Source organism: Pseudophryne corroboree, chromosome 10 (assembly GCF_028390025.1).
Source record: "Pseudophryne corroboree isolate aPseCor3 chromosome 10, aPseCor3.hap2, whole genome shotgun sequence".
NCBI lineage: Eukaryota > Metazoa > Chordata > Amphibia > Anura > Myobatrachidae > Pseudophryne > Pseudophryne corroboree.
Genome location: NC_086453.1, coordinates 103,880,564 through 104,002,459, shown reverse-complemented (window position 1 = coordinate 104,002,459; position 121,896 = coordinate 103,880,564). Strand labels below are relative to the sequence as shown.

Sequence of the window (121,896 nt, the reverse complement as noted above, 5' to 3'; positions counted from 1 at the left end):
AGATGTACGCTAATGCAATTACAGCTGCAAATATGTACCCAGCTAATGCATGAAAATATGCAAATGTTGCAGCTGCTGGGCGTTGTATTGGCACTGGCAGCGTTTAGATCCACCGCTTGCATACAAAGACAAAGCCATCGGTCGCAGGTCTAGTGACCATCGAGCTTCTGATCTATATCTACAAAGAATGGGCGTCGTAACTGAGATGCCAGGACCATATTGTCTGCAAACCGGATCACAATTGTAATCTACAACATGCCCCAAAAACAGTTGCAACACTCCTGCATTTTAGCCAACACATCCTGTTACCTCCCACAATGGTCCCTAACTGTCGATCACGTTGCGGGTAAATCCTCACTGCGAATGCCATCATGGCACATGTGTAGTGTGACTTAGACACTGACAATCGCTCAGCTTTGTAAACATTGACATTGTGTCCATCTGCACATCTGCTAATGTTTACCTATAATTCGCTCCGTTCAGTTTGCCCCTATATAGATTAGATTCCTGTCCATGAAACACAGTAACATCCATACTTGCCTACTCTCCCGAATCTCTGGTGGCTCTCCCGGACATCTGGAAGAGCTGACAAGTCTCCAGGAGACACCACCTACTTCCCGAGTGACGTGGTTGGGTGGCTTGATATGCAATTCACTCTGAATTGTGTCATTGTGGCCCACCCTCGCTTCACAGTGATGGTAATGATTGTGTAGCGAGGCAGGACCATGATGACATGTACACAGCGTCATGGCAGGCACGTAGGATAACATCTCCATAGCATTACGCTGGTGCCACCATACTTCTCTACCAGTATAGTGTACTTATGATGGATCTGGGATTCAGGGTCGACACCAATTGGTCGACACACCTTAGGTCGACCTGGACAAAAGGTCGACATAAACAGGGTCGACGTGGAAAAAGGTCGACATGGGTTTTTTATGGGGGTTTTTGTGTTGTTTTCTCCGTAATGTGATGGGGAACCCCAATTAGTGCACCGTGTCCCCTCACATGGCTCGCCATGCTTCGGGCACGGAGCCTCACTCCACTGTTACCTTTCCCAATTGTAGTCCACGTGGATCGTAAAGTATGAAAAAACCTGAAAAACTCATATCGACCTTGTTCATGTCGACCTTTTATCCATGTCGAGCTATTGCAGGCGTCGACCTAAGGTGTGTTGACCAATTGGTGTCGACCTGGAGTCCGGTTACCCTTGTGATGAAGTGCCCTGTTAGAGGTAAACCAAACATAAGACCTAGGCACTTAATCTTTACATAGACCAGTGGTTCTCAATCTCAACCGTCAAGTATCCACATCAGAACATGTTTTGAGAATTTCTGTCTGTGGTAGCTGGTGGGATATCGCTCACCTTGCAATATAGATTAAGTCACTTGTGCATGATTACAGAAATCTAGAAAACATGACCTGTTGGTGGTACTATTTTAATTAAAATTAAAAAGTTTCTTATTGGACCAAGAGGACTTACTTTGAATGTCTGCAGTGTGCCAATTTGTTTGACTAATCCAAATGCATTCCCACTTGCAGGTGGTGTGGGCCCGGTGGGGTAGTGAGAAGGGGATTGCACAGAAGGTGAGGAGGTCAGTTTCGTAGTGTAAGCACTGTTGTCACTCAAGGATGCTGGGTTTTGTTGTTTTCCCTCCTCACATATCCTCCTAGTAACTTAGAGATGCTGCGGTTACTTCTCCATGTGGTCCTCAAGTGTGTTCTCTGGCATAATCAGCTTGGCAGATGTTATCTGTGTAGTGCCAGAACCCACTTAGAGTTTGTGTCTGAAAGACGAGGTGTTCAGACCTCCTTGGGAACTGAAGCTAAATTACTTGTACCAGTGGTCACATCGGTTAAGCAGAATGAGCCACACAAGTGATGTTACAAGTACTAACTAGATAATCCTCTATAAGTAACTCAGAATGCCCCAGCTAGATATGGAATTTTAGCTTTCCTTCCTTAAACTGGGTATACACATTACTGCGACCCAGCGAGGCAACAATACACTGCACCACCATGTAACTACACGCATTGACAATGGAATCGTCCCATTAGATGTGCAGCACATCAAATGGGACAATTCAATGAACGATGGTTGGGAATAATGGATCAGGGGTGCGCCCTGTGTACGATATATCGCTCTGATCCATGTCAGAGAAATATATTGTACGTTTCGTCACATACAGATGTGTGCAATTACATCTAGCCTTCTGGTATGTTAAACAGCCCTTTTAGTCACGCCATGCCATGCCGTAACTTGGTAGCGTCAAGCGTCTTTTGTGCAAAGTTTTCCAGTAAAATGCATCTTTTTTGCATTGCTATGCGAATAAGACACACAAACAGCTCATGCTAAATAAAATTATGTCCGTCATGCCTATATTCTGTGTGCGGCCGCGGTTGTATCTGCATACGAAATGGTAAGCTACAGAGTTTTCCTAGTAAACAATGAGTTGCATGGGACCTGTCAGCTCATTCACACCAGGCATCTCCAGCTGTGTGGCGTATTGAGTCAAGATGTGTAAAGACACATCTGTCTGTGTGCTGTTTAAGTGACATGTAACCAAGCAATCTTGTAATTTGCAAACTATTTTTTTATTTGCACGATAACTACAAAAAAAAAAAAAAAAAAGGCCTTTCACTATGAAAGATTAATGAAATGGGAAGATGGTACCTCTCATGCTCCTTATAGATTTCATTTTTGTCCTGACCACATATTGTTACATTATCATCACAATAAATACATGTACTTTATGTAATCAAATAAACAAAACAAGGATCATTTAACTAAGCTTTTATTTTGATATACATTGGTGACTTGATGTAGTGTGTCTGTGTTAACACTGTTCTCCATCGTCCTCTACTTCTACACTTCTTTCCTCCTCCTTCCCCGCACCCTGCAGATCGGTAATGCTGTCGATATCCAATAAAATGGGGTTTCCAAATCCCTTGTGCCAGTTCAATGGGTCTTCAAGGGTACCACTGACAGAGAAGATGTACTTCTCCCAGAGGAAACGCACCATCTCAGAGTCCAGGAAAGGATTGCATTCTCGTACATTTTTTTCAAAGATCCTTCGACGGTACTTGAACTCCAGGATGGTCTTGGTGTAAGTGTTGAGGGTGAGGACAGAAGCAGACATGCACAAGGTGAAGGACAGCCAGGCCAGACTGTTGGGGATAAGAAACAAATAACATTATCTACAGTAGTACTTCCTCTTACGCAGTTTTTGTGAGGAAATCATATAGAGTGATGGATCTAAAGGAAAATGTTTTAGACCTATATTCATAATTTTGGCAGAATCTTTCAAAACACAAGACTCACACTATTTGTTTTTGAATGTTTTTATATATGCAGCAGGATGTAATGGAGTCCGAGATCACTGAATGTGCGGGATGCTGGCCGACTTTTTGCTCTTTCCTGCTCCTACTACATCTTCCTTCCAACACACTTCCCTAATTAGTTCCTCATAGGGTTGCCAATATCGGGATCGGCATGATTCCAGGATTTCGGCCCAAAAACGTCCGGGATTCAATCCCGGAATTGGAAGCTCCAATGCCCGGAATAGAGGGATCAGGCACATTTTGTTTTTTTTAAGCCGGGCAGCGTTGGCGTCCACAGGATGCTCAAATGCTGCCTGGCTCCCTCCTCCCAGCTCCCCCGCACGTCACGCTGCACCGATCACCGTCATCTGCTGAGACAGACGGATGTTTCCCACCCGCCCTCCCCCATCGTATGGTGAGTTATGTGGGCGGGGTGAGGGGGCGGACACATAGGGAAAAGGGAATCCCGGGATTGACCAATTTTCAATCCTGATACCTGGGATTGAAAAAATGGCCCGGTATTGGCCTCCCTAGTCCCTCATCCATCTCAGCATCCCCTAGTACTCTCCAAATACCCACCACTCAGGAACCCCATATCTTATTTCTGTTGGCTACGGTAGCCCATTTTCTATAATACTTTCTTCCTCCATAAATCTGCATCCCACTTCATCATCCTCACCTTGCTCATTTTTCTAGCCAGAAATAGAAGTTTTTGGAACCACATGAACATGTGACCCAATATACAGTCTATTAGCAGGTGAACATTTGCGTGGCGAGAGGCCTATCAGATATTTGTAAATGTGTGTAACAGACTCCTCCATTTTACGTACGAATAGAATAGCAGGTTTTTTACTGGTTCACATTGGTGCACTTCCAGAACAGTGCACCAGTGTGCACCAGTGTCTGGCTCATTAACTTGGGTGTGGATCATAGGGTCGACAGTGACTAGTTCGACACCTGAAATAGGTCGACACGGTCATTAGGTCGACATAGAAAAAGGTCGACATTACTTTTTACATTTGTTTGGTGTCATTTTCTTTGTAAAGAGACCGGGAACCCTAATTAGTGCACTGTATCCCCTAGCATGGCTCGCGAGCTTCTGGCAAGTGGTCTCGCTGCTCGGCACAGGTTACTATTCCCAATCGTAGTCCACATGGATCGTAAAGTATGAAAAAGTTGAAAAAAAAAATGTGAATAACTCATGTAGACCTTTTTCCATGTCAACTTTGTCCACGTTGACCTAAAGACCATTTCGACCTAATGCATGTCGACCTAATGACCGGATACCCATTAACTTCATTTTACAGTATGATTTACCCTTCTTTATCATAACTCCATATTACGACTGATAAAGCCACTGACAGCAAACATATATTCTCGTCCTCTTTTCTTCTCACCCACTGTAACTGACCCTTCTTTTATCCCATCTTCCCCCTTCCCACTCACTGACTTAATCTTTTTTACCAGTGCCGTAACAGGGCTGATGGGTGCCCTGTGCAGGCCATGCCCCTGACCAAAAGCGGCACAAAGGAGGCATGGTTGCCGGTGTGATGATGTCATAAATGGGTATGGCCACCAGTGGAGCCTAATGAAGCACTGCTTGGAGAGTCCTCAGAATGCTCGGGGGGGGTTGCAGAGACTGCAGGTTGCCTGCCCAGAGCATCTGAAAGACGCTCCAGATTGGCGCTGCAGCACAGATCCTGGCTGCAGAGTGCTGTTCTAGGCATCCTGGTAGCCAAATGCAGGGACCATGGGGCAACCCACAGAGCCCTGCAGCACCTCTTGCACACCCTTAGTTACAATTCTGTTTTTTACTTCAGTTTTTCTCCACCTCTTCCATCACCAAACATCCTGTATTATTCCCTCCTAACCTAGCCGTTTCTGCATTTTTACCTTAGCCCTAGACATGTCTGCTTCTGCCAACACTCACAGCCTCTGGAATGCTAAACCCCAACTGGGGCACTCCAAAAGATCTATTACTTAAAGATGTGCCCCATACCACTATCATCCAACAGCCATCACTTCTCTGCCATCTTCAATTCCTTCTTCTGACCAACTTCTCTTTTAAAATCCTATCTTATGGCTTTTGACTTTCCCACCCCCCCCCCAAAAAAATTGACACAATCCTGTCAAAAAATATTCCTTCTACAGGTCCCACTTGCAGGTCCTCCCAGTAAACCTTAACTCCATCTGTCCCCTCCTAAGTCTATAGATGAGCTCAGCGATCTTCTGTCATCTCTTCCCCCTCTACCTACTACTCCATTGACTGTGTCAGTCCCTCACCTTCTCTGCTCTTCATCCAGTTTAACATGTTGCTCATCCCCTGGAATATTCTAATCATTTTATAAAACACCATGGGCAGTATGTACTAAGCCATGAAGCGAGATAAAGTGGAGAAGTTGCCCAGTGCAGTCAAGCAGCTCCTAAGTGTCATTTCAATGACTGTGCTAGATAAATGACAGAAGCTGATTGGTTGGTTGCTTTGGCAGCTTGTCATCATTATCCTATGGGCCCATTTATCATTATTTGCGGCATATCCCCAAAAAAACCCTGCGGCTGAACAGTAATACATTAAGTCGCTATAAATGCACACTGAAATGAGATTTGAGTGCTAATATCAGGCCCGGATTGCAATGCAAATGCGATTATTAATAAATGGGCAATCAAGGCTTGCTACTTCTCCCCTACTCACTGCCACTTATTCTCAAAATTCTACCTTGACCCAACTGCTTTCTGCAACTACAGACCAATTTCTCTCTTCATATTCATCCCCAAACTAATCAAGCAGCTTGTATATAGCTGTCTCACAAGCCTTCTCTCCTTTCACTCCCTCCTGGACTCTCTCCGATCTGTTTCTATCACTTGCACTCCACCAAAACCTCCCTCACTAAAATCACCAACGATCTCTCTGCTAAGTCTAAAGGTCACTCGCTCAATGCTCATCCTTCTGATCTCCATGCCACCTTCTACAGTTACACACTGACCACTCTCTCCTACACACTCATCACTCCTTGGCCTTTGTAGCACAGTTCTCTGCGGCTTCTCTTCCTACCTCCCCAACTGCTCCTTTTCTGTTTCTTGTTCCAGCTTCTCCTTTCTGTCCATCCATTGGATTTCCATGGTTCTGTGTCTGATCATATGTAGTTTTTATATGTTTTATGTCTCCACCCTAGGGGAACTAATCATCTAATCTATTCTTAAGCACCACTTTGGTGATGGCACCCAAATCTATCTCTTCTTCCCTGACCTGTTCCCATAATTCTGTTATGTGGCAGCAGTGATTTTGATCAAGATAACACAAGTAGTATGTACACTAGCCCTCCAACTTCAAATGAAACACACTGAAGACTCAAATAGGTACTGTCTTAGAAGAACAATGCATTTTGCTTTTAAAAACCACTATCTTAACTCCTGGTGGCAACTTACCCAAAAGACCAGCCATAATACCAAGTCTGTGGTCTCCAGTCCTTGGGTCCTAGGTTTACAGTCACCTGGAAAACGGTCATGTACATCATATGGGCTACCATGCCAAGGAGACCTAGTGAATACAGAATGTATTCTGTTATCTTCAATATATATATACAAATATATACAATTTGTACTTTAGTTTTTCCTGGGTTTTTTTTTATTCACGCAAATTTTATTAAGCAGTACACAACACACAGAGCATCCCATATGCTTTAATGTACAATGAATAATATGTTTAAAGCAAATTAAAAAAATTGGCAGTGTAACACAGGTCTTTTGCGTTCTTGTGGCTCGGCATGTTCGGCAAATCATGTGAGCAATAGGCAACAGTTGGTGACATGTATTATAAATGGTGCCTATCTGCGCAAGTACAGTAAAGATAGGGGAGGGGGGAAATCGGTATGGAGTCTTAGGATATGCGAGATAGAGACATATGTATCAAAGCTTGGAGAGAGATAGTATCAATCAATAAGATACTAAGAGGGAGATGTACTAAGCAGTGATAAAAGTGGAGCAGTAAGCCAGTGGAGAAGTTACCCATGGCAACCAATCAGCATTGACATATTATTTGGTTGTCATGGGCAACGTCTCCACTTTTATCACTGCTTAGTACATCTCCCAATTACTGTCATGTTACAGGCTGTGTTTGAACAATGACAGGAACTGATTGGTTGGAAGATTATCTCTCTCAAAGCTTTGCTAAATCTCCCCCTTAATGTACTGATTTTGGCAACCCCTACTTTTCTTTATGAATTTATCAAATTTATACACTGAGCAGATGTATTTCAATGGATGCACCCATTCTCTATGATCACAATGTATTATTTTATTATTGGTATAAGTATAAACACTCATGCTTTATTGACAGTTATACATACATATCAATTGTTCTATAATTTAGATGATATTTCTCCTTTGAATGATAACATTATTATTATTATTATTATTATTCCCATTTCAATTATTGCCCAGTGTTTTTTTTTTAATACAGCATTTGATGATTGTATAATATTTTCTGGATAGCATGATATTACATTGTCAAAACGAAGCCTTAAAACAACTTTACAATGTACTATGGGGGTCATTCCGACCCGTTCGCATGCAGCAGTTTATCGCTGCGGTGCAAATGGGTGCAGAATGCGCATGCACGTGGCCGCAGTGCGCATCTTAGCCCAGCGACGTTACGTCGCGTCTAAAGAAGGAAGCGGCCACAGAGCGGACCTCACAGAAGATTAACAGGAAGAAGGCGTACCTGGGCGGATCCGGAGCGTTGGAGGCGTGTCCAGCAGAACGGAGGGCTGATGTCTGACGTCAAAGCCGGCTCCAGCATCGCAGGGATCGTCGCACAGGGTAAGTATGTCCAGGGCTGGTCTACATCTGCTTGAATTTTTTTTTAGCTTAGCAGGGCTGCACAAGCGATCGCAGCCCTGCTAAGCTAAAATACACTCCCCCATAGGCGTGGACTAGTTGATCGCAGCAGCAGCAAAAAGTTGCTGGCTGCGATCAACTCGGAATGACCACCTATATTCCATGTATTGGAAAATGCGGTAGCTGCTGTGTTTCAGTACCCACAAATGAAATGTTAAATAGAAAGTGATTACCTGTCATACAACAAACACATGAACGTCTTACCTGAGAGCACTGTTATAATAGCAGCAAACGCATTGATTTTCAGGCCATCGATGAAGTTACTAGAGGTGAAGAGCTCTAAGCACATAAGCAGAAAGCCAAGGCTTAGCAGGATGATGTACAGAAACTCGGAGATCACTGACAGCCAGAGTACACCTGGAACACACAGAAAGCAGGGACTCCATTGCTTTGAGGTAAATCTCTCTCACTCATCTCCAATATTATTACTTATTATACATACGGAGAGTATTAGCAGCAAACCTTCTAATTTTACCATGACTGACTTTAATAAACAAACTAAGCTGATACACTGTGATATTAATCATTATGTAATTATGGCGGCAGGTCAGACTACACCAGAGGAGGTGAGGATTACGGTGACAGCTGCAACATTTATGATGCTCACTCCCAACAAGGTTCATTTCAGTTAAATCCCTTCATGTTAGAGATGACCAGTTCTAGGCATGTGCAATCTAGGACAGATGCCAATGTGCATCTGGTCTCCCCAAAAAGGGACCATCTGTTACTCCGATTTCCCAATGTATAACTTGCAAACTATGGTCATCATAAATGCTTTATTTAACTCTACTTTCACTGACATTTTTTGGAGAATTCAACTACCCGTGGTAAATTAGGGTGGTAGCATCAGGCTTTAATGCCCAGGGCAATTCAATTCCAGCCCCTTTTTCACCCGAGCCCCTTGTTAATGCACATTAACTTGATGTGTTAATGGGCGTTAACACAAAGAATCCGTGAAAGTGTTATGCACACCAGTGCCAGCAGGAATGTACTGGTGTCTGAACGGAGAGGGATGCAAAACAAATGAACTCACAGACAGACTGGGGAATATGACATTACATACACAGAAGGTGATAGAGTAACAAAATAAACACAAAGTGAACAGAGAAGCCCAAAGGCTAAGAAACTGGGTGTCTCCCTAGTATTAGGAATGCTCAGATGGAAAGAAGCGAGATGTTGTGATTTAATATGTAGAGAACCCGAAATGCTGTTGCTAAGGGCAACAGCAAAACCCTAAAGGGTTACCAACGGGTGTGGCAGTAAACTCCTTGGTCGGAGATGGAATAATAGACACAAGGAGAGTCTCCACAATCCTAGTCCTCACTTGCAGTGCACCGGTTCAGCTTACTGCCACTAAACTGACACCTGGACACCTTGCACAGTGAGAAAGGATTTTGGCAGGCAAGTCTGAGAATACAGCCGCAAACTTGCTAGGTTCACAGAGTAGCAAACGAACCCCAGCAGGTTAAACGACTGACTCCAGTCTTACTGCTAGGTCTGGATTGGCAGAGTGTAGTACCAAATCCCAAGGCCTATTTGCAGTAAGCCACAAGCAAATACAAAGTTACACAGTGCTAGCTAACTTTCAGGAACTAACTAACCAACAAAGATTCAGCAGCATCTGCCTAACCTGAGAAGAGGGTTTATATAGCAGGTGCTGTCCACGCCCCACTCAGACCTCACAGACTGTGAGCACAAAAACCAGCACCGGATCCCCTGCCGTGCACAGAGCCTGTAACCACTGCACAGCAAAAGACCCGAACCGGAGTATCAGCTGCGCTCAGGTTACTCCGCTAGCACTTGCCTCCCGGTTGCCATGACGACGTCGCAGCACAGGGCAGGAGACCCTAACAGTACCCCCCCTCTGACGATGGGTCAAAGAACCCCTACCACCGGGTTTATCGGGGAACTGCAAGAAGAAAGAGCGTATCAGTCTGGGGGCATGAAGATCACAACTGCGCACCCACGACCGCTCCTCCGGGCCATACCCCTTCCAGTGCACCAAAAATGACAGCCGACCCCGAACCATCTTGGAGTCAAGAATCCTTTCAACAACAAACTCCCTCTGGCCACGTATCAGAAGAGGGGAAGGTCTTCCACTGGAAGAAGGATTACTAATCGCCCGTTTTAAAAGGGAACAATGAAATGTTTTATTGATACCTAATGAACGGGGCAGATCTAACTGAAATGCAACCGGATTGATAACCTTGGTGATCTTATAAGGGCCGATGAACCGGGGGCCTAACTTATGAGATGGCTGTCTCAACTTCAAATTCTTGGTGGACAACCAGACGAAGTCTCCTAATTTGAAGCTGCAGGGTCTTTTCCGCTTATCAAAAACCCTTTTGGTCACTAATGACACAGACACAAGGGCTTTCTTCACTTTCCTCCAAATACCCCTAAGGACCGAAACCACAGAGAAACCACCAGGTGTGGAGTCCAGAGGGTCAAAAGAATTGGCCTTAGGATGATACCCATACACACAAAGGAAGGGAGAGATCCCTGTAGCAGAGTGAGCCGCGTTGTTATAGGCAAACTCCGCCATCGACAGATGAGCAACCCAGTCAGTCTGACACTTGGAGACATAACACCTGAGGAACTGCTCCAAGGACTGGTTCACCCTTTCAGTCTGCCCATTAGACTGCGGATGGTAGCCTGACGACAAGCTGACAGAAATCTGGAGATCGGCACAAAATGCCCTCCAGAATTTGGCCACAAACTGGGATCCGCGGTCAGAGACCACATCAAGTGGCAACCCGTGGAGGCGCACAACATGCAGCATAATAATTCAGACAGGCGTCTGGCCGATGGCAGCCCAACCAGTGGAACGAAGTGCGCCATCTTCTAAAACCTGTCAACGACAACCCAGATGGCTGTCATCCCCGAGGATTTGGGCAAGTCCACCACAAAATCCATTGAAATGTGGGTCCATGGCTTAGATGGAATAGAGAGTGGATGTAATGGGCCAACAGGAACCCCTCTAGGAGTTTTATTTCGGGCACAGATGTCACATGCCCGAACCCACTGATCCACATCCCTAGCCACCGAGGGCCACCACACCGCCCTAGACAGCAACTCCCGAGTTCTGGCAATACCCGGGTGACCTGCCGACTTCTTGGCATGGAATTCCAGGAACACTCGCTGTCTTAACCTAGGAGGCACAAACAAGAGACTTACCGGAAGGTCTGGAGGAGCCTGCTCCTGTGCTCTAAGGATTAATGACAAGAGGTCCTGGGTAATGCCCACTTTAATACATGATGGGGACACAATGGGCAATAGCTCCTCGGTGGTCTCCTGGATTGGAGCAAAACTCTGCGAGAGCGCATCAGCCTTGATGTTTTTTGACCCAGGGCGATGTTATCAAAAAATTAAAGCAAGCAAAAAACAAAGCCCATCATGCCTGCCTGGCATTGAGGTGCTTCGCTGACTCTAAATATGACAAATTCTTATGGTCGGTGAGAATTGAGACCACAAACTTAGCCCCCTCAAGCCAGTGTCTCCACTCCTCGAGTGCATCCTTAATAGCCAACAATTCCTGGTTACCCACGTCATAATTCATCTCGGCAGGCGAAAATTTATGGGAAAAGTGAGCACAGGGATGAAGGCGATTATCAGACACCCCCATCTGAGAGAGCACTGCCCCAATACCCATCTCAGAGGCATCCACCTCCACCACAAAAGGACGCTCTGGATCTGGGTGTCGCAGCACCTTGGCCGAGACAAATGCCCTTTTGAGACGGGCAAAAGCCGCTTTGGCCTCACAAGACCAGTGAGCAACATCCGCCCCTTTCTTAGTGAGTGCCACCAAGGGCGCCACTATAGACGAAAATCCAGCGATAAATCGTCTATAAAAATTCGCAAAGCCCAGAAAACGCTGAAGCGCCTTCAAACTAGTGGGCTGCACCCAATCCAGGACTGCCTGTACCTTGGAACCCTCCATTTGGAAACCTTCTGGGGAGATAATATATCCTAGAAATGCGATTTGCTGAACTTCAAATTCGCACTTCTCCAGCTTCGCCCCAAGCCGGTGGTCTCTGAGTTTCTGGAGGACTAAGTGTACATGCTTCCGATGTTCCTCCAGGGAATGGGAGAAGATTAGGATGTCATCTAAGTATACAACTAAGAATCTATCCAAATATTCCCTGAGCACATCGTTCATGAAGTCCTGGAAGACTGCCGGGGCATTACAGAGCCCAAAAGGCATCACCAAATATTCATAATGCCCTGAGTGGGTATTAAAGGCAGTCTTCCATTCATCCCCCTCTATTATTTGGATTAGATTGTACGCACCGCGTAGGTCAATCTCAGAAAAAATGGTGGCAGTACGAAGCTGGTCAAACAAGACCGAAATGAGAGGCAGTGGGTATGAGTTTTTAATCGTGATACGGTTCAATTCCCTGAAGTCGATGCAGGGTCGCAACGAACCGTCCTTTTTACCCACGAAGAAGACCCCCGACCCAACTGGGGACTGTGAAGGTCTGATAAATCCCTTAGCCAAGTTCTCCTGAATGTACTCTGCCATAGCCTGAGTCTCAGGACGTGACAGGGAGTACAACCTGCTCTTGGGAAGCTTAGCATTCGGCAACAAATCAATGGCACAGTCATAGGGGCGATGGGGAGGTAGTACCTCTGCAACTGTTTTGGAGAACACATCCGCAAAATCTGCATAACATCCTGGCAATCCTGGCAAACTTAGCTGCGAAAGCCTGACTGGAAGGCTCAAGCAACTCCTGAAACAATCAGTACCCCAACTAAGAATCTCCCCAGAGACCCAGTCAAATTGAGGATTGTGGGCTCTTAACCAGGGTAACCCCAACACCAATGGGGCAAAAGTACAGACAGTCACATAAAAGGACAATTTTTCAGAGTGTGTGGCGCCAATAAACAAAGAAATCTGACTAGTGCAAGAGGTAATTTTACCCTGGGATAATGGTTCCCCGTTTAACCCACAGATCTCAATTTCTGATGCCAAGGGTACTAAGGGAACAGAGTGTTCCAGGGCGAATTGGCGGTCCATAAAAACCCCGTCGGCCCCACTGTCCACAAAGGCCTCAGTCTTGACAGTTTGACCGAGGATCTTCAAGGTCACCGGAATGATAAAAGTCTTCTTGGGAAATTCTGACTTCTGGCCTGACAGGATTTTTCCCATCACCCTCAGGCCCTAAAGTTTTCCGGCTTTTCTGGGCATGATACTACCACATGACCTTTATTCCCACAGTACAAACACAAACCCTGCTGTCTCCTCCGCATCTTCTCACGCGAGGAGAGGCGGGTAGCCCCAATCTGCATAAGCTCCTCGGAAAATTCCTCAGAGTCTGAGGTTCCCTTGGGAAAGAAGGAAACCTCGGTCTCCCTTTCAAGCCTACGCTCTCTCAGCCGTCTATCCACCCTGATGGATAACTGCATGAGCTGATCCAAGCTATCAGGCAAGGGATATTGTACCAGTTGGTCTTTTATCTGGTTAGAAAGACCTCTTCGGTACTGGTGTCTCAGGGCTGGGTCATTCCACTGGGTATCATGGGCCAACCTCCGAAACTCCGTACAATAAACCTCAACTGGCCATTGCCCTTGCTTAAGGATCGAAATCTGAGCCTCGGCTGAGGCCGTCTTGTCAGGGTCATCATACAACATGCCCAGTGCCGTAAAAAAAAATCAACACTTTTAAGCGACGGACAGTCAGGCTGCAACCCATATGCCCAGACCTGTGGGTCTCCTTGTAGCAAGGAAATCACTATGCCCACCCGCTGAATCTCCGACCCAGAAGACTGAGGCCTAAGCCGGAAATATAGCTTGCAGCTCTCCTTGAAACAAAAGAACTGCGAGCGATCTCCAGAAAAACGATCCGGGAGATTCACTTTCGGCTCCTTAATCCCTGAAGTTGCTGCTGCTGCTGCTGCTGCTGCTGCGGGAGCTCCGCCAGCGGCCTGCAAGGTGTGCATTTTAATGGACAAATCATTAAATTGTCGAGTCAGGACCTGCACCTGATCGACCACCTGTTGCAAAGTATTTTGAGGGGTATGCTCCATATTCCCACAAAATTTCAACAGGAGTATTTGGCTGCTGAATATGTTATGCACACCAGTGCCAGCAGGAATGTACTGGTGTCTGAACGGAGAGGGATGCAAAACAAATGAACTCACAGACAGACTGGGGAATATGACATTACATACACAGAAGGTGATAGAGTAACAAAATAAACACAAAGTGAACAGAGAAGCCCAAAGGCTAAGAAACTGGGTGTCTCCCTAGTATTAGGAATGCTCAGATGCAAAGAAGCGAGATGTTGTGATTTAATACGTAGAGAACCCGAAATGCTGTTGCTAAGGGCAATAGCAAAACCCTAAAGGGTTACCAACAGGTGTGGCAGTAAACTCCTTGGTCAGAGATGGAATAATAGACACAAGGAGAGTCTCCACAATCCTAGTCCTCACTTGCAGTGCACCGGTTCAGCTTACTGCCACTAAACTGACACCTGGACACCTTGCACAGTGAGAAAGGATTTTGGCAGGCAAGTCTGAGAATACAGCCGCAAACTTGCTAGGTTCACAGAGTAGCAAAAGAACCCCAGCAGGTTAAACGACTGACTCCAGTCTTACTGCTAGGTCTGGATTGGCAGAGTGTAGTACCAAATCCCAAGGCCTATTTGCAGTAAGCCACAAGCAAATACAAAGTTACACAGTGCTAGCTAACTTTCAGGAACTGACTAACCAACAAAGATTCAGCAGCATCTGCCTAACCTGAGAAGAGGGTTTATATAGCAGGTGCTGTCCACGCCCCACTCAGACCTCACAGACTGTGAGCACAAAAACCAGCACCGGATCCCCTGCCGTGCACAGAGTCTGTTACACTGCACAGCAAAAGACCCGAACCGGAGTATCAGCTGCGCTCAGGTTACTCCGCTAGCACTTGCCTCCCGGTTGCCATGACGACGTGGCAGCACAGGGCAGGAGACCTTAACAGAAAGTACACATATTTGTCTTAGGATCACGGAACCTGTTAACCGTCTAGTTATCAGGGATTTTCTTTTGCGTCTGGTGCATAAAAAAATCCATGATACCTGCTGCCGGGGGCTAGTTGAATAGACCCGGGGGACCAATTAACTTGCGGTAAATTACCATGGCTAACTGAATTCCACCCTTAGAGTGATTTAGAGATAGAAGGGCTTGTGTGAAATACCTTTTCAATTCACAATACCAATTAATTAAAGCCGGATACACACTGGGCGATAAAAGGAATGCCGGTGATGAATGATACAGCGTTCAATGGTACATCGTTTAACGATATAGTACTACACACTGAACATTATCGTTCAAGGAAAACGATCAGTGACGTCACCGAAGGCATTCCTGGAAATGCAGCTCAGCCCGACATTGACGGGTTAAGCTGCATTTCAGCTCAATATTGGTGATCGCTGAAAGACGTGCGGGAGCGCGCATCGGTCACCAATATTACCCCATACACCATAGATGATATAAGCCTAAAAAATAAACGATAATGGCATTTATGTCTTTTTTTTTTTTTTTTAGGCTGAAATCGCCCAGTGTGTACCCAGCTTAAGGTTTTAGACCTAACAATTATAATTTCTTACCGTTGCTTATTGTGGCAATAAGAAATGATGCTCTGCCGGGATGTAAGAAAATACACCTTCAGGGACAGGGGCTCTGAGAGGAGACCATTGTTGCGACATGTAATAGTACTAATTGCTACTGCGATCACTGTACTTTTAGTTTCAGTGGCCGACTGCACCAGTGCAGATGCACAGTCTGATGACAGCCCATATGCCACCAGAAAGTGTCCGGGAGGGATGCTGGTATTTTCTTCAATCTATAGCCCAGTGCCTCTCAAACTTGGTCCTTAGGACCCCAAACAGTTCACATTTTCCAGGTCATCCAACAAGTACACAGGTGTGTTGCCAACTGTCACATTTTAAAGATCCACAGGTGACCTGGAGAACATGAACTGTTTTGGGTCTTGAGGACTGAGTTTGAGAACCACTGCCTTAGGCCATAGGCTACAATGCCTAACCCATTCTGTAATTACCTGGACCAAACCATTCTGGAGTTTGGTAAATTCGGCATTTAAGCAGCCCCCCACAGAAACCCTTTGTGATTGAAAATAGGAGATCGCAGTGGATATCTGCTGCAGGCCTCTATACATACAGTACATTCGAGTATTTTTGAGGAATATCCTGCTAACGTTATTTAATAAATATTCCTCTATGTGACATGTTTTCTATTTTTGGTTATACATAATGGATTTATGGCCATAAGTTGACAAATGTGTTGATTTCTATGTTATGATAATGTTTTTAGATTGCTACTGGGGGCTTTCTATGTTATGATAATGTTATTAGATTGCTACTGGGGGCTTTCTATGTTAAAGCAGCTCAGCATTAGTTTGCCAGTTGCCATGTTCTAGCTGCAGGTCGCCACCATCACTCTTTACAGCATTCGGCACACACTTCACGCCTCTCCAGTTCCCAGGGTTATGATGGCTGTGCCCTCTTCATTATGTCGCACTTCTAGTCCCACTGGTCTCTTTTCTGTCTTCCTAAGTTCCCCTTGCAGCATGAATGATGATTAATGTGGAAATACAATGTTTCACTATTGTAAGGAATGAGTAAAACACTTACTGCACAAGGGGAGCAGAGTAAGCCAGCAGAAAGTGCTTGGCGAGGCTCCACAATGGACAGTATTATTTAAGCTCCATGGGATCATCACACTACCGGCATTGGACCTGAGTTTTTATGAGTCTGTGCACTTTCCGGGATCTATGCCTGCCTTCCAGGGTAACAGGAAGTCTCCTACTATTCCAGGAGTCTCCCATGAAAGTAGGCAAGTATGGGCATACCCCTTTGTAATTTGGGAATTGAAGTCATTCATCCCGTTGTTGGCATTGACTCTGCCACTAGAATGTACTATCCCGCTAGACTAAAAATTTCCACTCAGTTCCTTGTACCAGTAAACATGCCATGACTACATAGTGTTACATTATAGAAGCTCATATGGGTACCTTTTTCCGATTCCGGGGATAATTCAATAAAGCTGCGACATGCCTCTTCTAAAACAAAAGACATAAAATATTAAATACAGAACATACAAGTTACTGTAGTTAACTTGGGTCTGGGGCTCAGGGTCGACAACAAAAAGGTTGACACACCTTAGGTCGACGCCAATTGGTCAACACACCTTAGGTCGACATGGACAAAAGGTCGACATGGAAAAAGGTCGACATGAGTTTTTTTTTTTTTTTGTGTCGTTTTCTTCGTAGAGTGACCGGGAACCCCAATTAGTGCACCGCGTCCCCTCGCATGGCTCGCCATGCTTCGGACATGGTGCCTTCGCTTCGCTCGGCACAGATTACCGTTCCAATCGTAGTCCACGTGGATCGTTAAGTATGAAAAGGTTCCAAAAAAGAAAAAAATCGTGAAAAACTCATGTCGACCTTTTCCATGTCGACCTTTTGTCCACGCCGACCTAAGGTGTGTCGACCAATTGGCGCCGACCGAAGGTGTGTCGACCTTTTTGCTGTCGACCTGGAGTCCGGATACCAGTTAACTTCTGTTATACTAGTAGTATGGCTGCCTCAGAGCACTGGGGTCATGGGTTCTGTGGACGCTAGTGTGCGTCTAGTGGGGGATTTACACAGTAAGTTCCCATAGGGCAGTGACTGATTACAGAAAACAGTTGCTGAGCGTGCCCTCACCCTGGGCAATAATGTAAAGTGCTTTGAGTCTTATTGGGTAAAAGGAGATATATAAAGTATTATTATTATTATTAAACCCTTGCAGAGTGCAGTTGCCTATGGGCCTAATTCTGAGTTCATTGCAGCAGCAATTTTGCTAGCAATTGGGCAAAACCATGGGGGTAATTCCAAGTTGATCGCAGCAGGAAATTTTTTAGCAGTTGGGCAGAACCACGTGTACTGCGGGGGGGGGGGGGGGGGGGGGGGGGCAGATATAACATTTGCAGAGAGAGTTAGATTTGGGTGGGTTATTTTGTTTCTGTGCAGGGTAAATACTGGCTGCTTTATCTTTACACTGCAATTTAGATTGCAGATTGAACTCACCACACCCAAATCTAACTCTCTCTGCAGATGTTATATCTGCCTCCCCTGCAGTGCACATGGTTTTGCCCAACTGCTAACAAAGTTCCTACTGCGATCAACTCAGAATTACTTCCCATGTGCACTGCAGGATTATATTATAGTATGCAAATTATAAATGTTACATCAATGCTGATTGGTCGCCATGGGCAACTTCTCCACCGGCTCACTTTTACACACTTTTCACTGCTTCATGAATAGACCCCTTGGTCATTCAGAGGAAAATTCTCATTATATTCATTATAGGGAGCAGGAAATGTAGGGTTGTCAGTTTGAAATTCTCATATTGTCACAAGGCATACCGAAAATGCCACGTGACAACAACACAAGTCATAGCTACCTTCCTATTCAGCCACAAGCTAGTAGAATATTGTTGGCATTGAGTGAATATACATGGCACAGCTCTACCAGAAAGCTAAAAATACCCCCCCCCCCCCCCCTTCCCCACCAGAAAATATAATTTAGCCCACTCCATTACTTACCCCCTTGGTGTTTTTCACAGGAGAGCCAGAAGCCAGTGTGAAAGTACTTGAAGGCATACTTGTCATCTCCGGTCTCCCAGTTATAGTGAACAACATTCTGGTCCAGTGTTCCATTGATGTCAGTTGGGTCGCTGTTTGTGGTGGTGCTGTTTAGTGATAACACCTGACAGTTCTTGCTTTTCACGGCTGATAGACACGGTGGCTTCACCACTTTGTGTGTCCCCTCACACCAGTAGCTGGTAAAAAAGGCTGCCACTGAGAAACTGAGAGCCAGTAGATTCAGTACCACGGACAGCAGCGACCGGCTCCTCCTGCTTATTTTCATAGTGAAGGCAGTACTTCAGGATGTACTGTATATCCAGAATATTTCAGAATTGATGTGCCATAGGTGGCTCCTTTATGTGTTCCATCTGATTCAGCATAGTTGCTCACAGTTCTGGATTTCTATTGTCACTGTTTAACATTCTTAATTTTGCTTATTAACGGTCTACTTGTATTATTGCGTTCATGTATTTTTCCCAGAATTATGCATTTTAAGTTGGTTGAAAATTGTTTACATAGAGTATGTTACTGATTGTTTTATCTCAAGCAAAAAAACACACCTGCAACGCTGGAGAAATATGAAGAACATAAGAATTGTAGAATATTAACTTGATATTAAATGCACATCCTAGCCCAAACACAGTCCAGCATTCCCATAGACATTCCGGAGAAGATTACTAATAGATATCTGTGTTCCGTATGATCGTCCTCAGTTAGGTTATAGGTTTCCTGAAACAGAAACACATATGATACATCATTGTGAGTATTAAAGGAAAGACCCACCCTATATATGGTCACAGTTCATATATTACCTTTACTAGTTTATTATTGTCTAATAAAACATAGATTGATAGAAACTTTATTATATTATGCATTGAAAGTGTATTAAAGGATAACCTTCATTTATAATATATAATGACTCTTTGAGGAAGCACCCAGCTGCGAAACTAGTTACAGGAAAAATTTGCTGATCATTCTACAAATTCCTACAACTGATGGTGATCTTGTCCATAAGCTGGGAACCAAGGACGGCCAAACGTGACTCCTTAAATCAGAAACCGCCGGCTGGGTCTTCTGCAACGAGGACGCGGCCAACCAGCTGACGGGGAGAGTCAGATCTGCACAGCCGTCCGTATACAAGCGGCTCCAGCGTCCTGTGCTCTGTTGAGCGGAAATAGACGGATGAGAGACAGCACCACACACCGCTGAGTGCAGCACAAGATCCCGCAAAACAGCCAGTTGAGCTGCAGTGGTAAGCTGCCATACACGTCACATAAGCAGCAATCACATTACGGGACAAGTGTTCTCAGGATCGTTTGCACATAACGTGGGACACCATACATAGTGCCACTGCTTGTATATACAAGAGACTACACCTTAAAACTGAAAAGCATACGAGTGTGCAAAAGTTTTCATACCATTTTAAGAAACATATATATTATGGAACAATAAGCTGTGTGCATACAGCATATGAGTGGTAACCACAATTTGGGAGAGCATCTTTAAACACAGTTGTTTCTACAATATCTATATGGATAACATTTTAAAGTTAAATTGCACTTTCTTTTATGAAAGATGTATACTTAAGATTGGATACTATCTAGAGTGTTCATAAGTCTTCATACTACATGTGGTAATATATATCAGGTGTTTTCCATTGTTATAGCAATTAGGAAAAGTATTTGATGACTTGTACACAGGCACCATTCAGTATTTTAGCGCAAAACAGTCATTTTTTGGTTGTTTGGTTTGCTTTAATTTCTGAGGTGGAGATCTGTGGCTCTTCATCATCACTAATTAAAATAGCTGTGTGCACACTGACACAGCTGGACTGTTTTTTTGCAGCTCATAGTTTTAAAATGAATTCAATTGATACAATTTAAAAACATACAGCGACTGAATTGTGATTTTTGGAGTTCTGTTCATTTATAATGTGCCAACATTTTACACAGCACTTTACACTGAGTGGATCATCATACAAATGCAATTACGACCCTACCGTACCCTAACAATCTAGAAGGTGTGGGGTAAGGTGATAAGGAAGCTGAGGAAATTTTGGGGCTGCTTGTGGTGAGATGGTGTGAGGTTACTGCAAGGTGATATCAGCTACCAATATTAAAGCCTCCGTTGGTGATTGATTGACCATTTTGTGCTGCAACAGGTGGCGTGGTACAGGTAGAATGAGGATAGACAGTGTAAAATGTAGACCTGTAAGATTAATTAACTATTGTGCAGTCAGGTTGAGCCTATTTCCCCTTCGCCGTAAGGACCTGGACGTGACATCTAGTTAGGGGGCGGAAGTGTGGTTATGCCCTTAGAGGGCTATTATTTTGTCCCAAATCTAGTTTTTTTCCTGTTATTCAGCCTACAACAGTGCAATCTTGTACCTCGCTTAGCTCGCCTTGCTTCGGACATGGAGGCTCACTTTGCTCGCTGCAGGTTCCTATTCTAAATAGAAGATGACCTTGCACAGCGCCTAATGTGTGACAAGGTCCTTCTGGCGAGGGGGATCTAGTCGTTTTCATGACCTGGTCCTGACAACCATGACTGCCTCTTACCATTTATATTAACCAAATGCCCTTCCTAATCTGGGTCTGGGTAAATTTCATGGAGAACACTCGTTATGAATATCATTCCCCCTCTGTAATTACTGAAGCGGGTAACCTCACCATCTCTGAATCATAGAGATGCCCCAAGACTCGTTAGTAACATCATGCCCCCTCTGTAGTTACTGAAGCGGGTAACCTCACCATCTCTGAATCATAGAGATGCCTCAAGACTCGTTATGAACATCATGCCCCCTCTGTAGTTACTGAAGGGGGTAACCTCACCATCTCTGAGGCATAGAGATGCCTCAAGACTCGTTATGAACGTCATGCCCCCTCTGTAGTTACTGAAGGGGGTAATCTCACCATCTCTGAGGCATAGAGATGCCCCAAGACTCGTTATGAACATCATGCCCCCTCTGTAGTTACTGAAGGGGGTAACCTCACCACTTTGGCAGGCCGTGCCCCCAGACACACAACAGCCCCATCACTTTGGACCATCCCTGCCCCCCCCACCCCCCTTCCCCTTTCTTCCTGTGCCACTGCTGCATGGAGCCTTCTGGTTTTCTGATGGCTCAAAGTAGCTGTGTTTCCAGGACATAAACCCAGGACACTGGTCCCCAATGCAATACCTTCTCTGTGTATTTGTATTTAATAACAGTGACAGCTGCTAAACTGCTTTATTGGATAAAGTAACATATTTTGAAAGGTGTTTAATATACAATGATATAGACAAAATCTCACTGCTGTACTGTAGATAGCTTTGCTCTGTCTTGTTATTGCAAACTGCAGTCACACTCCGAACACAAGTGCATCACAGCAGATTTATTAAGCATTAATATTTCAGCCATGTGATAATCAATGACACATTTATTTGTTGGCCATGAATAATAACTGCAATGAAAGCTTTACTCCAGCCCTGGGTTTACTCCCACAGACAAACTTGGGTACAGGAAGAATTTGTACAACAAAACTTTTAGAACCTGCTTGGCCTTCAGAATAACGACAAATCTGCCGAGCTGGGGTAATGCTGGGAACACCCCTATACAATCATCAGCCTGAATACCCGATACTGGATCAGCCCGATGAGTGTATAGGTGTGCATGCAGAAACGTTAGCTTATAAACGTCTTCAAACGCTCCAGCAAATGTCGGATGCCGACCTCCTATGGAAGCCCATACTATCATACACACTGAGCTATTTCTAGCACAGTATGTACAGATTCGCTGGGGGTTCACAGGGGGTCAAGCTGGGCACATACTTCTTGGCTGATTGGGAGCGTTTACTCGATTAGGCGAGTGATCGGGAAGGTGTCTACCCAGCTTATGAAAACCACCTCCCTGATTCTTCCACTGAACTGAAGTTACACATTTTCAATAAATAAATTAGAAATATTGATCAGGATTCAACTGTATAATAAATAGAGATGTGCACTTGAAATTTTTCGGGTTTTGTGTTTTGGTTTTGGGTTCGGTTCCGTGGCCGTGTTTTGGGTTCGACCGCGTTTTGGCAAAACCTCACCGAATTTTTTTTGTCGGATTCGGGTGTGTTTTGGATTCGGGTGTTTTTTTCAAAAAACACTAAAAAACAGCTTAAATTATAGAATTTGGGGGTCATTTTGATCCCAAAGTATTATTAACCTCAAAAACCATAATTTCCACTCATTTTCAGTCTATTCTGAACACCTCACAATATTATTTTTAGTCCTAAAATTTGCACCGAGGTCCCTGGATGACTAAGCTAAGCGACTCTAGTGGCCGACACAAACACCTGGCCCATCTAGGAGTGGGAAAAAACTAACAGAAATAGTTCCGCAACAGGTTATTGATACAGACAATAACCAAAATAGGTTCTTGGTCTGTGACCGACTTTAAACAAATAATGTACACTAAGTGTATTAATTACCAGTCGGTGGTGCTCCCAGAGTCAGTGAATTTCAAGCAAAAGAACGGAGAGGAGAAAGACTCTTTGTTGGGGCACTCTTTGTCAAATATTAGACATTTAAAACATAACTTTTAATAATTATATTAAAAATAAAGTGACACAATTATTAAAGATATGTTTGCAAATAGTGATACATATCAATTATGCTTATCTTAAAAAATTATTAATTAACAAATGTAAAGATAGTGAGCGCCTTGGTGAAAATTATTAGTAATCAATAAATAATTAATTTGAACTGGGAAAAGGTCTGTCTATAATATATGACAGATTATTTTTCTGATCCCAGAAAGAAAAGGATACCTTGGTTTAGTTACCTCCGTGTTTGTGAATGCTTACCATGAAAAGGAGAGTATGTGTGATATGGCAGATTTGAATGTTGCCTATGTGGGTTCTTGAACACCTTCTGCTCTATGTTTAGGCAGACGTGTACCCGGGAAGGCTTTTGCTTAATAAGTATAGTGTCATTCGGCTTTCTACTATGAATAGAAGTCTGAAAGTCCGAATAGTTACTGATTTGGTATGAAATTATACTGATCACACAAATCGTATAATAAGGTAAACAAAGAAGAAATTAATTGGGTATATGATATATGTGATTGTCACTACTGAATTTTTAAGATACAGAAAAGACAGAGTGAAGAAAAAGGTGGAATAATTTAAGGGGGTGTCTTACTTCTGCTGTTCAGCTGGGTTGTTTACTGCACCTGGTGTTCACTGCTGGTCCCCCACACAGTTACTGACCAGGCCTGCCACAGATTTGCTTCCAAGATCGACCGGGATCAGGCGTATCCTGTGGAGTATGGCCGTAATCTGCTGAATGAGAGAGTATGACTACCAAAGTGCTTCTGCTGTCCAGTTTAGTGGATGAGAGAGCATGAAATTTAAAGGCTGTGTATCAGAAGGAGCACATTGGCTGTATAACAGAAAGAACATATATCAGAAAGAGCATAGGACAATCTTCAATAATATTAGCCTATACAGGTTTGATACCAAAAAAAGGAGAAATCCTTGCTCCACCTTGTAAATAAGATTTTTTACTTTTTACTGAAAAAAGAGTTTTTTTCTCGTCCCTAGTGCAGAGCAACCTTCTGTGCACTGTTGTAACCAAATTTAAATATCAAATTAAATTGTAAAAAAAGTAACAGGAAATCAACAAAACAAACACACACTGATTTTCTATTTAAAAGAAACAGGATAAAGTATTATGTAAATTGCTGCTTTGAGAATAAAGACTGGTGATATGTTTAGATTGCATAGATATAACCATCACAGTTTTGCTCCTCTAACAAATTAAAGCACATGAACAAAAGGAGGTCCCTAGATAGAAAAAAAAAAAAAAAAAAAAAAAAAGGAAAATGGAATGATAATAAAAAAGATATGGTATATCTTGTTGCCCTAAATGGGCTCTTACTAAACCGTAGTATTCCTTCTCTGGGAGTGGGCTGCGCAGTCCCACTAGATCCCACTGAACCAAACGGACCGTTTCACCATAGAATAGGCTTGTTCACTGGTGATTAGCGTGGCTCATAATAAGGGCATATATAAGGTAAAACAAATTACCTAAGTGGCTGCCGGTGATTAGAGGGAACGCGCCGTGTGTAGCCGGCGGTTCCGGAAATGACGTTGAGGCTAGGACTGGAGTCATGGGAACGCAATGCGTTCCAGGGACGCTATGCAGGCCTGGTCAGTAACTGTGTGGGGGACCAGCAGTGAACACCAGGTGCAGTAAACAACCCAGCTGAACAGCAGAAGTAAGACACCCCCTTAAATTATTCCACCTTTTTCTTCACTCTGTCTTTTCTGTATCTTAAAAATTCAGTAGTGACAATCACATATATCATATACCCAATTAATTTCTTCTTTGTTTACCTTATTATACGATTTGTGTGATCAGTATAATTTCATACCAAATCAGTAACTATTCGGACTTTCAGACTTCTATTCATAGTAGAAAGCCGAATGACACTATACTTATTAAGCAAAAGCCTTCCCGGGTACACGTCTGCCTAAACATAGAGCAGAAGGTGTTCAAGAACCCACATAGGCAACATTCAAATCTGCCATATCACACATACTCTCCTTTTCATGGTAAGCATTCACAAACACGGAGGTAACTAAACCAAGGTATCCTTTTCTTTCTGGGATCAGAAAAATAATCTGTCATATATTATAGACAGACCTTTTCCCAGTTCAAATTAATTATTTATTGATTACTAATAATTTTCACCAAGGCGCTCACTATCTTTACATTTGTTAATTAATAATTTTTTAAGATAAGCATAATTGATATGTATCACTATTTGCAACCATCTAGGAGTGGCACTGCAGTGTCACGCAGGATGGCCCTTCCAAAAAACACTCCCCAAACAGCACATGACGCAAAGAAGAAAAAAAGAGGCGCAATGAGGTAGCTGTGTGAGTAAGATAAGCGACCCTAGTGGCCGACACAAACACCTGGCCCATCTAGGAGTGGCACTGCAGTGTCACGCAGGATGGCCCTTCCAAAAAACACTCCCCACACAGCACATGACGCAAAGAAAAATGAAAGAAAAAAGAGGTGCAAGATGGAATTGTCCTTGGGCCCTCCCACCCACCCTTATGTTGTATAAACAGGACATGCACACTTTAACCAACCCATCATTTCAGTGACAGGGTCTGCCACACGACTGTGACTGAAATGACGGGTTGGTTTGGACCCCCACCGAAAAAGAAGCAATTAATCTCTCCTTGCACAAACTGGCTCTACAGAGGCAAGATGTCCACCTCATCATCATCCTCCGATATATCACCGTGTACATCCCGCTCCTCACAGATTATCAATTCGTCCCCACTGGAATCCACCATCTCAGCTCCCTGTGTACTTTGTGGAGGCAATTGCTGCTGGTCAATGTCTCCACGGAGGAATTGATTATAATTCATTTTAATGAACATCATCTTCTCCACATTTTCTGGAAGTAACCTCGTACGCCGATTGCTGACAAGGTGAGCGGCGGCACTAAACACTCTTTCGGAGTACACACTTGTGGGAGGGCAACTTAGGTAGAATAAAGCCAGTTTGTGCAAGGGCCTCCAAATTGCCTCTTTTTCCTGCCAGTATAAGTACGGACTGTCTGACGTGCCTACTTGGATGCGGTCACTCATATAATCCTCCACCATTCTTTCAATGGGGAGAGAATCATATGCAGTGACAGTAGACGACATGTCCGTAATCGTTGTCAGGTCCTTCAGTCCGGACCAGATGTCAGCATCAGCAGTCGCTCCAGACTGCCCTGCATCACCGCCAGCGGGTGGGCTCAGAATTCTGAGCCTTTTCCTCGCACCCCCAGTTGCGGGAGAATGTGAAGGAGGAGATGTTGACAGGTCGCGTTCCGCTTGACTTGACAATTTTGTCACCAGCAGGTCTTTGAACCCCAGCAGACTTGTGTCTGCCGGAAAGAGAGATCCAAGGTAGGTTTTAAATCTAGGATCGAGCACGGTGGCCAAAATGTAGTGCTCTGATTTCAACAGATTGACCACCCGTGAATCCTTGTTAAGCGAATTAAGGGCTCCATCCACAAGTCCCACATGCCTAGCGGAATCGCTCCCTTTTAGCTCCTCCTTCAATGCCTCCAGCTTCTTCTGCAAAAGCCTGATGAGGGGAATGACCTGACTCAGGCTGGCAGTGTCTGAACTGACTTCACGTGTGGCAAGTTCAAAAGGTTGCAGAACCTTGCACAACGTTGAAATCATTCTCCACTGCGCTTGAGACAGGTACATTCCACCTCCTATATCGTGCTCAATTGTATAGGCTTGAATGGCCTTTTGCTGCTCCTCCAACCTCTGAAGCATATATAGGGTTGAATTCCACCTCGTTACCACTTCTTGCTTCAGATGATGGCAGGGCAGGTTCAGGCGTTTTTGGTGGTGCTCCAGTCTTCTGTACGTGGTGCCTGTACGCCGAAAGTGTCCCGCAATTCTTCTGGCCACCGACAGCATCTCTTGCACGCCCCTGTCGTTTTTTAAAAAATTCTGCACCACCAAATTCAAGGTATGTGCAAAACATGGGACGTGCTGGAATTTGCCCATATTTAATGCACACACAATATTGCTGGCGTTGTCCGATGCCACAAATCCACAGGAGAGTCCAATTGGGGTAAGCCATTCCGCGATGATCTTCCTCAGTTGCCGTAAGAGGTTTTCAGCTGTGTGCGTATTCTGGAAACCGGTGATACAAAGCGTAGCCTGCCTAGGAAAGAGTTGGCGTTTGCGAGATGCTGCTACTGGTGCCGCCGCTGCTGTTCTTGCGGCGGGAGTCCATACATCTACCCAGTGGGCTGTCACAGTCATATAGTCCTGACCCTGCCCTGCTCCACTTGTCCACATGTCCGTGGTTAAGTGGACATTGGGTACAATTGCATTTTTTAGGACACTGGTGAGTCTTTTTCTGACGTCCGTGTACATTCTCGGTATCGCCTGCCTAGAGAAGTGGAACCTAGATGGTATTTGGTAACGGGGGCACACTACCTCAAGAAATTGTCTAGTTCCCTGTGAACTAACGGCGGATACCGGACGCACGTCTAACACCAACATAGTTGTCAAGGCCTCAGTTATCCGCTTTGCAACAGGATGACTGCTGTGATATTTCATCTTCCTCGCAAAGGACTGTTGGACAGTCAATTGCTTGGTGGAAGTAGTAAAAGTGGGCTTACGACTTCCCCTCTGGGATGACCATCGACTCCCAGCAGCAACAACAGCAGCGCCAGCAGCAGTAGGCGTTACACGCAAGGATGCATCGGAGGAATCCCAGGCAGGAGAGGACTCGTCAGAATTGCCAGTGACATGGCCCACAGGACTATTGGCATTCCTGGGGAAGGAGGAAATTGACACTGAGGGAGTTGGTGGGGTGGTTTGCGTGAGCTTGGTTACAAGAGGAAGGGATTTACTGGTCAGTGGACTGCTTCCGCTGTCGCCCAAAGTTTTTGAACTTGTCACTGACTTATTATGAATGCGCTGCAGGTGACGTATAAGGGAGGATGTTCCGAGGTGGTTAACGTCCTTACCCCTACTTATTACAGCTTGACAAAGGCAACACACGGCTTGACAAATGTTGTCCGCATTTCTGGTGAAATACTTCCACACCGAAGAGCTGATTTTTTTGGTATTTTCACCAGGCATGTCAACGGCCCTATTCCTCCCACGGACAACAGGTGTCTCCCCGGGTGCCTGACTTAAACAAACCACCTCACCATCAGAATCCTCCTTGTCAATTTCCTCCCCAGCGCCAGCAACACCCATATCCTCCTCATCCTGGTGTACTTCAACACTGACATCTTCAATCTGACTATCAGGAACTGGACTGCGGGTGCTCCTTCCAGCACTTGCAGGGGGCGTGCAAATGGTGGAAGGCGCATGCTCTTCACGTCCAGTGTTGGGAAGGTCAGGCATCGCAACCGACACAATTGGACTCTCCTTGTGGATTTGGGATTTGGAAGAACGCACAGTTCTTTGCGGTGCTTTTGCCAGCTTGAGTCTTTTAATTTTTCAAGCGAGAGGCTGAGTGCTTCCATCCTCATGTGAAGCTGAACCACTAGCCATGAACATAGGCCAGGGCCTCAGCCATTCCTTGCCACTCCGTGTGGTAAATGGCATATTGGCAAGTTTACGCTTCTCCTCCGACAATTTTATTTTAGATTTTGGAGTCCTTTTTTTACTGATATTTGGTGTTTTGGATTTTACATGCTCTGTACTATGACATTGGGCATCGGCCTTTGCAGACGACGTTGCTGGCATTTCATCGTCTCGGCCATGACTAGTGGCAGCAGTTTCAGCACGAGGTGGAAGTGGATCTTGATCTTTCCCTAATTTTGGAACCTCAACATTTTTGTTCTCCATATTTTAATATGCACAACTAAAAGGCACCTCAGGTAAACAATGGAGATGGATGGATACTAGTATACTTATGGATGGACCAGCGACTGCCGACACAGAGGTAGCTACAGCCGTGGACTACCGTACTGTGTCTGCTGCTAATATAGACTGGATGATAATGAGATGAAATTAATATATATATATATATATAATATCACTAGTACTGCAGCCGGACAGGTATATATATTTATTATGTAATGACTGATGACGGACCTGCTGGACACTGTCAGCTCAGCAGCACCGCAGACTGCTACAGTAAGCTACTATAGTAGTATGTATCAAGAAGAAAGAGAAAAAAAAAACCACGGGTAGGTGGTATACAATTATGGATGGACCAGCGACTGCCGACACAGAGGTAGCTACAGCCGTGGACTACCGTACTGTGTCTGCTGCTAATATAGACTGGATGATAATGAGATGAAATTAATATATATATATATATATATATATATATATATATAATATCACTAGTACTGCAGCCGGACAGGTATATATATTTATTATGTAATGACTGATGACGGACCTGCTGGACACTGTCAGCTCAGCAGCACCGCAGACTGCTACAGTAAGCTACCATAGTAGTATGTATCAAGAAGAAAGAGGAAAAAAAAAACCACGGGTAGGTGGTATACAATTATGGATGGACCAGCGACTGCCAACACAGAGGTAGCTACAGCCGTGGACTACCGTACTGTGTCTGCTGCTAATATAGACTGGATGATAATGAGATGAAATTAATATATATATATATATAATATCACTAGTACTGCAGCCGGACAGGTATATATATTTATTATGTAATGACTGATGACGGACCTGCTGGACACTGTCAGCTCAGCAGCACCGCAGACTGCTACAGTAAGCTACTATAGTAGTATGTATCAAGAAGAAAGAGAAAAAAAAAACCACGGGTAGGTGGTATACAATTATGGATGGACCAGCGACTGCCGACACAGAGGTAGCTACAGCCGTGGACTACCGTACTGTGTCTGCTGCTAATATAGACTGGATGATAATGAGATGAAATTAATATATAGATATATATATAATATCACTAGTACTGCAGCCGGACAGGTATATATATTTATTATGTAATGACTGATGACGGACCTGCTGGACACTGTCAGCTCAGCAGCACCGCAGACTGCTACAGTAAGCTACTATAGTAGTATGTATCAAGAAGAAAGAGAAAAAAAAAACCACGGGTAGGTGGTATACAATTATGGATGGACCAGCGACTGCCGACACAGAGGTAGCTACAGCCGTGGACTACCGTACTGTGTCTGCTGCTAATATAGACTGGATGATAATGAGATGAAATTAATATATAAATATATATATATAATATCACTAGTACTGCAGCCGGACAGGTATATATATTTATTATGTAATGACTGATGACGGACCTGCTGGACACTGTCAGCTCAGCAGCACCGCAGACTGCTACAGTAAGCTACTATAGTAGTATGTATCAAGAAGAAAGAAAAAAAAAACACGGGTAGGTGCGGTATACATATACAATTATATATATATTATATACAATTATATATATATATATATATATATTAAACTGGTGGTGATTAATTAAACTGGTGGTCAGGTCACTGGTCACACTATCTGCAACTTGCAAGTAGTACTCCTAAGCAGACAATCACAATATATACTGGTGGTCAGTGTGGTCACAATGGCAGTGTGGCACTCTGGCAGCAGAGTGCCAGCAAAAGTGTGCACTGTACGTTAAAATATGTACTCCTGCTCTCAGACTCTAACTGCTCCCCACTGTCTCCCCCACAAGTCAGATATACAGTCACACTATCACTTCAGCAAGTAGTAGTACTCCTCCTAATGCTCCCCAAAATTACTAAAGTAAAATAATACTGTGTCTCTCTCTACTCTAGTCTCACTCTCTATAAACGGAGAGGACGCCAGCCACGTCCTCTCCCTATCAATCTCAATGCACGTGTGAAAATGGCGGCGACGCGCGGCTCCTTATATAGAATCCGAGTCTCGCGATAGAATCCGAGCCTCGCGAGAATCCGACAGCGGGATGATGACGTTCGGGCGCGCTCGGGTTAACCGAGCAAGGCGGGAAGATCCGAGTCGCTCGGACCCGTGTAAAAAAACCTGAAGTTCGGGCGGGTTCGGTTTCCGAGGAACCGAACCCGCTCATCTCTAATAATAAACAGCTGACAGTGTTCAATTACTGAACTTACCTACCTGCTGGATTCCAGTTTGATTCTAGGAATGTCACCACTGAATGTAAATATGACAGAGCTCTTGTCATGCAAATGTAGAGAATCAAAGGATGTGCACAATAAATATACAATGTAAGGCTTTTTACAGTAAATCCAGGACCCCCTAGGCTGTGCTCGCTTTGGCAAAGCTGATAGGAAGCTGCTGGTCCACACAGTCACTTTATCCTTTCCAAAATCCAGTTGAGATGTAGCCATAGAAGGATCTTGTACCTGCCCCACTCTCTCGCCTCAGCTCAGATAAACATATCGCCCTGCTAAATAAATACAATTCTACATGCAAATAATGAATATGTGTATTCAAGGCAGGATGTATCCCAACTGGTCATGTATGGAGATTTCTGTCTGTGGAAGTAGGTGGGGTATGTACTGACCCAGCAAAACAGACTAGCTCACCTGTACATGCCCATGGTTAAAGAAATCCACAAAACATGACCTGTTCATGGTGCTTGAGGACTGGAGTTGAGATCCCCTTTTCTAATGGTTCATGACAATAACAACTGTTTTTGATCTACTGTCTGAAAAAAAACACAACCCCCTGTCCAACGGAACTGTATTTGTATCCCTGATTTGTCCTGCTGTATCCCGATCATAAGTTATATAACAAAATACTCTACATAACATAGGGTATCATGTCATATTTTCATCCTTACTATTTATAGGACTAAGGGGGACATCTACTAAGCAGTGATAAGAGCGGAGAAGTGAGCCAGTGGAAAAGTTGCCCCATCAAACAATCAGCAGCTCTGTATAATTTTATAGTATGCAAATTATAGATGTTACTTCAGTGTTGATTGGTTGCCATGGGCACTTCTCCACTGGCTCACTTCTCCACTCTTATCACTGCTTAGTAAATGTCCCCCTTAGGGGGTAATGCAGACCTGATTGTAGCAGCAAATTTGTTAGCAGTTGTGCAAAACCATGTGCACTGCAGGGGGGGCAGATATAACATGTGCAAGAGAGTTATATTTGGGTCGGGTGTGTTCAAACTGAAATCTAAATTGCAGTGTAAAAATAAAGCAGCCAGTATTTACCCTGCACAGAAACAATATAACCCACCGAAATCTAACTCTCTCTGCACATGTTACATCTGCCCCCCTGCAGTGCACAACTGCTAACAAAGTTGCTGCTACGATCAGGTCTGAATTACCCCCTAAACCCTCAAGACTGATTGGTATCGGGACACATTTTGTCACTCAAAAAAAAAGAATGCAAATTATATATATTTACAAATGTGGTTTGAGATGTGACAAAATATGATCCAGTGCATCAAAATGCTGATTAAATGCACAAATGTACTGTCAATAGGATCCAAAATGAAACAAAATGCGATTTAAATATAACTATGATAAAACGTGGTTATAGACTTGTTTGTACCATTTATGCAAAATGAGGACAAGCGAATGTTAGAATGTTTGGTCGATAGAAGTAATTGACAGATTTGCAGCCTTCTGTATTCCACATGGATGTTTTCTGTCACCTTTGGCCAGAAAATAACCGAAACTTTATTGTATAGATCCGTATCCCAGCAAATATCAGCATATCAAATTGGCTATTTATACTAATGGTAACGACTGTAATTATTACAAAAGTCAGTAGAACAAAGCACAAAACTGAATCATAATATACACAATATTCTGTTTTAGGGTCATTATGCTGTGCTAATAAAACCAAATAAACTAATATTGAATAGAAAGAGGAAATTATCTCATTCTGATTAAAGGCTAATTCGGCCACTGAAAAATATTCTACCATAAATTCACTATTGACTGGAAAATCCCAAATTTTACCCTAACCCAAAAGTTTATTTAAATGTGCCCCCTTACAGGAACTTATTCTTTTAACATTTTCTGTTCTGTGTAAAAATATTATCTAACATCATTCTAAAGGTACTTACATGTTAACGACTTACTGAGAATATACCCAGCAAAATCCATATATTCAGAAATGTCGCAGTTTGTGCTTCATGAAAGTAAGAGATACGGTAAGAGTCAAAAATCATATACTGTACGTAGCGGTGATCAGTGAGGGTGATACCTGATCTACAACACCAGCCAGGCTTTATATTATGATGGGAGAAGGGGTAAAAGCTGATTAAAAAGCCTTAATTATCTGCTTGGATTACCAATCATCAATTTCACAAGAGATTAACAGGATTTGACAAATATTAGCAGCCTATCTGACTATGGACGGTCTTAAACCAGCAGAATTCATTACAGACATAGTAAATGCAACCTCCTTGTCGTCTGTAAAGAAGTAAGAGGGATCTTAGGGATCCATTCATGTAGCAATTAAAAGCCCTTTATCAGTGGTAACAGGGCTTTTTACTGCTTCCTCCAATTCAGATTTCTCCAGCAGTGCCCCTGATTAGTACAGATATCGCTTCCCCATACAGTAGTATGAGGGGGTTGGTTACGGGATATCGGTAGTGAGGATGCCGCAGTCAGAATACTGACACCAGCATCCTTACTGCCAACATCCCAACATGTGCGAGAAAATTCATTAACCCTACCCCTAACCCTCCCACAACATAACTCTAACTCTCCCCCTGCAGAGTAACCCTAACCCTTCCCCCACCACAGCCTAACCCTTACCTTCCCCCTGCAGCCTAACCCTAACCCTCCCACAGACTAACTCTAACTGTCCCCCTGCTGAGTAACCTTAACCCTTCCCGAACCACAGCCTAACCCTTACATTCCCCACACAGCCTAACCCTCCCACAGCCTAACTCTAACTCTCCCCCTGCAGAGTTACCCTAACCCTTCCCCCACCACAGCCTAACCCTTACTTTCCCCTCGCAGCCTACCCCTAACCCTCCCACAGACTAACTCTAACTGTCCCCCTGCTGAGTAACCCTAACCCTTCCCGAACCACAGCCTAACCCTTACATTCCCCCCACAGCCTAACCCTCCCACAGCTTAACTCTAACTCACCCCCTGCAGAGTAACCCTAACCCTTCCCCCACCACAGCCTAACCCTTACCTTCCCCCTGCAACCTAACCCTAACCCTCTGTGGCCGGAGAGACCCCCAGCCCACGTGGACAATGGCCGCTGCAGCACTGAAGGGGTTAACACCTAGTGCCCGGCGCCATGTTGCGGACAATAGGCGCTTGGCGTCACTGTTAAATGTACTTACGGCGCTGGGCGCAGACTGTTTAAAAATATGTTTAATGATGTGTCTTAACATGTCATATGTAGTGCTCTGTGCACAATTGCAGGAATGCATGTTTAAATGTATTTATATTTAAGATGTGGTCACACATTTTAAAGGAATAAGCATCTCTCATCCTCTGGAAATAGGAAGTGGCATGCTAATGGCCCTGTCCTAGCAGAGAGGTGTATGACAATACCTTTTGATGTGTAAGTTCCTTAGAGAAATATGCTAATCACGGGGGATCTCCTTATCCCATAGATAAAGTCTATGGGCTTGGAACCTGTTTGTTTCATGTAGCTGATTTAATTGATATACGAACCCTGAATGGCAGATGCAGGAAGGAAGACTGTTTGTTGTGTTTCCTGTTGTAATCCCAAACACTGGGATTGCCTGGAGATGTGACTGAGACAGAAACATTTGTATTTTGAAGCTATGTGATAAACTTATCAATAGTGAATGTTAATCTGATACCAAACGTTGTCTGTGTCACAGGAAGGAGGATATTGTTTTATTGCACTTATCTCCTTTTGTAATGTAATTTATTTACTTGTATTTTCTAGGTTATCCTGATTGGATAGAAAGGGCTCAGGGAGGACATGACCCCCTGTTGTACTGTGTGGAAATTTGACATAAAAAGGAGGCCTGCGTGCCTCCAGTGTATTGTATTGTACCATCTTTATTCTGCTGGAACATCTTGCTATATGCTGTTGCCCCTAGCAATAGGGAAGATTCTTTTTTAAGGCTATTATTGAGCAAATAAACATCTTATCTGCCTCAAGAAGATTGCTTATTCTTGTGACCTACAGGGTTATGCCAAACATAGCCCCGTCCTCCGGCTGTCCAGAGAAGCACCTAACGTCTCCAAGTTCCGCCTTCCGCCAGCTACCGGTAGAGGCCTAGCAAGTGGCTAGTGGGGATTCGTCAACACCACACAGGTGTGGTAAGGCAGTGCATCAGCACATACAGAGCAGAACCGTGGTTCCAAACGCCACGGCAGGTTAGGAGTTTGGTGGTGGCAGCATAAACCCGCCCACAGCGCAGTGGATGGAGTCAGTAACAGGCGGTTACTGACGGTAAGCGGGAATCCCCCTATGTGGCCAGGTCCCGTGTGACCTGACCTTCCATTCTGTGCACAGGAGACGGGACACGAAAGCGGTGAGTGCTTTCGTACGGAACCGTCCTGTCACAGAAAGTGGTGGCATAGCGGTGGGATAATCCCAGGCGGCTTTTCGGTCACCCGATTGGAGAAGCCGAGTTACTCAGGAGAGGAGTAACTGCAGCGCAGGAGAACGCACAAGATGACGGACTTCAGCGGAACGTCTAAGGGCGATATGGAGATCGTGTGCCAGGAGAAGGGTGTGGATATCCCTTTCAATGCGTCCAGAAGCGTCATGAAGGCGGCGCTCATGAGCTTCGTACGGAACCGTCCTGTCACACCCTCCCACAGACTATCTCTAACTCTCCCCCTGCTGAGTAACCTTAACCTTTCCCCCACCACATCCTAACCCTTACCTTCCCCCACCACAGCCTAACACTAACCCTCCCACAGACTAACTCTAACTCTCCCCCTGCTGAATAACCCTAACCCTCCCCGAACCACAGCCTAACCCTTACCTTCCCCCCGCAACCTAACCCTAACCCTCCCACAGACTAACTCTAACTCTTCCCCTGCTGAGTAACCCTAACCCTTCCCCCACCACAGCCTAACCCTTACCTTCCCCCCACAGCCTAACCCTAACTCTCCCACAGACTAACTCTAACTCTCCCCCTGCTGAGTAACCCTAACCCTCCCCGAACCACAGCCTAACCCTTACCTTCCCCGCGCAGCCTAACCCTAACTCTCCCCCCACATCCTAACCGTACCCGTAACCCTCCCTTCCCGCAGCCTAAACCTAACCCTGCAGTCTAACCCTCCCTTCCCACAGCCTAACCCTCACCTCGCAGGCTAACCCTAACCCTCCCCCTGCAGTCTAACCCTCACTCTCCCTGGCATACCTGCGTTAGGGATTCCGGCTGTTGGGATTCTGGCGTTGGCATTCTGACAAGTGTCGGGATTCCAGTGCTGATCTCCTGACCGCGGCGATCCCGACAGAAGGAATGACCAATACATCCCATATGGGGAGAACGATTCATAGAAGCACGGAAAGCTCTGCTTTCTCTTTCGAATTTCTAAAAGCATTCTCCTTCTCAGGATGGCATAAGGAGGCTGCTTAGGGGAGAAGAGCAGTCTGCTGTTTCCCCACCTCCTGCCTGTATTCTCCACCTTCTTAACTGAGGGGCAGATTTATTAAGCCTGGTGAAGTGATAAAGCGGAAGGAGATAAAGTATCAGCCAATCAGCTCCTAAGTTCCATGTTACAGGCTGGGTTTGAAAAATGACAGTTAGGAGCTGACTGGCTGGTGCTTTATCACCTTCCACTTTATTACTTCACCAGGCTTAATAAATCTGCCCCTAAGTCCAGACAATCAGCAGGGCCCCAGGAAGTGACTGATGTTAAATCATGCTGGGTCATGCAGTTACCCCACCTGTTGCCTGGTGTTAGTGGTTACAGTAGATAGAATAGGGGGAGGAGGGGGGCAGAGCCCACAGTACAGCATGCACTCACCTCCAGGGCTGGGCTCAACCTCCTGCCATAGGTGATCGGTCTAAGTGTTTCACTGTAGTACATGAGGTTGTGAGTTCAAGCCCCCTGCATGTCATACTGGGCATTTTGTGTTTTAAATACAGGGGGATTTGAATAAAAGTTATGTGAACATACATTATACCAGTACTCACAAGGTAAGTGTCTGGATAGGGAATAGGAGGTTTGATGTTCGATACTAATAAGCAGCATAAAGTAAGCAAAGATGATCATTTCCATAGTACAAACATGTACTACATAATTGCTGATAGCTCTCCAGCTAAATGTCTATGAGATATGTGTTTTGGAGTTTAAATCCCCTACAGGATGAGCTGTGATGTGTATATTTTAATTCAGAGAATGATGTACACTTGTATGTTGTTTTAATTATAATTGTATTGTAAGAGCATAGACTAGGAAGTATGAGGAGCAGTAATAGAAAGGGGAGGAGTCTATAGTAATTGTAAACAAACCCCTTTAAAAGAAAAGTCTAGATCTGCCGTGGGTCAGCAGAAAGAGTCTGAGCTGCTTAGATGCTTGGCAGTTCTGCTCCCCTGTGCGCTGCTCGACGGGATGGATGTAAGTCACGTTATGAAGTCACATCACACATAGGGGCCGATTTGTATCAATTATTGCACGCAGGGACAGAGCTTGCGAGAAAACCCCGTCCCTTCAATGCTACTCCGCCATCGGCATCGCCACATCACTGTCCCCCCCGTCGTGACTATGTCGCCCCCCCCCCCCCCTCCCGCTACTCCTCATCCTGCTGTAAATTCCGGTGCTGTAAAGTGAGATGCTGTGAGATCACTTTACTGTACCGAGGGTAATAGCGGCAGCAGGAGGATCTGATGACCGGCAGACCTTGGTGTAGGTATGATTATTTGTTTTTTACTTTTTTTTTTTAACACTGTTCCATAGGACACACAGGCTGATCACACTGGCCGGGTCCCTGCACAGCTTTCTCTGCCTGCGGTACACGATTCGTAGTGAGCCCTGTAGGAGCGCTATCTGAAGCATAATTATCACAGGGCTCACTGCGGTATTTGTTTACTTTTTTTTTTTGTTATCAGCTATCAACTTCCAGCTATCTCATGCCTTCACTGTTCCATGCCCACTATATACATCCTGTGCCCACTACCAGGGCTGTCAACAGGGGGTATAGCAGTAAGGTGCCTGGACAAGCTGGAGGTCTCACTGACCCCAGCATCAAGGGGAGAGGGGGATAACAAGATGCCCATCCCGATAAGCAAGATCTTCAAGGGGCTGGCAGCGGACCAGACTCAGTGCCTGCATGTGGGGGATGCCATCCAGTCTGTCAATGGCATGGACTTGAGGGTTTCCACCCATGAGTAGACTGTGGAGACACTGAAGAAGACTGGTAAGGAGCTGACACTGGAGGGTGAGTGCAGCCATGCTGTGGGGTTGTATGGGCAGCCAGGTCCCCTACTGCAGAGTCACCTGTTCTGGGGTGTCTCCTCTACTGCAGAGTCACCTGTTCTGGGGGGTCTCCTCTACTGCAGAGTCACCTGTTCTGGGGTGTCTCCTCTACTGCAGAGTCACCTGTTCTGGGGGGTCTCCTCTACTGCAGAGTCACCTGTTCTGGGGGGGGTTCTCCTCTACTGCAGAGTCACGTGTACTGCGGGGTCTCCTGTATTGTGGAGTATCCTGTACTACAGAGTTTCCTGTACAGCAGGGTTCTCTTGTACTGCGGGGCCTCCTGTACTGCAAAGTCTAATGTACTGGGGTTCCCCTGTACAAATTTCCTGTACTGGGGGTCTCCTCTTCTGCGCACAGTCCCCTGAACTGCAGAGTGCCTTGAACTGGGTGGTCTCCAGTAATACAGGATCATCTAACTACAGCTGCCTGTACTGCAGAATCTCCGGTACTGGGGTCTCCTGTTCTACAAAGTCTCTTCTGCTGTAGAGTCTGTAGTAAGAGAAGATGCTGCAGCAGCCTATGTCCTGTGGGTATGACTGGTCCTCTCAGTCACCAGCAGATAATAAGATGAGCTTTATAATCATATTTGCACCAATGATTATTTCCAGGGCTTTAATCAAATCATGAGGCTTTGTGACCATGCATGCTGAGTGTAGTTGTGAATATGGGGGGGCGCAATATTATTGTACCTATCCCCTTAATCCGTCTCTGGGGGCCGGGGAACCCGCCTGCCTGAAGGCTCTGATCGGGTGGCAGCTAACAGAGCAGCTCATACAGCAGCAACGCCAGAGCATGTGCTGAGATGCGGCGCTGCTGCCAGTAATAAACATGCAGAAGTCCGGGTGAGAGAGGCTACCTGCCACTTACTAATATGGCCGTGCTGGTCCTGGAGGAGAGCTGCTGTGCATGCCCAGCCACGGCAGCTTTTCCTCCCATGGGCCTTTGTGGAGTCTGACTCCGGGAAGTCTGCCAGCCACTACTCTCCTATCCCCAGCCCAAGGCAGGGATGGACTGACGGAGTACAGTGACAGATGCGTATTTATATTTTAAAACGTAAGTTTTATTAAAATTATTGGGTAAAGTAATTCAGGTTTTTAAAATGCTTTAAAAATAAAATAAAACAATGTGTGAATATATATATATATATATATATATATATATATATTTATATATATACACATACACACACGCAGGGTAATTCAAAAGTCGCAGTTCGCCCTTTTGTTTTAAAATCTGTGCAGGAAATGGAAAAACTGAATACTCCAATAAGGTATGGGTGAGGTGACTATCTTTTAGGGTATGTACTGAACATGGACGCCATCTTGAAATTGGCCATCTTGAATCTAAGTCAGTTTTTTTTAAATGGAAAGAGGGTTGTGTAACATGTCAAACAACATCAGAATTTGCTGAAAAGCGTATTGCTTCAAACAGATTTGAAATAGCAGTTATGGTTAAAATGTTACAACACTTGTGTTGTTGCAGGTAACTGAAGATGGCTTTGACAAAACAGGAGAGAATTGATGTCATTTTGATGTCTGGAGAACGAAGTTTCCGTGTCATAGCCGCAGATTCTAACAACCGGCACCCAGAAAGATTTCCAATTTCACATAACACTGTCAGGTGCCTAATTTCCAAATTCTGAGAAACTGGGACTGTGGCTGACAAGTCATGGAGTGGTCATCCAAAAAGTGCTACTGGTCTCTCTGGGTGCCGGTTGTTAGAATTTGCAGCAATGGCACGGAAACTTTGTTGTTTGACATGTTACACGACCCCCTTTCCATTTGAAAAAACTGACTTAGATTCAAGATGGCCGATTTCAAGATGGCGCCCATGTTCGGTAAATACCCTAAAAGATAGCCCACCTCACCCATACCGTACTGGAGTACTCAGTTTTCCCATTTCCTGCACAGTTTTTGAAACAAAAGGGTGTACTGCGACTTTTGAATCACCCCGTATGTATTGTATATAATATAGTGTGTGTGTGTGTGTATATATATATATATAAGTGTCCTTGTACCACCTGTGGGTTCTTTATTACGGGTAACACTTTTTGTCACCCGCATTTAGGGATTAAATATAAGATTCGTTTCCACTTGACCTGTGAAAGTTCCTATGTCATTTATCAATTGCTTTGCCCCTGCGGGCTCTCATATATTGGGAAAACGCAGAGGAAATTTAAAGAAAGGATGGGGGCACATCGCTCTTTCATACGCCTCGCCATCAATAATGGCTCTAGTGATCAGCCAGTGGCGCGGCATTTTTTAGCATCAAGACATTCTTTAAATAGCCTTAGATATAGGATGATAGATCATATCCCCCCGTTACGTAGGGGGGGGAGAGGGGGGCCGTAATGCTTTGTTGTTAAAGAGAGAGGCGGAATGGATTTTGCGTCTTGATGTTATTAGCCCTAAAGGTCTTAATGATGCTATAACTTTCTCTACGTTTGCTTAATACATTGTGCTAGCATTGTCCTCTCTGCTGTAACATGTGGCTTGATGTTTTTCTTATGCTATTGTGCATTTATTGGTGCATATGGTTCTTTTGATCATGTTTATGTTGTATATGCTGACACGGCACCGCGACTGGCAAGGCAACTATTTATTTGTGTTCTTACACGTTCATCCCGAGATCGGGACAGTAGTTATCTATTTTCACTTGTTGTTTACAGCCGCTGGGTTGCCATGGCAGCACCTGACGTGCGTCACGCTGATGCGCGATGACGTCATCATTCCACGCCAACGCTCGAGGGACGGATTCCCGCACCGGAGCGAGCGGTCATCCACCTGTGGGTCACTTATGAATGTGGGGATATAAGGTGAGATTTCTCTGTTTGTTTCATGTTTGTTCCTGACGAAAATCCCTAGAGGGTTGAAACGTTGACTACGCTCAAACCGGTGTCTGTGATTTTTTTGACAAGTGTTCGTGAGTGCCGCATCTTTGACTGTATATATATATATATATATATATATATATATATATATATACACACACACACACACACACACACACACACACACACACACACATAGTGTATGTACTGTTTATTGTGCATATGTACTGTATTTTTTGAAACGTTGACTACGCTCAAACCGGTGTCTGTGATTTTTTTGACAAGTGTTCGTGAGTGCCGCATCTTTGACTGTATATATATATATATATATATATATATACACACACACACACACACACACACACACACACACACACACATAGTGTATGTACTGTTTATTGTGCATATGTACTGTATTTTTACGCGGATAGTGACCAGGGCTGAACACGGGTTCAACCCATGTCACGGTGCAGTGTGAATAGGTAACCCGGGTCGATGTGACCCGGAACCCATTTGCAGCATCTCCAAGTTTCTTACGCTGGGACAATATTTACTCTTGTGTGTATTTTGTCTCACGTGAAGCCTATGGGGGATATTCAATTGTTTGAAAAGTCAGTTGGGTGTCTGTTTTTTTCCGATTTAATAGACAGGAAAAAACAAACACCCAACTGACTTTTCAAACATTTGAATTCCCCCCTATGTGTTTTATTACAGATGTGTTTTCCCTCATCGTTGCTATAGTCACATTAAGCAGCCTAGTCGTGAGTGCGTTTACTAATGCCTGACGTCTTTTTGTGCATTTTTCCCTGAAAATGTGTCTTTCTTGCATCACTATGGAATAAGAAACACAAGCAGACTCTGATGATTAAAATGATATGTGGCATACTTATATTCTATGTGCGATTGTGCCTGTATCTGCATACGAAATGCTATGTTGTAGTGTTTTTCCTTCCGCAGATGCACAGAAAATATACGCCTGATGTTAGAAGAGTTTCATGGGTGCTGCAGGCTCACTCACACAAGGCATCTTGCGGTGCGTGGCGTATTGAAGTTAGATGTATGAGGTCATGTCTGTATTTTCATGTTGGGTGTATGTTTGTGTTTTTTATTACTAAGGAGATTTAATGTGAATAAACTTGCACTAATGTGTGGTGTAATTTGAATTGAGGGTACTATACAGTGGGCACGCCCCTTCCCAGCAAGAACACGCCACCAGTGTGCACCGTACTTATTTCAAACATGGGAGGTGTGAAGGACAGTGTGGTCAAGGGCATCAAAATGAGGATTGCTATGGGTGAGGGGTGCTGGGTGTTGCTGGCTGCTGCTGTAATCTGTGCTGCTGAGCGATGAGTGCTGTGCTGGAAGAGGGGTGCTGGGTCAGAGGCAGAACTAGTGCCGGTGCTAGGGCACAACAGCCAAAATCTTGTCTAGGCATCTGGTTGATTAGGGGGGTATGGGTGGTTAGGTCGACCACTATTGGCCGACATGCATTAGGTCAACAGGGTCGTTAGGTCAACAGGTCAAAAGGTCGACATGCGTTGTTTTTTGTGTTGTTTTCTTCGTAAAGTGACGAGGAACCCCAATTAGGGCACCGTGTCCCCTCGCATGCTGCTACTGCTACCCTCGGCACAGGTACTATTCCCAATCGTAGTCCACGTGGATCGTAAAGTATGAAAAAGTCCAAAAAGTGAAAGAAAAAAATGTGGGAAAAACTCATGTCGACTGTTTGGCCTGTCAACCTAATGACCCTGTCGACCTAGTGACCCTGTTGACCTAATGCATGTCGACCAATAGTGGTCGACCTAATGACTGTCAACTTAAGTGATGTCGACCTAATGACCGCATCCAGGTTAGGGCCGTCTCTGCAGACACGGAAGCTTGTGCCACTGCTCTGGTAGACCAAAGAAAAATGTTAAAGATGTTTGTAGCCTGTCTTCTTGGAAGCTGGAGACATAATATCAGTTTAGTTTGAGAAGGTAGTTGAAGCTCTCACATATTCTTCAGTACAATAGAACTTGTCAGGCAGCCAAGACTAATGATAATATCGCAGCTCTCTGCTAGACAAACTTTAGTGCTGCAGGATACTCTTTACAAGCATAAGGGGAAGTAAAAATGAATATTAATGCTAGCAAATCGCCTTACGTGCTGCAGAATACAAATAGTATAAAAGATAAAACTCCATAAGTTCTTGCTGCAAAGCAAACACAACCCTGCTCAGAGGACATAGCACAGAGACATTACTGCCACATTAGCATTGATATGAACAATCGGCAAGCAGGAGAGGTCACTATTAGGAAATTCATTTACATGGTTCAATGGGAAACAGTATGACAACAGAATCCCAGAAGGCCATGCAGTGCTCTAAATACAAAGTGGGTAAGGCAATCTATCTATCTAAGGGGTTGGCAAACTTCCAGAAGTATTTAACTACTCAGGCATAGCCTGTGGTCATGCCAAATGGTTTTCAGGACCATATTCTGATTCGGTACAGTGCTAGGTGCATTATTTTACAGCAATGATCTAAGCATTTAAATCCGCTTAATGCTAATTAACTTTCATAGTTTAAGTGCAAATATAAACCCCCACTCGCTTCAACATTGTGGCCACTTTGGACTGACTCCAGCTTCTCTGCAGTATTGAATTTATTACTAATGCAGACTTAATAGTACATGTAATGTAATTGTTTGTAACCAAATAAACTTTGATTTTTCTACATTTCTTACATTTTTAGAATTTTTTTTAGCTGCATTTAAAGTAAACTCTTTAACGGGTTCCCTTTTTGCACGTAGAGCTACTTGTCTACAGTAACTGAGTCCCATCAGCCCAGCTTATACCAGGAGACGTGAGTCTAAGTGATGCTTTATTACACAGGAAATACTGACTGGTGTTCCAGAGGGGTGTGGATCATTAGACCGACAGTGTCTAGGTCGACCACTATAGGTCAACAGTCACTAGGTCGACAGGGTTGGAAAGTCAACAGGGTTTCTAGGTCGCCATGTGGTAGGTCGGCAGGTCAAAAGGCCGACATGAGTTTTTTTTTCTGGTGTCGTTTTCTCTGTACAGTGACCGGGAAGCCCAATTAGTGCACCATGTCCCCTCGCATGGCTCGCTTCGCTCCGCTGCCGCCTCGCTCGGCACAGATTACCGTTCCAATCGTAGTCTGCGTGGATCGTTAAGTATGAAAAATTTCATAAAAAAGAAAAATAATGTGAAAAACTCATGTCGACCTTTTGACCTGTCGACCTAGCACATGTCAACCTAGAAACCTGGTTGACATTTCAACCCTGTCGACCTATAGTGGTCGACATAAACATTGTCGACCTAGACAGTGTCGATCTTCAGACCGGAGAAAATAAGAATTTACTTACCGATAATTCTATTTCTCGGAGTCCGTAGTGGATGCTGGGGTTCCTGAAAGGACCAGGGGGGGATAGCGGCTCCGCAGGAGACAGGGCACAAAAAGTAAAGCTTTACGATCAGGTGGTGTGTACTGGCTCCTCCCCCTATGACCCTCCTCCAAGCCTCAGTTAGGTACTGTGCCCGGACGAGCGTACACAATAAGGAAGGATTTTGAATCCCGGGTAAGACTCATACCAGCCACACCAATCACACTGTACAACCTGTGATCTGAACCCAGTTAACAGTATGATAACAGCGGAGCCTCTGAAAAGATGGCTCACAACAATAATAACCCGATTTTTGTAACTATGTACAAGTATTGCAGACAATCCGCACTTGGGATGGGCGCCCAGCATCCACTACGGACTCCGAGAAATAGAATTATCGGTAAGTAAATTCTTATTTTCTCTATCGTCCTAGTGGATGCTGGGGTTCCTGAAAGGACCATGGGGATAATACCAAAGCTCCCAAACGGGCGGGAGAGTGCGGATGACTCTGCAGCACCGAATGAGAGAACTCCAGGTCCTCCTTAGCCAGGGTATCAAATTTGTAGGATTTTACAAACGTGTTTGCCCCTGACTAAATAACCGCTCGGCAAAGTTGTAAAGCCGAGACCCCTCGGGCAGCCGCCCAAGATGAGCCCACCTTCCTTGTGGAATGGGCATTTACATATTTTGGCTGTGGCAGGCCTGCCACAGAATGTGCAAGCTGAATTGTATTACACATCCAACTAGCAATAGTCTGCTTAGAAGCAAGAGCACCCAGTTTGTTGGGTGCATACAGGATAACAGCAAGTCAGTTTTCCTGACTCCAGCCGTCCTGGAACATATTTTCAGGGCCCTGACAACATCTAGCAACTTGGAGTCCTCCAAGTCCCTAGTAGGTGCAAGGCACCACAATAAGCTGGTTCAGGTGAAACACTGACACCACCTTAGGGAGAGAACTGGGGACGAGTCCGCAGCTCTGCCCTGTCCGAATGGACAAACAGATATGGGCTTTTTTGAGAAAAAAACACCAATTTGACACTCGCCTGGTCCAGGCCAGGGCCAAGAGCATGGTCACTTTTCATGTGAGATGCTTCAAATCCACAGATTTGACTGGTTTTAAACCAATGTGATTTGAGGAATCCCAGAACTACGTTGAGATCCCACAGTGCCACTGGAGGCACAAAAGGGGGTTGTATATGCAATACTCCCTTGACAAACTTCTGGACTTCAGGAACTGAAGCCAATTCTTTCTGGAAGAAAATCGACAGGGCCGAAATTTGAACCTTAATGGACCCCAATTTGCGGCCCATAGACACTCCTGTTTGCAGGAAATGCAGGAAACGACCGAGTTGAAATTTCTTTGTGGGGCCATCCTGGCCTCACACCACGCAACATATTTTCGCCACATGTGGTGATAATGTTGTGCGGTCACCTCCTTTCTGGCTTTGACCAGGGTAGGAATGACCTCTTCCGGAATGCCTTTTTCCCTTAGGATCCGGCGTTCCACCGCCATGCCGACAAACGCAGCTGCGGTAAGTCTTGGAACAGACATGGTACTTGCTGAAGCAAATCCCTTCTTAGCAGCAGAGGCCATAAGACCTCTGTAAGCATCTCTTGAAGTTCCGGGTACCAAGTCCTTCTTGGCCAATCCGGAGCCATGAGTATAGTTCTTACTCCTCTATGTCTTATAATTCTCAGCACCTTAGGTATGAGAAGCAGAGGAGGGAACACATACACCGACTGGTACACCCACGGTGTTACCAGAACGTCCACAGCTATTGCCTGAGGGTCTCTTGACCTGGCGCAATACCTGTCCCGTTTTTTGTTCAGACGGGACGCCATCATGTCCACCTTTGGTATTTCCCAACGGTTTACAATCATGTGGAAAAAACTTCCCGATGAAGTTTCCACTCTCCCGGGTGGAGGTCGTGCCTGCTGAGGAAGTCTGCTTCCCAGTTTCCATTCCCGGGATGAAACACTGCTGACAGTGCTATCACATGATTTTCCGCCCAGCGAAAAGTCCTTGCAGTTTTTGCCATTGCCCTCCTGCTTCTTGTGTCGCCCTGTCTGTTTACGTGGGCGACTGCCGTGATGTTTTTCCCACTGGATCAATACCGGCTGACCTTGAAGCAGAGGTCTTGCTAAGCTTAGAGCATTATAAATTTACCCTTAGCTCCAGTATATTTATGTGGAGAAAAGTCTCCAGACTTGATCACACTCCCTGGAAATTTTTTCCTTGTGTGACTGCTCCCCAGCCTCTCGGGCTGGGCTCCGTGGTCACCAGCATCCAATCCTGAATGCCGAATCTGCGGCCCTCTAGAAGATGAGCACTCTATAACCACCACAGGAGAGACACCCTTGTCCTTGGATATAGGGTTATCCGCTGATGCATCTGAAGATGCGATCCGGACCATTTGTCCAGCAGATCCCACTGAAAAGTTCTTGCGTGAAATCTGCCGAATGGAATTGCTTCGTAGGAAGCCACCATTTTTACCAGGACCCTTGTGCAATGATGCACTGTTTTTAGGAGGTTCCTGACTAGCTCGGATAACTCCCTGGCTTTCTCTTCCGGGAGAAACACCTTTTTCTGGACTGTGTCCAGAATCATCCCTAGGCACAGCAGACGTGTCGTCGGGATCAGCTGCGATTTTGGAATATTTAGAATCCACCCGTGCTGTTGTAGCAGTATCCGAGATAGTGCTACTCCGACCTCCAACTGTTCCCTGGACTATGCCCTTATCAGGAGATCGTCCAAGTAAGGGATAATTAAGACGCCTTTTCTTCGAAGAAGAATCATCATTTCGGCCATTACCTTGGTAAAGACCCGGGGTGCCGTGGACAATCCAAACGGCAGCGTCTGAAACTGATAGTGACAGTTCTGCACCACGAACCTGAGGTACCCTTAGTGAGAAGGGCAAATTTGGGACATAGAGGTAAGCATCCCTGATGTCCCGGGACACTATATAGTCCCCTTCTTCCTGGTTCGTTATCACTGCTCTGAGTGACTCCATCTTGATTTGAACCTTTGTAAGTGTTCAAAAATTTTTTAGAATAAGTCTCACCTAGCCTTCTGGCTTCAGTACCACAATATAGTGTGGAATAATACCCCTTTTCTTGTAGTAGGAGAGGTAATTTAATTATCACCTGCTGGGAATACAGCTTGTGAATTTTTTCCCATACTGCCTCCTTGTCGGAGGGAGACCTTGGTAAAGCAGACTTCAGGAGCCTGCGAAGGGGAAACGTCTCGACATTCCAATCTGTACCCCTGGGATACTACTTGTAGGATCCAGGGGTCCTGTACGGTCTCAGCGCCATGCTGAGAACTTGTCAGAAGCGGTGGAACGCTTCTGTTCCTGGGAATGGGCTGCCTGCTGCAGTCTTCTTCCCTTTCCTCTATCCCTGGGCAGATATGATCTTATAGGGACGAAAGGACTGAGGCTGAAAAGACGGTGTCTTTTTCTGCAGAGATGTGACTTAGGGTAAAAACGGTGGATTTTCCAGCAGTTGCCGTGGCCACCAGGTCCGATGGACCGACCCCAAATAACTCCTCTTCCTTTATACGGCAATACACCTTTGTGCCGTTTGGAATCTGCATCACCTGACCACTGTCGTGTCCATAACATCTTCTGGCAGATATGGACATCGCATTTACTCTTGATGCCAGAGTGCAAATATCCCTCTGTGCATCTCGCATATATAGAAATGCATCCTTTAAATGCTCTATAGTCAATAAAATACTGTCCCTGTCAAGGGTATCAATATTTTTAGTCAGGGAATCCGACCAAGCCACCCCAGCTCTGCACATCCAGGCTGAGGCGATCGCTGGTCGCAGTATAACACCAGTATGTGTGTATATACTTTTTATGATATTTTCCAGCCTCCTGTCAGCTGGTCCTTGAGGACGGCCCTATCTATAGACGGTACCGCCACTTGTTTTGATAAGCGTGTGAGCGCCTTAGCCACCCTAAGGGGTGTTTCCCAACGCGCCCTAACTTCTGGCGGGAAAGGGTATACCGCCCCTAATTTTCTATCGGGGGGAACCCACGCATCATCACACACTTTATTTAATTTATCTGATTCAGGAAAAACTACGGTAGTTTTTTCACATCCCACATAATACCCTCTTTTGTGGTACTTGTAGTATCAGAAATATGTAACACCTCCTTCATTGCCTTTAACGTGTGGCCCTAATAAGGAATACGTTTGTTTATTCACCGTCGACACTGGATTCAGTGTCCCTGTCTGTGTCTGTGTCGACCGACTAAAGTAAACGGGCGTTTTAAAACCCCTGACGGTGTTTTTGAGACGTCTGGACCGGTACTAATTGTTTGTCGGCCGTCTCATGTCGTCAACCGACCTTGCAGCGTGTTGACATTATCACGTAATTCCCTAAATAAGCCATCCATTCCGGTGTCGACTCCCTAGAGAGTGACATCACCATTACAGGCAATTGCTCCGCCTCCTCACCAACATCGTCCTCATACATGTCGACACACACGTACCGACACACAGCACACACACAGGGAATGCTCTGATAGAGGACAGGACCCACTAGCCCTTTGGAGAGACAGAGGGAGAGTTTGCCAGCACACACCAAAAACGCTATAATTATATAGGGACAACCTTATATAAGTGTTTTCCCTTATAGCATCTATATTTCTAACGCCAAATTAGTGCCCCCCCTCTCTGTTTTAACCCTGTTTCTGTAGTGCAGTGCAGGGGAGAGCCTGGGAGCCTTCCCTCCAGCCTTTCTGTGAGGGAAAATGGCGCTGTGTGCTGAGGAGATAGGCCCCGCCCCTTTTTCGGCGGCCTCGTCTCCCGCTCTTAACGGATTCTGGCAGGGGTTAAATATCTCCATATAGCCTCCGGAGGCTATATGTGAGGTATTTTTAGCCAAAATAGGTTTTCATTTGCCTCCCAGGGCGCCCCCCTCCCAGCGCCCTGCACCCTCAGTGACTGCCGTGTGAAGTGTGCTGAGAGGAAAATGGCACACAGCTGCAGTGCTGTGCGCTACCTTTAGAAGACTGAGGAGTCTTCTGCCGCCGATTCTGGACCTCTTCTTACTTCAGCATCTGCAAGGGGGCCGGCGGCAAGGCTCCGGTGACCATCCAGGCTGTACCTGTGATCGTCCCTCTGGAGCTGATGTCCAGTAGCCAAGAAGCCAATCCATCCTGCACGCAGGTGAGTTCACTTCTTCTCCCCTAAGTCCCTCGTTGCAGTGATCCTGTTGCCAGCAGGACTCACTGTAAAATAAAAAACCTAAGCTAAACTTTTCTAAGCAGCTCTTTAGGAGAGCCACCTAGATTGCACCCTTCTCGGCCGGGCACAAAAATCTAACTGAGGCTTGGAGGAGGGTCATAGGGGGAGGAGCCAGTACACACCACCTGATCGTAAAGCTTTACTTTTTGTGCCCTGTCTCCTGCGGAGCCGCTATCCCCCCCTGGTCCTTTCAGGAACCCCAGCATCCACTAGGACGATAGAGAAAAAGTAATATGGGTGCTTACTAGTACAATGAATATGCAGTCTGCTGTATGTGGGTATCTACAGTATGTGATTTGCTTACAGCATGGGTCTTCAACCTGCGGCCCTCCAGCTGCCGTGGAACTACACATCCCAGCATGCCCTGTCTCAATTTTAGCATGCCTAAATAGCAAAACTGTGGCAGGGCATGCTGGGGTGTGTAGTTCCACAGCAGCTGAAAGGCCGCAGGTTGAAGAACCATGGCTTACAATATTTAAGAAATGTCTGTACTTTGATATACTTTCTTAACTATACAGTACATAACATATCAATAAATCAATTATGTTGATTTTAAAGCTTTTGCCTGATTATTCCAATTTGGCAAGTTACTCACCACAAGCCTCAAGAAGCATTGAAGAGCGTCATCTACCACAGGAGCTAAGTCTTCTCCAAAGCAGGACAGATCACTGCGAGCGTGTAGCCTGTAAGGCAGCTGACTTTGCTAGAATTCTGCAGCAAGCATTTTAGGCAGGCCAGCAACCCACTCACTCCTCTTCCAATAGTGACTGGCACAGCATTTGTTATTGTGCCTCAGCAGTACAATGATTAGAATTTCGCACCTCCCGCGCAAGTCAGACTCCCGCACTGTGTGGCTCATCCAGATACTGTAAACACATGAGGGAATACAACATCTAGCCGATGACTCACAGGGCAAACAGCTACAGACAACATTTCATAAACAGAGGCACAAAAACGATTAAAGTTTATTGTATTCAAAAACGCTTTTAAATTAAAAATTATGACTAAAGATGGAGGGAAGAGACATCGGGCCTATAAGCAATAAGCGTTACAGCACCGTAGGTCATACGGAAACAGCGGTCTCCACCTGATTTTAGGACACCACAGTCCTCATATTTTTGAATGAGACTAATGGGCTTCTCCAATTTATCAAACTTCGGAAAATAAGCCTTTCCGTCACTGATCCCTTGACACCTTATGCCATCTTGAGATGGGGTCAGCCATTGTAGTCTGTAGACTACCATATCACATTTCTCTTCAGATTCCTCTCAGTAGCTGCTGCCTACTCAAGGCCGTAGAAAGCTGTCCCAGGCCTTGGTAATAAAATGGGGTGTGGCCTAATCACAGAGGTGTGGCCACGTTCCATTTAAAAAAATATTTTGGAAATGATTTGTTTAGGTGTCACAAAGCGGCACCAACATGCACAGCCAGGGTCAGGTCCAGGGAGGGGATGCTATCAATGCAATTGCTCCCACCCTGCAGACAGAGGAGACTGCTACACTCAGCGGCAGCATCCTCCCTGTATCTACTACTGCCCAGCACACAGGGGAAAGGGCTGCTGCTGACTGACAGGTAAGAGGGATGGGGGACACTCGGATCTGGACCCCTGCAAGCAGAGCCGGATTAAGGGAGCGCAGGTCGTCTGTCTGTGCGGTTGGCGGGGACGGGAGCGCAGGTCGATCGTTGGATAGTATGTGACCCCCCCCGTCCTCCTCCTCTCTTGAATAGGGGCCCCACTTTCTTAAGTACCCGGGGCCCCCCATGGACTTAATCTGGCTCTGCCTGCAAGGCTTCTTCAACAAGCCCGGATAATTTGTACACGCTCCCCCATTTCTCTCGGCGCCACTGTGCCTACTGCATATGTGGGTCCATGGTGCCATGTATGTACTATATGCTAGCCAGGTCTGATACTATCTTATGCTATCACTTTACAATTGACCCTATGCCAGGACAGGCATTCATCGGTGTTATCGTTGTGATAAGAGACAATGGATAAATAGCTTTGATACTTTGAGAGGGTGTAGAGTAGTCTGTGTAGTAACATTAAGGCTTTATGAGTGCAGTGTAAATGGGGCCTAATTCAGATCTGATCGCTCGCTAGCTAGTTTTTGCAGCGCTGCGATCAGATAGTCGCCGCCTGTAGGGGAGTGTATTTTCGCTTTGCAAGTGTGCGATCGCATGTGCAGCCGCCCTGTACAAAAACAGTTTGTGCAGTTTCTGAGTAGCTCTGACCTTACTCAGCCTCTGCGATCACTTCAGCCTATTCGAGTCCGGAATTGACGTCAGACACTCGCCCTGCAAACGCTTTGACACGCCTGCGTTTTTCCAACCACTGTCCCGCTGTCCCACCCACAGGCCGCAGTGTCCCACGGTGGGGGAAGGGGGGGGGGGGCAGTTGGGAGGCTCCTGCTCTTGCTGCTCTGTGGTGAATAGATGCTATGCGCAAGCGCACAGCATCTATTCAGTGGAGACAGAAGGAGAGGGGTCATGCCAGCACCTCACAGAGCGCTGGGCATGCCCCTTCAGTGACGAAAATGAGGCAGTGGCTTGCGATTGCGGGCCCTCTTATGAAGACACGCCCCCTTTCCCCATAGGTCACGCCTGTTTGAGCGGGTGCGCGCAGATGTCCCTCCTTGCCCGGCCATAAAGTTGGGAGGTATGAGAACACAATACATGAACACGCCCTGAGAATCAGAGTGTTTTTATTATCAACAAGTAGATCTTACTAACTGCTTTGGGGCTTATTTACCTATGGATGTAAAGGGGGGTACTCACGGAGCGATCGCTGCTTAAAATCTAAGCAATCTGACTAGATTTTAAGCAGCGATCACTCTGTGTTTACCCCTCACAGCGATAGCAATGCGCAGACCCGCGCATCGCTATCGCTGGTGCTAGATTGGCCTGCATGCAGACCAATCTAGCAGGTCACTCACTTCACCCGCTGGGTGAAATAAGCCCACCCCCGTCTCCCCCCGCACGCTCAGCACACATCGCTCTGTGCTGAGCAGGGGGAGAGATGTGTGCTGAGCGAACCGCTCAGCACACATTTCTCCCCAAATCGTGCCGTGAATACGGCCCTTAAGTCAGTTTTATGACACTGCTCTCAGATGTAGCAGTACACGTTCACTTTATCCCTGCACTCATATTTGTAGCTTTCACAATCTACATGAATGTATGGAATGGTGCCACGGGCAGTATGCATGGCTGAGGGGGCGCCAGTGCTGCATTTAATTGCCCCACCAGCACCTGCTCAGGGTTTCCTAGTGTTGCTTGCCTGCTCCACTCCTCCACCTTCAGCCTTTTACTTACCAAAAGGCTTTCCACTGCACTAACAGTGTCACTGGCACGGGGTGATGTTGAGACTAAGGGGGTAATTCAGACCTGATCACTGGGCTGCGTTTTCTGCTGCCCTGTGATCAGGTAGGGAAATTGCTGTGCTTGTGTGCGTTCGGATGTGTTAGAGAGACTGCACAAACTAATTCTGTGCAGTCTCTGCGCAGCCCAGGACTTTCTCTTCCAGTGCGATGATCGGGGCCGGAGCTGACGTCAGACACCCTCCCTCAAAAACGTTCAGTTGCCATCCACAAACGCCCTCTTCCTGTCAATCTCCTTGCATTCACCGATGCAATGGGATTTTTTTGCAACGTCCCATCGATGCCCAACGCTGCGGACTGTCGCGCCTACGCATTGCGGTGCATGCGCAGTTCAGATCTGATTACCCGCTGTGCGAAAACGCACAGCAGCTATCAGGTCTGAATCGGCCCATAAGGGCCTAATTCAGACCTGATCAAGACAGCAAATTTTTTCTCTAATGGGAAAAAACCATGGCCCTCATTCCGAGTTGATCGGTCGCAAGGCGAATTTAGCAGAGTTACACACGCTAAGCCGCCGCCTACTGGGAGTGAATCTTAGCTTCTTAAAATTGCGACCGATGTATGCGCAATATTGCGATTACTAACTACTTAGCAGTTTCAGAGTAGCTCCAGACTTACTCTGCCTGTGCGATCAGTTCAGTGCTTGTCGTTCCTGGTTGACGTCACAAACACACCCAGCGTTCGCCCAGGCACTCCCACCGTTTCTCCAGCCACTCCTGCGTTTTTTCCGGAAACGGTAGCGTTTTCAGCCACACGCCCCTGAAACGCCGTGTTTCCGCCCAGTAACACCCATTTCCTGTCAATCACATTACGATCGCCGGAGCGAAGAAAACGCCGTGAGTAAAAATACTTTCTTCATAGTAAAGTTACTTGGCGCAGTCGCAGTGCGAACTTTGCGCATGCGTACTAAGCGGATTTTCACTGCGATGCGATGAAAAATACCGAGCGAACAACTCGGAATGAGGGCCCATCTGCAGTGCAGGGGAGGCAGATATAACATGTGCAGAGAGAGTTAGATTTAGGTGGGGTGTGTTCTAACTGAAATCTAAAATGCAGTGTAAAAATAAAAGCAGCCAGTAATAGTATTTACCCTGCACAGAAACAAAATAACCCCCCCAAATCTAACTCTTTCTGCACATGTTATATCTGCCCCACCTGCAGTGCACATGGGGGGTAATTCCAAGTTAATCGCAGCAGGAATTTTTTTAGCAGTTGGGCAAAACCATGTGCACTGCAGGGGGGGGCAGATATAACATTTGCAGAGAGAGTTAGATTTGGGTAGGTTATTTTGTTTCTATGCAGGGTAAATACTGGCTGCTTTATTATTACACTGCAATTTAGATCGCAGATTGAACTCACCCCACCCAAATCTAACTCTCTCTGCACATGTTATATCTGCCCCACCTGCAGTGCACATGGTTTTTCCCAACTGCTAACTAAGGGGGTAATTCCAAGTTGATCGCAGCAGGATTTTTTTTTTTGTAGCAGTTGGGCAAAACCATGTGCACTGCAAGGGGGGGGGGGGGGGCAGATATAACATTTGCAGAGAGCGTTAGATTTGGGTGAGTTATTTTGTTTCTGTGCAGGGTAAATACTGGCTGCTTTATTTTTACACTGCAATTTAGGTTGCAGATTGAACTCACCACACCCAAATCTATCTCTCTCTGCACATGTTATATCTGCCCCCACTGCAGTGCACATGGTTTTGCCCAACTGCTAAAAAATTTCCTGCTGCGATCAACTTGGATTTACCCCCTAAGTTCCTGCTGCGATCAACTCAGAATTACCCCCATGATTTTGCTCAACTGCTAACAAAATTCCTGCTGCAATCAACTTGGAATTAACCCCCACGTGCACTGCATGGGGGGCAGATATAACGTGCAGAGAGAGTTAGATTTGGGTCGGTTATTTTGTTTCTGTGCAGGGTAAATACTGGCTGCTTTATTTTTGCACTCCAAATTAGATTTCACTTTGAACACACCACACCCAAATCTAACTCTCTCTGCACATGTTACATCTGCCCCCTTCCCTGCCGTGCACATGGTTTTGCCCATTAGCTAACACATTTGCTGCTGCAATCAGATCTGAATTAGGCCCGCAGTGTAAAAATAAAGCAGCCAATATTTACCCTGCACAGAAATCAGGTCTGAATTAGGCCCTAGGTGCAGGAGAGAATGATTGTGAGGGCATTGTTAAATCCAGGTATAACTTTTCTATGTATATTTAAGCTTTATGGATTCACTAGTTCACTGATCCCCAGAAGCGTCCACCTGGCTGTAAACAGACTTATTTCAGGTTCAGTTTTGCTCATATCAGCTTTCCGTATTATATAGTTGCCAGGGATAAAGTCAGGACTGGCATTACCGTTATGTGAACCGAGGTTTGTAGCTTATGTGCCAATGGTTAAGAGACACCTACAATGATGTGTGTCTCAATGTCAGTCATCCAGTGTTTTCAATGCCCCAGTGACGTAGCACAGCACTTCTGCACCCTGGTCCTGCCATGTTGCCCCCAGCATATGTGGCAGCGGCATAGGAGTCCTGGACTAGGAAGCTGAGAGCCAAGCAGGGAAAAAGTGGGTGTCCTCACCAAAGGGTGTATATCCTAAAAGTCGATTTTGAAAGATTTTTGGGCCTAATTGAGCATGGATCGCTATTCAGAGAAATTGCAGTTGTCTGCGAGTAGAAAGGCGCCACCCTGACAGGAAGAAAAAACCCCGGAACATCGAAGAGTCTTTGCCGTCTGAGCAAATGTGAGTAGATCTGAGGCTGCCACTGATCTGTGACTGAGATGAACTGGAAGTGGTCTGCGCTGACGTCAGAGACCCTCCCCAAAAATGTCTGGGCAAGCCCGCGGTTTTTCTGGCACACCCAAAAAACGTCAGGTTTCTGCCCAGAAACGCTGGCTTCCTGTCAGTCAAACAGCGGCTACATTGTGATTACGATCTGTATGAATTTTCTGTCGCTATTACCCCTCACATGTGCACAACGTGAACACTACGCATGCGCAGTCGTTCGATAAACCGCAGGTCGGCAATGATCCATGCTGTCGGCAGTGCATGCATGCTCAATCTGGACTGTTGTCCAGGAGCTGCATGCACGGCCAGCCACTGCGTGACGTCACTGAGCGATATGAACGGTCATATTGCTCAGTGTGCACGCGCCGCCACCCGGCCCAGGAGGGGAAACACTAGACAATGTCACTCATAGAGCGACGTCCTCTAGTGTGAATGCACCTTAAATCACTCATTTACTAGCAGATAATTTTTTACATCATTTAAAAAAAAAATTACAAAAATCATTGGTGATTAAATGTGGAATTTAGACCCTGAAATACAAAATGGACAACACATCGACCAAATATCAACCTAGATTGACTTTTAATAAATATACCCCTAAATCCCACAATTACTCACAGATTATTTTTTACATATGTTTTTTTAAAGGGCGTCAAATATCTGTTAGTAAACGTGTGATTCAGACTCTGAGGGGGTAATTCTGAGTTGATCTCAGCAGGAATTTTGTTAGCTAATGGGCAAAACCATGTGCACTGCAGTGGGGGCAGATATAACATGTGCAGAGAGAGTTAGATTTGGGTGGGGTGTATTCAAACTGAAATCTAAATTGCAGTGTAAAAATAAAGCAGCCAGTATTTACCCTGTACAGAAACAAAATAACCCACCCAAATCTAAAGGGCCCTACTCACTGGCCGATCCGCCGCCGAGCTGCCCGACGGCGGATACGGCCGACGAGCGACCCGGCGGCGGGGGGGGCAGTGACGGGGGGAGTGAAGTTTCTTCACTCCCCCCGTCACGCGGCTGCATTGAAGTGCAGGCAAATATGGACGAGATCGTCCATATTGGCCTGCATGCACAGCCGACGGGAGACCAGCGATGAACGAGCGCGGGGACGCGCATCGTTCATCGCTTAAGTCTCCACACTGAAAGATATGAACGAGTTCTCGTTCATTTATGAACGAGATCGTTCATATCTTTCAAAATATCGGCCAGTGTGTAGGGCCTATAACTCTCTCTGCAAATGTTATATCTGCCCCCCCTGCAGTGCACATAGTTTTGCCCAACTGCTAAAAAATTTCCTGCTGCGATCAATTTAGAATTACCCCCTGAGACACAAAATCAATCAAAAATCTAAACAAAAACAAAAAAATCCCCAGATCAAAATCGACCCAAATCGACTTTTATGAAATATCGAAGGGGGACACCTACTAAGCAGTGATAAACGTGGAGAAGTGAGCCAGTGGAGAAGTTGCCTATGGCAACCAATCAGCTGCTCTGTATGTGTTTATAGTATGCAAATTATAAATGTTACGTCAATGCTGATTGGTTGCCATGGGAAACTTCTCCACTGGCTCACTTCTCCACTTTTATCACTGCTTAGTGCATGTCCCCCTTAATATCTAAACCCCAGAAGGATGAAGGGTGGGGGGTGCAAAAAGGATGTACAGAAAAAAAATATTTGTATCCTCTGAGAATTAGGAACAAAGTATAACTAGGAAAATGATTTGTTTATCTCTGTCAAAATAGAAGTAAAATCACATTTTATAATCATTTGCAATTAAGTGAACACAAAAAAAAGAAACAATATTTACATGGATTATAAAACTGCACCAGTTTTTTTTATTATTATTATTATTTAATTTCAACTCCTACTTGTATTACAGTGTGTTGCAATGTGTCATGCAGTATGTGATACGATGAAAGGTTCTCTCAGTATGCAAACACTGTGACAGAATGTAGCATCTATGATGTGTAGCTGGTTGGAGATACTGGTGACTCACTGCTCCCTCTGGAATTTGTACAATGCTGATTTTATTTTCCATGTCAGAAAGCTGCTACTAATCTAAGATTCAAACTATTTATGCATGCATTGCTAACAAGAAGAAATAAAATCTGGTAGAGAAACGCACTTCAGTATTTAATTACAACGATATACTGGACGCAATCGGCGATGCTTCTGTGTGCTCTTATAATGCGTCCGTGTTGCACTGCGCATTCGTCCCGCTATGGACAGCGGTCAGAGGGGGTAATTCAGAGTTGATCGCAGCAACAAATTTGTTAGCAGTTGGGCAAAACCATGTGCACTGCAGGGGGGGGGGGGGGGGCAGATATAACATGTGCAGAGAGAGTTAGATTTGGGTGGGGTGTGTCCAAACTGAAATCTAAATTGCAGTGTAAAAATAAAGCAGCCAGTATTTACCCTGCACAGAAACAAAATAACCCACCCAAATCTAACTCTCTCTGCAAATGTGATATCTGCCCCCCCTGCAGTGCACATGGGCCCTCATTCCGAGTTGTTCGCTCGCAAGCTGCTTTTAGCAGCTTTGCACACGCTAAGCCGCCGCCTACTGGGAGTAAATCTTAGCTTATCAAAATTGCGAATGAAAGATTAGCAAAATTGCGAATAGACACTTCTTAGCAGTTTCTGAGTAGCTCCAGACTTACTCGGCATCTGCGATCAGTTCAGTCAGTTTCATTCCTGGTTTGACGTCACAAACACACCCAGCGTTCGGCCAGACACTCCTCCGTTTCTCCAGCCACTCCCGCGTTTTTCCCAGAAACGGTAGCGTTTTTTCGCACACACCCATAAAACGGCCAGTTTCCGCCCAGAAACACCCACTTCCTGTCAATCACATTACGATCACCAGAACGAAGAAAAAACCTTGTAATGCCTTGAGTAAAATACCTAACTGCATAGCAAATTTACTTGGCGCAGTCGCACTGCGGACATTGCGCATGCGCATTAGCAACTAATCACTCTGTTGCGACAAAAAAAATAACGAGCGAACAACTCGGAATGACCCCCATGGTTTTGCCCAATTGCTAACAAATTTGCTATTGCGATCAACTCTGAATTACCCCCAGAGTCCACAACAAATTTGGACACAAGAGCTATGGATATCAATGGGCAGTCTGGGGAAGTAACGGGGGGGGGGGGGGGGGTGAGGGGGGCTAACGGAGTGCAGGCGTGTTGCTGACAGCAGCAACACGCCTGCACTGGACGCTATGTTCAGATGGAGAAATTATATCTGCATAGGGTTGGTGCAAGCTTTGATGTTGCAAATGTTGGTGCACTTAAATATGCGCATGCGGCGTGATGTAATGGAGTCGTTTTTTTAAAGGGGCAAACACTTAAAAGGCAAAACCATGCCTTGTAAGTAATTGCCCTTTTAAAAAAACATCCAAGATCGGCTGGCATCCCGCCATGAGAAAGAATAGCGCTGCTGTATATGGGTGTCTCAGTAGCTTCAGGACAGGTTGCAGCATTTGCATAAAGGTGAAGGCAAAAAATGCAGCCATGTCTGCATGCAGCTCTGAATCAGGTCCTGTATGTGTCAGGTAACCTACATGGGAGCTTGCACTAGCTCTATGGCATATACAATCTAAGTCCTCACCCACCCACCTGAGTTTCCAGCACTACATTTACATGCTCCTGCATGTCCCTTCCTTTCCCAAGTCTCATTTGCTACAGATTTACAATGCTCTGTATTTTGAATGTCATATTTAGAATGTTTGGAATTTATCTCTTTTGGAATTATGTGTTATCCTAAATGTAATCAAATTACCTAACGAAGAACAAGGACGTTAATAATACTCCTTTCACACAGAAACTGAAATTACCGGGTGAAGAGTTCTAGGCGGTAATTTCATGATAAACACGGGTCCTTTTTCTGGGTGAAAGGGTCAGCCTGGGTTGAAATTCTCGGGACTTCGATCCTGGAATTGACCAGGGTCAGAGATATGGGAATTTCAGCCTGGGTTGACCCTTTCACACAGACAAAATACCCACGTTATTCTGCATATTACCGGGTCGAAATTCTCAACCTGGTAATTTGCTTGTCTGTGTGAAAGGGGGGGGGGGGGGGGGGGTCATGCTGGGTAATTGACAGGACAGCAGACTTTTCTGTCTGAAAGTGGTATAAGAGAAGTTTTGTGGGAAAACAGTAAGAGAGGAGTCTATAATGCAATATCAGGATAGTCTGATTCTAAAATGAATACCAAAAGTTAGTTTGAGAAGCGCAGTCTCTTTTAAAAGAGTAAATGATTTAATTCTGGAAGGTATACTGTACACATGAGTACAAGGTTACTTAATTTTATGTTTTAAATTAGAATCTTCAACATTACTGGAACAAGATTTCTGCTTGAAATCACCTATAAAGTCTAAAGGCCCGTACACACTGGCCGATATATCGGCCATTCTCTTGAACGGCCGATATATTGCGGGTCCGTCGGCCAGTGTGTACGGCCGATACGTCTGTGAACTCTGTCGTTCACAGACGTATCGCGTCGGCCCCGCAGCACAGCCGATGGCCAATATATCTACCGATATATTGGCGCGTCGCTGTGTGTGTACGGCGGTCGGCCGACCGCCCGTACACATGCTGCGCAGGCCGGCGGTGATTGACAGCTGAACTGGGCGGGCAGTGTGTATGCTCAACACACTGCCCGATCCGTCCATAGATATATCTGCAGATCAATTGATCTGCAGATATATCTACTAGTCTGTACCCACCTTAAGAAACACACTATTATTGCAAATTGGTAGATTATTTATAAATAACTGATTATATTGCAACACTTGTTACAATGGAACCAAATTGGACTGCAGTGATCGTCTTGCTCCTGCAAACAGTGGCGCAGAGGGGGGTGGGGGTGGGGGACGGTTGCATGTACTAATTACCCGGGCTGCTGGAGGGGCCCTAGTCCGGTGCTCCCGAAATCTAATTTGCAGTGTAAAAATAAAGCAGCCAGTATTTACCCTGCACAGAAACAAAATAACCGACCCAAATCTAACTCTCTCTGCACATGTTATATCTGCCCCCCCTGCAGTGCACGTGGGGGGTAATTCCAAGTTGATTGCAGCAGGAATTTTGTTAGCAGTTGGGCAAAACCATGTGCAGTGCAGGGGGGGGGGGGGGGGGGGCAGATATAACATGTGCAGAGAGAGATAGATTTGGGTGGGGTGTGTTCTAACTGAAATCTAAAATGCAGTGTAAAACTAAAGCAGCCAGTATTTACCCTGCACAGAAACAAAATAACCCACCCAAATCTAACTCTTTCTGCACATGTTATATCTGCCCCCCTGCAGTGCACATGGTTTTGCCCAACTGCTAACAAAATTCCTGCTGCAATCAACTTGGAATTACCCCCCACGTGCACTGCAGGGGGGGCAGATATAACATGTGCAGAGAGAGTTAGATTTGGGTCGGTTATTTTGTTTCTGTGCAGGGTAAATACTGGCTGCTTTATTTTTACACTGCAAATTAGATTTCACTTTGAACACACCACACCCAAATCTAACTCTCTCTGCACATGTTACATCTGTCCCCTCCCCTGCAGTGCACATGGTTTTGCCCATTAGCTAACACATTTGCTGCTGCAATAAGATCTGAATTAGGCCCGCAGTGTAAAAATAAAGCAGCCAATATTTACCCTGCACAGAAATCAGGTCTGAATTAGGCCCTAGGTGCAGGAGAGAATGATTGTGAGGGCATTGTTAAATCCAGGTATAACTTTTCTATGTATATTTAAGCTTTATGGATTCACTAGTTCACTGATCCCCAGAAGCGTCCACCTGGCTGTAAACAGACTTATTTCAGGTTCAGTTTTGCTCATATCAGCTTTCCGTATTATATAGTTGCCAGGGATAAAGTCAGGACTGGCATTACCGTTATGTGAACCGAGGTTTGTAGCTTATGTGCCAATGGTTAAGAGACACCTACAATGATGTGTGTCTCAATGTCAGTCATCCAGTGTTTTCAATGCCCCAGTGACGTAGCACAGCACTTCTGCACCCTGGTCCTGCCATGTTGCCCCCAGCATATGTGGCTGCGGCATAGGAGTCCTGGACTAGGAAGCTGAGAGCCAAGCAGGGAAAAAGTGGGTGTCCTCACCAAAGGGTGTATATCCTAAAAGTCGATTTTGAAAGATTTTTGGGCCTAATTGAGCATGGATCGCTATTCAGAGAATTTGCAGTTGTCTGCGAGTAGAAAGGCGCCACCCTGACAGGAAGAAAAAACCCCGGAACATCGAAGAGTCTTTGCCGTCTGAGCAAATGTGAGTAGGTCTGAGGCTGTCACTGATCTGTGACTGAGATGAACTGGAAGTGGTCTGCACTGACGTCAGAGACCCTCCCCAAAAATGTCTGGGCAAGCCCGCGTTTTTTCTGGCACACCCAAAAAACGTCAGGTTTCCGCCCAGAAACGCTGGCTTCCTGTCAGTCAAATAGCGGCTACATTGTGATTACGATCTGTATGAATTTTCTGTCGCTATTACCCCTCACACGTGCACAATGTGAACACTACGCATGCGCAGTCGTTCGATAAACCGCAGGTCGGCAATGATCCTTGCTGTCGGCAGTGCATGCATGCTCAATCTGGACTGTTGTCCAGGAGCTGCATGCACGGCCAGCCACTGCGTGACGTCACTGAGCGATATGAACAGTCATATTGCTCAGTGTGCACGCGCCGCCACCCGGCCCAGGAGGGGAAACACTAGACAATGTCACTCATAGAGCGACGTCCTCTAGTGTGAATGCACCTTAAATCACTCATTTACTAACAGATCATTTTTTACATCATTTAAAAAAAAAAATGACAAAAATCATCGGTGATTAAATGTGGAATTTAGACCCTGAAATACAAAATGGACAACACATCGACCAAATATCAACCTAGATTGACTTTTAATAAATATACCCCTAAATCCCTCAATTACTCACAGATTATTTTTTACATATGTTTTTTTAAAGGACGTCAAATATCTGTTAGTAAACATGTGATTCAGACTCTGAGGGGGTAATTCTGAGTTGATCTCAGCATGAATTTTGTTAGCTAATGGGCAAAACCATGTGCACTGCAGTGGGGGCAGGTATAACATGTGCAGAGAGAGTTAGATTTGGGTGGGGTGTATTCAAACTGAAATCTAAATTGCAGTGTAAAAATAAAGCAGCCAGTATTTACCCTGTACAGAAACAAAATAACCCACCCAAATCTAACTCTCTTTGCAAATGTTATATCTGCCCCCCCTGCAGTGCACATGGTTTTGCCCAACTGCTAAAAAAAAATTCTGCTGCGATCAACTTGGAATTGCCCCCTGAGACACACAATCAATCAAAAATCTAAACAAAAAACAAAAATCCCCAGATCAAAATTGACCCAAATCGACTTTTATGAAGTATCGAAGGGGGACACCTACTAAGCAGTGATAAACGTGGAGAAGTGTGCCAGTGGAGAAGTTGCCCATGGCAACCAATCAGCTGCTCTGTATGTGTTTATAGTATGCAAATTATAAATGGTACGTCAATGCTGATTGGTTGCCATGGGAAACTTCTCCACTGGCTCACTTCTCCACTTTTATCACTGCTTAGTGCATGTCCCCCTTAATATCTAAACCCCAGAAGGATGAAGGGTGGGGGGTGCAAAAAGGATGTACAGAAAAAAAATATTTGTATCCTCTGAGAATTAGGAACAAAGTATAACTAGGAAAATGATTTGTTTATCTCTGTCAAAATATAAGTAAAATCACGTTTTATAATCATTTGCAATTAAGTGAACACAAAAAAAGAAACAATATTTACATGGATTATAAAACTGCACCAGTTTTTTTTATTATTATTATTTAATTTCAACTCCTACTTGTATTACAGTGTGTTGCAATGTGTCATGCAGTATGTGATACGATGAAAGGTTCTCTCAGTATGCAAACACTGACAGAATGTAGCATCTATGATGTGTAGCTGGTTGGAGATACTGGTGACTCACTGCTCCCTCTGGAATTTGTACAACGCTGATTTTATTTTCCATGTCAGAAAGCTGCTACTAATCTAAAGGTGCATACACACGGTGAGATTCGGACTTATCCGATTCTCACCGTGCGACAGGGGGCCGGGTCGGCACTTAGCCAGTATCGCAAGCACATAATGAGTGTGCTTGCGATGCTGGCTATGTGCGATGTCAATCCTGACTATCTCTTCTATAGAGATAGCCAGGATTGACTTGCCTGCACAGCCTATTTTTTCTGCCGATGCCGACCGCGCGGGGCCGCGCATCGGCATCGGATCGGGATCGCAAGGTGACTGTCACCTTGCGATCTGCACTATCTTTTCTTCCGATTCTGACTATATAGTCAGAATCGGAAGAAAATATCTTACCGTGTGTACACACCTTTAGATTCAAACTATTTATGCATGCATTGCTAACAAGAAGAAATAAAATCTGGTAGAGAAACGCACTTCAGTATTTAATTACAACGATATACTGGACGCAATTGGCGATGCTTCTGTGTGCTCTTATAATGCGTCCGTGTTGCACTGCGCATTCGTCCCGCTATGGACAGCGGTCAGAGGGGTAATTCAGAGTTGATCGCAGCAACAAATTTGTTAGCAGTTGGGCAAAACCATGTGCACTGTAGGGGGGAGGGGGCAGATATCACATGTGCTAGATTTGGGTGGGGTGTGTCCAAACTGAAATCTAAAGTGCAGTGTAAAAATAAAGCAGCCAGTATTTACCCTGCACAGAAACAAAATAATCCACCCAAATCTAACTCTCTCTGCAAATGTGATATCTGCCCCCCCTGCAGTGCACATGGGCCCTCATTCCGAGTTGTTCGCTCGCAAGCTGCTTTTAGCAGCTTTGCACACGCTAAGCCGCCGCCTACTGAGAGTGAATCTTAGCTTATCAAAATTGCGAACGAAAGATTAGCAAAATTGCGAATAGACACTTCTTAGCAGTTTCTGAGTAGCTCCACACTTACTCGGCATCTGCGATCTGTTCAGTCAGTTTCATTCCTGCTTTGACGTCACAAACACACCAAGCGTTCGGCCAGACACTCCTCCGTTTCTCCGGCCACTCCCGCGTTTTTCCCAGAAACAGTAGCGTTTTTTCGCACACACCCATAAAACGGCCTGTTTCCGCCCAGAAACACCCACTTCCTGTCAATCACATTACAATCACCAGAACGAAGAAAAAACCTCGTAATGCCTTGAGTAAAATACCTAACTGCATAGCAAATTTACTTGGCGCAGTCGCACTGCGGACATTGCGCATGCGCATTAGCAACTAATCGCTCCGTTGCGACAAAAAAAATAACGAGCGAACAACTGGGAATGACCCCCATGGTTTTGCCCAATTGCTAACAAATTTGCTGTTGCGATCAACTCTGAATTACCCCCAGAGTCCACAACAAATTTGGACACAAGAGCTATGGATATCAATGGGCAGTCTGGGGAAGTAACGGGGGGGGGGGGTGAGGGGGGCTAACCGAGTGCAGGCGTGTTGCTGACAGCAGCAACACGCCTGCACTGGACGCTATGTTCAGATGGAGAAATTATATCTACATAGGGTTGGTGCAAGCTTTGATGTTGCAAATGTTTGTGCACTTAAATATGCGCATGCGGCGTGATGTAATGGAGTCGTTTTTTTAAAGGGGCAAACACTTAAAAGGCAAAACCATGCCTTGTAAGTAATTGCCCTTTTAAAAAAACATCCAAGATCGGCTGGCATCCCGCCATGAGAAAGAATAGCGCTGCTGTATATGGGTGTCTCAGTAGCTTCAGGACAGGTTGTAGCCTTTGCATAAAGGTGAAGGCAAAAAATGCAGCCATGTCTGCATGCAGCTCTGAATCAGGTCCTGTATGTGTCAGGTAACCTACATGGGAGCTTGCACTAGCTCTATGGCATATACAATCTAAGTCCTCACCCACCCACCTGAGTTTCCAGCACTACATTTACATGCTCCTGCATGTCCCTTCCTTTCCCAAGTCTCATTTGCTACAGATTTACAATGCTCGGTATTTTGAATGTCATATTTAGAATGTTTGGAATTTATCTCTTTTGGAATTATGTGTTATCCTAAATGTAATCAAATTACCTAACGAAGAACAAGGACGTTAGTAATACTCCTTTCACACAGAAACTGAAATTACCGGGTGAAGAGTTCTAGGCGGTCATTTCATGATAAACACGGGTCCTTTTTCTGGGTGAAAGGGTCAGCCTGGGTTGAAATTCTCTGGACTTCGATCCTGGAATTGACCAGGGTCAGAGATATGGGAATTTCAGCCTGTGTTGACCCTTTCACACAGACAAAATACCCACGTTATTCTGCATATTACCGGGTCGAAATTCTCAACCTGGTAATTTGCTTGTCTGTGTGAAAGGGGGGGAGGTCATGCTGGGTAATTGACAGGACTGCAGACTTTTCTGTCTGAAAGTGGTATAAGAGAGGTTTTGTGGGAAAGCAGTAAGAGAGGAGTCTGTAATGCAATATCAGGATAGTCTGATTCTAAAATGAATACCAAAAGTTAGTTTGAGAAGCGCAGTCTCTTTTAAAAGAGTAAATTATTCAATTCTGGAAGGTATACTGTACACATGAGTACAAGGTTACTTAATTTTATGTTTATAAATTAGAATCTTCAACATTACTGGAACAAGATTTCTGCTTGAAATCACCTATAAAGTCTAAAGGGCCGTACACACGGGCCGATATATCGGCCATTCTCTTGAACGGCCGATACATTGCGGGTCCGTCGGCCAGTGTGTACGGCCGATACGTCTGTGAACTCCGTCATTCACAGACGTATCGCGTCGGCCCCGCAGCACAGCCGATGGCCAATATATCTACCGATATATTGGCGCGTCGCTGTGTGTGTACGGCGGTTGGCCGGCCGCCCGTACACATGCTGCGGCGGTCGGCGGTGATTGACAGCTGAACTGGGCGGGCAGTGTGTATGCTCAACACAATGCCCGATCCATCCATAGATATATCTGCAGATCAATTGATCTGCAGCTATATCTACTAGTCTGTACCTACTTTAAGAAACACACTATTATTGCAAATTGGCAGATTATTTATAAATAACTGATCATATTGCAACACCTGTTACAATGGAACCAAATTGGACTGCAGTGATCGTCTTGCTCCTGCAAACAGTGGCGCAGAGGGGGGTGGGGGACGATTGCATGTACTAATTACCTGGGCTGCTGGAGGGACCCTAGTCCGGTGCTCCCCCCCCCCCCCCCTCCTTACTACCTCCCTAGTATAACTTTACAGGCCAGCACCAGTGATATCTTAGGGAAGTTTGCACCTGCGCATTGAACACAAAGTCTTTGGCACCAGGGCCGTCCATTTGTATGGGCTCAATGGGCTCTTACCCAGGGGTCCCAGGGGTATAAGGGCCCTAAGCCGATAGCTGAGGGTCCCCTCTTTCCAGGGGTACAAGATTTGTAATAATCACCCCTGGGGAACCGGAGATATCTGACTTCAAAGCAGTGGTCCCCATCTAAGCCTGTTTATTGCTCTTCCCAGCCAGATATCTCAGGTTCTGTCTGACTAATGGGCCCTACACACTGATAGATCCGCCGCCGAGCTGCCCGACGGCGGGTACGCCAACAAGCGACCCGGCAGGGAAGGCAGTGACGGGGGGAGTGAAGTTTCTTCACTCCACCCGGCTCCATAGCAGTGCAGGCAAATATGGACGATCTCATCCATATTGGCCTGCATGCACAAGCGACGGGGCACCAGCGATGAATGAGTGCGGGGCCGTGCATCGTTCATCGCTGGTGCCTCTACACTGAAAGATATGAACGTTATCTCATTTATTAATGAACAAGATCGTTCATATCTTTCAGTATTATCTGCCAATGTGTAGGGCCCTTTAGAATTTTTCCGCGTATAATCCAAAATTGGTATAATCCAAAAGCTGTGACTCTCCCCTTTAGTGGACACTGGCAGCTTGTCTCTACTGTGCCCAGAACCAGAGATATCAGCCGTCCAGCAGCTGGTCCCTGCTCCAGTTCCACACGCTTAATATGCAGTTTTATATTTTCATTGGTGAATTGCTCTGGCTCCTGAACTCTGGTCCCCAGTATCTCCTGTAAGGTGGGACTCGCTCGTTTTTTATATCCCATTCAAAGCTAAAAAATATATTTTCAGGAACTTGAGATATCTGCAGTCAAGCAAGCTGTCCTCCCACCAGAAATTGATAAAAAATTAAGCCCACTCCTCTATCCACCCCTCCCCTACGTACTAAACACCCCCTACCACCTTGGAAGTCATGTACCAGGGCTTCTTTATTCAGCCCAATGCCTCCTCTACAGCTTAGCCCCATCTGTGCAGTAAAGGAGTAATTAGCAGAAATTACTGCTCCAGGTGCCACATGCTGAGCGGAAGATAGAACACCCCCTACCGCCCGTGGGACATCAAAGCTGCCGCTGATAGCACCCCCCACCCCTACCGCTGGAGGATGGGTAGGGGGCCCAGGGGCCTACACTACTGTTAAGACAGCACTGTCTGGCACATTCACCATCTTCCCAAATATCACTGGGAAGATGGTTCCGGCCAAGGAGGAAGAACCCACTTCCCGCAAGCAAGGCAGGAAGCAGGTGCCGCTGCATTAGAATGGCATCCCCTGTGGAGCGACTGCAATTATTATTATATTTATTCTCTCTACGCCCCTGCCTGTAAGTAGGGTTTCTTATACACAACATTTTTTAAAATATCAGGGCTTGTTCTTTAGTGGAAAAAGCCCAACATATTGAGAAAAAATCATTTTTCACTGGTGTTACACTTTAAGACGAGTTCAGAACAGCATTTAGAAATACCAGAGATAAATCTGGGGAAGAAATCAGTTCTTTGTACCTAGCGCCTATAGGGCAGGGATTGGGAACGTCCTGCTATAGGGGATAATTATATTCAAAGGGTCGAATTCAAATGTTTGAAAAGTCGGTTGGGTGTCTGTTTTTTCCCTGTCTATTAGATAGGAAAAAACAGACACCCAACTGACTTTTCAAACATTTGAATCTCCCCCATTGAATGAGATTGCCTTCATAACATTGGTTGGTTTAACACTTGTACAGTATCTATTTTTTCCCATATTATATTATACATGACTTTCATAAATAAAGACTACGTCGGTTCCCTACTTTTTCAGAATGTGTATTTCTTTCTTGTGTGCAGAAGAGATTATTGATGTTCCTGGTCTGAATTTTAACAATGCACATGTCCATAGGCGTGCGCAGACCATTTTATTAGGGGGTGCACCGTCGGAGGGGTGACGGTCAATGCAATATAAAATATCCACCCTTGTACCAATCCTAATAAAGCAGATACATTGTCAGATGTAGTGGTGTACTCCAAACAAACACCCCTGATGGCACTCACAGCAATTACACTGCTCCTCCTCAGCCTGGTCTTGCTCCCCCTCTCTTTCCCCTGCAAGCTGCAGCAACTTACTTACAAGTCAGTCACTCACTGACACTGACAGTCGCAAACTAGTACAGCTGCTGCTGGAAAAACGAGTGACATGTCAATGTTGCTGCCGACCGCCTGCCAGTATTGAATTTGTCTTCCTAAGAGGAACGCTGGCCGCATGCTGATCCTCATCAGTGGCTGGCACTGGCATAGCATAGAAGGAGAGAGGTGGGCATGTGGCGGGTGGGCGTGCGAGCAGCATGACGTAATCACATCACGCTGTTTTTGTACATGGAGGTGGAGGCGGGAGTTTGAAAGCCGCTGGCAGTGGCACCCTTGATTAACCCAGGTGTCCGGTGAGTAATACAGTCCTGACAGGGTGCAGCGCAGAGGGGGCAGTAATCAGCTTGCTCGGCAATCGCTGCATCAGGCATGTGAGTTCGGGGTGCCAGACATTAGGAGTTACCTGGGCGCACCAGGCACCCCCCCTGCGCACACCTATGTATATACTAGCCCAGATCTGTGACTTGTGCCTGTGTGTATAATGCTGGGCGTGGCTAGGAGCTCTCATTGGGTTAGTGGCAGGTCTATCACACCCAGTCCACAGCTGATTGGGGGAGAAATGCCCTCCCACACAGGTTACATCCAATGGGAGACTCTGCCCTTTGGCTGCTGTGTTTTCCCAGAGCAGGATTAACAATGGGACTGATGGAGCTGCAGCTTCAGCCCCACAACCCAAAATAGGCCCACTGCATCTGCAGCAACATACACTCCAACAATTTACACACATATATTTATACAAATTCGAAAAGGGGGCGTGGCCACGGGTACAGCGACGTGGCCACGCCACTTTTCCTATACTATTAATGGAAGTTTGAAGATGAAAAATCGGTACAGACCATAAAAAAAAGGTACTATACCTGCCAAAAAGGTACGGCTGTAGGGTATGCCACTGCATCTGCAGCAAGTCTGCTGTAGATAGGGGGAAAAAATAGGATTTTGGTTACCTACCGGTAAATCCTTTTCTCGTAGTCCGTAGAGGTTGCTGGGGTCCACATTAGCACCATGGAGTATAGACGGGTCCACCAGGAGCCATTGGCACTTTAAGAGTTTGACAGTGTGGGCTGGCTCCTCCCTCTATGACCCTCCTACCTGACTTAGTCTAGAAACTGTGCCCAAGGAGACGGACATCTTCGAGAGAAGGATTTAACACAGATAGTGGTGAGATTCATACCAGCTCACACATACAAGGCACATCAAGCTAACTTAGCTTGAAAACTCAGCAACCGCTGAAACAATTAATAATGCAGTACTCAACTAAAACGAAGTAGTACTGAACCAAATAACGCTAGCAGGAAAACAAAGCACTGGGTGGGCACCCAGCATCCTCTTTGGACTACGAGAAAAGGATTTACCGGTAGGTAACCAAAATCCTATTTTCTCTTACGTCCTAGAGGATGCTGGGGTCCACATTAGTACCATGGGGATGTACCAAAGCTCCCAGAACAGGAGGGAGAGCGCGGAGGCTTCTGCAGAACTGATTGACTAAACTTAAGATCATCAGAGGCCAAAGTACCAAACTTGTAGAACTTTGCAAACGTGTACGACCCAGTTGCAGCTCGGCAAAGTTGTAAAGCCGAGACACCTCAGGCAGCCACCCTGGAAGAACCCACCTTACGAGTAGAGTGGGCCTTAACAGATGTAGGACACGGCAATCCTGCTGTAGAATACGCATGCTGGATAGCGAACCTGATCCAGCGAGAGATAGTCTGCTTAGAAGCAGGACACCCAAGTTTCTTGGGATCATACAGGACAAACAAAGAGTCCGATTTTCTGTGACGAGCAGTCCTCTTCACATAGATTTTAAGAGCCCTTACAACATCCAAGGACTTTGACGAAACTGAGGCGTCAGTAGCCACTGGCACCACAATAGGTTGGCTGATATTAAATGCTGACACAACTTTCGGAAGGAACTACTGACGTGTCCGGAGCTCAGCTCTATCTTCATGGAAGATCAAGTATGGGCTTTTACATGACAAAGCCCCCAACTCCGACACACGTCTAGCAGACACTAAGGCCAACAAAGTGACAGCCTTCCATGTGAGAAACTTGACCTCAACCTCCGTTAGAGGCTTGAACCAATCCGATTGGAGGAAGTGTAACACCAGGGTGCCGTAGGTTGGATGTGCAGAACTCCCTTCAAAAAAGTATGAACCTCAGGGAGGGCAGCCAACAGTTTCTGGAAGAAATGGATAGGGCCGACATCTGGACCTTTACGGATCCCAACTTGAGGCCCATATTCACACCTGCTTGCAGGAAGAGGAGAAAACATCCCAGTTGAAACTCCACCATAGGAAATTTCTTAGATTCACACTAAGATACATATTTTTTCCAAATACGATGGTAATGTTTAGACGTTACTCCATTCTTAGCCTGTATCAGGGTAGGAATAACCTTGTTCGGAATGCCCTTCAGGCGTTCAACCTCCATGCCGTCAAACGTAGCCGCAGTAAGTCTTGATAGGCGAACGGCCCCTGCTGCAGCAGGTCCTCCCAAAGAGGAAGAGGCCTCGGCTCTTCTTGCAGTAGATTCAGAAGGTCCACGTACCAAGCCCCTCTTGGCCAGTCTGGGGCAATGAGGATCACTTGAACCCTTGTTCTCCTTAGCTTTAGGATTCTTGGGATGAGTGGTGGAAACACGTACACTGACTGGAACACCCACGAAGACACCAGGATGTCCACTGCCACTGCCTATGGGTCCCTCGACCAGGAACAATAACGTTGAAGCTTCTTGTTGAGACGAGAGGCCATCATCTCTATTTGGGGTAAAGCCCAAAGATCTGTTATTTCCTTGAACACCTCCGGATGAAGTCCCCACTCTCCTGGATGGAGATCGTGTCTGCTGAGGTAGTCTGCTTCCCAGTTGTCTACTCCCGGAATGAAGATGGCTGACAGCACTAATGCGTGCTATTCTGTCCAGAAGAGTAGTCTTGTCACCTCTGACATTGCCGCTCTGCTCTTCGTTTCGCCTTGTCGGGTTGTGTAAGCCACTGTTGTTAAGTTGTCCGACTGCACTTGAATGGCTCAATTTCTCAGAAGAGGGGCCGCCTGAAGAAGACCGTTGTAGATGGCTCTTAGTTCCAGGATGTTGATGGGCAGGCCGGCTTCCAGGCTTGACAACCGTTCTTGTAAGGTTACTCCTTGAGTGACTGCTCCCCAGCCCTGAAGGCTCACATCCGTGGTTAGAAGGACCCAGCCCTGAATCCCGAACCTGCATTCCTCCAGAAGGTGAAGCAATTGGAGCCACCAGAGGAGTGAAATCCTGGCCTTTGGCGACAGACTAATTCTCTGGTGCATGTGGAGGTGAGATCCCGACCACTTGTCCAGGAGATCCAGTTGGAAGGTCCGAGCGTGGACCTCCCATACTGGAGAACCTCGTAAGAGGCCACCATTTTTCCTAATAGGCAAATGCATTGATGAACCGACACCCAAGGTGGCTTCAGGACATCCCGGACCATGGCTTGTATCACCAACGCCTTTTCCTGCGCAAGAAACACCCTCTGCACTTCCGCATCCAGGATCATTCCCAGAAATGACAACCTCTGGGTTGGTTCCAAATGTGACTTTGGAAGGTCCAGAATCCAACTGTGACTCTGGAGCAGTCACGTTGTGAGGACAATGGACTGCCGCAGCCTCTCCTGGGACGATGCCTTTATCAGCAGGTCGTCCAAATATGGAAGGATGTTCACACTCTGCTTGCGGAGGAGAATCATAATTTCCGCTATCTCCTTGGTAAACACCCTCTGTGTTGTGGAGAGGCTAAATGGCAGTGCCTGGAACTGGAAATGACAGTTCAGCAATGCGAAGCGGAAATCAGCCAAATGCGGCAGCCAGATCGGAATGTGGAGGTACGCATCCTTGATATCCAGGGATACCAGGAATTCCCCTTCTTCCAGACCTGATATCACCACCCTGAGAAACTCCATCTTGAACTTGAATTCCTTTAGAAAGGGGTTCAACGATTTTAGGTTCAGAATGGGCCTGACCGAACCTTCCGGTTTTGGTACCACAAAAAGGCGTGAATAGTAACCATTGTTCAGCATGTGAGGTGGTACTGGCACAATGGCCTGTGCCTCTACCAGCTTTTGGACAGCGTCTTGTAGTACAGTGCTGTCCTCCAACAGAGTTGGCAAGCCTGACTTGAAAAAAAGATGAGGAGGGAGACTTGGAAATTCCAGACCTTATCCCTGAGGCACAACATCTACCACCCAGCGATCCAGGCCGGACGATACCCTGACATGACTGAAGTGTCTGAGTCTCGCTACCACTGGCCCCACCACTGGGGCGTGCAGTCCACCATCATGCGGAGGACTTTGGCGTACCCGAAGCAGGCTTTTGTTCCTGGGAACCTGCAGTGGCAGGTTTCTTGGACTTAACCTGACCTCCCCTAAAGAAGGTATTGGAAGTTCTGGCCTATTTAGGCTTGGTAGGCCGAAAGGATTGTGTTGCAGATGGAGAGAGAGATTTCTTCGGAGCAGGGGCTGCTGAGGAATGAAACGGAGACTTACCCGCTGTAGCGGTGGATATCCACGCATCTAGAGCTTCCCCAAAGAGAGCCTGACCTGTATAGGGTAGGGACTCCACACTTCATCTGGATTCCGCGTTGACCGACCACTGGCGCAGCCACAGTCCCCGACGAGCTGAAACAGACATGGAAGACATTCCCACAACCATGGAACCCAGGCCTTTCATGGATTCTACCATAAAACCTGTATCCAAATCCTCAAGTAAGGTACCCAACCACTTTACTATTGCCTTTGCAATCCATGCAGTAGCAATAGTGGGATGTAACATGGCTCTTGAAGCAGTATACATTGATTTAAGCGTGTTATCAATTTTCCTATCAGCCGGCTCCTTTAAGGCGGTAGATCCTGGAACAGGTCAAACCACCTTCTTTGAGAGTCTGGACACAGAGGCATCAACAATTAGCGGGTTTTCCCATTTTTTCCTATCCTCCTCAGGGAAAGGAAATGCCACCCGGACCCTTTTAGGGATCTGGAATTTTTTCTCAGTGTTAACCCATGCTTTTTCAAATATAGCATTCAATTCCTTTGACGCATGGAAGGTTAGCAAGGCTTTTTTATTTTCAGTGAAAAAAGCCTCCTCAACCTGCTCAGGTGTGGTATCATTAACATTTAACACATCCCTGATAGCCTCTATTAACAATTGCACCCCCATTGCAAGAGATGTGGACCCCCGCAACACATCCCCAACACCATCTGTAGTGTCAGAATCGGTATCGATGTCGTCTTGTGCGACATGCACAAGCGCACGTTTGTGGGGGTATATAACGGGGCGTCCTGAGGTACCAGAACCAGGCCATACTGCCATAGAGCTCTATAATACCTCGGTTGCAGATTCATTGCTTGCAACCCTGTCAGAAATCTGAGAAATCCAAGATTTGCTAGAGGAAAACCACTCTGGTTCCCTTGCTGGTATCTGTGCTAAACCAGTGCTATCCTGATTACATGGAATGGGATCATCCTGGGAGGATAAATCCTCTGCAGCATATGGCACAGTGTCCCTGGACATAGCTAAAGGAGACCATCAAACACTCCACACACACAGGTGGGGGCAGACAGAGTTTACCCCCCAAGAATGGCAAGAGAGACACAGAGATCGGAGCCAACCCACACACAGCGCTTTCAGCAAAGGGAGGCCCCTTGTCAGCGCAGACTGTGTCCCTTAATAGGAGACACAGGGGCAGATGTATTAACGTGGAGACGGCATAAGCAAGTGATAAACCAGTGAGAAATGCCATGTGATAAACACACCAGCCAATCAGCTCCAATATGTAAATTAACAGTTAGGAGCTGATTGGCTAGTGCGTGTATCGCCTTGCATTTATCACTGGTTTATCACTTCCTTATGCCTTCTCCAGGTTAATACATCTGCCCCACAGTCGGTTTACAGCTTCCCCTCCCCCTTCTACAGCCCCCTGGTACCGTGTACTGACAGTTGGAGCTGACAGAGCTGCTGTGGAGGGACCTGTTGTTCCATCCAGCACTGTGCAGGCAGGAAAATGGCGCTGCTGAGTCGTCATAGATTATACTGGCCTGAGGTAAAACTTGCTGGCTGAGATCTGTGGACCCCGACAGACTTGTGGACCAGTGTGGGGGTAAGCGCTGGCTCAGGGCGCCCCTCACAGGGCCGCACCATGTGCCTCTGAACCTTCACAGGAGCGCAGTTAATACTGCTCTCCCTCCCCGTTGCCGCCGTATTCTCACCGGCCCCCTGCTTGCTAGGGGGGTCGGTGACTCACTCACCACTTCTTCTGCTCTGTAAGGGGTTGGTGGCATGCTGCTGGGGCGAGCGGTCCCCTGTGGCGGAGACCGATCAGACCCCTCTGGAGCTCAGTATCCAGTCAGCAGAGACAATGGCTCAGACCCCGCAGGGCGGACACTGCTACCCCCCTTAGTCCCTCGCTGCAGGCAGGCTGTTGCCAATAGCCTCCTGTAAAATTAAAACTCTAAAAATAACTTTTACTAGAAAAGCTCTGTAGAGCTCCCCTAGCTGTGACCGGCTCCTCCGGGCACATTTTCTAAACTGAGTCTGGTGGGAGGGGCATAGACGGAGGAGCCAGCCCACACTCTCAAACTCTTAAAGTGCCAATGGCTCCTGGTGGACCCGTCTATACCCCGTGGTACTAATGTGGACCCCAGCAGCCTCTAGGACGTAAGAGAAACATTTATTCTGTACACACAACAGAAAGGAATTTGAAAATAACACAGTGTAACAATGGTCTAGCCTTTTATAATCACATACATTTGTATACTACTTTATTTTTTACATGCACTTATATTTAGCTGGCTTTTATTTAATAAATAAAGGTTATATTATAATATGAGTGGTCACCTATCAGACAGGTATGTGACTTGAAGTGGTAACAGTACCAACAATAAAGAGTCCGTCCGTTCCTGCATACACTCAGATCTGTAGCAGTGCACAGTGTGAGAATATGCAAGGTCCACAAAATGGACTTTATGCTGAACTCTGCATAAGGGATGTAGTTATGTAACCAGCGGTCAGGAGAGACTGCCGGTCACGTTACCTCACCCTACATCCCACACCCTCACAATCCAGGCGGTCGGCATGCTGACCAACAGGAATTATTCCCAATCGTGGGACACCCATAGAGTACTGAGCCCGTAGTCTGTTATACATAAGGTGGAATTATAACTGTAGATTTTCTTGGAGAATTTGCGAGATTTAGACTAAAAAGATGTGACGGGCTCCACCAACAGGGGATGACTGACAGCTGCAGAATGGCCAGTTTTCCCAGACATCACAGCATGCCCTGGCTTCCCTGGTTTCAATCATAAGGCATTTGTTAGGTTCAGCGTTTGATTTGGGCTCTGGATTAGGACCACTGGGTCATGCTGATCACAACTGGAGGAAATGAAGTTCAGAGGTTTCATTTATTTCCTCATTTAATGCTACCTTCTGGATAGATACTGAACTAAATCTATCTATCTATCTCACTCACTGACTGGTCACTAACACTTACTTCCTGATATGTCAGGAAGCTGAAAAGTAACATAGGTATTCTTCAGGTGGGAAATAGGAACCTACGTAATTAGAATTTTAATAAACCTCTCCTAAGGGGATGAAAAGGGGGTTTTCATAATGACGTCATTACCAATGCACGACTTGCGTTGCATGAACAATAACGCCCTAATGGACAATTGGATCAAAGTTTGGATTACACCTCCAGTGTGTAGAATTTAGTAAACTACACAAATGGTTCTGTCCTGTTTTCACTGTATCTGCTACGGATGCTCCTCGGGTAACGCCAAGAAACATGGATTAATATTTACTTACATGAAGACGTCTTAAATTTACATCTCTATAGATTTCCCAAATTTGTAACAATAATTTATAAGTACAACCGTGAAAATCAGAAATTTCCGTCGGAAGAACGGGTAGAACAGCTAGTAGAAATAATAAGCTGCAAAAAAATTTGTTTTATTGAAAGATGTAAAATAAATCACATCAAAGCCTAAATAACAACATTAATGTTAGAATGTATTAAAACATGGTTGATCAAAGTTTCTAACACATGATTCAATCATTTTTTTTATTACATCAATAAAAAAAACATGGTTTAAACAAAACAAAAAAACGGTCTGAAAAAAATACACCTTTTTTTAAACTATTTTTCCTCAACCCTGCTTTCTCTATATCTTAAACAGTATAGAATTTGTAGAGCGTGAAACTTTCATATACATCAACTGCCATAATGTAGGTGACCTTTAGGACTAAGCTCAGCTGCACTATTGTGACATCATAGACACTGATGACATCACAGACACTGCTGACATTCCGCAGCTACTTATACAGCTGCTGATGCCCCTGAACTTCACACAGCAGACGCATCTTGTGATTGCTGGTTTGTTTTTTCTCTCAGCCCTATTCTTGTCGTTGGACATAACATGGGAACTACTAGGAGAAAGAAAGCTAAACAGAAAATACGTAGATACAAAGGCAAGCAGGTAAAGAAGAGCAGGAAACAGAGCAAAAGAGCAAAAAAGCAGGCAGCTAAGAGAAAGGTGAGGAAAAATGCATTGGCTGAACGTATACAAAAAGGCTGGGTCCGATTTTCGGGATTGCTGAAAAAGAAGAAAGATCAGTTCCTACATTTATGTAGCAGATTTCCCAGATTTTGGCACAGGAGAAACATGGACATTGCTCAAGATCCAGCGGAAGGATGCAGCCATTCAGACATCCGACCGGGTAAGCAAATTGCACAAGAGAGTGGCACTATGCCCACCAGCCACTACAGCACAGCCACTGCCCCCTTAACAGTTGAAACATTTACTTTCCACTCGCTACTTGGAAAGGGAGGTTTTGGCAAAGTGATGCTCGCAACAGATGCTATTCGTAATGAAAGAGTGGCAGTTAAAATCTTAAAGAAGAGAGCATTACTACAAGCCCTAAAAAAGAGGCCATTAATAAAACATGAAGACATTTTGGTCGAGAGTCGAGTCCTTCAGTTGGCAAATGAAAGCAGTTTCCTAATCCATGGAAATGCGGCCTTCCACACAGAGAACTATCTATACTGTGTAATGGAACTAGCTGACGGAGGGGACCTATTCCATTTTTATGATGAGAACTTTCTGGAGCCAACCACAATAACGTTTATAGCGGCAGAACTGGTCTGTGGCTTGCAGTTCATGCATTCCAGAGGAATAATACACAGAGACCTAAAATTGGGTAATGTTTTGCTGACCACAGATGGGCATGTAAAGATCACAGACTTTGGTCTTTCCCTCCTGAATACACGTGGAAAAACCAATGCCACAGTACTTGGTGGAACACCTGCCTATATGGCTCCAGAAATTCTAACTCAAAAGTCATACAGTGCAGCTGTAGACTGGTTCGCATTTGGTGTTATGATACATTTACTCGCTTTACGAGAGTACCCTTTTCCGGGAGAGAATCATGCAGAGATAATGAAGAATATCCTCACACAAGAACCACCAAATTTGTGGCTTACTGATGATGTAACAGGGGACTTTATATCCAAACTCCTTTGCAAGAACCAGTCCCGCCGGCTCGGGGTAAAGGGCAATGTGCGAAAACACCGCTTCTTCTCTTCAATTAACTGGAAGATGATAGAAACTGGAAAAGCAACATCCCCAGTAAAACCAGACAAGACCTCCATGTATACAGGTAAAAAACATCAAATTCCTGCGCCCGACAGTGAAGCATTCAAAGAGCCAATTGCTTTAACGGACCAAAGCATTTTTGATAACATTCAATTTGTTTGCCCTAAATGGGGTGATACATATCATAATGTGCCAATGGAAGTAGATCCTGTATCACCAGAGTATTACGACCTACTCGCTGCCTGCCTCGACGTCTACTACTAAATCTCCCGAGAGGCACAGCTCTGCCATCTGCTCCGGGCTACCTCCCTGGAGGCGCGCCACCTGCTACTTCTACCTACCACCACCTGCTTGTCGCATCCTCGGCTGAGGATGCACTATGAGAGCTGGGGATTAGGGCTACTGGCGACACCCCAAGTAAAAAAAAAACGACATTAGGCAGCCACCTCATGGGTGTGTTGGAAGAGCTGCTAAGCTGATAATTACTTTTTCAAATGTTGACAGTTACATCCAACTCATTGATAACTTAAGTACTTGAAAATGTAAACCCAGGCAACGCCGGGTACTTCAGCTGTAATAGATAAACAAACTGGTGTCCTGCCCTGCACTGTATCAACACTAACGGAGGCCTTAAACACAAGTAGTGCCAATTGTAAGTAATGCACCTTTCACATCGCCAAAATAACCTGGGTTTGTGATGTGAAAGCGTATACGTGTCTCACAGAGGTATGCATAGAATTAATAGGAGAAATATAGCACACAATGGGGTAAATGTATTACCCTCCGATATGGGGAAGAACAGTATCTGTCGCTTCTCCCCCATGTAAGACACAGATAACAGGCCGATATGTGCAGGTAATGTATGAACAGTCAGCATCACTGACCGTTCCGACACCTGCAGCTGACAATTTCGACTGCTGCAGGTGGCGATGCCCATAGACCACAGCAGGGACAGAGCTGCGGCCGGCTCCGGAGTGCACAGGAGATCTCGCGTGAGTAGCGAGTTTCCGCGCATGCGCACAAGAGCCGGCCGGGCAGGGAGAGAACGCGTATCAGCACTGAGATGACGCGCTGTGTGCTCAGGGGGACATTGCTGGAGGGGCAGACAAAATGTTAATACATCTTGTTGATGTGCCTTCCTGCTTCACTCAGTAACCTGTGAAAAGACAATATAAAGTGTAATTAAGACCTTGGGATAAGAGCATGTAATATACGAGTTATAATAAACATAACATAAATGGATAAGATATTAATAAATTCACTAATTTTATTAAAGATATCTATTGGTACCCATAACACATGAACACATTCATGTCTGTCAAAAATACAGATGTGTATAGGACTAAATAATAGGGCAATAAATAGGTGTTGGGCAAACACCTATGAGCACTCAATCATTATAATTCACCTTTGCCACAACACCACACACAGGGGTAAATGTATGAAAAAAGTCCTAACGGATGTTATGTGCCTGGGGGCGTATCACCACATTATCGTGGTTATACGCCCGCACCCGCCACCACAATGTATGATATGTGTGCATGCCGATGTGGGAGGGCGTTATCTCACCTGTCCCGCGATAGCGCTTCTCCCACATCGGCTAGCTGTTATCGGCGTTGCAGTTGTGTGCATGCGCCCTTCTCCCCTGCTTCCAGACTGCGCCGCTGGCGGCCCCCGGGTGCATGCGCAATTAGGCTGTGTGGGACATCTGAATAATGTCCACGTTCAATAACGTTTTGTTAAAATAAAAAAAAGTAGACTAAGCGAGCGCACATTTTGTACACATCGCCAGGCTGGGGGAGGCGAACAGGAGCATCGCGGTTAAGAGGCGAAGACTGCCAACAGAGGCAATCATACATTGCCTCTGCCCTTCGTATGTCATTCACTACTGCGGGGAAGCGGTAAGCGACGGGGGGGCGCAGCTGTCACTGCACACGGCATTACCACGCCGTTCATACATTATTGGGAGGCGCTAAATGCAGCCTTTAGGTGCGCTGTGGTCATCAGAAACCACAGCGCACTTTCATACATCACCCCCAGTTACTTATATCCCAATGTGGGAAGAGAGTAACAGGAAATAATATGGATACCATATATAATTAAAACTCTATAACAACGAGTATCTATAAGCTCTGGGAGGAATGTCTACATCCTCCTAATATAGGGAATGAAATAAGGATCCATATGTTTATACATGCATAATTTATATAAAGGGATGGGCAATAATAATCATATACCTGATACAACTGAATTAAATAAAATAGATAATCAATAATAATCAACCTTGCCCCATGTAAGTATAAATCTATGGATCATTTTGTGGATAAATATAAAGTGTCACACAGCTCTTTCTCAGAATAATATTAGCAGTAGCTTGAATTAATCTCAATTTCCAACCCATCGGACTACTAAAAGCAGGAGAGATAGAAGAAAAATTGTAATTGGCGGAAGAGAATGTCACTCAAAAGTGATAACGAATGATTGACTGATGACGGCTATATAGCTCCCCTGAGACCGACATCTGGGTTTCCTATGATAAAGCAGAAATGCGAAACGATTGTTAATGTGTCCATGTTTTTATATTGCTACCCACTGTTGTTACAGGCGATAGCCCTAAATGTGTGTACATTGGAAAGTTGTAGTAACCAGATGCTGAGCTAGACTGTTAGTGTGTGAGGCGGCACAACGGCAATTGCCGCTGTAGAAGCGCACACAGTGCCAGGGACGGCAATTTAACAGCCGCCTCCGGACAGACATGAACGCCAGAGACGGCTAAGTAATAACATCCGTTGCCGCACACGTGTTTAAGTGATCCTGAACGGGACCTAGGGGTCTATTCATGAAGCAGTGAAAAGTGCGGAGAAGTGAGCCTGTGGAGAAGTTGCCCATGGCAACCAATCAGCTGCTTTGTACAATTGTATAGTATGCAAATTATAAATGTTACCTTAACACTGGCTCACTTCTCCACACTTTTCACTGTTTCATGAATAGACCCCCTAATCAGATTAGTGACAGCGATACTAGGCGCATACTATCAGAGGCGGATTCAGACCTCATGGGGCCCTAAGCAAGACACTAATTTGGGGCCCCCTTCCACAAACTGATTGTATCATGCACATCGACGTCCATTACTCACATTACAGCACATAGCGACATCCGTTACTCACATTACAGCGCACAGTAGCATCTGTTACTACATTACACCGCCCATCGACATTCGTTACTCACATTACACCGCCCAGCAGCATCCGTTACTCACATTACACCGCTCAGCAGCATCCGTTACTACATTACAGCGCACAGTGGCGTCAAGTGCTGCCTGTTAGTGTGACAGGCGCAGCAGCCAGCAGCAGCAGAGGGGACAGGGCGGTGCAGCAGCGGGGATGCAAAGCAGGGAGAGCGACTCTCCAGCCTGGCGCCTCCCTGCTTTGCATCCCTTTGCTGAGCGGGTTGCGTCGGGCCTGGGTCTAGGGTCAAGTTTAGAGTTGGAATTAGGGTTTAGGGTTAGTGTTTAGGATTAGGGTTTACAGTTTAAGGTTACGGTTTGGTGGTTAATGTTTAGGGTTTAGAGTTATGGTTTAGGGTTAGAGTTGGGTATAGGGTGAGTGGTTAGGGCTGTATTTAGAGTTAATATTAGCATGCTTGCTGTGTGTGTCGCAGCCACGCACCATACTCGCTCCCCCCTACCCCAATCGGTGTATGCCACTGCTGCTGCACACCAACCCAATCCCGCCCGATCAGTTTAAGAAAATGCTGCCCCATCAGCACTTACCACTACGAGCCCGCACCCTCTTCACTCCACTGGCGCGTATCCCTGGCCGGCTCCTCTCTCTGTGCTTGTGCCATCAAGACAGGTCACACGCCCAGCACAACACTGACTGACACAGCATGCTGAGGCATACTTGCCTACTTCAGAGATTATAGATTACACTGTAATGCGCCGTGTGGATCGTTGTTGCGGTAGCAGAGCTACACACTGACATCACACCTACATCATTATACACATACAGTATATGTGACACACACACATACAATATATGTGTCAGTAATCTGGTCCTGTTGGCTACTACTACTTTGAAGTTTAAACTTTAATGTTCTTAATAATTTTTTATACCGGCCACCTTAGGGGTGAGAGAAGGCCACTGCTGACTCTCCCGCCGCTACCGAGACACAGTCTAGCCAAGTGAGACCTTGCCCAATGTGCTAGCGCTACTGTGCCAGGCGTCCACCGCTATTCTCGATCCTGCAGAGGTGTTAGTGGCCAGCCTTTACACAACACGGCATCTCCCCTGCCGGGGGGGAGGGGGGGGGGTTAATTGGGATTCTGGGAGCTGCAATTCAATTTGCGAGGCGGGGGGGGGGGGGGGGGGGAGATTCAGGCAAAAAAATGGGACCCTCCCACATGGGAAGTCTGCTCCAAATAGGTGTACATTATTGGCTCTATTGAATTAAATCCATTCAGCTGTCGGCAGCACTTCCCGCTAACACTGTGCTGCTCAATAGGATTGACATTACTCAGTAGGGTGCTGCTGATATGTCTCCTATATAATCATAGGCGTGCGCAGACCATTTTATTAGGGGGTGCACTGTCGGAGGGGTGTGTCTAGCACCACCTTTTGGGCGTGTCTAGCACCCTCTATTGACGGTCAATGCAATATAAAATATCCACCCTTGTACCAATCCTAATAAAGCAGATACATTGTCAGAGGTAGTGGTGTGCTCCAAACAAACACCCCTGATGGCACTCACTGCAATTACACTGCTCCTCCTCAGCCTGGTCTGGCTCCCCCTCTCTTTCCCCTGCAAGCTGCAGCAACTTACTTACATGTCAGTCACTCACTGACACTGACAGTCGCAGACTAGTACTGCTGCTGCTGGAAAAACGAGTGACATGTCAATGTTGCTGCCAACCGCCTGCCAGTATTGAATTTGTCTTCCTAAGAGGAACGCTGGTCGCATGCTGATCCTCATCAGTGGCTGGCACTGGCATAGCATAGAAGGAGAAAGGTGGGCATGTGGCGGGTGGGCGTGCGAGCAGCATGACGTAATCACATCACGCTGTTTTTGTACATGGAGGTGGGAGTTTGAAAGCCGGTGGCAGTGGCACCCTTGATTAAACCAGGTGTCCGGTCAGTAATACAGTACTGACAGGGTGCAGCGCAGAGGGGGCAGTAATCAGCTTGCTCGGCAATCGCTGCATCAGGCATGTGAGTTCGGGGTGCCAGACATTAGGGGGTGCCTGTGCGCACCAGGCACCCCCCCTGCGCACACCTATGCACATGTCCTAATGTAATAATCTACTTTCCCGAACTGTAGGGTCTCCCAGCAAACATACAGCTGCTAAGCAATGGCCACAGCAACAGCCAGGATTAGTATACGTCACTTGGTGTAACTAAGTAGTTATGTCATATATTTTCCCCTGCAAGTTTTCTGTCTGCCATCAGTAATAACCTTCAGCTGATTTAGCACGCCTTACATGAAGTGCGTCAGTAGAAGGTTATTGTTGATGGGACAGAAGAAGGATGCTTGCGATAACCTTACATGAATGAAAGGCGCGTCACTACTTGAGAGTTAATCACATATAAATAGCAGGATTCTGCTCAGAAAAAGAGCTCTGCCACAGGCAATAATCTAATGGTTTGCTGCTGAAATTAATAATTGAACTCTGTGACTCATTATTTTCACCCTGCTTTGGGGTTTGAATCAATTAATTACACAGCTGCTGTATTATCTGGACTCTGGAGTTCCGTGAAGGGTTTTAGATATTTTTGTTAAGAACAGCCCTTATACCATACCTTCTAACCAGTAGCGGATCTTGCCACAGGCAAGCAGGACTTTTGCCCGGGACGCCGCATTCCAGAGGGCGCCGGCGCCATCCGGAGGGCGCCGCACCATGGCAAGATCCGCTGCTGCTGTGGTGCCCCCCGCTGCCCGCTGTCCGCGTCTAGTTTCCCTTCGTGGGCTGCCCGCTGTGAAGGGAAACTAGACGCTACGCGTCTAGTTTCCCTTCCTGGAGAGGACCTTAACTGTAATGATGTGCGGTGCGCGTTGACGTAATCACGCACCGCACAGCAAAGGTCCTCTCCATGAAGGGAACTAGACGCTTAGCGTCTAGTTTTCTTTCGTGGAGAGGACCTTTGCTGTGCGGTGCGCGATGACATCATCGAGCACCGCACATCCTACTACAGTACAGGGGGCGTAACTGACCATGCCCCCTGTACGAAGCCACGCCCCCTAATGCCGCCCGGGGCGCAAGAAGCCCCGGAACCGGCCCTGCTTCTAACATGACCCTCTCCAGGAGGGACAGAATGCTCTGCTCCTGGACTTCCCTCTTAATATATAATTGCCATCACCCCGTGCTGAAACACCTTTCTTATCCATTACCCTGTTCAAAACAGGTGCCGGCAATCATACATTAAGAGGGAAGTCCAAAAGCAGAGCATTCTGTCCCTCCTGGAGAGGGTCATGTTGGGAGGTATGCTTATACTAAGGTAGGCTGACCATATTATCCGTTTTACCTGGGACGCTCATGGATTACACAAGTTCTGTGGCTGACTTTAAACCAGCTGAAATGTAAGCTTGAAGTCAGCCAGCCACAGAACCTGTGTAATCCATGAGCGTCCCAGGTGAAAGCAGTGTCGAAAGTTTGGCCCAGGCGCCCAGAGGCAAGATAAATGTTTGGACCCCCTATAGATTACTAGATAGACAAAAAATAAGGGGGGGGGGTGAGGGAGAGAGAGGAGGAGAAAGGGGAGAATGAAAGCGAGATGAGGTATCAAGGTAGAGAGATAAACAAGAGGGAGAAAGAGGGTGTCAGAGAGAGAGAGACAGGGGGGTCAGAGAATGTGGGGGAAGAAGAGAGGGGGAGATAGCGAGACAGTGTCAGGGATAGAGATGGGGTAAGAGAGAGGGTGTCAGGAGGAGAGACAGAGAGAGGCACGCAAGAGAGAGCGTGTCAGGGAAAGTGAGGGAATGAGAGAAAGAGAAGGGAGAGCGAGAGAGTATCAGGGATAGAGAGAGAGGGGTGTCAGGAAGAGAGAGACCAAGAGAGGAGCGAGAAAGAAAGAAGGTATCAGGGAAAGTGAGAGAATAAGAGATGGCAGAGCGAGAGGGTGTCAGGGATGGAAAGAGAAGATAAGCGCCCTCACTGACTTGTAGGTGGGGGTAGGTTGATCTTGAACACACAAGGGTGGAGACCAGGGGGGGTGGGCTTAATAATCCATACATATTTTCAGGAGGGGGGTGGTCACTTCTGCGGGGGATAGCTCCGCAGCCTGGGGGGTCTAAAATTTCGATTTCACCAGTTCCTGAATAAGAGAGACTCAGCTATCGTATGGTACCGCTGTTTCCAGAGATATCAGGGGTCAAAGGTCAAACAAATGCTACCAAGGTAACTGGACATATCTCTAGTGTGGAGCTGGCGCTAGGACCCGGTCCTTGAAGCAGGATATCTCCGGTTCTATTAGGGGTAGAAACTTGGAATTTCGAGTGTCTCAAGCAAATTCTAAGTTTTAGAGAACCGGAGGTTTCCAGCCAAGACGAGGAATAAACGTTCCACTAACAGAGAGCTCATTTAATTTCTCCATAGATAATGCATGGTCCCGCCCACTTTGCAGCCAGATATCTCCGCGACCCCTGGTCCTATCAAAAATCAGGGACTCTCCTCTTTCAGGGGACACCCGGGTCGCCAGGATCGGACTGGAAATGGCGGAATGGGAAGAGACCGACATGAGGGTCCCCCTGGAAAAAATGCGGTTTTATAGTTTTGCAGGCAGATATCTCCGCGGCCATGGGTCTATCAACAAGCTGACAACGGTTCCCAAAAGCTGGAAATCTCACCTTTCAAGGGACACCCGGATATTCGGGATCGAACAGGATCATCCAAAATGGCTGGCTTTCAGGATAGGGGATATCTACAGTCCTATGCCGGTCACTGATATGCATCCTGTACCCCCTTCACAGCAGGAGCCCCATTGTCTCTGGCATTTCTGTCTCTGATCGGCGTTGTTTGTCCAGAAGGGGGAAGTGGGAAAGGTGACAATGTCCGTGGCTGGAGAAGGTATGTATGAGCAGCAGCGGGCGGCGGGTGAGCTGGCTGACACTGCTGGCGGGCGTTACACTGGGGAGCATTAGCGAATTTACTCCTAGACAATTAAGCACTGGCCGGGCCCCCTGGAGCTGTCAGGCCCTAGGCAGCTGCTTTGGTTGCTTAGCTGTAAATCCGCTCCTGGGTGGGAGGCAATGGAGGAGTGCCCCCTGCAGGTCAGGAGCCCGGCGGCAGCCGACTCCATTGCCTCCCACAGATCCGCCACTGGCTGAAAGGGATAATATGGTCATCCTAACTCATACTTGCCTACCTGACCCTCTCCATGACGGAGAAAATGCTCTGTTCCTGGACTTTCCTGGTAATGTATGATTGCCATCACCTGTGGTGAAACGCCTTTCTTATCAATTAACTAGCTTACCACAGGTGATGGCAATCATACATTACCAGGAAAGTCAGGTCAGGTAGGCAAGTATGCCCTAACTAAGGGACTGGTAGAGGTTGTAATGGAGAATGGTGTACTGAGGTTTGAGGCACCATATGAATAAGGTACAGACACAGGACCTAATTCAGAGTTGGTCGCAATCTGATAAGTTATGTTAATGTAGCAGACACAGATCCACTGCCTGTGTCCGAAGATGCAGCAAAGGATCAGCATTGCAACAAACGTCAGACCTTTTTCCAACCCTAAAGGTGTGTACACACGGTAAGATATTTTCTTCCGATTCTGACTATATAGTCAGAATCGGAAGAAAAGATAGTGCAGATCGCAAGGTGACAGTCACCTTGCAATCCCGATCCGATGCCGATGCGCGGCCCCGCGCGGTCGGCATCGGCAGAAAAAATAGGCTGTGCAGGCAAGTCAATCCTGGCTATCTCTATAGAAGAGATAGTCAGGATTGACATCGCACATAGCCAGCATCGCAAGCACACTCATTATGTGCTTGCGATACTGGCTAAGTGCCGACCCGGCCCCCTGTCGCACGGTGAGGATCGGATAAGTCCGAATCTCACCGTGTGTATGCACCCTAAGGTTGCTCAGAATGTTCATTGCAACTAATAACCCTTTTCCACTGTAGCACGGGTCGCAGCCGTGTCGCCTGACATGGCTGCGACCCGTGCTACAGCCCCCTTTCACACAGCGCTCACCAACCCAGCATATTGCAAGCTACCTGGGTAGGATTCCCGGATCACTTGATCCGGGAATTTGCCGGGGGACCCTTTTCCACTAGGGAAAAACACGGGTAAATGCGCGCCCCCGCCGCGGACGGTGAATCTGTATCTGAGGACGCAGTTTCTGGCTTTGGCACGCCCCAGAAACACCCTGTTCCTGCCCCCAAACACCTACAGCCTGTTAATCAGGCTGTGCCTTCCACCACGCTGTGACCAGAGCCCTGGCACCATCGCTACACATTAGTAGTAAAGAAACCATTGGACAGCTACGACCAATTCGGCCCAGCGTTCAGGCCCACAGAGCTTAATCAGTGTAATAGCAGGATGTTCTAAATATGCCTGTAGGCACAGAGATACACCAAGTACATCATTTCCACTATGATATATTGAGGTGTGAGACACTGGAATGATGAGGCACAAAAGTAGAGAACAGGAAATAGTGTAGTTGATGTGATGAGAGATATTAATATAGGATTTAGATGTGTACAGGACCATATGCAGGAATAATAAGAGCAGAGCTACAAGTACATAGCTGAAAGCAATAAGTGAAATGCAGATACTAGACTGACGCACCACTGAGGTACAGAGTTCCACTTGACACAGATGAATTGGTGTAATTTCCGCACAAAGATTGAATCAATGTGGAGGGAGATGAGTAATGATTATGGCAGTTCTGATACTTGAGCATGGATAGGCATTAGCATGGAAAGTTGTGCAGAGTATGGAGCGGTTATCCTTAGCTGTAGTAATTAGGGATGCCAATCCCGGGCCGGTTTTTCAATCCCGGGATTGGGTTGTCAATGTTCCTGCTGCCCAGCCTCCACCCCACCCTATCCCACCATAAATGACTGTACCATCCTCTAATGCATGCGGCTGATTTGAGGCAGCCCAGCGTGATCTCTGACATCATGTCACGCTGCGCAGTGCCGGGCAGCGTCTGAGTCTGCTGAAGACGCTCAACGTTGCCCAGCATTGAAAATAAAAGGGGGCTGGCTAATCCCGAAATCCCCAGCTTTAGTAGACAGGAGAGGCAGCGTGCATTAGCAGAGCGGAGAGGGCGGGTGGGAGTGTAAAGGGAGAGTCAACATATTAATAATAATAAACTACATATATAGTCACACATGGGAAGGGTGGTGACTTAACTGGAACCCATTAACACTTGGGATGGGGGCTCTGCCTGGGGATCTATTACTACCGGGCGTGAAGTGGGGGAGGTAATGTAGAGGATCTTATGCTACTAGGGGGAATATTTCTGAAAGGGTGATGGGAAGTAAAATTACAATAGGGACCTATGGGCAGGGGTGCAAAAAACACCCCCTAGGTATATACTTTTTTTTAAGTAAAATGGTTAAATAAATTTTTTTAAATCTATTTAGATTTTTTAAATGTTCAAAGTTTATTAAAATAATACGCCTGAAGTAAGTGCGGCCTTCTCGAGAAGCCATGTCCCTTCCTGTGAGACCACGCCCTTTTTGGGGAGTTTATTTAACGCACCGGGTATCCCATTGCCCCCACTGAACTCTCCAGAGCTACAAGCAGGCCCTGGTTGAAAGAGCTTACTGGTACTTTTAGTTCCACAACAGCAGCAATGCCGAAGTGTAAGCACTCAGGGACATGGACCTGCAGTAGGCAATATAACAAATGGAATCATCCCTCAATACAAATATATTCACTGCCTGTAGTGGGCCGGATGGTGAGTGGGGGTGGTGCTGACAAGAGGGGGAGGACCAGAGGAGTAGAGGTGGGCCCACCTATCGTAAGTGCCCTGGGCCAGAGGATGGCTTATTCCGGCCCTGGCTAGAATCATTTTGGTTCTATGGAAAAAGCTTCACTTATCCTCTTTTAGAAGATTTAATAAATATCCTCCGTAGTGTGTTGGATGAGTCAGGAACCAGGGTTATTTAGGACTTATCCACCTTCTATTTCTGAAGAGTGTTAAAAACTGTTTAGCCAAAATGGATTAAATTAATTTCATTGCCAATAAATGTGAAGAGGCGTACCCAGTGGCGTAACTAGGGCGGGGAGAGCAGGGCACATGCCCTGGGTGTCGTGGCAGTCCCAGCAGAGGGGCAGTATACCCACAACGCGCTGGCCCACCCACCACCATTGCGCCATAGCCTCCCAACCGTTACAATTGCCAGCGTCATTCTCCCTGAGCTTCAGCCTGCTGCCTGGCCCCACCGCCCCCGCTGGTTCCTGGATCCCGACTGAAGGTGAGGAGGAAGGGGGAGACACACAGAGAGGCATAGAATAAGGGGGGGGGGGGGGAAGGACTGCGAGGCATATAAAAAAGGGGGCAAACAGACGGGCATAGAATGAGGGGGGCACAGACAGGCAAAGAAGGAAGGGAGGAAGGGACACAGAGAGACATAGAATGAAGGGGAGACAATGCCGGGGGGGAGTGGGGGCGGGGGAGGTGATCGCTTTGTGATGAGAGACAACCCAGGGGGAGATAATGGTGTGACTGAGAGATGATGCAGGGGTTGGTGATGGTGTGCTGAGAGACGACGCAGGGGGAGGTGGTGGTATGCTGAGACATGACGCGGTGGTGAGATGATGGTGTGCTGAGAGATGCAGGGGGGAGATGGTGTGGCTGAGAGACACGGGGGAAATAGTGTGGCCGAGAGACGCAGGAGCCAGGAAGTGACACGGGGGCACGAGTCTGGTTGAACCACTATTGTATGATGATGGTCGCCTTAATATTCCTACATATACAGGCATCCTCCGGACGATGTCACCTACATGAATAGTGAATGCTGACTGACGACGCCGTCTTCCCAGGGAGGAAGCATTTCTTCAGAGGTTCAATAGTGTGAGAAACCATCATATATGTAAGGTGCACAAGCAATGGAATGTTCCCAGAGTGACTAGAAACGAGTGGCGTGTCATGTTGGCACACCCCATTTTCACTGACCACGCCCATTCCGGTATATGACCGCGCCTACTTTTCAGTGCGCGCCGAATGCCCTAGTAACACCTCTGGGCGTACCTATTCTAACAATGCGTCATCAACATGTGGCTGGGTTAGTTTGTGGGATTTTGTGGAGCATGCAGGGACATCTGTACCGACTGTGTTACAATTTTATTCTGCATTTTAACAACCAACAGACTCACGGAGCAGGAATGAATTAACTGAAAAATGTTCAGCTAATGCAACTCCTCTAATAGATTTCCCGTCTTCTGCCCATCCTTGTGTATATATTACAAGATAATTAAATGCGCTTTCAACAATAATTTGATAAATGCCAGAGATGCAGTGCTTGGGAATGAAACAGCAGAACACAGCAATGCGAAGTAAAGTAATATGATCCAGTTTAGCTGAAAAAGGAAATGTTTTATTTGCCCTTCAGACACAGGATTCGTTGAGTATTATAGAACTAGGTGATTCATCGCGCCCTACGGGCGCTCTTCACACCGTCGTAAGGGGCTACGCCCCCTTAACCCTTGCACACCCTTGTGGCGTGCAATATTTTTATTATATGGAGTATTACATCCAATCATAATTGTGTGAGTGGCTAAATATTGCACGGACAAAGGGCGTGCAATGGTTAAGGGGTGGAAGCCCCTGGCAACGGCGTGAACAGAGCACGCAGGGCCTGGTGAATCACCTAGTAGGTGCTGTGGTTGGGGGAGTGGCGGGTGCGGGGAAGAGGCGGATGGGATCCTGGGGTGCCACGGGAGCGGCGGTTGCGGTGGTGCCGCAGGTGGGGGAGGGTGCGTGGGTGCCGCGGGTGGTGGTCTGGAGCCGCTGCGGGTGGGGGAGGAGCAGTTGCGGGGTTGCCGCGGGTGGGGGAGGGGCGGATGCGGTGGGAAGTACTGGTGCGGGGTTGCTGCGGGTGGGGGAGGGGGTCCGGAGCTATCGCGGTTGCTGGAGGGGGTGTGTGGGGGTCGCCGCGGATTAGGCTCGGAGGTAATGTGAGTGGGTGAGGGGCAGGTGATACTTATCCTGCTTCTCCTCCTGTCAGCAGCTAAGCTGCTGTCCTCCCTTTGGCAGTGGCTCTCCCAGAGACCCGCACAGCAGGCAGTCACTAATGTTTGCGCCGGTCTCTCAATGCGCCGCATTACAGGGAAGAAGATGTACGCAATAAACTACAGCTCCCAGCAGACCTAAGGGGTAGAATGCTTCGGTGGTAAGGGCTGCTGGGAGCTGTAGTTTATGTAGTGCGTCTACTTCCCTATAATGCGGTGCGTTGGGACACTGGTGCTAACAATAGAGACTGGCTGGCAGAACTGTGTGACTGGCTGAATCAATGTAAAAGGTGAGAGTGCTGTGCAGTGTCAGTTGACACTGCACACAGGGCCGGCGCTAGCCGCTCAGCAAAGGGATGCAGTGCAGGGAGGCACCAGGAAGGATAGATGTTCTCCCTGCTCTGCATCCCTGTGCTGAGCTTCTGCTGCTATCCCTGCTGCTGCCGGCTGCTGTCACACATGCAGCGGCGCCGGAAGCATAAAACCTTTTCTCCACCTCCGCGCCGGCAGCACAAAGCCTCCTCTCCCCCTCGGCGCCGTCAGCACAAAACCTCCTCTCCCCCCTCCCCTCCCCTGTGTGACATTCAGTGAACGGGAGGGAGGCAAAGTGGGCGGAGCTAGATGGGAGTAAGGGGCGGAGCTACACGGGACCATGCTGCAGCAGGAGGATGAGCTGCTACAGCTTTGGCCAGCCAGACTTCATTAGATAAGTGTCTGGAAAGAGTGTGTGTATATACAGTGTCTGTGTATACTGTATATATGTGTGACTGGGTATGTGTGTAATGTATGTACAGTGGGGGTAATTCTGAGTTGATCGCAGCAGGAACTTTGTTAGCAGTTGGGCAAAAAAATGTGCACTGCAGGGGAGGCAGATATAACATGTGCAGAGAGAGCTAGATGTGGGTGGGGTGTGTTCAAGCTGAAATCTAAATTGCAGTGTAAAAATAAAGCAGCCAGTATTTACCCTGCACAGAAACAAAATAACCCACCCAAATCTAACTCTCTCTGCACATGTTATATCTGCCTCCCCCTGCAGTGCACATGGTTTTGCCCAACTGTTAACAAAGCTCCTGCTGCGATCAACTTAGAATTACCCCCAGTATGTATGTGTGTGTTTGTATATTTATGTGTCTGTTGCGTGTGTGTATGTGTGACTGCTGCATAATGTGTGTAAGCGTCACTGGTGCAGGGGGCGTTACGTGTGTAAGCAGCACTGGTGCAGGGGGCGTTACGTGTGTAAGCGGCACTGGTACAGAGGGCGTTACGTGTGTAAGCAGCACTGGTGCAGGGGGCGTTACGTGTGTAAGCAGCACTGGTGCAGGGGGCGTTACGTGTGTAAGCAGCACTGGTGCAGGGGGCGTTACGTGTGTAAGCGCCACTGCGACAGGGGGCGTTATGTGTGTAAGCAGCACTGGTACAGAGGGCGTTATGTGTGTAAGCGGCACTGGTACAGAGGGCGTTACGTGTGTAAGCGGCACTGGTACAGAGGGCGTTACGTGTGTAAGCGGCACTGGTACAGAGGGCGTTACGTGTGTAAGCAGCACTGGTACAGAGGGCGTTACGTGTGTAAGCAGCACTGGTGCAGGGGGCGTTACGTGTGTAAGCAGCACTGGTACAGAGGGCGTTACGTGTGTAAGCAGCACTGGTACAGAGATCGTTACGTGTGTAAGCAACACTGGTACAGAGGGCGTTACGTGTGTAAGCAGCACTGGTACAGAGGGCGTTACGTGTGTAAGCAGCACTGGTGCAGGGGGCGTTACGTGTGTAAGCAGCACTGGTACAGAGGGCGTTACGTGTGTAAGCAGCACTGGTACAGAGGGCGTTACGTGTGTAAGCAGCACTGGTACAGAGGGCGTTACGTGTGTAAGCAGCACTGGTACAGAGGGCGTTACGTGTGTAAGCAGCACTGGTACAGAGGGCGTTACGTGTGTAAGCAGCACTGGTACAGAGGGCGTTACGTGTGTAAGCAGCACTGGTACAGAGGGCGTTACGTGTGTAAGCAGCACTGGTGCAGGGGGCGTTACGTGTGTAAGCAGCACTGGTGCAGGGGGCGTTACGTGTGTAAGCAGCACTGGTACAGAGGGCGTTACGTGTGTAAGCAGCACTGGTGCAGGGGGCGTTACGTGTGTAAGCAGCACTGGTGCAGGGGGCGTTACGTGTGTAAGCAGCACTGGTACAGAGGGCGTTACGTGTGTAAGCAGCACTGGTGCAGGGGGCGTTACGTGTGTAAGCAGCACTGGTGCAGGGGGCGTTACGTGTGTAAGCGCCACTGCGACAGGGGGCGTTATGTGTGTAAGCAGCACTGGTACAGAGGGCGTTATGTGTGTAAGCGGTACTGGTAGAGGGGGCATTATGTGTGTAAGCGTCACTGGTACAGGCGGCGTTACGTGTCTAAGCGGCACTGGTACAGAGGGCGTTACGTGTGTAAGCGTCACTGCTACAGGGGGCATTACGTGTGTAAGCGTCACTGCTACAAGGGGTGTTACTTGTGTAAGCGTCACTGGTACGGGGGGGCGTGACATGTGTAAGCGTCTCTGGTACAGAGGGCATTACATGTGTAAGTGGTTCTACTACAGGGGTCATTATGTGCGCTGTGCGTTTGTAAAGTATGTGAGGGTGCAAATTTATAGTTTGCAGGAGGATGCGGAACACTCTAGCACCGGCCCTGACTGCACACCCACTGCACTGCCACCTTTTACATTGATTCAGGGTCCATACATTACCCTCCGGGATATCACCATCTCTATCCGCTACATTAACCATCTTGGGGCTTCCAGGCCGGCAAGCCAGGTGCTGTGTTGCGGAGTCAGGGCCTCTGGGGATCTGGGTGCGGCTGTGGTGGGGAGGCACTTCTGTGACATCACACGCAGAGCAGGTTCCGGGACTCAGAGAGTATGCGGCGCAGGGAGGCCTATGAAAGCCTTCCGCTGCGCCGCTTTCATACACATCTATGCCGGTGGCCGCAGCAGGTTTTGTTCCACCTGCGGCGCGACTAGGGAGTGGGGATTGTTGATGCCGGAGGGTACAGGTGTTCTGGCAGCAAGACATTGGTGGTCATTCCGAGTTGATCGCTCGCTAGCAGTTTTTAGCAGCCGTGCAAACGCTATGCCGCCGCCCACTGGGAGTGTATTTTAGCTTAGCAGAAGTAGGAACGAAGGGATCGGAGAGCTGGTTCATAAAAAAAATTGTGCAGTTTCAGAGTAGCTTCAGACCTACTCGGCGCCTGCGATCACTTCAGACCATTCAGTTCCTGATTTGACGTCATGAACATGCCCTGCGTTCGCCCAGCCACGCCTGCGTTTTTCCGAACACTCCCTGAAAACAGTCAGTTGACACCCAAAAACGCCCTCTTCCTGTCAATCACTCTGCGACTGCCTGTGCGACTGAAAAGCATCGCTAGACCCTGTGTAAAACTACATCGTTCGTTGTAATAGTACGCTGCACGCTGCATACGCATGCGCAGAAGTGCCGAGTTTTTGCCTGATCGCTGCACAGCGAACGAATGCAGCTAGCGATCAACTTGGAATGACCCCCATAGGACGCTGCAGTAAAAGGATGTTTTTTCCCTATCTTCAGCGCAGAGACTTGCTGCAGATGCAGTGGCATACCCTCCAGCTGCACCTTTTTGGCAGGTACAGGACCTTTTTTTTATGGTCTGTACCGTTTTTTGACTCTGCAAGCTTCCATTGAAAGTATAGGAAAAGGGGCGTGGCCACGCCGCTGTACCCGTGGCCAAGCCCCCTTTTTGAATTTGCATCAATGTTTATGTGTAAAGTGTTGGAGGGCATGATGCTGCAGATGCAGTGGGGACTATTTTGAGGTGAGGGGCTGGAGCTGCAGCTCCATCAGTCCCATTGCTAATCCTGCTCTGTGAAAACACAGCAGGCAAAGGGCAGAGCCTCCCATTGGATGTAACCTGTGTGGGAGGACGTTTCTCGCCCAATCAGCTGTGGACTGGGTGCGATAGACCTGCCACTAACCCAATGAGAGCTCCTAGCTACGCCCAGTGTTAGAGACCCAGGCACAGAATCACAGGGCTATTATATAGAAGATATATATATATATATATATATATATATATATATATATAGTGCTTCATTATATGAATCTATAGTGCACTAAACAACTGTGCCCCCCCTCGTTTTACACTGTTAGTGTTCAACAGTGTTTTTGGCGGGGCCAGCGTCTCTTTGAGGAGAAAATGGCGCTGTATAGAGTTGTGAGGGCTAAGCCACGCCCCCTTCTCGGCGCGCTTTAGTCCCGCTATTTTTTTTACCTTTTTATACTGGCGGGGGTCGGTATACAGTGCCTATGCACTGTATACCTCTTTGCCAGGCATGTATGTGAGGTATTTTTGCTGCCCAGGGCGCCCCCCCTGCGCCCTGCACCCTTGAAGTGCCGCTTGTGTGCGAGCGATGGCACGCAGCGCGGTACCTCAGAGACCCTTAAGTCTTCTGCCATCACTGACGTCTTCTGTTCTTCCTTTACTCTCCCGGCTTCTTTCTTCTGGCTTTGTGAGGGAGGTGACGGCGCGGCTCCGGGAACGAGCAGCTAGGCGAACCAAGTGATCAGACCCTCTGGAGCTAATGGTGTCCAGTAGCCTAAGAAGCAGAGCCCTTGAACTCAGAAGGAGTAGGTCTGCTTCTCTCCCCTCACTCCCACGATGCAGGTCTCCCTAAAAATAATAAACCTAACATAAACTCCGGAGAGCTCCCCTAGTGTGTGTCCAGTCTCTCTGGGCACAGAGTCTAACTGGAGTCTGGAGGAGGGGCATATAGGGAGGAGCCAGTTCACACCCATTCAAAGTCTTATAGTGTGCCCATGTCTCCTGCGGATCCCGTCTATAACCCATGGTCCTTTTAGAGTCCCCAGCATCCTCTAGGACGTATAAGAAACAGGTGTAATTCATACCCTCCAACATTTTACACAGAAAAATTGGTACAAATTAGGAAAGGGGGTGTGGCCACAGGATTAGGGACGCCCCTTTTCCTATACTTGCAATGGAAGTTTGAAGAGACAAACATCGGTACAGACCATAACAAAAAGGTACTGTACCTGCTAAAAAGGTACAGTTGGGGGGTATGGTAATTACGCCTACGCACAGCTCTACATAGCCTGCACAGTCTATCAACATGCCCTCAACACGCCTTCACTAAACTTTGAACATGTGAAAAAGCCCAATTCTCACCCTTTAGCCACAAGCAGGGCTCCGACAGGGGCAGTATGGGTGGGTACTGATTACCCGGGCCCACGCTTGTTGGAGGGGCCAATCGGGAGCCCGGGTCAGTTGCTGGCAGGGGTAAATGTACAGCCACAAAACTTATCTTCAACTCAACGCTTTTCTCATCTGGAAAGAGGAGGTCGCACACTAAGGCAAACATACTACACAATCTAGTGCATTTGTGAGTTTAAGAAATGGCAATGGGTTGGTGTTTTGGAATCTGCACTGGAACGGATTGTGAATGAGCGTTGAACAATTTTTAAACCATGAAAAACATCTGTAATGACCAACATATAGCTACCGATTATACCGATTGGGTTTTTGCGGTAGAGCTGGGTTGGTGGTGCTCCCGGACTTTAGTTCAGAACAAACTATTATAGGGTTTTTTTTTCTTTCACGAAGAGGCAAAAGAAAAAAAAGGGCTGTTGTGTTGTCTCACTGGGCCACAGTTTAAAACTTAACTTTTATTAATTTTTTTATTCAGACGATACTGTTGTTGTTTATATCAACAACAGGTGATTAAAGCAGAATTAAACAATGGTATGTTACTCACTTATTATAGGGTAGGTGGCAGGTTACTGGTCTGCACAGAGGGTATATTCTTACCAATAAATATAGGTCAATATCACTGAATATGCATGTGCAATAACCATTCAATATCTTAAGTACTATTATCAAACCACGCCCACAATTCTTTTCCATCCAGAAGGAGTCGGCAGTTGAGAAGCCGGTTTTCTTGTTCCTCTCTTATGAATATACAAACAATATATCATAAGTTGATAGAGAGAACAAGAAATTCCATATTTTTTTCGCTCTGATGAACGTCAAATATTAACACTCACTTCTAATTCAGTGGGTGTGCAGACCACTAACCTGCCACCTACCCTATAATAAGTGAGTAACATACCATTGTTTAATTCTGTTTTAATCAACTGTTGTTGATATAAACAACAACAGTATCGTCTGAATGAAATTTTTTTAATAAAAGTTAAGTTTTAAACTTATATTTATTTTGTTTTTCACATGCATATAACATATGTACATATATTAAAAATAAAGTGTGCCCCAGTGAGACAACACGACAGCCCTTTTTTTTCTTTTGCCTCTTCGTGAAAGAAAAAAACCCCTATAAGAGTTTAAGAAATGATAAGTAGTGGTTGTTTTGCACAGCAGATACATTTTATCACATCGGTAATAAGCAACAATAAGTCTTTTCCATTAGATTTAATTATTTCTCATACGTCCTAGAGGATGCTGGGGTCCACTTCAGTACCATGGGGTATAGATTGTTCCGCAGGAGCCATGGGCACTTTAAGACTTTTCAAGGGTGTGAACTGGCTCCTCCTTCTATGCCCCTCCTCCAGACCTCACTTTAGAAATGTGCCCAGGCAGACTGGATGCACTCCAGAGGAGCTCTACTGAGTTTCTCTGAAAAGACTTATGTTAGGTTTTTTATTTTCAGGGAGAACTGCTGGCCACAGTCTCCCTGCTTCGTGGGGCTGAGGGGGCAGAAGTAGGAACCAACTTCCTAAAGAGTTTCATGGCTCTGCTTCTGGCTGACAGGACACCATTAGCTCCTGAAGGGAACTGAACGCTAGCCGTGCCTAGATGCTCACTCCCACAGCACGCCGTCACCCCCCTCACAGAGCCAGAAGTCAGAAGACAGGTGAGTGTTAGAAGATAGATCTTCAATCAAGAAAGTGACTGCGGGAGCACAGCGCGCCATGTTGCCCACACATACACAGGCACTGCAGGGCGCTGGGGGGGGGGGGGTGCCCTGGGCAGCATGAAACCTATGGAAACTGGCATAAATAAGGGGCATAAGTTGCTAAGGCACAGTCCTACCCCCGCCAGTATAAAAAATTACCTCATAAAAGCTGAGGAGAAACACACCATTGAAGAGTGGAGCTTCCTCCTCAGTCAGCCAGCACACTGCTCAACGCCATTTTCTCTCTCTCCTCAGGCTGCAGAGACAATGCTGGTTCTCCTCCACTACTGAACAAGTATCAGGGTGCAAAACAGGGGGGGCCACAGTGAATTTGGTGCTATATAATTGTGAGATTAACATTATAAAAGCACTGCATGTCAGTAGGCATTTTGTGTTCACAGACATTGTCTTACTGGCGCTGGGTTGTGAACTGGCAAATCCTATCTGTGTCCCTCTGACAGATTTTACTGTGGGTCTGTCCCCTATAAGTCCTGGAGTGTCTGTGGTGTGGTTGTGCACGTGTGTGACATGTCTGTGGCAGGGAGCTCTTCCTGTGTGGGAGCCATGTTAGAGACACAGAGGTGTAATATGACACCATGAGCCTGACTGGGTGAAAGGTTGGACTGAATCTCATACAGAAAACTGAATAATCTGTGGAAGGTGTGATTTTTAATAGTTTTGCCTTTCATCCACAGGGACCCCTCTGGGTCACATACAAACAAGTAGTACAAACTGATACTGACACGGACTCTGATTCCTGTGTCGACACTAGTTTTGCTATAACCCCATGGTACTGAAGTGGATCCCAGCATCCTCTAGGACGTATGAGAAAATAGGAATTTAATACCTACCGGTAAATCCTTTTCTCCTAGTCTGTAGAGGATGCTGGGCACCCGACCCAGTGCGTACTTTACCTGCACAAGTTGTGTTTCATTTGTTTTCAGCATGTTGCTGTAAATGGTTCATGCCTGTTGACGTGTGTCATGTTGAATGCCATGTTGTGCGGCATGGTTGAGGTGTGAGCTGGTATGAATCTCACCATTAGTATAAAAGTAAATCCTTTACTCGAAATGTCCGTCTCCCTGGGCACAGCTCCCATAACTGAGGTCTGGAGGAGGGGCATAGAGGGAGGAGCCAGTTCACACCCTTGAAAAGTCTTAAAGTGCCCATGGCCCATGTTGTGCGGCATGGATGAGGTGTGAGCTGGTATGAATCTCACCATTAGTATAAAAGTAAATCCTTTACTCGAAATGTCCGTCTCCCTGGGCACAGCTCCCATAACTGAGGTCTGGAGGAGGGGCATAGAGGGAGGAGCCAGTTCACACCCTTGAAAAGTCTTAAAGTGCCCATGGCTCCTGCGGAACTGTCTATACCCCATGGTACTGAAGTGGACCCCAGCATCCTCTACGGACTAGGAGAAAAGGATTTACCGGTAGGTATTAAAATCCTATTTTTTTTGCTGCTATAAAACACACTCTCACAGTGCACTTGGTCTATCTGGAGGGGCCTATAGTAATGAGACAGAAGCCATGTAGGCATAGAGACTTAGAGGTTTATTTACTAAACAGCACATGTTCACAACCACTGATCATCAGCTCTATTTTCCCACACGACTTAAAGCAGCAATAATATTAGGGGCAAAACACACCTGGTCTGGTACTTAATAGTATTGCTGTCTTAAATTCTAGCAGACTAAAAGGACAATAATCAAAAATCCACCATGTAATAAATAAACTCCTAAGTTTTATAGGGCTTAAACAGTCAGTGAGCTATAACGTGACATCCTGCCACCGTCTGGAGAGAAGGGAGCCCAGACAGAGATTACACACAGATCCCCCCCTGTGTAGCCGGTGGCACAATGCCGTGCATACAGATGTGACCAGCTCTGTTGTTGCGTACATGGGACTCGCGCCTTTCACTGTTGTGAGTGTACGTACACACACGTCTGCCATACACTATACAAGGGGGGTGGGAGGGACAGTGCAGCATACAGCGATACGTAGTGCTAGGAAACGTCCAGATCCACAACAACAGCGGATCTGGACACATTTGTACAGAGTCGGACTGGCCCACAGGGGAACAGGGAAAACCGCCGGTAGGCCCCACTGCCTGTGGGCCCTCCTCCTCCTCTGGGGATCAGGTTCCAGACTATCCTAGTGCACATGAAATATGCATTATACATATGTTACATTATACTTCATAAGAACATAGTTTATTATATATTTACCAAGGGGCACAGAACATGTACTCTGTAATGGTTAGCCAAACCTCTGTGGTGGCTGGCCACACCCTTAAGCATGGGCACCTGCAACAGCATCTCCCCCCCCGGTGGGCCCTTCATTCCCCAGTCCGACACTGCATCTGTATGCAGGTCTCCATTAAATGGTGCAGTGCCCCTTTTCCCGTACATATTTCTACGGGTGTGGATCATCAAATCGACAGTGTCTAGGTTGACAATGTTTAGGTCGACCACTATAAGTTGACAGGGTTGGAAGGTCGACAGGGGTTCTAGGTCGACATGTGCTAGGTCGACAGGTCAACATGAGTTTTTTTTTTGCCGTTTTCTGCGTACAGTGACCGGGAAGCCGAATTAGTGCACAGTGTCCCCACGCATGGCTCGCTTCGCTCGCCATGCTTCGGGCAAGGTGCCTCTCTCCACTACCGCTTCGCTCGGTACAGGTTAACGTTCCAAACGTAGTGCGTGTGGATCGTTAAGTATGAAAAAGTTCAAAAAAAGAAAAAAAAATGTGGAAAAACTCATGTCGACCCTTTGACCTGTCGACCTAGCATGTGTCGACCTGGAAACCCTGTCGACATTCCAACCCTGTCGACCTAGTAACTGTCGACCTAAACATTGTCGACCTAGATAGTGTCGATCTTCAGACCGGATCCCATTTCTACTGCTGCTGCTGCCAATGTAGGACTCTAGAGAGGTAAGTGCTGAAGAACATATGTGTAGGGTTCGCAGTGTGTTACCCCCTGGGCCGCACACCCTGCACCGATTATAGATATGACACTGCATGCAGTGTGTTATTATAACAACATGTGAATCTTCAGTTTTACATCTAAAAATATAAAGGACTTCTTGGACTATGGGAACAATCCTTGTGATTTAAGCTTTCTAAGCTGCTCTAACCCTGGTCCTGCAGTGCTGCAGCACCACTGTGTCTGAGGGGTGACCTCTTTCCCCTCCACCAGCATTCACAGCACAACAATTAAGCACTGGCAGAACCCTGCTCGGTGCCGACCATCCAATCAATGTGATCATGGCATTACATTACATGGCACTACAAACAACAACAGTGCACCAGCATAAGCCTGAGATCCATCTTTATGCCATGTGTCTACTAGTATTAGTGCAAAATTGTAGACAATGTTTAATTAAAACCAAATGCAAATATTATTGTACAACAAAGACATCTACACACGGTTGTACAGCTGTGATTTACTTATTGATGTGACAGCACAGTGACTGTACTCACAGCAACTGTTGTTGTACCTACAGCAAGAGGGATCATGGTCGCAGTACTTCTAGGGACTGCTGTGAGTGTGTGGGGGTGATTCAGACCTGTGGCACTTGTTTGGGGGTGGCACTTGGATGCTTGTGTTGGTACTGCCAGCCAAAAAGTGGCAGTAACTGCAAAATATTCCACTGTACAGTACCATACACCATCATAAGTTGAGTGTAAACGGGTAGGACATGCACATATTGCCCCTGTACCCTGCCCTACTTAGTAAATATGTATACATGATTAAAATGCCATAGCTAGTGGCTTCTTTTATTCCATTATATTGGCTATCATCAAATGAGGGCTTCTTTCCAATCAATAAAAATAATAAAATTAGGCAGGTGGGGGGCAGCCGTTACTGTTGTGCCTAGTGGCAACCCTCACCTCTAAATTCGCCCCTGGCCCAACTGGGGAGTGGAAATTCGCCCGTGCAAGCGTGCGATCACACAGGGCCGAAACTAGGGGGGGGGGGGGGCTAGGGGGGCATGTGACCCGGGCGCTGGACTTACTGGGGCGCTGTCCTGCACAGTCCATAATTGCCGAGACTGAATCGCGGAGCTCATTGTGTGCACAGCGTGTTTCACAACCATGCCCCCAGGCTCACTGAAAAAGGAGGTACTGCAGAGACTGCAGCAGTGCTTTTCACAAAGAGGGATGGGCTGGTGTTACCAGAGGACTCCATTGGGCAGGAGATGTCACACAGTGATATCCGCTCACACTCTTCCTCGCCCCCTTCTCCTCTTCCCCCGCAGCAGCCACTGGAGGTGGTGGTGGCGGTAATCCCCACCCTCCTGTCTCTCCTCATTGCTCGCCCATTTCTGTTTCTCTCTTCTCTGTTGGCGGGGTGGGAAGCTGTAGTTGCCCCCTTCCCCCTCATACTCCCTCCCCATCATCCCGGCCTGTGATCAGGGCTGATCATCTGGGGACCCCATGCGGCGGCGTCTCACGGAAGTGCGGCTCCCGTCCCAGCTTGTGTGCCAGCCGCAGTACTGTCTTTGTGTGTTGCGCAGAGGACACAACAACAGCAATGCCGGAGAACCAGGCGGGAGGATTCCTGAAGAAGAGACAGGTAATGTGTGACCCTACCACACACACAGACGCAGGTCCCTGCTACTGTACCTTCACAAAGGGGGGTGTGGGGGGGAGCCGCTGCCCTCTATGTGGACAGACACTGCTGCCAGCACACCCACTCTGACTGCACACTGAGGGCAGGCTCTAGAAACCTGTTCTCCCTGCCCTGGGACTCACCAGATATGTTGCTATGTTATAAGTTTGCACCATCCATTAGTCCTGTGCACTGTCAGCCTCCCTGCTGAGACATTGTGCTGCACCTTATGCGGGCTGGAGTCCAACACACAAAATATTTTTTCAAAGAGCTTAATTGTTGTATTTATATGGAAACTACTAGGTGGTCCAATGTGAATCAGAGGCACTACGTTTGGTGTAATGTGAACAAGATTGTTTTTACTGTGTGGCATAATTGCAATTGGGGGTACTATTGTATGGCCTTCAGCATGTTCTGTCCCTTTATTAAGTATGTGAGGTAGGGGGGATGGATATAAAATTTCTGAAATGGATTGGGGGGAGCCAAATGACTACCATGCCCCGGGCGCCAAAAATCCTAGTTTCGGCCCTGGATCACATGCAGGCAGCTGCAAATCCGTTCACACCTCACTCAGTGTGTGCAGTCTCTGCGCAGCCCAGGACTTACTCCTACACTGCGATCACAACAGACTGATCAGGGCCGGAGCTGACGTCAGACACCCTCCCTGAAAACGCTTGGACACGCCTGCGTTTTTCCGGACACTCCCAGTAAATGGTCAGTTACCACCCACAAACGGCCTCTTCCTGTCAATCACCTTGCGATCACCCGTGCAAATGAAATTTTCGCACCATCCTGTCGCTGACCGGCGATGCCCGTTGTTGTTGCCCGATGCGTGCGTGTATTGCGGTGCACACGCATGCGCAGTTATGACCTGATCGCACGCTGTGCGAAAACGCACAGCAGCGATCAGGTCTGAATCAGGCCCATGGTTCAGTCAGTAAGTTGTCAAGTACTGATGCTGTGTCCACCTGCCCATGAGACCAGCACAGAATAACCCTCCACAGGTGGATCTACCACTGGCTATATGAGTACACAACCCAAGTCTGTACACAATAGACATAATATCTTTATACCGTATTTTACCTGTGATCAGGCCCACTATCAGGAGAGGACTGCCAGGACTGAAGTCCTGGGCCCGTACAGGGAGGGGAGCCTGCCCCTGGCTCCTACTGCTGATACCTGGATAGCTGCACCAGGCTGAGAAACAACAGTGGGCCGATGCGCAGGGAGCCTTTCTTGTGCATCTGCCCTCTGTGAATCGTTCCTGCATGTCTATAGCACTCCACCTATATTTGATGTCATGACGTGTGATGTCACATAGGGATGGAGTGCCCTGGCCCAGCGGAATACTGCGCCCTAGAGCACCAAGTGAGCAAAGAGTGCATTGCATTGCAGAGGAGTGGTCAGAAAGAAGAAGGTATGCCAAAGAAGGCGGGAGGGAGGGAACTGGGCCCCACAACTTCTGATGGCAGCCCTACCTGTTGTTGTAATAATTGTGTTAAATATCTCAAATAATTAGCAAAAGACAATGGTCCTGAGTTACTGTTAGCGTCAAAGTCCCAGGCCTGCATGGGAGCTATACTAACATTCCCATAATGTGGTCTCATCCCATGAGGGTACTACATATCCACAAAAAGGCAGGGCCACACCCCAGCAAGCTTCAACCACGCCCGCCTGAGGCCAAATATTTTTTCTTGGCGTCCCTTGTCTGCTTCTGGTAACACTGCAATTTAGAGTAAAGGGCCCAATACACTTAGACAACATGACGATCCGTCATGTCGTCTAGGATTTCCCTTCAACCTTCCGGCAGCTTCCCAGGCGGCAGGATAGTAAAAGATACATCGTATGCAGTACTTTTGTATACGATGTATCTTTTACTATCCCAGCCATTCCTGCGGGATCCGACTTATAACGAGTGCAGCACTTGTGATATGTCGGATCTAGGGTGATCCGATCCGATGCTCACGGGAACGCGCATTTGATCGGATTGGGTGTAAAGCACAACGAAAATGCCCGATTTCAGCCAATATATTGTCCCGAATGCCCGAATTGAGCTGAAATTGGGCATTATCGTTCTAGAGTATGGCGCCCTTTACACTCTAGATCTGTCCACACATTTTACATTTGTTGCCTTAGGTGGTTTCACCACGTTGCAAAACTGCACTTTCCTTTTGGATTATTCTAACTCTAAATGAGGATTGGTGGGCAAACAGATTCCACCCACACTTACTGCATCTATAAGCCTGTACATTTCAGGAGCTCAGATCCTCTGTGCAGAGAGTGTACACTTTACTTTGCTTACAAGGAGTGTTACTTTTTTGTTTACTCACACTAACATTTTTATTACGCTCTAAAACATAGCCTGTGTAATAATCCATGCATTTTGTATAACGATGCTTCCTATGAGATGCATCAGCACTCCGAAAAATAACTTCTCAGAAAAAGAAAACATTTACTCTGAGAAACTTAAGAGAACATTAAACCTTGTTTGTAACCAGTACATTATTATATCTTTATGTCCTTTTCTTATTGCTATAGACACGGCTGGAAAATGCCACTTGCTGTAACTAGGAAGAATTAGCCAGCACACAAAGGAGAATGTTGCAGGAACAATAGCCGACGGCAAAATAACTTTATTGCATTGTTGTGTCACTCTATGGGATGCACGAACACTTACAGTCAGAAAAATAAAATAATATTGCAGCATCATATTAAACACTCCAGTTCTATTTATTACACCTGCAATTACACTATTAGAACGTTAACACCGTCATTACATGTGCTGAAGGATACAGCTATATTAAAGATTGGGAATTAGAACTGACATTGATCTCAGATGTAAACAACAGGAAGAGTCCAACATATCAACAGGCTAGGTGATATCACACAGCAGCCGCAGCAGCATCCCACTCCTATACAGGTAACCTTGTTGCCTGAATGATCAGTACAAGGCCTCTTCCTCTATTATCCACCTAGGGGCAGTATAACTTTTGGAGCCTATACTGAAGCACAACAAAGCAACCTTAATTATCACGTGCCTTCCTTAGCATACCTGTTACACTTACGTAAAAAGCATACTTACATAGTCTAACCTTGTGAAGCAGGATCTCTGGCATGTATGAGCAAATCATCACATCCTTGGTCCCTTTGTTTTCATTGAAATCTATTTTGAGATTTTACGATTACCCCAATATCAAGGAAGGAGAGAATCTGGCCATTTTTTATCCAGTTAGCACTCAGCTGGTGCACTGCAGAACAGTATGATGAATTGTTGGCTACATGGGATGTGAATGTCCTTTTATGAGGAAATGCTGCCACCACATGGCAACTCTTGGAAATACAGTGCGAGTTATATTTCTCTAAAGGTCCTTGTTTATTATAAAACAAAACAAAAAAAACAAAAAAACTACAGTAACTTGCAAATATGTTGTTTCTCTATCATCCATAAGGGATGCTGGGGACACTTATTACAATGGGGTATAGATGGGGTCCGAAGGAGCCGATGCACTTTAAATTTCTTCCACAGGGTGTGCTGGCTCCTCCCCTCTGGGAGGGAGGACCGACACCAGCCTCCTGGAGGTGCTGAGTTGGATCATGCTGATAAGACAACGGTCCTGAGCGTTAGTGTCCCGCTGGCATTGCGCTCTCGTGCACACACCCGCAGCACGCCTCACACCAAAGGACAGTTGTGTGGTGAGGAACAAGATTTGCTTCTCTTTGGCCACATATTTTATGACTGACAGCCACCAGCTCTGGTTTTGCCTATTACACTGACCATGAATAATTTGAATTGGTCCTGGACCACCAACCCAGGGCACCCCTGCAAGTGTCCCGAGGCACCCCAGGGAGCCACAGCACACAGTTTGGGAACCTCTGACCTAGGAACATCCTCCCTTATACGTCACCTGGAGCGCATTCATCAGAAGTCATTGTCAAGTTCAAAAACGTTGGGTGACAGCGGAATCAGTCCACTGACAAGTAAATCCCTTCTTCCTCTTGTACCCAAGCTCCTGCAAACCACACCACCATCTCCCTCAATGTCGATTTCCTCCTTAGACAGGAACGCCAATAGTCCTGCAGGCCATGTCACTGGCAAAGAAGATGTATACCAATAGGTAAAAGATCGGGCGCTGAAGGTTGCCGCACCTCTAATGCTGCTGCTAATTTTAATGGGGTAGTCACACCCAAAATATAACAAAACACAAACAAACAGTAGCAGCGCTAATTGAATTACTAACACATGAAGGATTGAGTAATAAAACTTTCTATTTAATAAAATGGCAATCTGTAGCCACAATTAGACAACACATATACACAGCTCATAAACTAAATAATTAAAATGGGTCTCAACTTATAATTGCCTCTGGTAAGCAGTCCGTTCCTATTTGGTGAACTGGATAAGCAGATGAAATGACTTAAGTGTGAAAAGAAGACTGACTGCGCAGTCTAAACATCCAACTTTACCAATGCCGCTAGAGGTGAAGTCCCTTGGAAATCTTTGAAAAAGCTGTAGTGCTTACAGCGAAACGCGCCAGGAATCTTTTGGGTCATCATCTGCCACTTTATATTGCTCATATCCGGACCAGAACTGGACGTTCACTGTTGCAGACAGATTGTGGAAATAATCTCCAACACCAAACAACTTACCACCTTAAGGAGAAGGACACCGCAAAATATTGAGGAACCCGTTTGGACGTTCATATACATCAAAGATTTCCACGTGCAAATTTCTCCAACCCTTTGAACTCGCCACACGTGAAGTCAGTTCAGACACTGCCAGCCTAGGTCAGGTCATTCCCCTCATCAGGCTTTTGCAGAAGCAGCTGGAGAGATTGAAGGAGGAGCTAAAACGGAGCGATTCCGCTAGACATGTGGGACTTGATTCACTTAACCAGGATTCACGGGTGGTCAATCTGTTGAAATCAAAGCACTACATCGTGCTCGATCCTATGTTTAAAGCCTACGTTGTATCTCTCTTTCCGGCAGACACAAGTCTGCAGATGTTCAAAGACCTGCTGGTGAGACACTTGTCAAGTCAAGCGGAAACGTGACCCGCCAATAGCTCCTCCTTCATTTTCTACCACCACTGGAGCTGCCAGGAAAAGGATAACATTTCCAAAACCACCCGCTGGCGGTGATGCAGGGCAGTCAGGAGCGAGAGCTGACATCTGGTCCGGACTGAAGGACCTGCCAACGATTACTGACATGTCGTCTACTGTCACTGCATATGATTCTGTCATCATTGAAAGAATGGTCGAGGATTATATGAGTGACAGCATCCAAGTAGGCATGTCAGACAGTCCGTACGTATACTGGCAGGAAAAAGAGGCAATTTGGAGGCCCTTGCACAAACTGGCTTTATTTTACCTAAATTGCCCCCCCCCCCCCCTCCAGTGTGTACTCCGAAAATAAGATTTTACTTACCGGTAAATCTATTTCTCGTAGTCCGTAGTGGATGCTGGGGACTCCGTAAGGACAATGGGGAATAGACGGGCTCCGCAGGAGACATGGGCACTTTAAGAAAGAATTTAGATTCTGGTGTGCTCTGGCTCTTCCCTCTATATCCCTCCTCCAGACCTCAGTTAGAGAAACTGTGCCCGGAAGAGCTGACAGTACAAGGAAAGGATTTTGGTAATCCAGGGCAAGATTCATACCAGCCACACCAATCACACCGTATAACATGAGTTTATAACAACCAGTCAACAGTATGACAACAACAGAGCATCAGGTCCAACCCTGATGCAACCATAACATAACCCTTATTGAAGCAATAACTATAAACAAGCATTGCACAATAAGTCCGCACGTGGGACGGGCGCCCAGCATCCACTACGGACTACGAGAAATAGATTTACCGGTAAGTAAAATCTTATTTTCTCTAACGTCCTAGTGGATGCTGGGGACTCCGTAAGGACCATGATGATTATACCAAAGCTCCCAAACGGGCGGGAGAGTGCGGATGACTCTGCAGCACCGAATGAGCAAACACAAGGTCCTCCTCAGCCAGGGTATCAAACTTGTAGAATTTTGCAAAAGTGTTTGAACCTGACCAAGTAGCCGCTCGGCAAAGCTGTAATGCCGAGACCCCTCGGGCAGCCGCCCAAGAAGAGCCCACCTTCCTCGTGGAATGGGCCTTAACTGATTTAGGCAGCGGCAATCCAGCCGCAGAATGAGCTTGCTGAATCGTGTTACAGATCCAGCGAGCAATAGTTTGCTTTGAAGCAGGAGCACCAAGCTTGTTGGAAGCATACAGGATAAACAAAGATTCTGTTTTCCTGACCCTAGCCGTTCTGGCTACATAAACCTTCAAAGCCCTGACCACATCAAGTAACTCGGAATCCTCCAAGTCAGTAGTAGCCACAGGCACCACAATAGGCTGGTTTATATGAAAGGATGAAACCAGTTTCGGCAGAAATTGTGGACGGGTCCGCAATTCTGCTCTATCCGCATGGAAAACCAGATAGGGGCTTTTATGTGACAAAGCCTCCAACTCTGACACACGCCTAGCCGAAGCCAAGGCTAATAGCAAGACCACCTTCCACGTGAGATATTTCAACTCCACCGTTTTGAGTGGTCCAAACCATTGGGATTTCAGGAAACTCAACATCACGTTAAGATCCCAAGGTGCCACTGGAGGCACAAAAGGGGGCTGAATATGCAACACTCCCTTTACAACGTCTGAACTTCAGGTAGAGAAGTCAACTCCTTTTGAAAGAAAATGGATAGGGCCGAAATCTGGACCTTAATGGAACCCAATTTTAAGCCCAAATTTACTCCTGACTGTAGGAAGTAAAGGAACGGCCCAGCTGGAATTCCTCCGTAGGGGCATTCCTGGCCTCACACCCAGCAACATATTTTCGCCATATACGGTGATAATGTTGAGCTGTTACGTCCTTCCTAGTCTTTATCAGCGTAGGAATGACCTCATCCGGAATACCTTTCTCCGCTAGGATCCAGCGTTCAACCGCCATGCCGTCAAACGCAGCCGCGGTAAGTTTTGGAACAGACAGGGCCCCTGCTGTCCTGTCTTAGAGGAAGAGGCCACGGTCCTCTGTGAGCATTTCTTGCAGATCTGGATACCAAGTCCTTCTTGGCCAATCTGGAACAATGAGTATTGTTCTCACTCCTCTTTTTCTTATTATTCTCAGCACCTTGTGTATGAGAGGAAAAGGAGGAAATACATAGACCGACTGGAACACCCACGGTGTCACCAGGGCATCTACAGCTATCGCCTGAGGGTCTCTTGACCTGGCGCAAAACCTCTGTAGCTCTTTGTTGAGGCGGGATGCCGTCATGTCCACCTGTGGCAGTACCCACCGACTTGCAGTCTGTGCGAAGACTTCCTGATGAAGTCCCCACTCTCCCGGGTGAAGGACGTGTCTGCCGAGGAAGTGTGCTTCCCAGTTGTCCACTCCCGGGATGAACACTGTTGACAGTGCGCTTACGTGATTTTCTGCCCAGCGAAGAACTCTGGTGGCTTCCGCATTCGCTACCCTGCTCCTTGTGCCACCTTGTCGGTTCACATGAGCCACTGCGGTGATGGTGTCTGACTGAATCAGAACCGGTTGGTCGCGAAGCAGGGTCTCCGCTTGACGTAGGGCGTTGTATACGGCCCTTAGTTCCAGGATGTTGATGTGAAGGCAAGTCTCCTGACTTGACCACAGACCTTGGAATATCTTCCCTGTGTGACTGCTCCCCACCCTCGGTGGCTTGCATCCGTGGTCACCAGGACCCAGTCCTGAATGCCGAATCTGCGGCCCTCGAGAAGGTGAGCACTCTGCAGCCACCACAGGAGAGACACCCTGGCCCTGAGGGATAGGGTGATTAACCGATGCATCTGAAGATGTAATCCGGACCACTTGTCCAGTAAGTCCCATTGAAAGGTCCTCACATGGAACCTGCCGAAGGGAATGGCCTCATATGATGCCACCATCCTTCCCAGCACTCGAGTGCAGTGATGCACTGACACCTGTTTTGGTTTCAATTAGAGATGAGCGGGTTCGGTTCCTCGGAATCCGAACCCCCCCGAACTTCAGCCTTTTTACACGGGTCCGAGGCAGACTCGGATCTTCCCGCCTTGCTCGGCTAACCCGAGCGCGCCCGAACGTCATCATCCCGCTGTCGGATTCTCACGAGGCTCGTATTCTATCGCGAGACTCGGATTCTATATAAGGAGCCGCGCGTCGCCGCCATTTTCACACGTGCATTGAGATTGATAGGGAGAGGACGTGGCTGGCGTCCTCTCCATTAGAATAGATAGAGACACTTGAGTTGATTACTTAGTAATTTTGGGGAGCATTAGGAGTACTCAGAGTGCAGAGTTTTGCTGATAGTTACTAGTGACTGACCACCACCAGTTTTATTTATTATTTAATATAATCCGTTCTCTGCCTGAAAAAAAACGATACACAGTCACATACCATATCTGTGCTCAGCCTCAGTGTGCTGCATGATAATATCATCTATATGTATATCTGACTGTGCTGAGTGCTCACTGCTCACACAGCTGAATTGTGGGGGAGACTGGGGTGCAGTTATAGCAGGAGTACAGTGGACACTTTTGCTGCCAGTGTGACTGACCAGTGACCACCAGTATATTGTCTGCCTGAAAAAGTTAAACACTCCTGTGGTGTTTTTTTTTTTTATTCTATAAACGCATTCTGCTGACAGTGTCCAGCAGGTCCGTCATTCATTATATTATATAAATATTTACCTGCAGTAGTGTTATATTTTTTTTGTTCATCTCTATCATCTTTATCATCTCTATATTAGCAGACGCAGTACGGTAGTCCACGGCTGTGGCTACCTCTGTGTCGTCAGTGCTCGTCCATAATTGTATACCTACCTGTGGTGGGTTTTTTTTTCCTATCTTCTTCATACTAGTAGTTTAGGAGTCTGCTGACAGTGTCCAGCAGGTCCGTCATTATATTATATATACCTGCAGTAGTGATATATATATATTTTTTATATCATTATCATCTCTATACTAGCAGACGCAGTACGGTAGTCCACGGCTGTAGCTACCTCTGTGTCGTCAGTGCTCGTCCATAATTGTATACCTACCTGTGGTGGTTTTTTTTTTCTATCTTCTTCATACTAGTAGTTTAGGAGTCTGCTGACAGTGTCCAGCAGGTCCGTCATTATATTATATATACCTGCAGTAGTGATATATATATATATTTTTATATCATTATCATCTCTATACTAGCAGACGCAGTACGGTAGTCCACGGCTGTAGCTACCTCTGTGTCGTCAGTGCTCGTCCATAATTGTATACCTACCTGTGGTGGGTTTTTTTTTCTATCTTCTTCATACTAGTAGTTTAGGAGTCTGCTGAGTGTCCAGCAGGTCCGTCATTATATTATATTACTGCAGTAGTGATATATATATATTTTTATATCATTATCATCTCTATACTAGCAGACGCAGTACGGTAGTCCACGGCTGTAGCTACCTCTGTGTCGTCAGTGCTCGTCCATAATTGTATACCTACCTGTGGTGGGGTTTTTGTTTCTATCTTCTTCATACTAGTAGTTTAGGAGTCTGCTGACAGTGTCCAGCAGGTCCGTCATTATATTATATATACCTGCAGTAGTGATATATATATTTTTTTTATATCATTATCATCTCTATACTAGCAGACGCAGTACGGTAGTCCACGGCTGTAGCTACCTCTGTGTCGTCAGTGCTCGTCCATAATTGTATACCTACCTGTGGTGGGTTTTTTTTTTCTATCTTCTTCATACTAGTAGTTTAGGAGTCTGCTGACAGTGTCCAGCAGGTCCGTCATTATATTATATATACCTGCAGTAGTGATATATATATTTTTTATATCATTATCATCTCTATACTAGCAGACGCAGTACGGTAGTCCACGGCTGTAGCTACCTCTGTGTCGTCAGTGCTCGTCCATAATTGTATACCTACCTGTGGTGGGTTTTTTTTTCTATCTTCTTCATACTAGTAGTTTAGGAGTCTGCTGACAGTGTCCAGCAGGTCCGTCATTATATTATATATACCTGCAGTAGTGATATATATATATATTTTATATCATTATCATCTCTATACTAGCAGACGCAGTACGGTAGTCCACGGCTGTAGCTACCTCTGTGTCGTCAGTGCTCGTCCATAATTGTATACCTACCTGTGGTGGGTTTTTTTTTTCTATCTTCTTCATACTAGTAGTTTAGGAGTCTGCTGACAGTGTCCAGCAGGTCCGTCATTATATTATATATACCTGCAGTAGTGATATATATATATTTTTTATATCATTATCATCTCTATACTAGCAGACGCAGTACGGTAGTCCACGGCTGTAGCTACCTCTGTGTCGTCAGTGCTCGTCCATAATTGTATACCTACCTGTGGTGGTTTTTTTTTTCTATCTTCTTCATACTAGTAGTTTAGGAGTCTGCTGACAGTGTCCAGCAGGTCCGTCATTATATTATATATACCTGCAGTAGTGATATATATATATTTTTTATATCATTATCATCTCTATACTAGCAGACGCAGTACGGTAGTCCACGGCTGTAGCTACCTCTGTGTCGTCAGTGCTCGTCCATAATTGTATACCTACCTGTGGTGGGGTTTTTTTTTCTATCTTCTTCATACTAGTAGTTTAGGAGTCTGTTGACAGTGTCCAGCAGGTCCGTCATTATATTATATATACCTGCAGTAGTGATATATATATATTTTTTATATCATTATCATCTCTATACTAGCAGACGCAGTACGGTAGTCCACGGCTGTAGCTACCTCTGTGTCGTCAGTGCTCGTCCATAATTGTATACCTACCTGTGGTGGGGTTTTTTTTTCTATCTTCTTCATACTAGTAGTTTAGGAGTCTGCTGACAGTGTCCAGCAGGTCCGTCATTATATTATATATACCTGCAGTAGTGATATATATATATTTTTTATATCATTATCATCTCTATACTAGCAGACGCAGTACGGTAGTCCACGGCTGTAGCTACCTCTGTGTCGTCAGTGCTCATCCATAATTGTATACCTACCTGTGGTGGTTTTTTTTTTTTCTATCTTCTTCATACTAGTAGTTTAGGAGTCTGCTGACAGTGTCCAGCAGGTCCGTCATTATATTATATATACCTGCAGTAGTGATATATATATATTTTTTATATCATTATCATCTCTATACTAGCAGACGCAGTACGGTAGTCAACGGCTGTAGCTACCTCTGTGTCGTCAGTCACTCGTCATCCATAAGTATACTAGTATCCATCCATCTCCATTGTTTACCTGAGGTGCCTTTTAGTTGTGCCTATTAAAATATGGAGAACAAAAATGTTGAGGTTCCAAAAATAGGGAAAGATCAAGATCCACTTCCACCTCGTGCTGAAGCTGCTGCCACTAGTCATGGCCGAGACGATGAAATGCCAGCAACGTCGTCTGCCAAGGCTGATGCCCAATGTCATAGTACAGAGCATGTAAAATCCAAAACACAAAATATCAGTAAAAAAAGGACTCAAAAATCTAAAATAAAATCGTCGGAGAAGCGTAAACTTGCCAATATGCCATTTACCACACGGAGTGGCAAGGAACGGCTGAGGCCCTGGCCTATGTTCATGGCTAGTGGTTCAGCTTCACATGAGGATGGAAGCACTCAGCCTCTCGCTAGAAAAATGAAAAGACTTAAGCTGGCAAAAGCACAGCAAAGAACTGTGCGTTCTTCGAAATCACAAATCCACAAGGAGAGTCCAATTGTGTCGGTTGCGATGCCTGACCTTCCCAACACTGGACGTGAAGAGCATGCGCCTTCCACCATTTGCACGCCCCCTGCAAGTGCTGGAAGGAGCACCCGCAGTCCAGTTCCTGATAGTCAGATTGAAGATGTCAGTGTTGAAGTACACCAGGATGAGGAGGATATGGGTGTTGCTGGCGCTGGGGAGGAAATTGACAAGGAGGATTCTGATGGTGAGGTGGTTTGTTTAAGTCAGGCACCCGGGGAGACACCTGTTGTCCGTGGGAGGAATATGGGCATTGACATGCCTGGTGAAAATACCAAAAAAATCAGCTCTTCGGTGTGGAAGTATTTCAACAGAAATGCGGAACAGGTGTCAAGCCGTGTGTTGCCTTTGTCAAGCTGTAATAAGTAGGGGTAAGGACGTTAACCACCTCGGAACATCCTCCCTTATACGTCACCTGCAGCGCATTCATCATAAGTCAGTGACAAGTTCAAAAACTTTGGGCGACAGCGGAAGCAGTCCACTGACCAGTAAATCCCTTCCTCTTGTAACCAAGCTCACGCAAACCACCCCACCAACTCCCTCAGTGTCAATTTCCTCCTTCCCCAGGAATGCCAATAGTCCTGCAGGCCATGTCACTGGCAATTCTGACGAGTCCTCTCCTGCCTGGGATTCCTCCGATGCATCCTTGCGTGTAACGCCTACTGCTGCTGGCGCTGCTGTTGTTGCTGCTGGGAGTCGATGGTCATCCCAGAGGGGAAGTCGTAAGACGACTTTTACTACTTCCACCAAGCAATTGACTGTCCAACAGTCCTTTGCGAGGAAGATGAAATATCACAGCAGTCATCATGCTGCAAAGCGGATAACTGAGGCCTTGGCATCCTGGGCGGTGAGAAACGTGGTTCCGGTATCCATCATTACTGCAGAGCCAACTATAGACTTGATTGAGGTACTGTGTCCCCGGTACCAAATACCATCTAGGTTCCATTTCTCTAGGCAGGCGATACCGAAAATGTACACAGACCTCAGAAAAAGACTCACCAGTGTCCTAAAAAATGCAGTTGTACCCAATGTCCACTTAACCACGGACATGTGGACAAGTGGAGCAGGGCAGACTCAGGACTATATGACTGTGACAGCCCACTGGGTATTGACTCCCGCCGCAAGAACAGCAGAGGCGGCACCAGTAGCAGCATCTCGCAAACGCCAACTCTTTCCTAGGCAGGCTACGCTTTGTATCACCGCTTTCCAGAATACGCACACAGCTGAAAACCTCTTACGGCAACTGAGGAAGATCATCGCAGAATGGCTTACCCCAATTGGACTCTCCTGTGGATTTGTGGCATCGGACAACGCCAGCAATATTGTGTGTGCATTAAATATGGGCAAATTCCAGCACGTCCCATGTTTTGCACATACCTTGAATTTGGTGGTGCAGAATTATTTAAAAAACGAGAGGGGCGTGCAAGAGATGCTGTCGGTGGCCAGAAGAATTGCGAGACACTTTCGGCGTACAGGCACCACGTACAGAAGACTGGAGCAACACCAAAAACGCCTGAACCTGCCCTGCCATCATCTGAAGCAAGAAGTGGTAACGAGGTGGAATTCAACCCTCTATATGCTTCAGAGGTTGGAGGAGCAGCAAAAGGCCATTCAAGCCTATACAACTGACCACGATATAGGAGGTGGAATGCACCTGTCTCAAGCGCAGTGGAGAATGATTTCAACGTTGTGGAAGGTTCTGCAACCTTTTGAACTTGCCACACGTGAAGTCAGTTCAGACACTGCCAGCCTGAGTCAGGTCATTCCCCTCATCAGGCTTTTGCAGAAGAAGCTGGAGACATTGAAGGAGGAGCTAACACTGAGCGATTCCGCTAGGCATGTGGGACTTGTGGATGGAGCCCTTAATTCGCTTAACAAGGATTCACGGGTGGTCAATCTGTTGAAATCAGAGCACTACATTTTGGCCACCGTGCTCGATCCTAGATTTAAAACCTACCTTGGATCTCTCTTTCCGGCAGACACAAGTCTGCAGGGGTTCAAAGAACTGCTGGTGAGAAAATTGTCAAGTCAAGCGGAACGCGACCTGTCAACATCTCCTCCTTCACATTCTCCCGCAACTGGGGGTGCGAGGAAAAGGCTCAGAATTCCGAGCCCACCCGCTGGCGGTGATGCAGGGCAGTCTGGAGCGACTGCTGATGCTGACATCTGGTCCGGACTGAAGGACCTGACAACGATTACGGACATGTCGTCTACTGTCACTGCATATGATTCTCTCACCATTGAAAGAATGGTGGAGGATTATATGAGTGACCGCATCCAAGTAGGCACGTCAGACAGTCCGTACGTATACTGGCAGGAAAAAGAGGCAATTTGGAGGCCCTTGCACAAACTGGCTTTATTCTACCTAAGTTGCCCTCCCACAAGTGTGTACTCCGAAAGAGTGTTTAGTGCCGCCGCTCACCTTGTCAGCAATCGGCGTACGAGGTTACTTCCAGAAAATGTGGAGAAGATGATGTTCATTAAAATGAATTATAATCAATTCCTCCATGGAGACATTCACCAGCAGCAATTGCCTCCACAAAGTACACAGGGAGCTGTGATGGTGGATTCCAGTGGGGACGAATTGATAATCTGTGAGGAGGGGGATGTACATGGTGATGAATCGGAGGATGATGATGAGGTGGACATCTTGCCTCTGTAGAGCCAGTTTGTGCAAGGAGAGATTAATTGCTTCTTTTTTGATGGGGGTCCAAACCAACCCGTCATTTCAGTCACAGTCGTGTGGCAGACCCTGACACTAAAATGATGGGTTGGTTAAAGTGTGCATGTCCTGTTTATACAACATAAGGGTGGGTGGGAGGGCCCAAGGACAATTCCATCTTGCACCTCTTTTTTCTTTCATTTTTCTTTGCGTCATGTGCTGTTTGGGGAGTGTTTTTTGGAAGGGCCATCCTGCGTGACACTGCAGTGCCACTCCTAGATGGGCCAGGTGTTTGTGTCGGCCACTAGGGTCGCTTATCTTAGTCACACAGCTACCTCATTGCGCCTCTTTTTTTTCTTCTTTGCGTCATGTGCTGTTTGGGGAGTATTTTTTGGAAGGGCCATCCGGCCTGACACTGCAGTGCCACTCCTAGATGGGCCAGGTGTTTGTGTCGGCCACTAGGGTCGCTTAGCTTACTCACACAGCTACCTCATTGCGCCTCTTTTTTTCTTTGCGTCATGTGCTGTTTGGGGAGTGTTTTTTGGAAGGGCCATCCTGCGTGACACTGCAGTGACACTCCTAGATGGGCCAGGTGTTTGTGTCGGCCACTTGGGTCGCTGAGCTTAGTCACACAGCTACCTCATTGCGCCTCTTTTTTTCTTTGCGTCATGTGCTGTTTGGGGAGTGTTTTTTGGAAGGGCCATCCTGCGTGACACTGCAGTGCCACTCCTAGATGGGCCAGGTGTTTGTGTCGGCCACTTGGGTCGCTGAGCTTAGTCATCCAGCGACCTCGGTGCAAATTTTAGGACTAAAAATAATATTGTGAGGTGTGAGGTGTTCAGAATAGACTGAAAATGAGTGGAAATTATGGTTATTGAGGTTAATAATACTTTGGGATCAAAATGACCCCCAAATTCTATGATTTAAGCTGTTTTTTAGTGTTTTTTGAAAAAAACACCCGAATCCAAAACACACCCGAATCCGACAAAAAAAATTCGGTGAGGTTTTGCCAAAACGCGTTCGAACCCAAAACACGGCCACGGAACCGAACCCAAAACCAAAACACAAAACCCGAAAAATTTCCGGTGCACATCTCTAGTTTCAATAGGTTCCTGACCAGTGTCATGAGCTCCTGAGCTCTCTCTATTGGGAGATAAACCCTTTTCTGGTCTGTGTCTAGAATCATGCCTAGGAAAGGCAGATGAGCCGTAGGAACCAACTGCAACTTTGGAATATTTAGAATCCAGCCGTGTTGCCGTTACACTTCCAGAGAAAGTGCTACGCTGATCAGCAACTGCTCTCTTGATCCTGCTTTTATGAGGAGATTGTCCAAGTATGGGATAATTGCGACCCCTTGCTTCCGCAGGAGTACCATCATTTCCGTCATTACCTTGGTAAATATTCTCGGTGCCGTGGAGAGACCAAACGGCAACGTCTGAAATTGGAAATGACATTCCTGTACCACAAATCTGAGGTACGCCTGATGAGGTGGATAAATGGGGACATGAAGGTATGCATCCTTTATGTTCAGATACACCATAAAATCCCCCCCTTCCAGGCTTGCGACGACCGCTCTTAGCGATTCCATCTTGAACTTGAACCTTTTCAGGTATATGTTCAGGGATTTTAAAGTCAATATGGGTCTGACCGAACCATCCGGTTTCGGGACTACAACATGGTCGAATAATAACCCCCTCCTTGTTGAAGGAGGGGAACCTTGACTACCACCTGTTGAAGATACAATTTGTGAATTGCAGTTAACACTATTTCCCTCTCGTGGGGGGAAGCCGGCAGGGCCGTCGGTGAGGGGGCATCTCCACGAAGTCTAGCTTGTATCCCTGAGACACAATATCTATTGCCGAGGGATCCAACAGGGAGTGAACCCACTTGTGGCTAAAATTTCGAAGACGTGCCCCCACCGGGCCTAGCTCCGCCTGTGGAGCCCCAGCGACATGCAGTGGATTTTGTAGAGGCCGGGGAGGACTTCTGTTCCTGGGAAATAGCTGTGTTGTGCAGCTTCTTTCCTCTGCCCCTGCCTCTGGCAAGAAAAGACGCACCTCAGACTTTTTTGTTTCTTTGTGATCGAAAGGACTACATTTGATAATGTCGTGCTTTCCTAGGCTGTGCTGGAATATAAGGCAAAAGATCAGAATTACCAGCTATAGCTGTGGAGACCAGGTCCGAGATCCCTTCTCCACACAATCCTCAGCCTTGTAAGGTAAACCTTCCATATGCCTCTTAAGTCGGCATCACCTGTCGATTGCATGTTCCACAGGACACGTCAAGCAGAAATCGGCATAGCGTTGACTCTAGAACCCAGTAGACTAATGTCTCTTTGGGCATGTTTTATATATCTCCTATATAATAGCCCAGATCTGTGACTTTGTGATTCATTTGCTAACGCTGGGCGGAGTCACAACACTGGGCGGAGTTAGTCAAATGAGTCACAGATCTGGCCAAATCTACAGGAGACTAGGAGCAGAAGCAGATAGTATGGGCATGACACAGCCAGGGGTGCATACCTCCTAGCTTTCTGCAGGAGCTTTCTTCAGGCAGAAGGAGGGACACACACTCGGCGAAAAGGGGGCATGGCTTCTAGAGATGAGCGGGTTCGGTTTCTCTGAATCCGAACCCGCCGAACTTCAGCTTTTTTTACACGGGGCCGAGCAGGCTCGGATCCTCCCGCCTTGCTCGGTTAACCCGAGCGCGCCCGAACGTCATCATCCCGCTGTCGGATTCTCGCGAGGCTCGGATTCTATCGCGAGACTCGGATTCTATATAAGGAGCCACGCGTCGCCGCCATTTTTCACACGTGCATTGAGATTGATAGGGAGAGGACGTGGCTGGCATCCTCTCCGTTTAGAGTGACTAATAGTACTAGAGAGAGAGAGACACAAATTTTGGGGAGCATAATATAGGAGGAGTACTACTTGCTGCTGATAGTGTGACCAGTGGCAGTGACCAGTGCCACCAGTTTAATGAATCCGTTCTCTGCCTGAAAAAAAACGATACACAGTGTGACACAGTCACACATACCATATCTGTGCTCAGCCCAGTGTGCTGCATCATATACTGTATATCATTATCTAACTGCTGAGTGCTCACTGCAGTGCTCACACAGCTTAATTGTGGGGGAGACTGGGGAGCAGTTATAGCAGGAGTACATATTTTAAGTACAGTGCACACTTTTGCTGCCAGAGTGCCACTGCCAGTGTGACTGACCAGTGACCACTGACCACCAGTATTGTGATTGTCTGCTGACCACCAGTATATTGTGATTGTCTGCCTGAAAAAGTAAAACACTCGTCGTGTGGTGTTTTTATAAACGCATTC

General features: G+C 46.5%; 1 protein-coding gene across 6 annotated transcripts; it reads right to left on the bottom strand.

The window, feature by feature from the left end:
• Window positions 1-2,779: 2,779 nt before the first annotated feature.
• On the bottom strand, window positions 2,780-107,442 carry LOC134966154 (germ cell-specific gene 1-like protein). 6 transcript variants are annotated; one of them, XM_063942688.1, is made up of 8 exons: window positions 107,237-107,442; window positions 50,776-51,046; window positions 24,009-24,145; window positions 18,804-19,574; window positions 17,230-17,277; window positions 8,422-8,574; window positions 6,748-6,859; window positions 2,780-3,168 (listed from the first exon to the last, which is right to left on the bottom strand). In XM_063942688.1, the coding sequence occupies exons 4-8, from the start codon at window positions 19,126-19,128 to the stop codon at window positions 2,838-2,840; spliced, it is 969 nt and encodes a 322-aa protein (XP_063798758.1). In that variant the 5' UTR covers window positions 19,129-19,574; window positions 24,009-24,145; window positions 50,776-51,046; window positions 107,237-107,442; the 3' UTR covers window positions 2,780-2,837. The 6 variants fall into 6 exon arrangements, with proteins under 6 accessions (XP_063798758.1, XP_063798754.1, XP_063798756.1 ...); XM_063942684.1 differs by lacking the exon at window positions 24,009-24,145; XM_063942686.1 differs by lacking the exons at window positions 24,009-24,145; window positions 107,237-107,442 and adding an exon at window positions 97,800-97,947.
• Window positions 107,443-121,896: the final 14,454 nt, after the last annotated feature.

What these genes read in the sequence shown, in the direction of transcription:
- LOC134966154 (XM_063942688.1), bottom strand. Translation starts at nt 19,128, where the DNA reads ATGAAAATAAGCAGGAGGAGCCGGTCGCTGCTGTCCGTGGTACTGAAT. An exon ending in ATCCCCGGAATCGGAAAAAG is followed by an intron (nt 8,575 to 17,229) that starts GTACCCATATGA and finishes TGTGTGTTCCAG; the next exon opens with GTGTACTCTGGCTGTCAGTG. An exon ending in TATTATGGCTGGTCTTTTGG is followed by an intron (nt 3,169 to 6,747) that starts GTAAGTTGCCAC and finishes TATCCCCAACAG; the next exon opens with TCTGGCCTGGCTGTCCTTCA.